We start from the raw sequence: 144,179 nt of genomic DNA on the forward strand, positions 1-144,179 counted from the left end.
AACTGTTGACTTGCCATTGATGTTGTTACATATCGGTGGTCATCCATTGTATTCGATGGACTGGCCTGTGGGCCAATCAGGATATGGGGGCGGGGCGTCGTGGGTGGAGCTATGCTCAGTGTCCCAGGAAATAGCAAAACAAAACTAGTAGTTTGAGCTTGACATTGATGGTGTGAAACCATCTGGTTCTCCCCCATCGATGTCAAAACTATTGAACATCGACCATAACCTATAGATGTTTTATAAACATCGATGGCCGATGGCCATCCCTAATGAGTATTGCATCAACCAATCAGATGGTCTAATTTCTAAACTAATTTGCATTAAGGCTTTCTTTGCTCTCCATAACTTACTTAGGTCTTTCCTCACCCTAGTCTTATTGAAAACCTACAAAACTAGCCAAAGATGGTGGGTGACAAGAACATTCACGACTGATTGTCTTGCTGGTTGAAGACTATCACATGATGGTCCCAGCTAAAGTAGTAAAATAGAAAACTGTTGACTGACAGTGCATAAACCAATCGGAATGGATTGTTTTGAATGAGTGTTAGTGATGGCCATTGTTGCCTTTGCCATCGATGTTGTTACCTATAGGTGGTCATCCATTGTATTTGACTGACTGGACCGTGGGCCAATCAGAACACGGGGGCGGGGCTATATTCCATGTCCCAGGAGATAGCACAACAAATCTTTTCGTTTTAGCTTGACATTGATGGTGGGAAACCATCTGGTTCTCCCCCATCGATGTAAAAACTATGAACATCGACCATAATCTATCGATGTTTTATAAACATCGATAGTCATCCCTAATGAGAATTGCATCAACCAATCACATGGTCTAATTTCCAAACTAATTTGCATAAGGAATTTATTTGCTCTCCATAACTTATTTAGGTCCTTCCTCACCATAGTCTAATTGAAAACCTACAAAACCAGCCAAAGATGGTTGATAACAAGAATGTTCTTGACCAATTGGTTTGTTGGTTGAAGACTGTTGTATGATGGTCCCATCAAAAGTAGTAAAATAGAAAACTGTTGACTTGCCATTGATGTTGTTACATATCGGTGGTCATCCATTGTATTTGATGGAATGGCCTGTGGGCCAATCAGAATATGGGGGCGGGGCTTCACTGGTGTCGTGGGTGGAGCTATGCTCAGTGTCCCAGGAAATAGCAAAACAAAACTAGTAGTTTGAGCTTGACATTGATGGTGTGAAACCATCTGGTTCTCCCCCATCGATGTCAAAACTATTGAACATCGACCAAAACCAATAGATGTTTTATAAACATCGATGGCCGATGGCCATCCCTAATGAGTATTGCATCAACCAATCAGATGGTCTAATTTCTAAACTAATTTGCATAAGGGCTTTCTTTGCTCTCCATAACTTACTTAGGTCTTTCCTCACCCTTGTCTTATTGAAAACCTACAAAACTAGCCAAAGATGGTGGGTGACAAGAACTTTCACGACTGATTGTCTTGCTGGTTGAAGACTATCACATGATGGTCCCAGCTAAAGTAGTAAAATAGAAAACTGTTGACTGACAGTGCATAAACCAATCGGAATGGATTGTTTTGAATGAGTGTTAGTGATGGCCATTGTTGCCTTTGCCATCGATGTTGTTACCTATATGTGGTCATCCATTGTATTTGACTGACTGGACCGTGGGCCAATCAGAACACGGGGGTGGGGCTTCACCTGTTTCAGGGGGTGGCGCTATATTCCATGTCCCAGGAGATAGCACAACAAATCTTTTCGTTTTAGCTTGACATTGATGGTGGGAAACCATCTGGTTCTCCCCCATCGATGTAAAAACTATGAACATCGACCATAATCTATCGATGTTTTATAAACATCGATGGTCATACCTAATGAGTATTGCATCAACCAATCACATGGTCTAATTTCCAAACTAATTTGCATAAGGAATTTATTTGCTCTCCATAACTTATTTAGGTCCTTCCTCACCATAGTCTAATTGAAAACCTACAAAACCAGCCAAAGATGGTTGATAACAAGAATGTTCTTGACCAATTGGTTTGTTGGTTGAAGACTGTTGTATGATGGTCCCATCAAAAGTAGTAAAATAGAAAACTGTTGACTTGCCATTGATGTTGTTACATATCGGTGGTCATCCATTGTATTTGATGGACTGGCCTGTGGGCCAATCAGAATATGGGGGCGGGGCTTCACTGGTGTCGTGGGTGGAGCTATGCTCAGTGTGCCAGGAAATAGCAAAACAAAACTAGTAGTTTGAGCTTGACATTGATGGTGTGAAACCATCTGGTTCTCCCCCATCGATGTCAAAACTATTGAACATCGACCAAAACCTATAGATGTTTTATAAACATCGATGTCCGATGGCCATCCCTAATGAGTATTGCATCAACCAATCAGATGGTCTAATTTCTAAACTAATTTACATAAGGGCTTTATTTGCTCTCCATAACTTACTTAGGTCTTTCCTCACCCTAGTCTTATTGAAAACCTACAAAACTAGCCAAAGATGGTGGGTGACAAGAACATTCACGACTGATTGTCTTGCTGGTTGAAGACTATCACATGATGGTCCCAGCTAAAGTAGTAAAATAGAAAACTGTTGACTGACAGTGCATAAACCAATCGGAATGGATTGTTTTGAATGAGTGTTAGTGATGGCCATTGTTGCCTTTGCCATCGATGTTGTTACCTATAGGTGGTCATCCATTGTATTTGACTGACTGGACCGTGGGCCAATCAGAACACGGGGACGGGGCTTCACATGTTTCAGGGGGTGGAGCTATATTCCATGTCCCAGGAGATAGCACAACAAATCTTTTCGTTTTAGCTTGACATTGATGGTGGGAAACCATCTAGTTCTCCCCCATCGATGTAAAAACTATGAACATCGACCATAATCTATCGATGTTTTATAAACATCGATGGTCATCCCTAATGAGAATTGCATCAACCAATCACATGGTCTAATTTCCAAACTAATTTGCATAAGGAATTTATTTGCTCTCCATAACTTATTTAGGTCCTTCCTCACCATAGTCTAATTGAAAACCTACAAAACCAGCCAAAGATGGTTGATAACAAGAATGTTCTTGACCAATTGGTTTGTTGGTTGAAGACTGTTGTATGATGGTCCCATCAAAAGTAGTAAAATAGAAAACTGTTGACTTGCCATTGATGTTGTTACATATCGGTGGTCATCCATTGTATTTGATGGACTGGCCTGTGGGCCAATCAGGATATGGGGGCGGGGCGTCGTGGGTGGAGCTATGCTCAGTGTCCCAGGAAATAGCAAAACAAAACTAGTAGTTTGAGCTTGACATTGATGGTGTGAAACCATCTGGTTCTCCCCCATCGATGTCAAAACTATTGAACATCGACCATAACCTATAGATGTTTTATAAACATCGATGGCCGATGGCCATCCCTAATGAGTATTGCATCAACCAATCAGATGGTCTAACTTCTAAACTAATTTGCATAATGGCTTTCTTTGCTCTCCATAACTTACGTAGGTCTTTCCTCACCCTAGTCTTATTGAAAACCTACAAAACTAGCCAAAGATGGTGGGTGACAAGAACATTCACGACTGATTGTCTTGCTGGTTGAAGACTATCACATGATGGTCCCAGCTAAAGTAGTAAAATAGAAAACTGTTGACTGACAGTGCATAAACCAATTGGAATGGATTGTTTTGAATGAGTGTTAGTGATGGCCATTGTTGCCTTTGCCATCGATGTTGTTACCTATAGGTGGTCATCCATTGTATTTGACTGACTGGACCGTGGGCCAATCAGAACACGGGGGCGGGGCTATATTCCATGTCCCAGGAGATAGCACAACAAATCTTTTCGTTTTAGCTTGACATTGATGGTGGGAAACCATCTGGTTCTCCCCCATCGATGTAAAAACTATGAACATCGACCATAATCTATCGATGTTTTATAAACATCGATAGTCATCCCTAATGAGAATTGCATCAACCAATCACATGGTCTAATTTCCAAACTAATTTGCATAAGGAATTTATTTGCTCTCCATAACTTATTTAGGTCCTTCCTCACCATAGTCTAATTGAAAACCTACAAAACCAGCCAAAGATGGTTGATAACAAGAATGTTCTTGACCAATTGGTTTGTTGGTTGAAGACTGTTGTATGATGGTCCCATCAAAAGTAGTAAAATAGAAAACTGTTGACTTGCCATTGATGTTGTTACATATCGGTGGTCATCCATTGTATTTGATGGAATGGCCTGTGGGCCAATCAGAATATGGGGGCGGGGCTTCACTGGTGTCGTGGGTGGAGCTATGCTCAGTGTCCCAGGAAATAGCAAAACAAAACTAGTAGTTTGAGCTTGACATTGATGGTGTAAAACCATCTGGTTCTCCCCCATCGATGTCAAAACTATTGAACATCGACCAAAACCTATAGATGTTTTATAAACATTGATGGCCGATGGCCATCCCTAATGAGTATTGCATCAACCAATCAGATGGTCTAATTTCTAAACTAATTTGCATAAGGGCTTTCTTTGCTCTCCATAACTTACTTAGGTCTTTCCTCACCCTTGTCTTATTGAAAACCTACAAAACTAGCCAAAGATGGTGGGTGACAAGAACTTTCACGACTGATTGTCTTGCTGGTTGAAGACTATCACATGATGGTCCCAGCTAAAGTAGTAAAATAGAAAACTGTTGACTGACAGTGCATAAACCAATCGGAATGGATTGTTTTGAATGAGTGTTAGTGATGGCCATTGTTGCCTTTGCCATCGATGTTGTTACCTATATGTGGTCATCCATTGTATTTGACTGACTGGACCGTGGGCCAATCAGAACACGGGGGTGGGGCTTCACCTGTTTCAGGGGGTGGCGCTATATTCCATGTCCCAGGAGATAGCACAACAAATCTTTTCGTTTTAGCTTGACATTGATGGTGGGAAACCATCTGGTTCTCCCCCATCGATGTAAAAACTATGAACATCGACCATAATCTATCGATGTTTTATAAACATCGATGGTCATACCTAATGAGTATTGCATCAACCAATCACATGGTCTAATTTCCAAACTAATTTGCATAAGGAATTTATTTGCTCTCCATAACTTATTTAGGTCCTTCCTCACCATAGTCTAATTGAAAACCTACAAAACCAGCCAAAGATGGTTGATAACAAGAATGTTCTTGACCAATTGGTTTGTTGGTTGAAGACTGTTGTATGATGGTCCCATCAAAAGTAGTAAAATAGAAAACTGTTGACTTGCCATTGATGTTGTTACATATCGGTGGTCATCCATTGTATTTGATGGACTGGCCTGTGGGCCAATCAGAATATGGGGGCGGGGCTTCACTGGTGTCGTGGGTGGAGCTATGCTCAGTGTGCCAGGAAATAGCAAAACAAAACTAGTAGTTTGAGCTTGACATTGATGGTGTGAAACCATCTGGTTCTCCCCCATCGATGTCAAAACTATTGAACATCGACCAAAACCTATAGATGTTTTATAAACATCGATGTCCGATGGCCATCCCTAATGAGTATTGCATCAACCAATCAGATGGTCTAATTTCTAAACTAATTTACATAAGGGCTTTATTTGCTCTCCATAACTTACTTAGGTCTTTCCTCACCCTAGTCTTATTGAAAACCTACAAAACTAGCCAAAGATGGTGGGTGACAAGAACATTCACGACTGATTGTCTTGCTGGTTGAAGACTATCACATGATGGTCCCAGCTAAAGTAGTAAAATAGAAAACTGTTGACTGACAGTGCATAAACCAATCGGAATGGATTGTTTTGAATGAGTGTTAGTGATGGCCATTGTTGCCTTTGCCATCGATGTTGTTACCTATAGGTGGTCATCCATTGTATTTGACTGACTGGACCGTGGGCCAATCAGAACACGGGGGCGGGGCTTCACATGTTTCAGGGGGTGGAGCTATATTCCATGTCCCAGGAGATAGCACAACAAATCTTTTCGTTTTAGCTTGACATTGATGGTGGGAAACCATCTAGTTCTCCCCCATCGATGTAAAAACTATGAACATCGACCATAATCTATCGATGTTTTATAAACATCGATGGTCATCCCTAATGAGAATTGCATCAACCAATCACATGGTCTAATTTCCAAACTAATTTGCATAAGGAATTTATTTGCTCTCCATAACTTATTTAGGTCCTTCCTCACCATAGTCTAATTGAAAACCTACAAAACCAGCCAAAGATGGTTGATAACAAGAATGTTCTTGACCAATTGGTTTGTTGGTTGAAGACTGTTGTATGATGGTCCCATCAAAAGTAGTAAAATAGAAAACTGTTGACTTGCCATTGATGTTGTTACATATCGGTGGTCATCCATTGTATTTGATGGACTGGCCTGTGGGCCAATCAGGATATGGGGGCGGGGCGTCGTGGGTGGAGCTATGCTCAGTGTCCCAGGAAATAGCAAAACAAAACTAGTAGTTTGAGCTTGACATTGATGGTGTGAAACCATCTGGTTCTCCCCCATCGATGTCAAAACTATTGAACATCGACCATAACCTATAGATGTTTTATAAACATCGATGGCCGATGGCCATCCCTAATGAGTATTGCATCAACCAATCAGATGGTCTAACTTCTAAACTAATTTGCATAATGGCTTTCTTTGCTCTCCATAACTTACGTAGGTCTTTCCTCACCCTAGTCTTATTGAAAACCTACAAAACTAGCCAAAGATGGTGGGTGACAAGAACATTCACGACTGATTGTCTTGCTGGTTGAAGACTATCACATGATGGTCCCAGCTAAAGTAGTAAAATAGAAAACTGTTGACTGACAGTGCATAAACCAATTGGAATGGATTGTTTTGAATGAGTGTTAGTGATGGCCATTGTTGCCTTTGCCATCGATGTTGTTACCTATAGGTGGTCATCCATTGTATTTGACTGACTGGACCGTGGGCCAATCAGAACACGGGGGCGGGGCTATATTCCATGTCCCAGGAGATAGCACAACAAATCTTTTCGTTTTAGCTTGACATTGATGGTGGGAAACCATCTGGTTCTCCCCCATCGATGTAAAAACTATGAACATCGACCATAATCTATCGATGTTTTATAAACATCGATAGTCATCCCTAATGAGAATTGCATCAACCAATCACATGGTCTAATTTCCAAACTAATTTGCATAAGGAATTTATTTGCTCTCCATAACTTATTTAGGTCCTTCCTCACCATAGTCTAATTGAAAACCTACAAAACCAGCCAAAGATGGTTGATAACAAGAATGTTCTTGACCAATTGGTTTGTTGGTTGAAGACTGTTGTATGATGGTCCCATCAAAAGTAGTAAAATAGAAAACTGTTGACTTGCCATTGATGTTGTTACATATCGGTGGTCATCCATTGTATTTGATGGAATGGCCTGTGGGCCAATCAGAATATGGGGGCGGGGCTTCACTGGTGTCGTGGGTGGAGCTATGCTCAGTGTCCCAGGAAATAGCAAAACAAAACTAGTAGTTTGAGCTTGACATTGATGGTGTAAAACCATCTGGTTCTCCCCCATCGATGTCAAAACTATTGAACATCGACCAAAACCTATAGATGTTTTATAAACATTGATGGCCGATGGCCATCCCTAATGAGTATTGCATCAACCAATCAGATGGTCTAATTTCTAAACTAATTTGCATAAGGGCTTTCTTTGCTCTCCATAACTTACTTAGGTCTTTCCTCACCCTTGTCTTATTGAAAACCTACAAAACTAGCCAAAGATGGTGGGTGACAAGAACTTTCACGACTGATTGTCTTGCTGGTTGAAGACTATCACATGATGGTCCCAGCTAAAGTAGTAAAATAGAAAACTATTGACTGACAGTGCATAAACCAATCGGAATGGATTGTTTTGAATGAGTGTTAGTGATGGCCATTGTTGCCTTTGCCATCGATGTTGTTACGTATAGGCGGTCATCCATTGTATTTGACTGACTGGACCGTGGGCCAATCAGAACACGGGGGCGGGGCTTCAAATGTTTCAGGGGGTGGAGCTATATTCCATGTCCCAGGAGATAGCACAACAAATCTTTTCATTTTAGCTTGACAATGATGGTCCGAAACCATCTGGTTCTCCCCCATCGATGTAAAAACTATGAACATCGACCATAATCTATCGATGTTTTATAAACATCGATTGTCATCCCTAATGAGTATTGCATCAACCAATCACATGGTCTAATTTCCAAACTAATTTGCATAAGGAATTTATTTGCTCTCCATAACTTATTTAGGTCCTTCCTCACCATAGTCTAATTGAAAACCTACAAAACCAGCCAAAGATGGTTGATAACAAGAATGTTCTTGACCAATTGGTTTGTTGGTTGAAGACTGTTGTATGATGGTCCCATCAAAAGTAGTAAAATAGAAAACTGTTGACTTGCCATTGATGTTGTTACATATCGGTGGTCATCCATTGTATTTGATGGACTGGCCTGTGGGCCAATCAGGATATGGGGGCGGGGCGTCGTGGGTGGAGCTATGCTCAGTGTCCCAGGAAATAGCAAAACAAAACTAGTAGTTTGAGCTTGACATTGATGGTGTGAAACCATCTGGTTCTCCCCCATCGATGTCAAAACTTTTGAACATCGACCATAACCTATAGATGTTTTATAAACATCGATGGCCGATGGCCATCCCTAATGAGTATTGCATCAACCAATCAGATGGTCTAATTTCTAAACTAATTTGCATAAGGGCTTTCTTTGCTCTCCATAACTTACTTAGGTCTTTCCTCACCCTAGTCTTATTGAAAACCTACAAAACTAGCCAAAGATGGTGGGTGACAAGAACATTAACGACTGATTGTCTTGCTGGTTGAAGACTATCACATGATGGTCTCAGCTAAGGTAGTAAAATAGAAAACTGTTGACTGACAGTGCATAAACCAATCGGAATGGATTGTTTTGAATGAGTGTTAGTGATGGCCAGTGTTGCCTTTGCCATCGATGTTGTTACCTATAGGTGGTCATCCATTGTATTTGACTGACTGGAACGTGGGCCAATCAGAACACGGGGGCGGGGCTTCACATGTTTCAGGGGGTGGAGCTATATTCCATGTCCCAGGAGATAGCACAACAAATCTTTTCATTTTAGCTTGACATTGATGGTGGGAAACCATCTGGTTCTCCCCCATCGATGTAAAAACTATGAACATCGACCATAATATATCGATGTTTTATAAACATCGATGGCCATCCCTAATGAGAATTGCATCAACCAATCACATGGTCTAATTTCCAAACTAATTTGCATAAGGAATTTATTTGCTCTCCATAACTTATTTATGTCCTTCCTCACCATAGTCTAATTGAAAACCTACAAAACCAGCCAAAGATGGTTGATAGCAAGAATGTTCTTGACCAATTGGTTTGTTGGTTGAAGACTGTTGTATGATGGTCCCATCAAAAGTAGTAAAATAGAAAACTGTTGACTTGCCATTGATGTTGTTACATATCGGTGGTCATCCATTGTATTTGATGGACTGGCCTGTGGGCCAATCAGAATATGGGGCGGGGCTTCACTGGTGTCGTGGGTGGAGCTATGCTCAGTGTCCCAGGAAAAAGAAAACAAAACTAGTAGTTTGAGCTTGACATTTATGGTGTGAAACCATCTGGTTCTCCCCCATCGATGTCAAAACTATTGAACATCGACCATAACCTACAGATGTTTTATAAACATCGATGGCCGATGGCCATCCCTAATGAGTATTGCATCAACCAATCAGATGGTCTAATTTCTAAACTAATTTGCATAAGGGCTTTATTTGCTCTCCATAACTTACTTAGGTCTTTCCTCACCCTAGTCTTATTGAAAACCTACAAAACTAGCCAAAGATGGTGGGTGACAAGAACATTCACGACTGATTGTCTTGCTGGTTGAAGACTATCACATGATGGTCCCAGCTAAAGTAGTAAAATAGAAAACTGTTGACTGACAGTGCATAAACCAATCGGAATGGATTGTTTTGAATGAGTGTTAGTGATGGCCATTGTTGCCTTTGCCATCGATGTTGTTACCTATAGGTGGTCATCCATTGTATTTGACTGACTGGACCGTGGGCCAATCAGAACATGGGGGCGGGGCTATAGTCCATGTCCCAGGAGATAGCACAACAAATCTTTTCGTTTTAGCTTGACATTGATGGTGGGAAACCATCTGGTTCTCCCCCATCGATGTAAAAACTATGAACATCGACCATAATCTATCGATGTTTTATAAACATCGATGGCCATCCCTAATGGAAATTGCATCAACCAATCACATGGTCTAATTTCCAAACTAATTTGCATAAGGAATTTATTTGCTCTCCATAACTTATTTATGTCCTTCCTCACCATAGTCTAATTGAAAACCTACAAAACCAGACAAAGATGGTTGATAACAAGAATGTTCTTGACCAATTGGTTTGTTGGTTGAAGACTGTTGTATGATGGTCCCATCAAAAGTAGTAAAATAGAAAACTGTTGACTTGTCATTGATGTTGTTACATATCGGTGGTCATCCATTGTATTTGATGGACTGGCCTGTGGGCCAAGCAGAATATGGGGGCGGGGCTTCACTGGTGTCGTGGGTGGAGCTATGCTCAGTGTTCCAGGAAATAGCAAAACAAAACTAGTAGTTTGAGCTTGACATTGATGGTGTGAAACCATCTGGTTCTCCCCCATCGATGTCAAAACTTTTGAACATCGACCATAACCTATAGATGTTTTATAAACATCGATGGCCGATGGCCATCCCTAATGAGTATTGCATCAACCAATCAGATGGTCTAATTTCTAAACTAATTTGCATTAAGGCTTTCTTTGCTCTCCATAACTTACTTAGGTCTTTCCTCACCCTAGTCTTATTGAAAACCTACAAAACTAGCCAAAGATGATGGGTGACAAGAACATTCACGACTGATTGTCTTGCTGGTTGAAGACTATCACATGATGGTCCCAGCTAAAGTAGTAAAATAGAAAACTGTTGACTGACAGTGCATAAACCAATCGGAATGGATTGTTTTGAATGAGTGTTAGTGATGGCCATTGTTGCCTTTGCCATCGATGTTGTTACCTATAGGTGGTCATCCATTGTATTTGACTGACTGGACCGTGGGCCAATCAGAACACGGGGGCGGGGCTATATTCCATGTCCCAGGAGATAGCACAACAAATCTTTTCGTTTGAGCTTGACATTGATGGTGTGAAACCATCTGGTTCTCCCCCATCGATGTCAAAACTATTGAACATCGACCAAAACCAATAGATGTTTTATAAACATCGATGGCCGATGGCCATCCCTAATGAGTATTGCATCAACCAATCAGATGGTCTAATTTCTAAACTAATTTGCATAAGGGCTTTCTTTGCTCTCCATAACTTACTTAGGTCTTTCCTCACCCTTGTCTTATTGAAAACCTACAAAACTAGCCAAAGATGGTGGGTGACAAGAACTTTCACGACTGATTGTCTTGCTGGTTGAAGACTATCACATGATGGTCCCAGCTAAAGTAGTAAAATAGAAAACTGTTGACTGACAGTGCATAAACCAATCGGAATGGATTGTTTTGAATGAGTGTTAGTGATGGCCATTGTTGCCTTTGCCATCGATGTTGTTACCTATATGTGGTCATCCATTGTATTTGACTGACTGGACCGTGGGCCAATCAGAACACGGGGGTGGGGCTTCACCTGTTTCAGGGGGTGGCGCTATATTCCATGTCCCAGGAGATAGCACAACAAATCTTTTCGTTTTAGCTTGACATTGATGGTGGGAAACCATCTGGTTCTCCCCCATCGATGTAAAAACTATGAACATCGACCATAATCTATCGATGTTTTATAAACATCGATGGTCATACCTAATGAGTATTGCATCAACCAATCACATGGTCTAATTTCCAAACTAATTTGCATAAGGAATTTATTTGCTCTCCATAACTTATTTAGGTCCTTCCTCACCATAGTCTAATTGAAAACCTACAAAACCAGCCAAAGATGGTTGATAACAAGAATGTTCTTGACCAATTGGTTTGTTGGTTGAAGACTGTTGTATGATGGTCCCATCAAAAGTAGTAAAATAGAAAACTGTTGACTTGCCATTGATGTTGTTACATATCGGTGGTCATCCATTGTATTTGATGGACTGGCCTGTGGGCCAATCAGAATATGGGGGCGGGGCTTCACTGGTGTCGTGGGTGGAGCTATGCTCAGTGTGCCAGGAAATAGCAAAACAAAACTAGTAGTTTGAGCTTGACATTGATGGTGTGAAACCATCTGGTTCTCCCCCATCGATGTCAAAACTATTGAACATCGACCATAACCTATAGATGTTTTATAAACATTGATGGCCGATGGCCATCCCTAATGAGTATTGCATCAACCAATCAGATGGTCTAATTTCTAAACTAATTTGCATAAGGGCTTTCTTTGCTCTCCATAACTTACTTAGGTCTTTCCTCACCCTTGTCTTATTGAAAACCTACAAAACTAGCCAAAGATGGTGGGTGACAAGAACTTTCACGACTGATTGTCTTGCTGGTTGAAGACTATCACATGATGGTCCCAGCTAAAGTAGTAAAATAGAAAACTATTGACTGACAGTGCATAAACCAATCGGAATGGATTGTTTTGAATGAGTGTTAGTGATGGCCATTGTTGCCTTTGCCATCGATGTTGTTACGTATAGGCGGTCATCCATTGTATTTGACTGACTGGACCGTGGGCCAATCAGAACACGGGGGCGGGGCTTCAAATGTTTCAGGGGGTGGAGCTATATTCCATGTCCCAGGAGATAGCACAACAAATCTTTTCATTTTAGCTTGACAATGATGGTCCGAAACCATCTGGTTCTCCCCCATCGATGTAAAAACTATGAACATCGACCATAATCTATCGATGTTTTATAAACATCGATTGTCATCCCTAATGAGTATTGCATCAACCAATCACATGGTCTAATTTCCAAACTAATTTGCATAAGGAATTTATTTGCTCTCCATAACTTATTTAGGTCCTTCCTCACCATAGTCTAATTGAAAACCTACAAAACCAGCCAAAGATGGTTGATAACAAGAATGTTCTTGACCAATTGGTTTGTTGGTTGAAGACTGTTGTATGATGGTCCCATCAAAAGTAGTAAAATAGAAAACTGTTGACTTGCCATTGATGTTGTTACATATCGGTGGTCATCCATTGTATTTGATGGACTGGCCTGTGGGCCAATCAGGATATGGGGGCGGGGCGTCGTGGGTGGAGCTATGCTCAGTGTCCCAGGAAATAGCAAAACAAAACTAGTAGTTTGAGCTTGACATTGATGGTGTGAAACCATCTGGTTCTCCCCCATCGATGTCAAAACTTTTGAACATCGACCATAACCTATAGATGTTTTATAAACATCGATGGCCGATGGCCATCCCTAATGAGTATTGCATCAACCAATCAGATGGTCTAATTTCTAAACTAATTTGCATAAGGGCTTTCTTTGCTCTCCATAACTTACTTAGGTCTTTCCTCACCCTAGTCTTATTGAAAACCTACAAAACTAGCCAAAGATGGTGGGTGACAAGAACATTAACGACTGATTGTCTTGCTGGTTGAAGACTATCACATGATGGTCTCAGCTAAGGTAGTAAAATAGAAAACTGTTGACTGACAGTGCATAAACCAATCGGAATGGATTGTTTTGAATGAGTGTTAGTGATGGCCAGTGTTGCCTTTGCCATCGATGTTGTTACCTATAGGTGGTCATCCATTGTATTTGACTGACTGGAACGTGGGCCAATCAGAACACGGGGGCGGGGCTTCACATGTTTCAGGGGGTGGAGCTATATTCCATGTCCCAGGAGATAGCACAACAAATCTTTTCATTTTAGCTTGACATTGATGGTGGGAAACCATCTGGTTCTCCCCCATCGATGTAAAAACTATGAACATCGACCATAATATATCGATGTTTTATAAACATCGATGGCCATCCCTAATGAGAATTGCATCAACCAATCACATGGTCTAATTTCCAAACTAATTTGCATAAGGAATTTATTTGCTCTCCATAACTTATTTATGTCCTTCCTCACCATAGTCTAATTGAAAACCTACAAAACCAGCCAAAGATGGTTGATAGCAAGAATGTTCTTGACCAATTGGTTTGTTGGTTGAAGACTGTTGTATGATGGTCCCATCAAAAGTAGTAAAATAGAAAACTGTTGACTTGCCATTGATGTTGTTACATATCGGTGGTCATCCATTGTATTTGATGGACTGGCCTGTGGGCCAATCAGAATATGGGGCGGGGCTTCACTGGTGTCGTGGGTGGAGCTATGCTCAGTGTCCCAGGAAAAAGAAAACAAAACTAGTAGTTTGAGCTTGACATTTATGGTGTGAAACCATCTGGTTCTCCCCCATCGATGTCAAAACTATTGAACATCGACCATAACCTACAGATGTTTTATAAACATCGATGGCCGATGGCCATCCCTAATGAGTATTGCATCAACCAATCAGATGGTCTAATTTCTAAACTAATTTGCATAAGGGCTTTATTTGCTCTCCATAACTTACTTAGGTCTTTCCTCACCCTAGTCTTATTGAAAACCTACAAAACTAGCCAAAGATGGTGGGTGACAAGAACATTCACGACTGATTGTCTTGCTGGTTGAAGACTATCACATGATGGTCCCAGCTAAAGTAGTAAAATAGAAAACTGTTGACTGACAGTGCATAAACCAATCGGAATGGATTGTTTTGAATGAGTGTTAGTGATGGCCATTGTTGCCTTTGCCATCGATGTTGTTACCTATAGGTGGTCATCCATTGTATTTGACTGACTGGACCGTGGGCCAATCAGAACATGGGGGCGGGGCTATAGTCCATGTCCCAGGAGATAGCACAACAAATCTTTTCGTTTTAGCTTGACATTGATGGTGGGAAACCATCTGGTTCTCCCCCATCGATGTAAAAACTATGAACATCGACCATAATCTATCGATGTTTTATAAACATCGATGGCCATCCCTAATGGAAATTGCATCAACCAATCACATGGTCTAATTTCCAAACTAATTTGCATAAGGAATTTATTTGCTCTCCATAACTTATTTATGTCCTTCCTCACCATAGTCTAATTGAAAACCTACAAAACCAGACAAAGATGGTTGATAACAAGAATGTTCTTGACCAATTGGTTTGTTGGTTGAAGACTGTTGTATGATGGTCCCATCAAAAGTAGTAAAATAGAAAACTGTTGACTTGTCATTGATGTTGTTACATATCGGTGGTCATCCATTGTATTTGATGGACTGGCCTGTGGGCCAAGCAGAATATGGGGGCGGGGCTTCACTGGTGTCGTGGGTGGAGCTATGCTCAGTGTTCCAGGAAATAGCAAAACAAAACTAGTAGTTTGAGCTTGACATTGATGGTGTGAAACCATCTGGTTCTCCCCCATCGATGTCAAAACTTTTGAACATCGACCATAACCTATAGATGTTTTATAAACATCGATGGTCGATGGCCATCCCTAATGAGTATTGCATCAACCAATCAGATGGTCTAATTTCTAAACTAATTTGCATAAGGGCTTTCTTTGCTCTCCATAACTTACTTAGGTCTTTCCTCACCCTAGTCTTATTGAAAACCTACAAAAATAGCCAAAGATGGTGGGTGACAAGAACATCCACGACTGACTGTCTTGCTGGTTGAAGACTATCACATGATGGTCCCAGCTAAAGTAGTAAAATAGAAAACTGTTGACTGACAGTGCATAAATCAATCGGAATGGATTGTTTTGAATGAGTGTTAGTGATGGCCATTGTTGCCTTTGCCATCGATGTTGTTACCTATAGGTGGTCATCCATTGTATTTGACTGACTGGACCGTGGGCCAATCAGAACATGGGGGCGGGGCTTCACATGTTTCAGGGGGTGGAGCTATAGTCCATGTCCCCGGAGATAGCACAACAAATCTTTTCGTTTTAGCTTGACATTGATGGTGGGAAACCATCTGGTTCTCCCCCATCGATGTAAAAACTATGAACATCGACCATAATCTATCGATGTTTTATAAACATCGATGGCCATCCCTAATGAGAATTGCATCAACCAATCACATGGTCTAATTTCCAAACTAATTTGCATAAGGAATTTATTTGCTCTCCATAACTTATTTATGTCCTTCCTCACCATAGTCTAATTGAAAACCAGCCAAAGATGGTTGATAACAAGAATGTTCTTGACCAATTGGTTTGTTGGTTGAAGACTGTTGTATGATGGTCCCATCAAAAGTAGTAAAATAGAAAACTGTTGACTTGCCATTGATGTTGTTACATATCGGTGGTCATCCATTGTATTTGATGGACTGGCCTGTGGGCCAATCAGAATATGGGGGCGGGGCTTCACTGGTGTTGTGGGTGGAGCTATGCTCAGTGTCCCAGGAAATAGCAAAACAAAACTAGTAGTTTGAGCTTGACATTGATGGTGTGAAACCATCTGGTTCTCCCCCATCGATGTCAAAACTATTGAACATCGACCATAACCTATAGATGTTTTATAAACATCGATGGCCGATGGCCATCCCTAATGAGTATTGCATCAACCAATCAGATGGTCTAATTTCTAAACTAATTTGCATAAGGGCTTTCTTTGCTCTCCATAACTTACTTAGGTCTTTCCTCACCCTAGTCTTATTGAAAACCTACAAAACTAGCCAAAGATGGTGGGTGACAAGAACATTCACGACTGATTGTCTTGCTGGTTGAAGACTATCACATGATGGTCCCAGCTAAAGTAGTAAAATAGAAAACTGTTGACTGACAGTGCATAAACCAATCGGAATGGATTGTTTTGAATGAGTGTTAGTGATGGCCATTGTTGCCTTTGCCATCAATGTTGTTACCTATAGGTGGTCATCCATTGTATTTGACTGACTGGACCGTGGGCCAATCAGAACACGGGGGCGGGGCTTCACATGTTTCAGGGGGTGGAGCTATATTCCATGTCCCAGGAGATAGCACAACAAATCTTTTCGTTTTAGCTTGACATTGATGGTGGGAAACCATCTGGTTCTCCCCCATCGATGTAAAAACTATGAACATCGACCATAATCTATCGATGTTTTATAAACATCGATGGTCATCCCTTATGAGAATTGCATCAACCAATCACATGGTCTAATTTCCAAACTAATTTGCATAAGGAATTTATTTGCTCTCCATAACTTATTTAGGTCCTTCCTCACCATAGTCTAATTGAAAACCTACAAAACCAGCCAAAGATGGTTGATAACAAGAATGTTCTTGACCATATGGTTTGTTGGTTGAAGACTGTTGTATGATGGTCCCATCAAAAGTAGTAAAATAGAAAACTGTTGACTTGCCATTGATGTTGTTACATATCGGTGGTCATCCATTGTATTTGATGGACTGGCCTGTGGGCCAATCAGAATATGGGGGCGGGGCTTCACTGGTGTCGTGGGTGGAGCTATGCTCAGTGTCCCAGGAAATAGCAAAACAAAACTAGTAGTTTGAGCTTGACATTGATGGTGTGAAACCATCTGGTTCTCCCCCATCGATGTCAAAACTATTGAACATCGACCATAACCTATAGATGTTTTATAAACATCGATGGCCGAAGGTCATCCCTAATGAGTATTGCATCAACCAATCAGATGGTCTAATTTCTAAACTAATTTGCTTAAGGGCTTTATTTGCTCTCCATAACTTACTTGGGTCTTTCCTCACCCTAGTCTAATTGAAAACCTACAAAACCAGCCAAAGATGGTTGATAACAAGAATGTTCTTGACCAATTGGTTTGTTGGTCGAAGACTGTTGTATGATGGTCCCATCAAAAGTAGTAAAATAGAAAACTGTTGACTTGCTATTGATGTTGTTACATATCGGTGGTCATCCATTGTATTTGATGGACTGGCCTGTGGGCCAATCAGAATATGAGGGCGGGGCTTCACTGGTGTCTTGGGTGGAGCTATGCTCAGTGTCCCAGGAAATAGCAAAACAAAACTAGTAGTTTGAGCTTGACATTGATGGTGTGAAACCATCTGGTTCTCCCCCATCGATGTCAAAACTATTGAACATCGACCATAACCTATAGATGTTTTATAAACATCGATGTCCGAAGGTCATCTCTAATGAGTATTGCATCAACCAATCAGATGGTCTAATTTCTAAACTAATTTGCTTAAGGGCTTTATTTGCTCTCCATAACTTACTTGGGTCTTTCCTCACCCTAGTCTAATTGAAAACCTACAAAACCAGCCAAAGATGGTTGATAACAAGAATGTTCATGACCAATTGGTTTGTTGGTTGAAGACTTGTATGACGGTCCCATCAAAAGTAGTAAAATAGAAAACTGTTGACTTGCCATTGATGTTGTTACATATTGGTGGTCATCCATTGTATTTGATGGACTGGCCTGTGGGCCAATCAGAATATGGGGGCGGGGCTTCACTGGTGTCGTGGGTGGAGCTATGCTCAGTGTCCCAGGAAATAGCAAAACAAAACTAGTAGTTTGAGCTTGACATTGATGGTGTGAAACCATCTGGTTCTCCCCCATCGATGTCAAAACTATTGAACATCGACCATAACCTATAGATGTTTTATAAACATCGATGGCCGATGGCCATCCCTAATGAGTATTGCATCAACCAATCAGATGGTCTAATTTCTAAACTAATTAGCATAAGGGCTTTCTTTGCTCTCCATAACTTACTTAGGTCTTTCCTCACCCTAGTCTTATTGAAAACCTACAAAACTAGCCAAAGATGGTGGGTGACAAGAACATTCACGACTGATTGTCTTGCTGGTTGAAGACTATCACATGATGGTCCCAGCTAAAGTAGTAAAATAGAAAACTGTTGACTGACAGTGCATAAACCAATCGGAATGAATTGTTTTAAATGAGTGTTAGTGATGGCCACTGTTGCCTTTGCCATCGATGTTGTTACCTATAGGTGGTCATCCATTGTATTTGACTGACTGGACCGTGGGCCAATCAGAACACGGGGGCGGGGCTTTACATGTTTCAGGGGGTGAAGCTATATTCCATGTCCCAGGAGATAGCACAACAAATCTTTTCGTTTTAGCTTGACATTGATGGTGGGAAACCATCTGGTTCTCCCCCATCGATGTAAAAACTATGAACATCGACCATAATCTATCGATGTTTTATAAACATCGATGGTCATCCCTAATGAGAAATGCATCAACCAATCACATGGTCTAATTTCCAAACTAATTTGCATAAGGAATTTATTTGCTCTCCATAACTTATTTAGGTCCTTCCTCACCATAGTCTAATTGAAAACCTACAAAACCAGCCAAAGATGGTTGATAACAAGAATGTTATTGACCAATTGGTTTGTTGGATGAAGACTGTTGTATGATGGTCCCATCAAAAGTAGTAAAATAGAAAACTGTTGACTTGCTATTGATGTTGTTACATATCGGTGGTCATCCATTGTATTTGATGGACTGGCCTGTGGGCCAATCAGAATATGAGGGCGGGGCTTCACTGGTGTCTTGGGTGGAGCTATGCTCAGTGTCCCAGGAAATAGCAAAACAAAACTAGTAGTTTGAGCTTGACATTGATGGTGTGAAACCATCTGGTTCTCCCCCATCGATGTCAAAACTATTGAACATCGACCATAACCTATAGATGTTTTATAAACATCGATGTCCGAAGGTCATCTCTAATGAGTATTGCATCAACCAATCAGATGGTCTAATTTCTAAACTAATTTGCTTAAGGGCTTTATTTGCTCTCCATAACTTACTTGGGTCTTTCCTCACCCTAGTCTAATTGAAAACCTACAAAACCAGCCAAAGATGGTTGATAACAAGAATGTTCATGACCAATTGGTTTGTTGGTTGAAGACTTGTATGACGGTCCCATCAAAAGTAGTAAAATAGAAAACTGTTGACTTGCCATTGATGTTGTTACATATTGGTGGTCATCCATTGTATTTGATGGACTGGCCTGTGGGCCAATCAGAATATGGGGGCGGGGCTTCACTGGTGTCGTGGGTGGAGCTATGCTCAGTGTCCCAGGAAATAGCAAAACAAAACTAGTAGTTTGAGCTTGACATTGATGGTGTGAAACCATCTGGTTCTCCCCCATCGATGTCAAAACTATTGAACATCGACCATAACCTATAGATGTTTTATAAACATCGATGGCCGATGGCCATCCCTAATGAGTATTGCATCAACCAATCAGATGGTCTAATTTCTAAACTAATTAGCATAAGGGCTTTCTTTGCTCTCCATAACTTACTTAGGTCTTTCCTCACCCTAGTCTTATTGAAAACCTACAAAACTAGCCAAAGATGGTGGGTGACAAGAACATTCACGACTGATTGTCTTGCTGGTTGAAGACTATCACATGATGGTCCCAGCTAAAGTAGTAAAATAGAAAACTGTTGACTGACAGTGCATAAACCAATCGGAATGAATTGTTTTAAATGAGTGTTAGTGATGGCCACTGTTGCCTTTGCCATCGATGTTGTTACCTATAGGTGGTCATCCATTGTATTTGACTGACTGGACCGTGGGCCAATCAGAACACGGGGGCGGGGCTTTACATGTTTCAGGGGGTGAAGCTATATTCCATGTCCCAGGAGATAGCACAACAAATCTTTTCGTTTTAGCTTGACATTGATGGTGGGAAACCATCTGGTTCTCCCCCATCGATGTAAAAACTATGAACATCGACCATAATCTATCGATGTTTTATAAACATCGATGGTCATCCCTAATGAGAAATGCATCAACCAATCACATGGTCTAATTTCCAAACTAATTTGCATAAGGAATTTATTTGCTCTCCATAACTTATTTAGGTCCTTCCTCACCATAGTCTAATTGAAAACCTACAAAACCAGCCAAAGATGGTTGATAACAAGAATGTTATTGACCAATTGGTTTGTTGGATGAAGACTGTTGTATGATGGTCCCATCAAAAGTAGTAAAATAGAAAACTGTTGACTTGCCATTGATGTTGTTTCTTATCGGTGGTCATCCATTGTATTTGATGGACTGTCCTGTGGGCCAATCAGAATATGGGGGCGGGGCTTCACTGGTGTCGTGGGTGGAGCTATGCTCAGTGTCCCAGGAAATAGCAAAACAAAACTAGTAGTTTGAGCTTGACATTGATGGTGTGAAACCATCTGGTTCTCCCCCATCGATGTCAAAACTATTGAACATCGACCATAACCTATAGATGTTTTATAAACATCGATGGCCGAAGAACATCCCTAATGAGTATTGCATCAACCAATCAGATGGTCTAATTTCTAAACTAATTTGCTTAAGGGCTTTATTTGCTCTCCATAACTTACTTGGGTCTTTCCTCACCCTAGTCTAATTGAAAACCTACAAAACCAGCCAAAGATGGTTGATAACAAGAATGTTCGTGACCAATTGGTTTGTTGGTTGAAGACTTGTATGATGGTCCCATCAAAAGTAGTAAAATAGAAAACTGTTGGCTTGCCATTGATGTTGTTACATATTGGTGGTCATCCATTGTATTTGATGGACTGGCCTGTGGGCCAATCAGAATATGGGGGCGGGGCTTCACTGGTGTCGTGGGTGGAGCTATGCTCAGTGTCCCAGGAAATAGCAAAACAAAACTAGTAGTTTGAGCTTGACATTGATGGTGTGAAACCATCTGGTTCTCCCCCATCGATGTCAAAACTATTGAACATCGACCATAACCTATAGATGTTTTATAAACATCGATGGCCGATGGCCATCCCTAATGAGTATTGCATCAACCAATCAGATGGTCTAATTTCTAAACTAATTAGCATAAGGGCTTTCTTTGCTCTCCATAACTTACTTAGGTCTTTCCTCACCCTAGTCTTATTGAAAACCTACAAAACTAGCCAAAGATGGTGGGTGACAAGAACATTCATGACTGATTGTCTTGCTGGTTGAAGACTATCACATGATGGTCCCAGCTAAAGTAGTAAAATAGAAAACTGTTGACTGACAGTGCATAAACCAATCGGAATGTATTGTTTTAAATGAGTGTTAGTGATGGCCACTGTTGCCTTTGCCATCGATGTTGTTACCTATAGGTGGTCATCCATTGTATTTGACTGACTGGACCGTGGGCCAATCAGAACACGGGGGCGGGGCTTCACATGTTTCAGGGGGTGGAGCTATATTCCATGTCCCAGGAGATAGCACAACAAATCTTTTCGTTTTAGCTTGACATTGATGGTGGGAAACCATCTGGTTCTCCCCCATCGATGTAAAAACTATGAACATCGACCATAATCTATCGATGTTTTATAAACATCGATGGTCATCCCTAATGAGAATTGCATCAACCAATCACACGGTCTTATTTCCACACTAATTTGCATAAGGAATTTATTTGCTCTCCATAACTTATTTAGGTCCTTCCTCACCATAGTCTAATTGAAAACCTACAAAACCAGCCAAAGATGGTTGATAACAAGAATGTTCTTGACCAATTGGTTTGTTGGTCGAAGACTGTTGTATGATGGTCCCATCAAAAGTAGTAAAATAGAAAACTGTTGACTTGCTATTGATGTTGTTACATATCGGTGGTCATCCATTGTATTTGATGGACTGGCCTGTGGGCCAATCAGAATATGAGGGCGGGGCTTCACTGGTGTCGTGGGTGGAGCTATGCTCAGTGTCCCAGGAAATAGCAAAACAAAACTAGTAGTTTGAGCTTGACATTGATGGTGTGAAACCATCTGGTTCTCCCCCATCGATGTCAAAACTATTGAACATCGACCATAACCTATAGATGTTTTATAAACATCGATGTCCGAAGGTCATCTCTAATGAGTATTGCATCAACCAATCAGATGGTCTAATTTCTAAACTAATTTGCTTAAGGGCTTTATTTGCTCTCCATAACTTACTTGGGTCTTTCCTCACCCTAGTCTAATTGAAAACCTACAAAACCAGCCAAAGATGGTTGATAACAAGAATGTTCATGACCAATTGGTTTGTTGGTTGAAGACTTGTATGACGGTCCCATCAAAAGTAGTAAAATAGAAAACTGTTGACTTGCCATTGATGTTGTTACATATTGGTGGTCATCCATTGTATTTGATGGACTGGCCTGTGGGCCAATCAGAATATGGGGGCGGGGCTTCACTGGTGTCGTGGGTGGAGCTATGCTCAGTGTCCCAGGAAATAGCAAAACAAAACTAGTAGTTTGAGCTTGACATTGATGGTGTGAAACCATCTGGTTCTCCCCCATCGATGTCAAAACTATTGAACATCGACCATAACCTATAGATGTTTTATAAACATCGATGGCCGATGGCCATCCCTAATGAGTATTGCATCAACCAATCAGATGGTCTAATTTCTAAACTAATTAGCATAAGGGCTTTCTTTGCTCTCCATAACTTACTTAGGTCTTTCCTCACCCTAATCTTATTGAAAACCTACAAAACTAGCCAAAGATGGTGGGTGACAAGAACATTCACGACTGATTGTCTTGCTGGTTGAAGACTATCACATGATGGTCCCAGCTAAAGTAGTAAAATAGAAAACTGTTGACTGACAGTGCATAAACCAATCGGAATGAATTGTTTTAAATGAGTGTTAGTGATGGCCACTGTTGCCTTTGCCATCGATGTTGTTACCTATAGGTGGTCATCCATTGTATTTGACTGACTGGACCGTGGGCCAATCAGAACACGGGGGCGGGGCTTTACATGTTTCAGGGGGTGGAGCTATATTCCATGTCCCAGGAGATAGCACAACAAATCTTTTCGTTTTAGCTTGACATTGATGGTGGGAAACCATCTGGTTCTCCCCCATCGATGTAAAAACTATGAACATCGACCATAATCTATCGATGTTTTATAAACATCGATGGTCATCCCTAATGAGAATTGCATCAACCAATCACACGGTCTAATTTCCAAACTAATTTGCATAAGGAATTTATTTGCTCTCCATAACTTATTTATGTCCTTCCTCACCATAGTCTAATTGAAAACCTACAAAACCAGCCAAAGATGGTTGATAACAAGAATGTTCTTGACCAATTGGTTTGTTGGTCGAAGACTGTTGTATGATGGTCCCATCAAAAGTAGTAAAATAGAAAACTGTTGACTTGCCATTGATGTTGTTACATATCGGTGGTCATCCATTGTATTTGATGGACTGGCCTGTGGGCCAATCAGAATATGAGGGCGGGGCTTCACTGGTGTCGTGGGTGGAGCTATGCTCAGTGTCCCAGGAAATAACAAAACTAGTAGTTTGAGCTTGACATTGATGGTGTGAAACCATCTGGTTCTCCCCCATCGATGTCAAAACTATTGAACATCGACCATAACCTATAGATGTTTTATAAACATCGATGGCCGATGGCCATCCCTAATGAGTATTGCATCAACCAATCAGATGGTCTAATTTCTAAACTAATTTGCATAAGGGCTTTCTTTGCTCTCCATAACTTACTTAGGTCTTTCCTCACCCTAGTCTTATTGAAAACCTACAAAACTAGCCAAAGATGGTGGGTGACAAGAACATTCACGACTGATTGTCTTGCTGGTTGAAGACTATCACATGATGGTCCCAGCTAAAGTAGTAAAATAGAAAACTGTTGACTGACAGTGCATAAACCAATCGGAATGTATTGTTTTGAATGAGTGTTAGGGATGGCCACTGTTGCCTTTGCCATCGATGTTGTTACCTATAGGTGGTCATCCATTGTATTTGACTGACTGGACCGTGGGCCAATCAGAACATGGGGGCGGGGCTTCACATGTTTCAGGGGGTGGAGCTATATTCCATGTCCAAGGAAATAGCACAACAAATCTTTTCGTTTTAGCTTGACATTGATGGTGGGAAACCATCTGGTTCTCCCCCATCGATGTAAAAACTATGAACATCGACCATAATCTATCGATGTTTTATAAACATCGATGACCATCCCTAATGAGAATTGCATCAACCAATCACATGGTCTAATTTCCAAACTAATTTGCATAAGGAATCTATTTGCTCTCCATAACTTATTTATGTCCTTCCTCACCATAGTCTAATTGAAAACATACAAAACCAGCCAAAGATGGTTTATAACAAGAATGTTCTTGACCAATTGGTTTGTTGGTTGAAGACTGTTGTTTGATGGTCCCATCAAAAGTAGTAAAATAGAAAACTGTTGACTTGCCATTGATGTTGTTACATATCGGTGGTCATCCATTGTATTTGACTGACTGGACCGTGGGCCAATCAGAACACGGGGGCGGGGCTATATTCCATGTCCCAGGAGATAGCACAACAAATCTTTTCGTTTTAGCTTGACATTGATGGTGGGAAACCATCTGGTTCTCCCCCATCGATGTAAAAACTATGAACATCGACCATAATCTATCGATGTTTTATAAACATCGATGGTCATCCCTAATGAGAATTGCATCAACCAATCACACGGTCTAATTTCCAAACTAATTTGCATAAGGAATTTATTTGCTCTACATAACTTATTTAGGTCCTTCCTCACCATAGTCTAATTGAAAACCTACAAAACCAGCCAAAGATGGTTGATAACAAGAATGTTCTTGACCAATTGGTTTGTTGGTCGAAGACTGTTGTATGATGGTCCCATCAAAAGTAGTAAAATAGAAAACTGTTGACTTGCTATTGATGTTGTTACATATCGGTGGTCATCCATTGTATTTGATGGACTGGCCTGTGGGCCAATCAGAATATGAGGGCGGGGCTTCACTGGTGTCGTGGGTGGAGCTATGCTCAGTGTCCCAGGAAATAGCAAAACAAAACTAGTAGTTTGAGCTTGACATTGATGGTGTGAAACTATCTGGTTCTCCCCCATCGATGTCAAAACTATTGAACATCGACCATAACCTATAGATGTTTTATAAACATCGATGTCCGAAGGTCATCCCTAATGAGTATTGCATCAACCAATCAGATGGTCTAATTTCTAAACTAATTTGCTTAAGGGCTTTATTTGCTCTCCATAACTTACTTGGGTCTTTCCTCACCCTAGTCTAATTGAAAACCTACAAAACCAGCCAAAGATGGTTGATAACAAGAATGTTCATGACCAATTGGTTTGTTGGTTGAAGACTTGTATGACGTCCCATCAAAAGTAGTAAAATAGAAAACTGTTGACTTGCCATTGATGTTGTTACATATTGGTGGTCATCCATTGTATTTGATGGAATGGCCTGTGGGCCAATCAGAATATGGGGGCGGGGCTTCACTGGTGTCGTGGGTGGAGCTATGCTCAGTGTCCCAGGAAATAGCAAAACAAAACTAGTAGTTTGAGCTTGACATTGATGGTGTGAAACCATCTGGTTCTCCCCCATCGATGTCAAAACTATTGAACATCGACCATAACCTATAGATGTTTTATAAACATCGATGGCCGATGGCCGATGGCCATCCCTAATGAGTATTGCATCAACCAATCAGATGGTCTAATTTCTAAACTAATTAGCATAAGGGCTTTCTTTGCTCTCCATAACTTACTTAGGTCTTTCCTCACCCTAGTCTTATTGAAAACCTACAAAACTAGCCAAAGATGGTGGGTGACAAGAACATTCACGACTGATTGTCTTGCTGGTTGAAGACTATCACATGATGGTCCCAGCTAAAGTAGTAAAATAGAAAACTGTTGACTGACAGTGCATAAACCAATCGGAATGAATTGTTTTAAATGAGTGTTAGTGATGGCCACTGTTGCCTTTGCCATCGATGTTGTTACCTATAGGTGGTCATCCATTGTATTTGACTGACTGGACCGTGGGCCAATCAGAACACGGGGGCGGGGCTTCACATGTTTCAGGAGATAGCACAACAAATCTTTTCGTTTTAGCTTGACATTGATGGTGGGAAACCATCTGGTTCTCCCCAATCGATGTAAAAACTATGAACATCGAACATAATCTATCGATGTTTTATAAACATCAATGGTCATCCCTAATGAGTATTGCATCAACCAATCACATGGTCTAATTTCTAAACTAATTTGCATAAGGAATTTATTTGCTCTCCATAACTTATTTATGTCCTTCCTCACCATAGTCTAATTGAAAACCTACAAAACCAGCCAAAGATGGTTGATAACAAGAATGTTCTTGACCAATTGGTTTGTTGGTCGAAGACTGTTGTATGATGGTCCCATCAAAAGTAGTAAAATAGAAAACTGTTGACTTGCCATTGATGTTGTTACATATCGGTGGTCATCCATTGTATTTGATGGACTGGCCTGTGGGCCAATCAGAATATGAGGGCGGGGCTTCACTGGTGTCGTGGGTGGAGCTATGCTCAGTGTCCCAGGAAATAGCAAAACAAAACTAGTAGTTTGAGCTTGACATTGATGGTGTGAAACCATCTGGTTCTCCCCCATCGATGTCAAAACTATTGAACATCGACCATAACCTATAGATGTTTTATAAACATCGATGGCCGATGGCCATCCCTAATGAGTATTGCATCAACCAATCAGATGGTCTAATTTCTAAACTAATTTGCATAAGGGCTTTCTTTGCTCTCCATAACTTACTTAGGTCTTTCCTCACCCTAGTCTTATTGAAAACCTACAAAACTAGCCAAAGATGGTGGGTGACAAGAACATTCACGACTGATTGTCTTGCTGGTTGAAGACTATCACATGATGGTCCCAGCTAAAGTAGTAAAATAGAAAACTGTTGACTGACAGTGCATAAACCAATCGGAATGTATTGTTTTGAATGAGTGTTAGTGATGGCCACTGTTGCCTTTGCCATCGATGTTGTTACCTATAGGTGGTCATCCATTGTATTTGACTGACTGGACCGTGGGCCAATCAGAACACGGGGGCGGGGCTTCACATGTTTCAGGGGGTGGAGCTATATTCCATGTCCCAGGAGATAGCACAACAAATCTTTTCGTTTTAGCTTGACATTGATGGTGGGAAACCATCTGGTTCTCCCCCATCGATGTAAAAACTATGAACATCGACCATAATCTATCGATGTTTTATAAACATCGATGACCATCCCTAATGAGAATTGCATCAACCAATCACATGGTCTAATTTCCAAACTAATTTGCATAAGGAATCTATTTGCTCTCCATAACTTATTTATGTCCTTCCTCACCATAGTTTAATTGAAAACCTACAAAACCAGCCAAAGATGGTTTATAACAAGAATGTTCTTGACCAATTGGTTTGTTGGTTGAAGACTGTTGTTTGATGGTCCCATCAAAAGTAGTAAAATAGAAAACTGTTGACTTGCCATTGATGTTGTTACATATCGGTGGTCATCCATTGTATTTGACTGACTGGACCGTGGGCCAATCAGAACATGGGGGCGGGGCTTCACATGTTTCAGGGGGTGGAGCTATATTCCATGTCCCAGGAGATAGCACAAAAAATCTTTTCGTTTTAGCTTGACATTGATGGTGGGAAACCATCTGGTTCTCCCCCATCGATGTAAAAACTATGAACATCGACCATAATCTATCGATGTTTTATAAACATCGATGGTCATCCCTAATGAGAATTGCATCAACCAATCACACGGTCTAATTTCCAAACTAATTTGCATAAGGAATTTATTTGCTCTCCATAACTTATTTAGGTCCTTCCTCACCATAGTCTAATTGAAAACCTACAAAACCAGCCAAAGATGGTTGATAACAAGAATGTTCTTGACCAATTGGTTTGATGGTCGAAGACTGTTGTATGATGGTCCCATCAAAAGTAGTAAAATAGAAAACTGTTGACTTGCCATTGATGTTGTTACATATCGGTGGTCATCCATTGTATTTGATGGACGGGCCTGTGGGCCAATCATAATATGAGGGCGGGGCTTCACTGGTGTCGTGGGTGGAGCTATGCTCAGTGTCCCAGGAAATAGCAAAACAAAACTAGTAGTTTGAGCTTGACATTGATGGTGTGAAACCATCTGGTTCTCCCCCATTGATGTCAAAACTATTGAACATCGACCATAACCTATAGATGTTTTATAAACATCGATGGCCGATGGCCATCCCTAATGAGTATTGCATCAACCAATCAGATGGTCTAATTTCTAAACTAATTTGCATAAGGGCTTTCTTTGCTCTCCATAACTTACTTAGGTCTTTCCTCACCCTAGTCTTATTGAAAACCTACAAAACTAGCCAAAGATGGTGGGTGACAAGAACATTCACGACTGATTGTCTTGCTGGTTGAAGACTATCACATGATGGTCCCAGCTAAAGTAGTAAAATAGAAAACTGTTGACTGACAGTGCATAAACCAATCGGAATGGATTGTTTTGAATGAGTGTTAGTGATGGCTATTGTTGCCTTTGCCATCGATGTTGTTACCTATAGGTGGTCATCCATTGTATTTGACTGACTGGACCGTGGGCCAATCAGAACACGGGGGCGGGGCTTCACATGTTTCAGGGGGTGGAGCTATATTCCATGTCCCAGGAGATAGCACAACAAATCTTTTCGTTTTAGCTTGACATTGATGGTGGGAAACCATCTGGTTCTCCCCCATCGATGTAAAAACTATGAACATCAACCATAATCTATCGATGTTTTATAAACATCGATGGTCATCCCTAATGAGAATTGCATCAACCAATCACATGGTCTAATTTCCAAACTAATTTGCATAAGGAATTTATTTGCTCTCCATAACTTATTTAGGTCCTTCCTCACCATAGTTTAATTGAAAACCTACAAAACCAGCCAAAGATGGTTTATAACAAGAATGTTCTTGACCAATTGGTTTGTTGGTTGAAGACTGTTGTTTGATGGTCCCATCAAAAGTAGTAAAATAGAAAACTGTTGACTTGCCATTGATGTTGTTACATATCGGTGGTCATCCATTGTATTTGACTGACTGGACCGTGGGCCAATCAGAACACGGGGGCGGGGCTTCACATGTTTCAGGGGGTGGAGCTATATTCCATGTCCCAGGAGATAGCACAAAAAATCTTTTCGTTTTAGCTTGACATTGATGGTGGGAAACCATCTGGTTCTCCCCCATCGATGTAAAAACTATGAACATCGACCATAATCTATCGATGTTTTATAAACATCGATGGTCATCCCTAATGAGAATTGCATCAACCAATCACACGGTCTAATTTCCAAACTAATTTGCATAAGGAATTTATTTGCTCTCCATAACTTATTTAGGTCCTTCCTCACCATAGTCTAATTGAAAACCTACAAAACCAGCCAAAGATGGTTGATAACAAGAATGTTCTTGACCAATTGGTTTGATGGTCGAAGACTGTTGTATGATGGTCCCATCAAAAGTAGTAAAATAGAAAACTGTTGACTTGCCATTGATGTTGTTACATATCGGTGGTCATCCATTGTATTTGATGGACGGGCCTGTGGGCCAATCATAATATGAGGGCGGGGCTTCACTGGTGTCGTGGGTGGAGCTATGCTCAGTGTCCCAGGAAATAGCAAAACAAAACTAGTAGTTTGAGCTTGACATTGATGGTGTGAAACCATCTGGTTCTCCCCCATTGATGTCAAAACTATTGAACATCGACCATAACCTATAGATGTTTTATAAACATCGATGGCCGATGGCCATCCCTAATGAGTATTGCATCAACCAATCAGATGGTCTAATTTCTAAACTAATTTGCATAAGGGCTTTCTTTGCTCTCCATAACTTACTTAGGTCTTTCCTCACCCTAGTCTTATTGAAAACCTACAAAACTAGCCAAAGATGGTGGGTGACAAGAACATTCACGACTGATTGTCTTGCTGGTTGAAGACTATCACATGATGGTCCCAGCTAAAGTAGTAAAATAGAAAACTGTTGACTGACAGTGCATAAACCAATCGGAATGGATTGTTTTGAATGAGTGTTAGTGATGGCTATTGTTGCCTTTGCCATCGATGTTGTTACCTATAGGTGGTCATCCATTGTATTTGACTGACTGGACCGTGGGCCAATCAGAACACGGGGGCGGGGCTTCACATGTTTCAGGGGGTGGAGCTATATTCCATGTCCCAGGAGATAGCACAACAAATCTTTTCGTTTTAGCTTGACATTGATGGTGGGAAACCATCTGGTTCTCCCCCATCGATGTAAAAACTATGAACATCAACCATAATCTATCGATGTTTTATAAACATCGATGGTCATCCCTAATGAGAATTGCATCAACCAATCACATGGTCTAATTTCCAAACTAATTTGCATAAGGAATTTATTTGCTCTCCATAACTTATTTAGGTCCTTCCTCACCATAGTCTAATTGAAAACCTACAAAACCAGCCAAAGATGGTTGATAACAAGAATGTTCTTGACCAATTGGTTTAATGGTCGAAGACTGTTGTATGATGGTCCCATCAAAAGTAGTAAAATAGAAAACTGTTGACTTGCCATTGATGTTGTTACATATCGGTGGTCATCCATTGTATTTGATGGACTGGCCTTTGGGCCAATCAGAATATGAGGGCGTGGCTTCACTGGTGTCGTGGGTGGAGCTATGCTCAGTGTCCCAGGAAATAGCAAAACAAAACTAGTAGTTTGAGCTTGACATTGATGGTGTGAAACCATCTGGTTCTCCCCCATTGATGTCAAAACTATTGAACATCGACCATAACCTATAGATGTTTTATAAACATCGATGGCCGATGGCCATCCCTAATGAGTATTGCATCAACCAATCAGATGGTCTAATTTCTAAACTAATTTGCATAAGGGCTTTCTTTGCTCTCCATAACTTACTTAGGTCTTTCCTCACCCTAGTCTTATTGAAAACCTACAAAACTAGCCAAAGATGGTGGGTGACAAGAACATTCACGACTGATTGTCTTGCTGGTTGAAGACTATCACATGATGGTCCCAGCTAAAGTAGTAAAATAGAAAACTGTTGACTGACAGTGCATAAACCAATCGGAATGGATTGTTTTGAATGAGTGTTAGTGATGGCTATTGTTGCCTTTGCCATCGATGTTGTTACCTATAGGTGGTCATCCATTGTATTTGACTGACTGGACCGTGGGCCAATCAGAACACGGGGGCGGGGCTTCACATGTTTCAGGGGGTGGAGCTATATTCCATGTCCCAGGAGATAGCACAACAAATCTTTTCGTTTTAGCTTGACATTGATGGTGGGAAACCATCTGGTTCTCCCCCATCGATGTAAAAACTATGAACATCAACCATAATCTATCGATGTTTTATAAACATCGATGGTCATCCCTAATGAGAATTGCATCAACCAATCACATGGTCTAATTTCCAAACTAATTTGCATAAGGAATTTATTTGCTCTCCATAACTTATTTAGGTCCTTCCTCACCATAGTCTAATTGAAAACCTACAAAACCAGCCAAAGATGGTTGATAACAAGAATGTTCTTGACAAAATGGTTTGTTGGTTGAAGACTGTTGTATGATGGTCCCATCAAAAGTAGTAAAATAGAAAACTGTTGACTTGCCATTGATGTTGTTACATATCGGTGGTCATCCATTGTATTTGATGGACTGGCCTGTGGGCCAATCAGAATATGGGGGCGGGGCTTCACTGGTGTCGTGGGTGGAGCTATGCTCAGTGTCCCAGGAAATAGCAAAACAAAACTAGTAGTTTGAGCTTGACATTGATGGTGTGAAACCATCTGGTTCTCCCCCATCGATGTCAAAACTATTGAACATCGACCATAACCTATAGATGTTTTATAAACATCGATGGCCGATGGCCTTCCCTAATGAGTATTGCATCAACCAATCAGATGGTCCAATTTCTAAACTAATTTGCATAAGGGCTTTCTTTGCTCTCCATAACTTATTCAGGTCTTTCCTCACCCTAGTCTTATTGAAAACCTACAAAACTAACCAAAGATGGTGGGTGACAAGAACATTCACGACTGATTGTCTTGCTGGTTGAAGACTATCACATGATGGTCCCAGCTAAAGTAGTAAAATAGAAAACTGTTGACTGACAGTGCATAAACCAATCGGAATGGATTGTTTTGAATGAGTGTTAGTGATGGCCATTGTTGCCTTTGCCATTGATGTTGTTACCTATAGGTGGTCATCCATTGTATTTGACTGACTGGACTGTGAGCCAATCAGAACACGGGGGCGGGGCTTCACATGTTTCAGGGGGTGGAGCTATATTCCATGTCCCAGGAGATAGCACAACAAATCTTTTCGTTTTAGCTTGACATTGATGGTGGGAAACCATCTGGTTCTCCCCCATCGATGTAAAAACTATGAACATCGACCATAATCTATCGATGTTTTATAAACATCGATGGTCATCCCTAATGAGAAATGCATCAACCAATCACGTGGTCTAATTTCCAAACTAATTTGCATAAGGAATTTATTTGCTCTCCATAACTTATTTCGGTTCTTCCTCACCATAGTCTAATTGAAAACCTACAAAACCAGCCAAAGATGGTTGATAACAAGAATGTTTTTGACCAATTGGTTTGTTGGTTGAAGATTTGTATGACGGTCACATCAAAAGTAGTAAAATAGAAAACTGTTGACTTGCCATTGATGTTGTTACATATCGGTGGTCATCCATTGTATTTGATGGACTGGCCTGTGGGCCAATCAGAATATGGGGGCGGGGCTTCACTGGTGTCGTGGGTGGAGCTATGCTCAGTGTCCCAGGAAATAGCAAAACAAAACTAGTAGTTTGAGCTTGACATTGATGGTGTGAAACCATCTGGTTCTCCCCCATCGATGTCAAAACTATTGAACATCGACCATAACCTATAGATGTTTTATAAACATCGATGGCCGATGGCCATCCCTAATGAGTATTGCATCAACCAATCAGATGGTCTAATTTCTAAACTAATTTGCATAAGGGCTTTATTTGCTCTCCATAACTTACTTAGGTCTTTCCTCACCCTAGTCTTATTGAAAACCTACACAACTAGCCAAAGATGGTGGGTGACAAGAACATTCATGACTGATTGTCTTGCTGGTTGAAGACTATCACATAATGGTCCCAGCTAAAGTAGTAAAATAGAAAACTGTTGACTGACAGTGCATAAACCAATCGGAATGGATTGTTTTGAATGAGTGTTAGTGATGGCCATTGTTGCCTTTGCCATCGATGTTGTTACCTATAGGTGGTCATCCATTGTATTTGACTGACTGGACCGTGGGCCAATCAGAACACGGGGGCGGGGCTTCACATGTTTCAGGAGATAGCACAAAAAATCTTTTCGTTTTAGCTTGACATTGATGGTGGGAAACCATCTGGTTCTCCCCCATCGATGTAAAAACTATGAACATCGACCATAATCTATCGATGTTTTATAAACATCGATGGTCATCCCTAATGAGAATTGCATCAACCAATCACACGGTCTAATTTCCAAACTAATTTGCATAAGGAATTTATTTGCTCTCCATAACTTATTTAGGTCCTTCCTCACCATAGTCTAATTGAAAACCTACAAAACCAGCCAAAGATGGTTGATAACAAGAATGTTCTTGACCAATTGGTTTGATGGTCGAAGACTGTTGTATGATGGTCCCATCAAAAGTAGTAAAATAGAAAACTGTTGACTTGCCATTGATGTTGTTACATATCGGTGGTCATCCATTGTATTTGATGGACGGGCCTGTGGGCCAATCATAATATGAGGGCGGGGCTTCACTGGTGTCGTGGGTGGAGCTATGCTCAGTGTCCCAGGAAATAGCAAAACAAAACTAGTAGTTTGAGCTTGACATTGATGGTGTGAAACCATCTGGTTCTCCCCCATTGATGTCAAAACTATTGAACATCGACCATAACCTATAGATGTTTTATAAACATCGATGGCCGATGGCCATCCCTAATGAGTATTGCATCAACCAATCAGATGGTCTAATTTCTAAACTAATTTGCATAAGGGCTTTCTTTGCTCTCCATAACTTACTTAGGTCTTTTCTCACCCTAGTCTTATTGAAAACCTACAAAACTAGCCAAAGATGGTGGGTGACAAGAACATTCACGACTGATTGTCTTGCTGGTTGAAGACTATCACATGATGGTCCCAGCTAAAGTAGTAAAATAGAAAACTGTTGACTGACAGTGCATAAACCAATCGGAATGGATTGTTTTGAATGAGTGTTAGTGATGGCTATTGTTGCCTTTGCCATCGATGTTGTTACCTATAGGTGGTCATCCATTGTATTTGACTGACTGGACCGTGGGCCAATCAGAACACGGGGGCGGGGCTTCACATGTTTCAGGGGGTGGAGCTATATTCCATGTCCCAGGAGATAGCACAACAAATCTTTTCGTTTTAGCTTGACATTGATGGTGGGAAACCATCTGGTTCTCCCCCATCGATGTAAAAACTATGAACATCAACCATAATCTATCGATGTTTTATAAACATCGATGGTCATCCCTAATGAGAATTGCATCAACCAATCACATGGTCTAATTTCCAAACTAATTTGCATAAGGAATTTATTTGCTCTCCATAACTTATTTAGGTCCTTCCTCACCATAGTCTAATTGAAAACCTACAAAACCAGCCAAAGATGGTTGATAACAAGAATGTTCTTGACCAATTGGTTTGATGGTCGAAGACTGTTGTATGATGGTCCCATCAAAAGTAGTAAAATAGAAAACTGTTGACTTGCCATTGATGTTGTTACATATCGGTGGTCATCCATTGTATTTGATGGACTGGCCTGTGGGCCAATCAGAATATGAGGGCGTGGCTTCACTGGTGTCGTGGGTGGAGCTATGCTCAGTGTCCCAGGAAATAGCAAAACAAAACTAGTAGTTTGAGCTTGACATTGATGGTGTGAAACCATCTGGTTCTCCCCCATTGATGTCAAAACTATTGAACATCGACCATAACCTATAGATGTTTTATAAACATCGATGGCCGATGGCCATCCCTAATGAGTATTGCATCAACCAATCAGATGGTCTAATTTCTAAACTAATTTGCATAAGGGCTTTCTTTGCTCTCCATAACTTACTTAGGTCTTTCCTCACCCTAGTCTTATTGAAAACCTACAAAACTAGCCAAAGATGGTGGGTGACAAGAACATTCACGACTGATTGTCTTGCTGGTTGAAGACTATCACATGATGGTCCCAGCTAAAGTAGTAAAATAGAAAACTGTTGACTGACAGTGCATAAACCAATCGGAATGGATTGTTTTGAATGAGTGTTAGTGATGGCTATTGTTGCCTTTGCCATCGATGTTGTTACCTATAGGTGGTCATCCATTGTATTTGACTGACTGGACCGTGGGCCAATCAGAACACGGGGGCGGGGCTTCACATGTTTCAGGGGGTGGAGCTATATTCCATGTCCCAGGAGATAGCACAACAAATCTTTTCGTTTTAGCTTGACATTGATGGTGGGAAACCATCTGGTTCTCCCCCATCGATGTAAAAACTATGAACATCAACCATAATCTATCGATGTTTTATAAACATCGATGGTCATCTCTAATGAGAATTGCATCAACCAATCACATGGTCTAATTTCCAAACTAATTTGCATAAGGAATTTATTTGCTCTCCATAACTTATTTAGGTCCTTCCTCACCATAGTCTAATTGAAAACCTACAAAACCAGCCAAAGATGGTTGATAACAAGAATGTTCTTGACAAAATGGTTTGTTGGTTGAAGACTGTTGTATGATGGTCCCATCAAAAGTAGTAAAATAGAAAACTGTTGACTTGCCATTGATGTTGTTACATATCGGTGGTCATCCATTGTATTTGATGGACTGGCCTGTGGGCCAATCAGAATATGGGGGCGGGGCTTCACTGGTGTCGTGGGTGGAGCTATGCTCAGTGTCCCAGGAAATAGCAAAACAAAACTAGTAGTTTGAGCTTGACATTGATGGTGTGAAACCATCTGGTTCTCCCCCATCGATGTCAAAACTATTGAACATCGACCATAACCTATAGATGTTTTATAAACATCGATGGCCGATGGCCTTCCCTAATGAGTATTGCATCAACCAATCAGATGGTCCAATTTCTAAACTAATTTGCATAAGGGCTTTCTTTGCTCTCCATAACTTATTCAGGTCTTTCCTCACCCTAGTCTTATTGAAAACCTACAAAACTAGCCAAAGATGGTGGGTGACAAGAACATTCACGACTGATTGTCTTGCTGGTTGAAGACTATCACATGATGGTCCCAGCTAAAGTAGTAAAATAGAAAACTGTTGACTGACAGTGCATAAACCAATCGGAATGGATTGTTTTGAATGAGTGTTAGTGATGGCCATTGTTGCCTTTGCCATTGATGTTGTTACCTATAGGTGGTCATCCATTGTATTTGACTGACTGGACTGTGGGCCAATCAGAACACGGGGGCGGGGCTTCACATGTTTCAGGGGGTGGAGCTATATTCCATGTCCCAGGAGATAGCACAACAAATCTTTTCGTTTTAGCTTGACATTGATGGTGGGAAACCATCTGGTTCTCCCCCATCGATGTAAAAACTATGAACATCGACCATAATCTATCGATGTTTTATAAACATCGATGGTCATCCCTAATGAGAAATGCATCAACCAATCACGTGGTCTAATTTCCAAACTAATTTGCATAAGGAATTTATTTGCTCTCCATAACTTATTTCGGTCCTTCCTCACCATAGTCTAATTGAAAACCTACAAAACCAGCCAAAGATGGTTGATAACAAGAATGTTTTTGACCAATTGGTTTGTTGGTTGAAGATTTGTATGATGGTCACATCAAAAGTAGTAAAATAGAAAACTGTTGACTTGCCATTGATGTTGTTACATATCGGTGGTCATCCATTGTATTTGATGGACTGGCCTGTGGGCCAATCAGAATATGGGGGCGGGGCTTCACTGGTGTCGTGGGTGGAGCTATGCTCAGTGTCCCAGGAAATAGCAAAACAAAACTAGTAGTTTGAGCTTGACATTGATGGTGTGAAACCATCTGGTTCTCCCCCATCGATGTCAAAACTATTGAACATCGACCATAACCTATAGATGTTTTATAAACATCGATGGCCGATGGCCATCCCTAATGAGTATTGCATCAACCAATCAGATGGTCTAATTTCTAAACTAATTTGCATAAGGGCTTTATTTGCTCTCCATAACTTACTTAGGTCTTTCCTCACCCTAGTCTTATTGAAAACCTACACAACTAGCCAAAGATGGTGGGTGACAAGAACATTCATGACTGATTGTCTTGCTGGTTGAAGACTATCACATAATGGTCCCAGCTAAAGTAGTAAAATAGAAAACTGTTGACTGACAGTGCATAAACCAATCGGAATGGATTGTTTTGAATGAGTGTTAGTGATGGCCATTGTTGCCTTTGCCATCGATGTTGTTACCTATAGGTGGTCATCCATTGTATTTGACTGACTGGACCGTGGGCCAATCAGAACACGGGGGCGGGGCTTCACATGTTTCAGGGGGTGGAGCTATATTCCATGTCCCAGGAGATAGCACAACAAATCTTTTCGTTTTAGCTTGACATTGATGGTGGGAAACCATCTGGTTCTCCCCCATCGATGTAAAAACTATGAACATCGACCATAACCTATAGATGTTTTATAAACATCGATGGTCATCCCTAATGAGTTTTGCATCAACCAATCACATGGTCTAATTTCCAAACTAATTTGCATAAGGAATTTATTTGCTCTCCATAACTTATTTAGGTCCTTCCTCATCATAGTCTAATTGAAAACCTACAAAACCAGCCAAAGATGGTTGATAACAAGAATGTTCTTAACCAATTGGTTTGTTGGTTGAAGACTGTTGTATGATGGTCCCATCAAAAGTAGTAAAATAGAAAACTGTTGACTTGCCATTGATGTTGTTACATATCAGTGGTCATCTATTGTATTTGATGGACTGGCCTGTGGGCCAATCACAATATGGGGCAGGGCTTCACTGGTGTCGTGGGTGGAGCTATGCTCAGTGTCCCAGGAAATAGCAAAACAAAACTAGTAGTTTGAGCTTGACATTGATGGTGTGAAACCATCTGGTTCTCCCCCATCGATGTCAAAACTATTGAACATCGACCATAACCTATAGATGTTTTATAAACATCGATGGCCGATGGCCATCCCTAATGAGTATTGCATCAACCAATCAGATGGTCTAATTTCTAAACTAATTTGCATAAGGGCTTTCTTTGCTCTCCATAACTTACTTAGGTCTTTCCTCACCCTAGTCTTATTGAAAACCTACAAAACTAGCCAAAGATGGTGGGTGACAAGAACATTCACGACTGATTGTCTTGCTGGTTGAAGACTATCACATGATGGTCCCAGCTAAAGTAGTAAAATAGAAAACTGTTGACTGACAGTGCATAAACCAATCGGAATGGATTGTTTTGAATGAGTGTTAGTGATGGCCATTGTTGCCTTTGCCATTGATGTTGTTACCTATAGGTGGTCATCCATTGTATTTGACTGACTGGACAATGGGCCAATCAGAACACGGGGGCGGGGCTTCACATGTTTCAGGGGGTGGAGCTATATTCCATGTCCCAGGAGATAGCACAACAAATCTTTTCGTTTTAGCTTGACATTGATGGTGGGAAACCATCTGGTTCTCCCCCATCGATGTAAAAACTATGAACATCGACCATAATCTATCGATGTTTTATAAACATCGATGATCATCCCTAATGAGAAATGCATCAACCAATCACATGGTCTAATTTCCAAACTAATTTGCATAAGGAATTTATTTGCTCTCCATAACTTATTTCGGTCCTTCCTCACCATAGTCTAATTGAAAACCTACAAAACCAGCCAAAGATGGTTGATAACAAGAGTGTTCTTGACCAATTGGTTTGTTGGTTGAAGACTTGTATGATGGTCCCATCAAAAGTAGTAAAATAGAAAACTGTTGACTTGCCATTGATGTTGTAACATATCGGTGGTCATCCATTGTATTTGATGGACTGGCCTGTGGGCCAATCAGAATATGGGGGCGGGGCTTCACTGGTGTTGTGGGTGGAGCTATGCTCAGTGTCCCAGGAAATAGCAAAACAAAACTAGTAGTTTGAGCTTGACATTGATGGTGTGAAACCATCTGGTTCTCCCCCATCGATGTCAAAACTATTGAACATCGACCATAACCTATAGATGTTTTATAAACATCGATGGCCGATGGCCATCCCTAATGAGTATTGCATCAACCAATCAGATGGTCTAATTTCTAAACTAATTAGCATAAGGGCTTTCTTTGCTCTCCATAACTTACTTAGGTCTTTCCTCACCCTAGTCTTATTGAAAACCTACAAAACTAGCCAAAGATGGTGGGTGACAATAACATTAACGACTGATTGTCTTGCTGGTTGAAGACTATCACATGATGGTCCCAGCTAAAGTAGTAAAATAGAAAACTGTTGACTGACAGTGCATAAACCAATCGGAATGGATTGTTTTGAATGAGTGTTAGTGATGGCCATTGTTACCTTTGCCATCGATGTTGTTACCTATAGGTGGTCATCCATTGTATTTGACTGACTGGACCGTGGGCCAATCAGAACACGGGGGCGGGGCTTCACATGTTTCAGGGGGTGGAGCTATATTCCATGTCCCAGGAGATAGCACAACAAATCTTTTCGTTTTAGCTTGACATTGATGGTGGGAAACCATCTGGTTCTCCCCCATTGATGTAAGAACTATGAACATCGACCATAATCTATCGATGTTTTATAAACATCGATGGTCATCCCTAATGAGAATTGCATCAACCATTCACATGGTCTAATTTCCAAACTAATTTGCATAAGGAATTTATTTGCTCTACATAACTTATTTAGGTCCTTCCTCACCATAGTCTAATTGAAAACCTACAAAACCAGCTAAAGATGGTTGATAACAAGAATGTTCTTGACCAATTGGTTTGTTGGATGAAGACTGTTGTATGATGGTCACATCAAAAGTAGTAAAATAGAAAACTGTTGACTTGCCATTGATGTTGTTTCATATCGGTGGTCATCCATTGTATTTGATGGACTGTCCTGTGGGCCAATCAGAATATGGGGGCGGGGCTTCACTGGTGTCGTGGGTGGAGCTATGCTCAGTGTCCCAGGAAATAGCAAAACAAAACTAGTAGTTTGAGCTTGACATTGATGGTGTGAAACCATCTGGTTCTCCCCCATCGATGTCAAAACTATTGAACATCGACCATAACCTATAGATGTTTTATAAACATCGATGGCCGATGGCCATCCCTAATGAGTATTGCATCAACCAATCAGATGGTCTAATTTCTAAACTAATTTGCATAAGGGCTTTATTTGCTCTCCATAACTTACTTAGGTCTTTCCTCACCCTAGTCTTATTGAAAACCTACAAAACTAGCCAAAGATGGTGGGTGACAATAACATTCATGACTGATTGTCTTGCTGGTTGAAGACTATCACATGATGGTCCCAGCTAAAGTAGAAAAATAGAAAACTGTTGATTGACAGTGCATAAACCAATCGGAATGGATTGTTTTGAATGAGTGTTAGTGATGGCCATTGTTGCCTTTGCCATCGATGTTGTTACCTATAGGTGGTCATCCATTGTATTTGACTGACTGGACCGTGGGCCAATCAGAACACGGGGTCGGGGCTTCACATGTTTCAGGGGGTGGAGCTATATTCCATGTCCAGGAGATAGCACAACAAATCTTTTCGTTTTAGCTTGAAATTGATGGTGGGAAACCATCTGGTTCTCCCCCATCGATGTAAAAACTATGAACATCGACCATAATCTATCGATGTTTTATAAACATCGATGGTCATTCCAAATGAGAATTGCATCAACCAATCACATGGTCTAATTTCCAAACTAATTTGCATAAGGAATTTATTTGCTCTCCATAACTTATTTAGGTCCTTCCTCCCCATAGTCTAATTGAAAACCTACAAAGCCAGCCAAAGATGGTTGATAACAAGAATGTTCTTGACCAATTGGTTTGTTGGTTGAAGACTGTTGTATGATGGTCCCATCAAAAGTAGTAAAATAGAAAACTGTTGACTTGCCATTGATGTTGTTACATATCGGTAGTCATCCATTGTATTTGATGGACTGGCCTGTGGGCCAATCAGAATATGGGGGCGGGGCTTCACTGGTGTCGTGGGTGGAGCTATGCTCAGTGTTCCAGGAAATAGCAAAACAAAACTAGTAGTTTGAGCTTGACATTGATGGTGTGAAACCATCTGGTTCTCCCCCATCGATGTCAAAACTATTGAACATCGACCATAACCTATAGATGTTTTATAAACATCGATGGCCGATGGCCATCCCTAATGAGTATTGCATCAACCAATCAGATGGTCTAATTTCTAAACTAATTTGCATAAGGGCTTTCTTTGCTCTCCATAACTTACGTAGGTCTTTCCTCACCCTAGTCTTATTGAAAACCTACAAAACTAGCCAAAGATGGTGGGTGACAAGAACATTCACGACTGATTGTCTTGCTGGTTGAAGACTATCACATGATGGTCCCAGCTAAAGTAGTAAAATAGAAAACTGTTGACTGACAGTGCATAAACCAATTGGAATGGATTGTTTTGAATGAGTGTTAGTGATGGCCATTGTTGCCTTTGCCATCGATGTTGTTACCTATAGGTGGTCATCCATTGTATTTGACTGACTGGACCGTGGGCCAATCAGAACACGGGGGCGGGGCTATATTCCATGTCCCAGGAGATAGCACAACAAATCTTTTCGTTTTAGCTTGACATTGATGGTGGGAAACCATCTGGTTCTCCCCCATCGATGTAAAAACTATGAACATCGACCATAATCTATCGATGTTTTATAAACATCGATGGTCATACCTAATGAGTATTGCATCAACCAATCACATGGTCTAATTTCCAAACTAATTTGCATAAGGAATTTATTTGCTCTCCATAACTTATTTAGGTCCTTCCTCACCATAGTCTAATTGAAAACCTACAAAACCAGCCAAAGATGGTTGATAACAAGAATGTTCTTGACCAATTGGTTTGTTGGTTGAAGACTGTTGTATGATGGTCCCATCAAAAGTAGTAAAATAGAAAACTGTTGACTTGCCATTGATGTTGTTACATATCGGTGGTCATCCATTGTATTTGATGGACTGGCCTGTGGGCCAATCAGAATATGGGGGCGGGGCTTCACTGGTGTCGTGGGTGGAGCTATGCTCAGTGTGCCAGGAAATAGCAAAACAAAACTAGTAGTTTGAGCTTGACATTGATGGTGTGAAACCATCTGGTTCTCCCCCATCGATGTCAAAACTATTGAACATCGACCATAACCTATAGATGTTTTATAAACATTGATGGCCGATGGCCATCCCTAATGAGTATTGCATCAACCAATCAGATGGTCTAATTTCTAAACTAATTTGCATAAGGGCTTTCTTTGCTCTCCATAACTTACTTAGGTCTTTCCTCACCCTTGTCTTATTGAAAACCTACAAAACTAGCCAAAGATGGTGGGTGACAAGAACTTTCACGACTGATTGTCTTGCTGGTTGAAGACTATCACATGATGGTCCCAGCTAAAGTAGTAAAATAGAAAACTATTGACTGACAGTGCATAAACCAATCGGAATGGATTGTTTTGAATGAGTGTTAGTGATGGCCATTGTTGCCTTTGCCATCGATGTTGTTACGTATAGGCGGTCATCCATTGTATTTGACTGACTGGACCGTGGGCCAATCAGAACACGGGGGCGGGGCTTCAAATGTTTCAGGGGGTGGAGCTATATTCCATGTCCCAGGAGATAGCACAACAAATCTTTTCATTTTAGCTTGACAATGATGGTCCGAAACCATCTGGTTCTCCCCCATCGATGTAAAAACTATGAACATCGACCATAATCTATCGATGTTTTATAAACATCGATTGTCATCCCTAATGAGTATTGCATCAACCAATCACATGGTCTAATTTCCAAACTAATTTGCATAAGGAATTTATTTGCTCTCCATAACTTATTTAGGTCCTTCCTCACCATAGTCTAATTGAAAACCTACAAAACCAGCCAAAGATGGTTGATAACAAGAATGTTCTTGACCAATTGGTTTGTTGGTTGAAGACTGTTGTATGATGGTCCCATCAAAAGTAGTAAAATAGAAAACTGTTGACTTGCCATTGATGTTGTTACATATCGGTGGTCATCCATTGTATTTGATGGACTGGCCTGTGGGCCAATCAGGATATGGGGGCGGGGCGTCGTGGGTGGAGCTATGCTCAGTGTCCCAGGAAATAGCAAAACAAAACTAGTAGTTTGAGCTTGACATTGATGGTGTGAAACCATCTGGTTCTCCCCCATCGATGTCAAAACTTTTGAACATCGACCATAACCTATAGATGTTTTATAAACATCGATGGCCGATGGCCATCCCTAATGAGTATTGCATCAACCAATCAGATGGTCTAATTTCTAAACTAATTTGCATAAGGGCTTTCTTTGCTCTCCATAACTTACTTAGGTCTTTCCTCACCCTAGTCTTATTGAAAACCTACAAAACTAGCCAAAGATGGTGGGTGACAAGAACATTAACGACTGATTGTCTTGCTGGTTGAAGACTATCACATGATGGTCTCAGCTAAGGTAGTAAAATAGAAAACTGTTGACTGACAGTGCATAAACCAATCGGAATGGATTGTTTTGAATGAGTGTTAGTGATGGCCAGTGTTGCCTTTGCCATCGATGTTGTTACCTATAGGTGGTCATCCATTGTATTTGACTGACTGGAACGTGGGCCAATCAGAACACGGGGGCGGGGCTTCACATGTTTCAGGGGGTGGAGCTATATTCCATGTCCCAGGAGATAGCACAACAAATCTTTTCATTTTAGCTTGACATTGATGGTGGGAAACCATCTGGTTCTCCCCCATCGATGTAAAAACTATGAACATCGACCATAATATATCGATGTTTTATAAACATCGATGGCCATCCCTAATGAGAATTGCATCAACCAATCACATGGTCTAATTTCCAAACTAATTTGCATAAGGAATTTATTTGCTCTCCATAACTTATTTATGTCCTTCCTCACCATAGTCTAATTGAAAACCTACAAAACCAGCCAAAGATGGTTGATAGCAAGAATGTTCTTGACCAATTGGTTTGTTGGTTGAAGACTGTTGTATGATGGTCCCATCAAAAGTAGTAAAATAGAAAACTGTTGACTTGCCATTGATGTTGTTACATATCGGTGGTCATCCATTGTATTTGATGGACTGGCCTGTGGGCCAATCAGAATATGGGGCGGGGCTTCACTGGTGTCGTGGGTGGAGCTATGCTCAGTGTCCCAGGAAAAAGAAAACAAAACTAGTAGTTTGAGCTTGACATTTATGGTGTGAAACCATCTGGTTCTCCCCCATCGATGTCAAAACTATTGAACATCGACCATAACCTACAGATGTTTTATAAACATCGATGGCCGATGGCCATCCCTAATGAGTATTGCATCAACCAATCAGATGGTCTAATTTCTAAACTAATTTGCATAAGGGCTTTATTTGCTCTCCATAACTTACTTAGGTCTTTCCTCACCCTAGTCTTATTGAAAACCTACAAAACTAGCCAAAGATGGTGGGTGACAAGAACATTCACGACTGATTGTCTTGCTGGTTGAAGACTATCACATGATGGTCCCAGCTAAAGTAGTAAAATAGAAAACTGTTGACTGACAGTGCATAAACCAATCGGAATGGATTGTTTTGAATGAGTGTTAGTGATGGCCATTGTTGCCTTTGCCATCGATGTTGTTACCTATAGGTGGTCATCCATTGTATTTGACTGACTGGACCGTGGGCCAATCAGAACATGGGGGCGGGGCTATAGTCCATGTCCCAGGAGATAGCACAACAAATCTTTTCGTTTTAGCTTGACATTGATGGTGGGAAACCATCTGGTTCTCCCCCATCGATGTAAAAACTATGAACATCGACCATAATCTATCGATGTTTTATAAACATCGATGGCCATCCCTAATGGAAATTGCATCAACCAATCACATGGTCTAATTTCCAAACTAATTTGCATAAGGAATTTATTTGCTCTCCATAACTTATTTATGTCCTTCCTCACCATAGTCTAATTGAAAACCTACAAAACCAGACAAAGATGGTTGATAACAAGAATGTTCTTGACCAATTGGTTTGTTGGTTGAAGACTGTTGTATGATGGTCCCATCAAAAGTAGTAAAATAGAAAACTGTTGACTTGTCATTGATGTTGTTACATATCGGTGGTCATCCATTGTATTTGATGGACTGGCCTGTGGGCCAAGCAGAATATGGGGGCGGGGCTTCACTGGTGTCGTGGGTGGAGCTATGCTCAGTGTTCCAGGAAATAGCAAAACAAAACTAGTAGTTTGAGCTTGACATTGATGGTGTGAAACCATCTGGTTCTCCCCCATCGATGTCAAAACTTTTGAACATCGACCATAACCTATAGATGTTTTATAAACATCGATGGTCGATGGCCATCCCTAATGAGTATTGCATCAACCAATCAGATGGTCTAATTTCTAAACTAATTTGCATAAGGGCTTTCTTTGCTCTCCATAACTTACTTAGGTCTTTCCTCACCCTAGTCTTATTGAAAACCTACAAAAATAGCCAAAGATGGTGGGTGACAAGAACATCCACGACTGACTGTCTTGCTGGTTGAAGACTATCACATGATGGTCCCAGCTAAAGTAGTAAAATAGAAAACTGTTGACTGACAGTGCATAAATCAATCGGAATGGATTGTTTTGAATGAGTGTTAGTGATGGCCATTGTTGCCTTTGCCATCGATGTTGTTACCTATAGGTGGTCATCCATTGTATTTGACTGACTGGACCGTGGGCCAATCAGAACATGGGGGCGGGGCTTCACATGTTTCAGGGGGTGGAGCTATAGTCCATGTCCCCGGAGATAGCACAACAAATCTTTTCGTTTTAGCTTGACATTGATGGTGGGAAACCATCTGGTTCTCCCCCATCGATGTAAAAACTATGAACATCGACCATAATCTATCGATGTTTTATAAACATCGATGGCCATCCCTAATGAGAATTGCATCAACCAATCACATGGTCTAATTTCCAAACTAATTTGCATAAGGAATTTATTTGCTCTCCATAACTTATTTATGTCCTTCCTCACCATAGTCTAATTGAAAACCAGCCAAAGATGGTTGATAACAAGAATGTTCTTGACCAATTGGTTTGTTGGTTGAAGACTGTTGTATGATGGTCCCATCAAAAGTAGTAAAATAGAAAACTGTTGACTTGCCATTGATGTTGTTACATATCGGTGGTCATCCATTGTATTTGATGGACTGGCCTGTGGGCCAATCAGAATATGGGGGCGGGGCTTCACTGGTGTTGTGGGTGGAGCTATGCTCAGTGTCCCAGGAAATAGCAAAACAAAACTAGTAGTTTGAGCTTGACATTGATGGTGTGAAACCATCTGGTTCTCCCCCATCGATGTCAAAACTATTGAACATCGACCATAACCTATAGATGTTTTATAAACATCGATGGCCGATGGCCATCCCTAATGAGTATTGCATCAACCAATCAGATGGTCTAATTTCTAAACTAATTTGCATAAGGGCTTTCTTTGCTCTCCATAACTTACTTAGGTCTTTCCTCACCCTAGTCTTATTGAAAACCTACAAAACTAGCCAAAGATGGTGGGTGACAAGAACATTCACGACTGATTGTCTTGCTGGTTGAAGACTATCACATGATGGTCCCAGCTAAAGTAGTAAAATAGAAAACTGTTGACTGACAGTGCATAAACCAATCGGAATGGATTGTTTTGAATGAGTGTTAGTGATGGCCATTGTTGCCTTTGCCATCAATGTTGTTACCTATAGGTGGTCATCCATTGTATTTGACTGACTGGACCGTGGGCCAATCAGAACACGGGGGCGGGGCTTCACATGTTTCAGGGGGTGGAGCTATATTCCATGTCCCAGGAGATAGCACAACAAATCTTTTCGTTTTAGCTTGACATTGATGGTGGGAAACCATCTGGTTCTCCCCCATCGATGTAAAAACTATGAACATCGACCATAATCTATCGATGTTTTATAAACATCGATGGTCATCCCTTATGAGAATTGCATCAACCAATCACATGGTCTAATTTCCAAACTAATTTGCATAAGGAATTTATTTGCTCTCCATAACTTATTTAGGTCCTTCCTCACCATAGTCTAATTGAAAACCTACAAAACCAGCCAAAGATGGTTGATAACAAGAATGTTCTTGACCATATGGTTTGTTGGTTGAAGACTGTTGTATGATGGTCCCATCAAAAGTAGTAAAATAGAAAACTGTTGACTTGCCATTGATGTTGTTACATATCGGTGGTCATCCATTGTATTTGATGGACTGGCCTGTGGGCCAATCAGAATATGGGGGCGGGGCTTCACTGGTGTCGTGGGTGGAGCTATGCTCAGTGTCCCAGGAAATAGCAAAACAAAACTAGTAGTTTGAGCTTGACATTGATGGTGTGAAACCATCTGGTTCTCCCCCATCGATGTCAAAACTATTGAACATCGACCATAACCTATAGATGTTTTATAAACATCGATGGCCGAAGGTCATCCCTAATGAGTATTGCATCAACCAATCAGATGGTCTAATTTCTAAACTAATTTGCTTAAGGGCTTTATTTGCTCTCCATAACTTACTTGGGTCTTTCCTCACCCTAGTCTAATTGAAAACCTACAAAACCAGCCAAAGATGGTTGATAACAAGAATGTTCTTGACCAATTGGTTTGTTGGTCGAAGACTGTTGTATGATGGTCCCATCAAAAGTAGTAAAATAGAAAACTGTTGACTTGCTATTGATGTTGTTACATATCGGTGGTCATCCATTGTATTTGATGGACTGGCCTGTGGGCCAATCAGAATATGAGGGCGGGGCTTCACTGGTGTCTTGGGTGGAGCTATGCTCAGTGTCCCAGGAAATAGCAAAACAAAACTAGTAGTTTGAGCTTGACATTGATGGTGTGAAACCATCTGGTTCTCCCCCATCGATGTCAAAACTATTGAACATCGACCATAACCTATAGATGTTTTATAAACATCGATGTCCGAAGGTCATCTCTAATGAGTATTGCATCAACCAATCAGATGGTCTAATTTCTAAACTAATTTGCTTAAGGGCTTTATTTGCTCTCCATAACTTACTTGGGTCTTTCCTCACCCTAGTCTAATTGAAAACCTACAAAACCAGCCAAAGATGGTTGATAACAAGAATGTTCTTGACCAATTGGTTTGTTGGTCGAAGACTGTTGTATGATGGTCCCATCAAAAGTAGTAAAATAGAAAACTGTTGACTTGCTATTGATGTTGTTACATATCGGTGGTCATCCATTGTATTTGATGGACTGGCCTGTGGGCCAATCAGAATATGAGGGCGGGGCTTCACTGGTGTCTTGGGTGGAGCTATGCTCAGTGTCCCAGGAAATAGCAAAACAAAACTAGTAGTTTGAGCTTGACATTGATGGTGTGAAACCATCTGGTTCTCCCCCATCGATGTCAAAACTATTGAACATCGACCATAACCTATAGATGTTTTATAAACATCGATGTCCGAAGGTCATCTCTAATGAGTATTGCATCAACCAATCAGATGGTCTAATTTCTAAACTAATTTGCTTAAGGGCTTTATTTGCTCTCCATAACTTACTTGGGTCTTTCCTCACCCTAGTCTAATTGAAAACCTACAAAACCAGCCAAAGATGGTTGATAACAAGAATGTTCATGACCAATTGGTTTGTTGGTTGAAGACTTGTATGACGGTCCCATCAAAAGTAGTAAAATAGAAAACTGTTGACTTGCCATTGATGTTGTTACATATTGGTGGTCATCCATTGTATTTGATGGACTGGCCTGTGGGCCAATCAGAATATGGGGGCGGGGCTTCACTGGTGTCGTGGGTGGAGCTATGCTCAGTGTCCCAGGAAATAGCAAAACAAAACTAGTAGTTTGAGCTTGACATTGATGGTGTGAAACCATCTGGTTCTCCCCCATCGATGTCAAAACTATTGAACATCGACCATAACCTATAGATGTTTTATAAACATCGATGGCCGATGGCCATCCCTAATGAGTATTGCATCAACCAATCAGATGGTCTAATTTCTAAACTAATTAGCATAAGGGCTTTCTTTGCTCTCCATAACTTACTTAGGTCTTTCCTCACCCTAGTCTTATTGAAAACCTACAAAACTAGCCAAAGATGGTGGGTGACAAGAACATTCACGACTGATTGTCTTGCTGGTTGAAGACTATCACATGATGGTCCCAGCTAAAGTAGTAAAATAGAAAACTGTTGACTGACAGTGCATAAACCAATCGGAATGAATTGTTTTAAATGAGTGTTAGTGATGGCCACTGTTGCCTTTGCCATCGATGTTGTTACCTATAGGTGGTCATCCATTGTATTTGACTGACTGGACCGTGGGCCAATCAGAACACGGGGGCGGGGCTTTACATGTTTCAGGGGGTGAAGCTATATTCCATGTCCCAGGAGATAGCACAACAAATCTTTTCGTTTTAGCTTGACATTGATGGTGGGAAACCATCTGGTTCTCCCCCATCGATGTAAAAACTATGAACATCGACCATAATCTATCGATGTTTTATAAACATCGATGGTCATCCCTAATGAGAAATGCATCAACCAATCACATGGTCTAATTTCCAAACTAATTTGCATAAGGAATTTATTTGCTCTCCATAACTTATTTAGGTCCTTCCTCACCATAGTCTAATTGAAAACCTACAAAACCAGCCAAAGATGGTTGATAACAAGAATGTTATTGACCAATTGGTTTGTTGGATGAAGACTGTTGTATGATGGTCCCATCAAAAGTAGTAAAATAGAAAACTGTTGACTTGCTATTGATGTTGTTACATATCGGTGGTCATCCATTGTATTTGATGGACTGGCCTGTGGGCCAATCAGAATATGAGGGCGGGGCTTCACTGGTGTCTTGGGTGGAGCTATGCTCAGTGTCCCAGGAAATAGCAAAACAAAACTAGTAGTTTGAGCTTGACATTGATGGTGTGAAACCATCTGGTTCTCCCCCATCGATGTCAAAACTATTGAACATCGACCATAACCTATAGATGTTTTATAAACATCGATGTCCGAAGGTCATCTCTAATGAGTATTGCATCAACCAATCAGATGGTCTAATTTCTAAACTAATTTGCTTAAGGGCTTTATTTGCTCTCCATAACTTACTTGGGTCTTTCCTCACCCTAGTCTAATTGAAAACCTACAAAACCAGCCAAAGATGGTTGATAACAAGAATGTTCATGACCAATTGGTTTGTTGGTTGAAGACTTGTATGACGGTCCCATCAAAAGTAGTAAAATAGAAAACTGTTGACTTGCCATTGATGTTGTTACATATTGGTGGTCATCCATTGTATTTGATGGACTGGCCTGTGGGCCAATCAGAATATGGGGGCGGGGCTTCACTGGTGTCGTGGGTGGAGCTATGCTCAGTGTCCCAGGAAATAGCAAAACAAAACTAGTAGTTTGAGCTTGACATTGATGGTGTGAAACCATCTGGTTCTCCCCCATCGATGTCAAAACTATTGAACATCGACCATAACCTATAGATGTTTTATAAACATCGATGGCCGATGGCCATCCCTAATGAGTATTGCATCAACCAATCAGATGGTCTAATTTCTAAACTAATTAGCATAAGGGCTTTCTTTGCTCTCCATAACTTACTTAGGTCTTTCCTCACCCTAGTCTTATTGAAAACCTACAAAACTAGCCAAAGATGGTGGGTGACAAGAACATTCACGACTGATTGTCTTGCTGGTTGAAGACTATCACATGATGGTCCCAGCTAAAGTAGTAAAATAGAAAACTGTTGACTGACAGTGCATAAACCAATCGGAATGAATTGTTTTAAATGAGTGTTAGTGATGGCCACTGTTGCCTTTGCCATCGATGTTGTTACCTATAGGTGGTCATCCATTGTATTTGACTGACTGGACCGTGGGCCAATCAGAACACGGGGGCGGGGCTTTACATGTTTCAGGGGGTGAAGCTATATTCCATGTCCCAGGAGATAGCACAACAAATCTTTTCGTTTTAGCTTGACATTGATGGTGGGAAACCATCTGGTTCTCCCCCATCGATGTAAAAACTATGAACATCGACCATAATCTATCGATGTTTTATAAACATCGATGGTCATCCCTAATGAGAAATGCATCAACCAATCACATGGTCTAATTTCCAAACTAATTTGCATAAGGAATTTATTTGCTCTCCATAACTTATTTAGGTCCTTCCTCACCATAGTCTAATTGAAAACCTACAAAACCAGCCAAAGATGGTTGATAACAAGAATGTTATTGACCAATTGGTTTGTTGGATGAAGACTGTTGTATGATGGTCCCATCAAAAGTAGTAAAATAGAAAACTGTTGACTTGCCATTGATGTTGTTTCTTATCGGTGGTCATCCATTGTATTTGATGGACTGTCCTGTGGGCCAATCAGAATATGGGGGCGGGGCTTCACTGGTGTCGTGGGTGGAGCTATGCTCAGTGTCCCAGGAAATAGCAAAACAAAACTAGTAGTTTGAGCTTGACATTGATGGTGTGAAACCATCTGGTTCTCCCCCATCGATGTCAAAACTATTGAACATCGACCATAACCTATAGATGTTTTATAAACATCGATGGCCGAAGAACATCCCTAATGAGTATTGCATCAACCAATCAGATGGTCTAATTTCTAAACTAATTTGCTTAAGGGCTTTATTTGCTCTCCATAACTTACTTGGGTCTTTCCTCACCCTAGTCTAATTGAAAACCTACAAAACCAGCCAAAGATGGTTGATAACAAGAATGTTCGTGACCAATTGGTTTGTTGGTTGAAGACTTGTATGATGGTCCCATCAAAAGTAGTAAAATAGAAAACTGTTGGCTTGCCATTGATGTTGTTACATATTGGTGGTCATCCATTGTATTTGATGGACTGGCCTGTGGGCCAATCAGAATATGGGGGCGGGGCTTCACTGGTGTCGTGGGTGGAGCTATGCTCAGTGTCCCAGGAAATAGCAAAACAAAACTAGTAGTTTGAGCTTGACATTGATGGTGTGAAACCATCTGGTTCTCCCCCATCGATGTCAAAACTATTGAACATCGACCATAACCTATAGATGTTTTATAAACATCGATGGCCGATGGCCATCCCTAATGAGTATTGCATCAACCAATCAGATGGTCTAATTTCTAAACTAATTAGCATAAGGGCTTTCTTTGCTCTCCATAACTTACTTAGGTCTTTCCTCACCCTAGTCTTATTGAAAACCTACAAAACTAGCCAAAGATGGTGGGTGACAAGAACATTCATGACTGATTGTCTTGCTGGTTGAAGACTATCACATGATGGTCCCAGCTAAAGTAGTAAAATAGAAAACTGTTGACTGACAGTGCATAAACCAATCGGAATGTATTGTTTTAAATGAGTGTTAGTGATGGCCACTGTTGCCTTTGCCATCGATGTTGTTACCTATAGGTGGTCATCCATTGTATTTGACTGACTGGACCGTGGGCCAATCAGAACACGGGGGCGGGGCTTCACATGTTTCAGGGGGTGGAGCTATATTCCATGTCCCAGGAGATAGCACAACAAATCTTTTCGTTTTAGCTTGACATTGATGGTGGGAAACCATCTGGTTCTCCCCCATCGATGTAAAAACTATGAACATCGACCATAATCTATCGATGTTTTATAAACATCGATGGTCATCCCTAATGAGAATTGCATCAACCAATCACACGGTCTTATTTCCACACTAATTTGCATAAGGAATTTATTTGCTCTCCATAACTTATTTAGGTCCTTCCTCACCATAGTCTAATTGAAAACCTACAAAACCAGCCAAAGATGGTTGATAACAAGAATGTTCTTGACCAATTGGTTTGTTGGTCGAAGACTGTTGTATGATGGTCCCATCAAAAGTAGTAAAATAGAAAACTGTTGACTTGCTATTGATGTTGTTACATATCGGTGGTCATCCATTGTATTTGATGGACTGGCCTGTGGGCCAATCAGAATATGAGGGCGGGGCTTCACTGGTGTCGTGGGTGGAGCTATGCTCAGTGTCCCAGGAAATAGCAAAACAAAACTAGTAGTTTGAGCTTGACATTGATGGTGTGAAACCATCTGGTTCTCCCCCATCGATGTCAAAACTATTGAACATCGACCATAACCTATAGATGTTTTATAAACATCGATGTCCGAAGGTCATCTCTAATGAGTATTGCATCAACCAATCAGATGGTCTAATTTCTAAACTAATTTGCTTAAGGGCTTTATTTGCTCTCCATAACTTACTTGGGTCTTTCCTCACCCTAGTCTAATTGAAAACCTACAAAACCAGCCAAAGATGGTTGATAACAAGAATGTTCATGACCAATTGGTTTGTTGGTTGAAGACTTGTATGACGGTCCCATCAAAAGTAGTAAAATAGAAAACTGTTGACTTGCCATTGATGTTGTTACATATTGGTGGTCATCCATTGTATTTGATGGACTGGCCTGTGGGCCAATCAGAATATGGGGGCGGGGCTTCACTGGTGTCGTGGGTGGAGCTATGCTCAGTGTCCCAGGAAATAGCAAAACAAAACTAGTAGTTTGAGCTTGACATTGATGGTGTGAAACCATCTGGTTCTCCCCCATCGATGTCAAAACTATTGAACATCGACCATAACCTATAGATGTTTTATAAACATCGATGGCCGATGGCCATCCCTAATGAGTATTGCATCAACCAATCAGATGGTCTAATTTCTAAACTAATTAGCATAAGGGCTTTCTTTGCTCTCCATAACTTACTTAGGTCTTTCCTCACCCTAATCTTATTGAAAACCTACAAAACTAGCCAAAGATGGTGGGTGACAAGAACATTCACGACTGATTGTCTTGCTGGTTGAAGACTATCACATGATGGTCCCAGCTAAAGTAGTAAAATAGAAAACTGTTGACTGACAGTGCATAAACCAATCGGAATGAATTGTTTTAAATGAGTGTTAGTGATGGCCACTGTTGCCTTTGCCATCGATGTTGTTACCTATAGGTGGTCATCCATTGTATTTGACTGACTGGACCGTGGGCCAATCAGAACACGGGGGCGGGGCTTTACATGTTTCAGGGGGTGGAGCTATATTCCATGTCCCAGGAGATAGCACAACAAATCTTTTCGTTTTAGCTTGACATTGATGGTGGGAAACCATCTGGTTCTCCCCCATCGATGTAAAAACTATGAACATCGACCATAATCTATCGATGTTTTATAAACATCAATGGTCATCCCTAATGAGAATTGCATCAACCAATCACACGGTCTAATTTCCAAACTAATTTGCATAAGGAATTTATTTGCTCTCCATAACTTATTTATGTCCTTCCTCACCATAGTCTAATTGAAAACCTACAAAACCAGCCAAAGATGGTTGATAACAAGAATGTTCTTGACCAATTGGTTTGTTGGTCGAAGACTGTTGTATGATGGTCCCATCAAAAGTAGTAAAATAGAAAACTGTTGACTTGCCATTGATGTTGTTACATATCGGTGGTCATCCATTGTATTTGATGGACTGGCCTGTGGGCCAATCAGAATATGAGGGCGGGGCTTCACTGGTGTCGTGGGTGGAGCTATGCTCAGTGTCCCAGGAAATAACAAAACTAGTAGTTTGAGCTTGACATTGATGGTGTGAAACCATCTGGTTCTCCCCCATCGATGTCAAAACTATTGAACATCGACCATAACCTATAGATGTTTTATAAACATCGATGGCCGATGGCCATCCCTAATGAGTATTGCATCAACCAATCAGATGGTCTAATTTCTAAACTAATTTGCATAAGGGCTTTCTTTGCTCTCCATAACTTACTTAGGTCTTTCCTCACCCTAGTCTTATTGAAAACCTACAAAACTAGCCAAAGATGGTGGGTGACAAGAACATTCATGACTGATTGTCTTGCTGGTTGAAGACTATCACATGATGGTCCCAGCTAAAGTAGTAAAATAGAAAACTGTTGACTGACAGTGCATAAACCAATCGGAATGTATTGTTTTGAATGAGTGTTAGGGATGGCCACTGTTGCCTTTGCCATCGATGTTGTTACCTATAGGTGGTCATCCATTGTATTTGACTGACTGGACCGTGGGCCAATCAGAACATGGGGGCGGGGCTTCACATGTTTCAGGGGGTGGAGCTATATTCCATGTCCCAGGAAATAGCACAACAAATCTTTTCGTTTTAGCTTGACATTGATGGTGGGAAACCATCTGGTTCTCCCCCATCGATGTAAAAACTATGAACATCGACCATAATCTATCGATGTTTTATAAACATCGATGACCATCCCTAATGAGAATTGCATCAACCAATCACATGGTCTAATTTCCAAACTAATTTGCATAAGGAATCTATTTGCTCTCCATAACTTATTTATGTCCTTCCTCACCATAGTCTAATTGAAAACATACAAAACCAGCCAAAGATGGTTTATAACAAGAATGTTCTTGACCAATTGGTTTGTTGGTTGAAGACTGTTGTTTGATGGTCCCATCAAAAGTAGTAAAATAGAAAACTGTTGACTTGCCATTGATGTTGTTACATATCGGTGGTCATCCATTGTATTTGACTGACTGGACCGTGGGCCAATCAGAACACGGGGGCGGGGCTTCACATGTTTCAGGGGGTGGAGCTATATTCCATGTCCCAGGAGATAGCACAACAAATCTTTTCGTTTTAGCTTGACATTGATGGTGGGAAACCATCTGGTTCTCCCCCATCGATGTAAAAACTATGAACATCGACCATAATCTATCGATGTTTTATAAACATCGATGGTCATCCCTAATGAGAATTGCATCAACCAATCACACGGTCTAATTTCCAAACTAATTTGCATAAGGAATTTATTTGCTCTCCATAACTTATTTAGGTCCTTCCTCACCATAGTCTAATTGAAAACCTACAAAACCAGCCAAAGATGGTTGATAACAAGAATGTTCTTGACCAATTGGTTTGTTGGTCGAAGACTGTTGTATGATGGTCCCATCAAAAGTAGTAAAATAGAAAACTGTTGACTTGCTATTGATGTTGTTACATATCGGTGGTCATCCATTGTATTTGATGGACTGGCCTGTGGGCCAATCAGAATATGAGGGCGGGGCTTCACTGGTGTCGTGGGTGGAGCTATGCTCAGTGTCCCAGGAAATAGCAAAACAAAACTAGTAGTTTGAGCTTGACATTGATGGTGTGAAACTATCTGGTTCTCCCCCATCGATGTCAAAACTATTGAACATCGACCATAACCTATAGATGTTTTATAAACATCGATGTCCGAAGGTCATCCCTAATGAGTATTGCATCAACCAATCAGATGGTCTAATTTCTAAACTAATTTGCTTAAGGGCTTTATTTGCTCTCCATAACTTACTTGGGTCTTTCCTCACCCTAGTCTAATTGAAAACCTACAAAACCAGCCAAAGATGGTTGATAACAAGAATGTTCATGACCAATTGGTTTGTTGGTTGAAGACTTGTATGACGTCCCATCAAAAGTAGTAAAATAGAAAACTGTTGACTTGCCATTGATGTTGTTACATATTGGTGGTCATCCATTGTATTTGATGGAATGGCCTGTGGGCCAATCAGAATATGGGGGCGGGGCTTCACTGGTGTCGTGGGTGGAGCTATGCTCAGTGTCCCAGGAAATAGCAAAACAAAACTAGTAGTTTGAGCTTGACATTGATGGTGTGAAACCATCTGGTTCTCCCCCATCGATGTCAAAACTATTGAACATCGACCATAACCTATAGATGTTTTATAAACATCGATGGCCGATGGCCGATGGCCATCCCTAATGAGTATTGCATCAACCAATCAGATGGTCTAATTTCTAAACTAATTAGCATAAGGGCTTTCTTTGCTCTCCATAACTTACTTAGGTCTTTCCTCACCCTAGTCTTATTGAAAACCTACAAAACTAGCCAAAGATGGTGGGTGACAAGAACATTCACGACTGATTGTCTTGCTGGTTGAAGACTATCACATGATGGTCCCAGCTAAAGTAGTAAAATAGAAAACTGTTGACTGACAGTGCATAAACCAATCGGAATGAATTGTTTTAAATGAGTGTTAGTGATGGCCACTGTTGCCTTTGCCATCGATGTTGTTACCTATAGGTGGTCATCCATTGTATTTGACTGACTGGACCGTGGGCCAATCAGAACACGGGGGCGGGGCTTCACATGTTTCAGGAGATAGCACAACAAATCTTTTCGTTTTAGCTTGACATTGATGGTGGGAAACCATCTGGTTCTCCCCAATCGATGTAAAAACTATGAACATCGAACATAATCTATCGATGTTTTATAAACATCAATGGTCATCCCTAATGAGTATTGCATCAACCAATCACATGGTCTAATTTCCAAACTAATTTGCATAAGGAATTTATTTGCTCTCCATAACTTATTTATGTCCTTCCTCACCATAGTCTAATTGAAAACCTACAAAACCAGCCAAAGATGGTTGATAACAAGAATGTTCTTGACCAATTGGTTTGTTGGTCGAAGACTGTTGTATGATGGTCCCATCAAAAGTAGTAAAATAGAAAACTGTTGACTTGCCATTGATGTTGTTACATATCGGTGGTCATCCATTGTATTTGATGGACTGGCCTGTGGGCCAATCAGAATATGAGGGCGGGGCTTCACTGGTGTCGTGGGTGGAGCTATGCTCAGTGTCCCAGGAAATAGCAAAACAAAACTAGTAGTTTGAGCTTGACATTGATGGTGTGAAACCATCTGGTTCTCCCCCATCGATGTCAAAACTATTGAACATCGACCATAACCTATAGATGTTTTATAAACATCGATGGCCGATGGCCATCCCTAATGAGTATTGCATCAACCAATCAGATGGTCTAATTTCTAAACTAATTTGCATAAGGGCTTTCTTTGCTCTCCATAACTTACTTAGGTCTTTCCTCACCCTAGTCTTATTGAAAACCTACAAAACTAGCCAAAGATGGTGGGTGACAAGAACATTCACGACTGATTGTCTTGCTGGTTGAAGACTATCACATGATGGTCCCAGCTAAAGTAGTAAAATAGAAAACTGTTGACTGACAGTGCATAAACCAATCGGAATGTATTGTTTTGAATGAGTGTTAGTGATGGCCACTGTTGCCTTTGCCATCGATGTTGTTACCTATAGGTGGTCATCCATTGTATTTGACTGACTGGACCGTGGGCCAATCAGAACACGGGGGCGGGGCTTCACATGTTTCAGGGGGTGGAGCTATATTCCATGTCCCAGGAGATAGCACAACAAATCTTTTCGTTTTAGCTTGACATTGATGGTGGGAAACCATCTGGTTCTCCCCCATCGATGTAAAAACTATGAACATCGACCATAATCTATCGATGTTTTATAAACATCGATGACCATCCCTAATGAGAATTGCATCAACCAATCACATGGTCTAATTTCCAAACTAATTTGCATAAGGAATCTATTTGCTCTCCATAACTTATTTATGTCCTTCCTCACCATAGTTTAATTGAAAACCTACAAAACCAGCCAAAGATGGTTTATAACAAGAATGTTCTTGACCAATTGGTTTGTTGGTTGAAGACTGTTGTTTGATGGTCCCATCAAAAGTAGTAAAATAGAAAACTGTTGACTTGCCATTGATGTTGTTACATATCGGTGGTCATCCATTGTATTTGACTGACTGGACCGTGGGCCAATCAGAACATGGGGGCGGGGCTTCACATGTTTCAGGGGGTGGAGCTATATTCCATGTCCCAGGAGATAGCACAAAAAATCTTTTCGTTTTAGCTTGACATTGATGGTGGGAAACCATCTGGTTCTCCCCCATCGATGTAAAAACTATGAACATCGACCATAATCTATCGATGTTTTATAAACATCGATGGTCATCCCTAATGAGAATTGCATCAACCAATCACACGGTCTAATTTCCAAACTAATTTGCATAAGGAATTTATTTGCTCTCCATAACTTATTTAGGTCCTTCCTCACCATAGTCTAATTGAAAACCTACAAAACCAGCCAAAGATGGTTGATAACAAGAATGTTCTTGACCAATTGGTTTGATGGTCGAAGACTGTTGTATGATGGTCCCATCAAAAGTAGTAAAATAGAAAACTGTTGACTTGCCATTGATGTTGTTACATATCGGTGGTCATCCATTGTATTTGATGGACGGGCCTGTGGGCCAATCATAATATGAGGGCGGGGCTTCACTGGTGTCGTGGGTGGAGCTATGCTCAGTGTCCCAGGAAATAGCAAAACAAAACTAGTAGTTTGAGCTTGACATTGATGGTGTGAAACCATGTGGTTCTCCCCCATTGATGTCAAAACTATTGAACATCGACCATAACCTATAGATGTTTTATAAACATCGATGGCCGATGGCCATCCCTAATGAGTATTGCATCAACCAATCAGATGGTCTAATTTCTAAACTAATTTGCATAAGGGCTTTCTTTGCTCTCCATAACTTACTTAGGTCTTTCCTCACCCTAGTCTTATTGAAAACCTACAAAACTAGCCAAAGATGGTGGGTGACAAGAACATTCACGACTGATTGTCTTGCTGGTTGAAGACTATCACATGATGGTCCCAGCTAAAGTAGTAAAATAGAAAACTGTTGACTGACAGTGCATAAACCAATCGGAATGGATTGTTTTGAATGAGTGTTAGTGATGGCTATTGTTGCCTTTGCCATCGATGTTGTTACCTATAGGTGGTCATCCATTGTATTTGACTGACTGGACCGTGGGCCAATCAGAACACGGGGGCGGGGCTTCACATGTTTCAGGGGGTGGAGCTATATTCCATGTCCCAGGAGATAGCACAACAAATCTTTTCGTTTTAGCTTGACATTGATGGTGGGAAACCATCTGGTTCTCCCCCATCGATGTAAAAACTATGAACATCAACCATAATCTATCGATGTTTTATAAACATCGATGGTCATCCCTAATGAGAATTGCATCAACCAATCACATGGTCTAATTTCCAAACTAATTTGCATAAGGAATTTATTTGCTCTCCATAACTTATTTAGGTCCTTCCTCACCATAGTTTAATTGAAAACCTACAAAACCAGCCAAAGATGGTTTATAACAAGAATGTTCTTGACCAATTGGTTTGTTGGTTGAAGACTGTTGTTTGATGGTCCCATCAAAAGTAGTAAAATAGAAAACTGTTGACTTGCCATTGATGTTGTTACATATCGGTGGTCATCCATTGTATTTGACTGACTGGACCGTGGGCCAATCAGAACACGGGGGCGGGGCTTCACATGTTTCAGGGGGTGGAGCTATATTCCATGTCCCAGGAGATAGCACAAAAAATCTTTTCGTTTTAGCTTGACATTGATGGTGGGAAACCATCTGGTTCTCCCCCATCGATGTAAAAACTATGAACATCGACCATAATCTATCGATGTTTTATAAACATCGATGGTCATCCCTAATGAGAATTGCATCAACCAATCACACGGTCTAATTTCCAAACTAATTTGCATAAGGAATTTATTTGCTCTCCATAACTTATTTAGGTCCTTCCTCACCATAGTCTAATTGAAAACCTACAAAACCAGCCAAAGATGGTTGATAACAAGAATGTTCTTGACCAATTGGTTTGATGGTCGAAGACTGTTGTATGATGGTCCCATCAAAAGTAGTAAAATAGAAAACTGTTGACTTGCCATTGATGTTGTTACATATCGGTGGTCATCCATTGTATTTGATGGACGGGCCTGTGGGCCAATCATAATATGAGGGCGGGGCTTCACTGGTGTCGTGGGTGGAGCTATGCTCAGTGTCCCAGGAAATAGCAAAACAAAACTAGTAGTTTGAGCTTGACATTGATGGTGTGAAACCATCTGGTTCTCCCCCATTGATGTCAAAACTATTGAACATCGACCATAACCTATAGATGTTTTATAAACATCGATGGCCGATGGCCATCCCTAATGAGTATTGCATCAACCAATCAGATGGTCTAATTTCTAAACTAATTTGCATAAGGGCTTTCTTTGCTCTCCATAACTTACTTAGGTCTTTCCTCACCCTAGTCTTATTGAAAACCTACAAAACTAGCCAAAGATGGTGGGTGACAAGAACATTCACGACTGATTGTCTTGCTGGTTGAAGACTATCACATGATGGTCCCAGCTAAAGTAGTAAAATAGAAAACTGTTGACTGACAGTGCATAAACCAATCGGAATGGATTGTTTTGAATGAGTGTTAGTGATGGCTATTGTTGCCTTTGCCATCGATGTTGTTACCTATAGGTGGTCATCCATTGTATTTGACTGACTGGACCGTGGGCCAATCAGAACACGGGGGCGGGGCTTCACATGTTTCAGGGGGTGGAGCTATATTCCATGTCCCAGGAGATAGCACAACAAATCTTTTCGTTTTAGCTTGACATTGATGGTGGGAAACCATCTGGTTCTCCCCCATCGATGTAAAAACTATGAACATCAACCATAATCTATCGATGTTTTATAAACATCGATGGTCATCCCTAATGAGAATTGCATCAACCAATCACATGGTCTAATTTCCAAACTAATTTGCATAAGGAATTTATTTGCTCTCCATAACTTATTTAGGTCCTTCCTCACCATAGTCTAATTGAAAACCTACAAAACCAGCCAAAGATGGTTGATAACAAGAATGTTCTTGACCAATTGGTTTAATGGTCGAAGACTGTTGTATGATGGTCCCATCAAAAGTAGTAAAATAGAAAACTGTTGACTTGCCATTGATGTTGTTACATATCGGTGGTCATCCATTGTATTTGATGGACTGGCCTTTGGGCCAATCAGAATATGAGGGCGTGGCTTCACTGGTGTCGTGGGTGGAGCTATGCTCAGTGTCCCAGGAAATAGCAAAACAAAACTAGTAGTTTGAGCTTGACATTGATGGTGTGAAACCATCTGGTTCTCCCCCATTGATGTCAAAACTATTGAACATCGACCATAACCTATAGATGTTTTATAAACATCGATGGCCGATGGCCATCCCTAATGAGTATTGCATCAACCAATCAGATGGTCTAATTTCTAAACTAATTTGCATAAGGGCTTTCTTTGCTCTCCATAACTTACTTAGGTCTTTCCTCACCCTAGTCTTATTGAAAACCTACAAAACTAGCCAAAGATGGTGGGTGACAAGAACATTCACGACTGATTGTCTTGCTGGTTGAAGACTATCACATGATGGTCCCAGCTAAAGTAGTAAAATAGAAAACTGTTGACTGACAGTGCATAAACCAATCGGAATGGATTGTTTTGAATGAGTGTTAGTGATGGCTATTGTTGCCTTTGCCATCGATGTTGTTACCTATAGGTGGTCATCCATTGTATTTGACTGACTGGACCGTGGGCCAATCAGAACACGGGGGCGGGGCTTCACATGTTTCAGGGGGTGGAGCTATATTCCATGTCCCAGGAGATAGCACAACAAATCTTTTCGTTTTAGCTTGACATTGATGGTGGGAAACCATCTGGTTCTCCCCCATCGATGTAAAAACTATGAACATCAACCATAATCTATCGATGTTTTATAAACATCGATGGTCATCCCTAATGAGAATTGCATCAACCAATCACATGGTCTAATTTCCAAACTAATTTGCATAAGGAATTTATTTGCTCTCCATAACTTATTTAGGTCCTTCCTCACCATAGTCTAATTGAAAACCTACAAAACCAGCCAAAGATGGTTGATAACAAGAATGTTCTTGACAAAATGGTTTGTTGGTTGAAGACTGTTGTATGATGGTCCCATCAAAAGTAGTAAAATAGAAAACTGTTGACTTGCCATTGATGTTGTTACATATCGGTGGTCATCCATTGTATTTGATGGACTGGCCTGTGGGCCAATCAGAATATGGGGGCGGGGCTTCACTGGTGTCGTGGGTGGAGCTATGCTCAGTGTCCCAGGAAATAGCAAAACAAAACTAGTAGTTTGAGCTTGACATTGATGGTGTGAAACCATCTGGTTCTCCCCCATCGATGTCAAAACTATTGAACATCGACCATAACCTATAGATGTTTTATAAACATCGATGGCCGATGGCCTTCCCTAATGAGTATTGCATCAACCAATCAGATGGTCCAATTTCTAAACTAATTTGCATAAGGGCTTTCTTTGCTCTCCATAACTTATTCAGGTCTTTCCTCACCCTAGTCTTATTGAAAACCTACAAAACTAACCAAAGATGGTGGGTGACAAGAACATTCACGACTGATTGTCTTGCTGGTTGAAGACTATCACATGATGGTCCCAGCTAAAGTAGTAAAATAGAAAACTGTTGACTGACAGTGCATAAACCAATCGGAATGGATTGTTTTGAATGAGTGTTAGTGATGGCCATTGTTGCCTTTGCCATTGATGTTGTTACCTATAGGTGGTCATCCATTGTATTTGACTGACTGGACTGTGAGCCAATCAGAACACGGGGGCGGGGCTTCACATGTTTCAGGGGGTGGAGCTATATTCCATGTCCCAGGAGATAGCACAACAAATCTTTTCGTTTTAGCTTGACATTGATGGTGGGAAACCATCTGGTTCTCCCCCATCGATGTAAAAACTATGAACATCGACCATAATCTATCGATGTTTTATAAACATCGATGGTCATCCCTAATGAGAAATGCATCAACCAATCACGTGGTCTAATTTCCAAACTAATTTGCATAAGGAATTTATTTGCTCTCCATAACTTATTTCGGTTCTTCCTCACCATAGTCTAATTGAAAACCTACAAAACCAGCCAAAGATGGTTGATAACAAGAATGTTTTTGACCAATTGGTTTGTTGGTTGAAGATTTGTATGACGGTCACATCAAAAGTAGTAAAATAGAAAACTGTTGACTTGCCATTGATGTTGTTACATATCGGTGGTCATCCATTGTATTTGATGGACTGGCCTGTGGGCCAATCAGAATATGGGGGCGGGGCTTCACTGGTGTCGTGGGTGGAGCTATGCTCAGTGTCCCAGGAAATAGCAAAACAAAACTAGTAGTTTGAGCTTGACATTGATGGTGTGAAACCATCTGGTTCTCCCCCATCGATGTCAAAACTATTGAACATCGACCATAACCTATAGATGTTTTATAAACATCGATGGCCGATGGCCATCCCTAATGAGTATTGCATCAACCAATCAGATGGTCTAATTTCTAAACTAATTTGCATAAGGGCTTTATTTGCTCTCCATAACTTACTTAGGTCTTTCCTCACCCTAGTCTTATTGAAAACCTACACAACTAGCCAAAAATGGTGGGTGACAAGAACATTCATGACTGATTGTCTTGCTGGTTGAAGACTATCACATAATGGTCCCAGCTAAAGTAGTAAAATAGAAAACTGTTGACTGACAGTGCATAAACCAATCGGAATGGATTGTTTTGAATGAGTGTTAGTGATGGCCATTGTTGCCTTTGCCATCGATGTTGTTACCTATAGGTGGTCATCCATTGTATTTGACTGACTGGACCGTGGGCCAATCAGAACACGGGGGCGGGGCTTCACATGTTTCAGGAGATAGCACAAAAAATCTTTTCGTTTTAGCTTGACATTGATGGTGGGAAACCATCTGGTTCTCCCCCATCGATGTAAAAACTATGAACATCGACCATAATCTATCGATGTTTTATAAACATCGATGGTCATCCCTAATGAGAATTGCATCAACCAATCACACGGTCTAATTTCCAAACTAATTTGCATAAGGAATTTATTTGCTCTCCATAACTTATTTAGGTCCTTCCTCACCATAGTCTAATTGAAAACCTACAAAACCAGCCAAAGATGGTTGATAACAAGAATGTTCTTGACCAATTGGTTTGATGGTCGAAGACTGTTGTATGATGGTCCCATCAAAAGTAGTAAAATAGAAAACTGTTGACTTGCCATTGATGTTGTTACATATCGGTGGTCATCCATTGTATTTGATGGACGGGCCTGTGGGCCAATCATAATATGAGGGCGGGGCTTCACTGGTGTCGTGGGTGGAGCTATGCTCAGTGTCCCAGGAAATAGCAAAACAAAACTAGTAGTTTGAGCTTGACATTGATGGTGTGAAACCATCTGGTTCTCCCCCATTGATGTCAAAACTATTGAACATCGACCATAACCTATAGATGTTTTATAAACATCGATGGCCGATGGCCATCCCTAATGAGTATTGCATCAACCAATCAGATGGTCTAATTTCTAAACTAATTTGCATAAGGGCTTTCTTTGCTCTCCATAACTTACTTAGGTCTTTTCTCACCCTAGTCTTATTGAAAACCTACAAAACTAGCCAAAGATGGTGGGTGACAAGAACATTCACGACTGATTGTCTTGCTGGTTGAAGACTATCACATGATGGTCCCAGCTAAAGTAGTAAAATAGAAAACTGTTGACTGACAGTGCATAAACCAATCGGAATGGATTGTTTTGAATGAGTGTTAGTGATGGCTATTGTTGCCTTTGCCATCGATGTTGTTACCTATAGGTGGTCATCCATTGTATTTGACTGACTGGACCGTGGGCCAATCAGAACACGGGGGCGGGGCTTCACATGTTTCAGGGGGTGGAGCTATATTCCATGTCCCAGGAGATAGCACAACAAATCTTTTCGTTTTAGCTTGACATTGATGGTGGGAAACCATCTGGTTCTCCCCCATCGATGTAAAAACTATGAACATCAACCATAATCTATCGATGTTTTATAAACATCGATGGTCATCCCTAATGAGAATTGCATCAACCAATCACATGGTCTAATTTCCAAACTAATTTGCATAAGGAATTTATTTGCTCTCCATAACTTATTTAGGTCCTTCCTCACCATAGTCTAATTGAAAACCTACAAAACCAGCCAAAGATGGTTGATAACAAGAATGTTCTTGACCAATTGGTTTGATGGTCGAAGACTGTTGTATGATGGTCCCATCAAAAGTAGTAAAATAGAAAACTGTTGACTTGCCATTGATGTTGTTACATATCGGTGGTCATCCATTGTATTTGATGGACTGGCCTGTGGGCCAATCAGAATATGAGGGCGTGGCTTCACTGGTGTCGTGGGTGGAGCTATGCTCAGTGTCCCAGGAAATAGCAAAACAAAACTAGTAGTTTGAGCTTGACATTGATGGTGTGAAACCATCTGGTTCTCCCCCATTGATGTCAAAACTATTGAACATCGACCATAACCTATAGATGTTTTATAAACATCGATGGCCGATGGCCATCCCTAATGAGTATTGCATCAACCAATCAGATGGTCTAATTTCTAAACTAATTTGCATAAGGGCTTTCTTTGCTCTCCATAACTTACTTAGGTCTTTCCTCACCCTAGTCTTATTGAAAACCTACAAAACTAGCCAAAGATGGTGGGTGACAAGAACATTCACGACTGATTGTCTTGCTGGTTGAAGACTATCACATGATGGTCCCAGCTAAAGTAGTAAAATAGAAAACTGTTGACTGACAGTGCATAAACCAATCGGAATGGATTGTTTTGAATGAGTGTTAGTGATGGCTATTGTTGCCTTTGCCATCGATGTTGTTACCTATAGGTGGTCATCCATTGTATTTGACTGACTGGACCGTGGGCCAATCAGAACACGGGGGCGGGGCTTCACATGTTTCAGGGGGTGGAGCTATATTCCATGTCCCAGGAGATAGCACAACAAATCTTTTCGTTTTAGCTTGACATTGATGGTGGGAAACCATCTGGTTCTCCCCCATCGATGTAAAAACTATGAACATCAACCATAATCTATCGATGTTTTATAAACATCGATGGTCATCTCTAATGAGAATTGCATCAACCAATCACATGGTCTAATTTCCAAACTAATTTGCATAAGGAATTTATTTGCTCTCCATAACTTATTTAGGTCCTTCCTCACCATAGTCTAATTGAAAACCTACAAAACCAGCCAAAGATGGTTGATAACAAGAATGTTCTTGACAAAATGGTTTGTTGGTTGAAGACTGTTGTATGATGGTCCCATCAAAAGTAGTAAAATAGAAAACTGTTGACTTGCCATTGATGTTGTTACATATCGGTGGTCATCCATTGTATTTGATGGACTGGCCTGTGGGCCAATCAGAATATGGGGGCGGGGCTTCACTGGTGTCGTGGGTGGAGCTATGCTCAGTGTCCCAGGAAATAGCAAAACAAAACTAGTAGTTTGAGCTTGACATTGATGGTGTGAAACCATCTGGTTCTCCCCCATCGATGTCAAAACTATTGAACATCGACCATAACCTATAGATGTTTTATAAACATCGATGGCCGATGGCCTTCCCTAATGAGTATTGCATCAACCAATCAGATGGTCCAATTTCTAAACTAATTTGCATAAGGGCTTTCTTTGCTCTCCATAACTTATTCAGGTCTTTCCTCACCCTAGTCTTATTGAAAACCTACAAAACTAGCCAAAGATGGTGGGTGACAAGAACATTCACGACTGATTGTCTTGCTGGTTGAAGACTATCACATGATGGTCCCAGCTAAAGTAGTAAAATAGAAAACTGTTGACTGACAGTGCATAAACCAATCGGAATGGATTGTTTTGAATGAGTGTTAGTGATGGCCATTGTTGCCTTTGCCATTGATGTTGTTACCTATAGGTGGTCATCCATTGTATTTGACTGACTGGACTGTGGGCCAATCAGAACACGGGGGCGGGGCTTCACATGTTTCAGGGGGTGGAGCTATATTCCATGTCCCAGGAGATAGCACAACAAATCTTTTCGTTTTAGCTTGACATTGATGGTGGGAAACCATCTGGTTCTCCCCCATCGATGTAAAAACTATGAACATCGACCATAATCTATCGATGTTTTATAAACATCGATGGTCATCCCTAATGAGAAATGCATCAACCAATCACGTGGTCTAATTTCCAAACTAATTTGCATAAGGAATTTATTTGCTCTCCATAACTTATTTCGGTCCTTCCTCACCATAGTCTAATTGAAAACCTACAAAACCAGCCAAAGATGGTTGATAACAAGAATGTTTTTGACCAATTGGTTTGTTGGTTGAAGATTTGTATGATGGTCACATCAAAAGTAGTAAAATAGAAAACTGTTGACTTGCCATTGATGTTGTTACATATCGGTGGTCATCCATTGTATTTGATGGACTGGCCTGTGGGCCAATCAGAATATGGGGGCGGGGCTTCACTGGTGTCGTGGGTGGAGCTATGCTCAGTGTCCCAGGAAATAGCAAAACAAAACTAGTAGTTTGAGCTTGACATTGATGGTGTGAAACCATCTGGTTCTCCCCCATCGATGTCAAAACTATTGAACATCGACCATAACCTATAGATGTTTTATAAACATCGATGGCCGATGGCCATCCCTAATGAGTATTGCATCAACCAATCAGATGGTCTAATTTCTAAACTAATTTGCATAAGGGCTTTATTTGCTCTCCATAACTTACTTAGGTCTTTCCTCACCCTAGTCTTATTGAAAACCTACACAACTAGCCAAAGATGGTGGGTGACAAGAACATTCATGACTGATTGTCTTGCTGGTTGAAGACTATCACATAATGGTCCCAGCTAAAGTAGTAAAATAGAAAACTGTTGACTGACAGTGCATAAACCAATCGGAATGGATTGTTTTGAATGAGTGTTAGTGATGGCCATTGTTGCCTTTGCCATCGATGTTGTTACCTATAGGTGGTCATCCATTGTATTTGACTGACTGGACCGTGGGCCAATCAGAACACGGGGGCGGGGCTTCACATGTTTCAGGGGGTGGAGCTATATTCCATGTCCCAGGAGATAGCACAACAAATCTTTTCGTTTTAGCTTGACATTGATGGTGGGAAACCATCTGGTTCTCCCCCATCGATGTAAAAACTATGAACATCGACCATAACCTATAGATGTTTTATAAACATCGATGGTCATCCCTAATGAGTTTTGCATCAACCAATCACATGGTCTAATTTCCAAACTAATTTGCATAAGGAATTTATTTGCTCTCCATAACTTATTTAGGTCCTTCCTCATCATAGTCTAATTGAAAACCTACAAAACCAGCCAAAGATGGTTGATAACAAGAATGTTCTTGACCAATTGGTTTGTTGGTTGAAGACTGTTGTATGATGGTCCCATCAAAAGTAGTAAAATAGAAAACTGTTGACTTGCCATTGATGTTGTTACATATCAGTGGTCATCTATTGTATTTGATGGACTGGCCTGTGGGCCAATCACAATATGGGGCAGGGCTTCACTGGTGTCGTGGGTGGAGCTATGCTCAGTGTCCCAGGAAATAGCAAAACAAAACTAGTAGTTTGAGCTTGACATTGATGGTGTGAAACCATCTGGTTCTCCCCCATCGATGTCAAAACTATTGAACATCGACCATAACCTATAGATGTTTTATAAACATCGATGGCCGATGGCCATCCCTAATGAGTATTGCATCAACCAATCAGATGGTCTAATTTCTAAACTAATTTGCATAAGGGCTTTCTTTGCTCTCCATAACTTACTTAGGTCTTTCCTCACCCTAGTCTTATTGAAAACCTACAAAACTAGCCAAAGATGGTGGGTGACAAGAACATTCACGACTGATTGTCTTGCTGGTTGAAGACTATCACATGATGGTCCCAGCTAAAGTAGTAAAATAGAAAACTGTTGACTGACAGTGCATAAACCAATCGGAATGGATTGTTTTGAATGAGTGTTAGTGATGGCCATTGTTGCCTTTGCCATTGATGTTGTTACCTATAGGTGGTCATCCATTGTATTTGACTGACTGGACAATGGGCCAATCAGAACACGGGGGCGGGGCTTCACATGTTTCAGGGGGTGGAGCTATATTCCATGTCCCAGGAGATAGCACAACAAATCTTTTCGTTTTAGCTTGACATTGATGGTGGGAAACCATCTGGTTCTCCCCCATCGATGTAAAAACTATGAACATCGACCATAATCTATCGATGTTTTATAAACATCGATGATCATCCCTAATGAGAAATGCATCAACCAATCACATGGTCTAATTTCCAAACTAATTTGCATAAGGAATTTATTTGCTCTCCATAACTTATTTCGGTCCTTCCTCACCATAGTCTAATTGAAAACCTACAAAACCAGCCAAAGATGGTTGATAACAAGAGTGTTCTTGACCAATTGGTTTGTTGGTTGAAGACTTGTATGATGGTCCCATCAAAAGTAGTAAAATAGAAAACTGTTGACTTGCCATTGATGTTGTAACATATCGGTGGTCATCCATTGTATTTGATGGACTGGCCTGTGGGCCAATCAGAATATGGGGGCGGGGCTTCACTGGTGTTGTGGGTGGAGCTATGCTCAGTGTCCCAGGAAATAGCAAAACAAAACTAGTAGTTTGAGCTTGACATTGATGGTGTGAAACCATCTGGTTCTCCCCCATCGATGTCAAAACTATTGAACATCGACCATAACCTATAGATGTTTTATAAACATCGATGGCCGATGGCCATCCCTAATGAGTATTGCATCAACCAATCAGATGGTCTAATTTCTAAACTAATTAGCATAAGGGCTTTCTTTGCTCTCCATAACTTACTTAGGTCTTTCCTCACCCTAGTCTTATTGAAAACCTACAAAACTAGCCAAAGATGGTGGGTGACAATAACATTAACGACTGATTGTCTTGCTGGTTGAAGACTATCACATGATGGTCCCAGCTAAAGTAGTAAAATAGAAAACTGTTGACTGACAGTGCATAAACCAATCGGAATGGATTGTTTTGAATGAGTGTTAGTGATGGCCATTGTTACCTTTGCCATCGATGTTGTTACCTATAGGTGGTCATCCATTGTATTTGACTGACTGGACCGTGGGCCAATCAGAACACGGGGGCGGGGCTTCACATGTTTCAGGGGGTGGAGCTATATTCCATGTCCCAGGAGATAGCACAACAAATCTTTTCGTTTTAGCTTGACATTGATGGTGGGAAACCATCTGGTTCTCCCCCATTGATGTAAGAACTATGAACATCGACCATAATCTATCGATGTTTTATAAACATCGATGGTCATCCCTAATGAGAATTGCATCAACCATTCACATGGTCTAATTTCCAAACTAATTTGCATAAGGAATTTATTTGCTCTACATAACTTATTTAGGTCCTTCCTCACCATAGTCTAATTGAAAACCTACAAAACCAGCTAAAGATGGTTGATAACAAGAATGTTCTTGACCAATTGGTTTGTTGGATGAAGACTGTTGTATGATGGTCACATCAAAAGTAGTAAAATAGAAAACTGTTGACTTGCCATTGATGTTGTTTCATATCGGTGGTCATCCATTGTATTTGATGGACTGTCCTGTGGGCCAATCAGAATATGGGGGCGGGGCTTCACTGGTGTCGTGGGTGGAGCTATGCTCAGTGTCCCAGGAAATAGCAAAACAAAACTAGTAGTTTGAGCTTGACATTGATGGTGTGAAACCATCTGGTTCTCCCCCATCGATGTCAAAACTATTGAACATCGACCATAACCTATAGATGTTTTATAAACATCGATGGCCGATGGCCATCCCTAATGAGTATTGCATCAACCAATCAGATGGTCTAATTTCTAAACTAATTTGCATAAGGGCTTTATTTGCTCTCCATAACTTACTTAGGTCTTTCCTCACCCTAGTCTTATTGAAAACCTACAAAACTAGCCAAAGATGGTGGGTGACAATAACATTCATGACTGATTGTCTTGCTGGTTGAAGACTATCACATGATGGTCCCAGCTAAAGTAGAAAAATAGAAAACTGTTGATTGACAGTGCATAAACCAATCGGAATGGATTGTTTTGAATGAGTGTTAGTGATGGCCATTGTTGCCTTTGCCATCGATGTTGTTACCTATAGGTGGTCATCCATTGTATTTGACTGACTGGACCGTGGGCCAATCAGAACACGGGGTCGGGGCTTCACATGTTTCAGGGGGTGGAGCTATATTCCATGTCCAGGAGATAGCACAACAAATCTTTTCGTTTTAGCTTGAAATTGATGGTGGGAAACCATCTGGTTCTCCCCCATCGATGTAAAAACTATGAACATCGACCATAATCTATCGATGTTTTATAAACATCGATGGTCATTCCAAATGAGAATTGCATCAACCAATCACATGGTCTAATTTCCAAACTAATTTGCATAAGGAATTTATTTGCTCTCCATAACTTATTTAGGTCCTTCCTCACCATAGTCTAATTGAAAACCTACAAAGCCAGCCAAAGATGGTTGATAACAAGAATGTTCTTGACCAATTGGTTTGTTGGTTGAAGACTGTTGTATGATGGTCCCATCAAAAGTAGTAAAATAGAAAACTGTTGACTTGCCATTGATGTTGTTACATATCGGTAGTCATCCATTGTATTTGATGGACTGGCCTGTGGGCCAATCAGAATATGGGGGCTGGGCTTCACTGGTGTCGTGGGTGGAGCTATGCTCAGTGTTCCAGGAAATAGCAAAACAAAACTAGTAGTTTGAGCTTGACATTGATGGTGTGAAACCATCTGGTTCTCCCCCATCGATGTCAAAACTATTGAACATCGACCATAACCTATAGATGTTTTATAAACATCGATGGCCGATGGCCATCCCTAATGAGTATTGCATCAACCAATCAGATGGTCTAATTTCTAAACTAATTTGCATAAGGGCTTTCTTTGCTCTCCATAACTTACGTAGGTCTTTCCTCACCCTAGTCTTATTGAAAACCTACAAAACTAGCCAAAGATGGTGGGTGACAAGAACATTCACGACTGATTGTCTTGCTGGTTGAAGACTATCACATGATGGTCCCAGCTAAAGTAGTAAAATAGAAAACTGTTGACTGACAGTGCATAAACCAATTGGAATGGATTGTTTTGAATGAGTGTTAGTGATGGCCATTGTTGCCTTTGCCATCGATGTTGTTACCTATAGGTGGTCATCCATTGTATTTGACTGACTGGACCGTGGGCCAATCAGAACACGGGGGCGGGGCTATATTCCATGTCCCAGGAGATAGCACAACAAATCTTTTCGTTTTAGCTTGACATTGATGGTGGGAAACCATCTGGTTCTCCCCCATCGATGTAAAAACTATGAACATCGACCATAATCTATCGATGTTTTATAAACATCGATAGTCATCCCTAATGAGAATTGCATCAACCAATCACATGGTCTAATTTCCAAACTAATTTGCATAAGGAATTTATTTGCTCTCCATAACTTATTTAGGTCCTTCCTCACCATAGTCTAATTGAAAACCTACAAAACCAGCCAAAGATGGTTGATAACAAGAATGTTCTTGACCAATTGGTTTGTTGGTTGAAGACTGTTGTATGATGGTCCCATCAAAAGTAGTAAAATAGAAAACTGTTGACTTGCCATTGATGTTGTTACATATCGGTGGTCATCCATTGTATTTGATGGAATGGCCTGTGGGCCAATCAGAATATGGGGGCGGGGCTTCACTGGTGTCGTGGGTGGAGCTATGCTCAGTGTCCCAGGAAATAGCAAAACAAAACTAGTAGTTTGAGCTTGACATTGATGGTGTGAAACCATCTGGTTCTCCCCCATCGATGTCAAAACTATTGAACATCGACCAAAACCTATAGATGTTTTATAAACATTGATGGCCGATGGCCATCCCTAATGAGTATTGCATCAACCAATCAGATGGTCTAATTTCTAAACTAATTTGCATAAGGGCTTTCTTTGCTCTCCATAACTTACTTAGGTCTTTCCTCACCCTTGTCTTATTGAAAACCTACAAAACTAGCCAAAGATGGTGGGTGACAAGAACTTTCACGACTGATTGTCTTGCTGGTTGAAGACTATCACATGATGGTCCCAGCTAAAGTAGTAAAATAGAAAACTGTTGACTGACAGTGCATAAACCAATCGGAATGGATTGTTTTGAATGAGTGTTAGTGATGGCCATTGTTGCCTTTGCCATCGATGTTGTTACGTATAGGCGGTCATCCATTGTATTTGACTGACTGGACCGTGGGCCAATCAGAACACGGGGGCGGGGCTTCAAATGTTTCAGGGGGTGGAGCTATATTCCATGTCCCAGGAGATAGCACAACAAATCTTTTCATTTTAGCTTGACAATGATGGTCCGAAACCATCTGGTTCTCCCCCATCGATGTAAAAACTATGAACATCGACCATAATCTATCGATGTTTTATAAACATCGATTGTCATCCCTAATGAGTAGTGCATCAACCAATCACATGGTCTAATTTCCAAACTAATTTGCATAAGGAATTTATTTGCTCTCCATAACTTATTTAGGTCCTTCCTCACCATAGTCTAATTGAAAACCTACAAAACCAGCCAAAGATGGTTGATAACAAGAATGTTCTTGACCAATTGGTTTGTTGGTTGAAGACTGTTGTATGATGGTCCCATCAAAAGTAGTAAAATAGAAAACTGTTGACTTGCCATTGATGTTGTTACATATCGGTGGTCATCCATTGTATTTGATGGACTGGCCTGTGGGCCAATCAGGATATGGGGGCGGGGCGTCGTGGGTGGAGCTATGCTCAGTGTCCCAGGAAATAGCAAAACAAAACTAGTAGTTTGAGCTTGACATTGATGGTGTGAAACCATCTGGTTCTCCCCCATCGATGTCAAAACTTTTGAACATCGACCATAACCTATAGATGTTTTATAAACATCGATGGCCGATGGCCATCCCTAATGAGTATTGCATCAACCAATCAGATGGTCTAATTTCTAAACTAATTTGCATAAGGGCTTTCTTTGCTCTCCATAACTTACTTAGGTCTTTCCTCACCCTAGTCTTATTGAAAACCTACAAAACTAGCCAAAGATGGTGGGTGACAAGAACATTAACGACTGATTGTCTTGCTGGTTGAAGACTATCACATGATGGTCTCAGCTAAGGTAGTAAAATAGAAAACTGTTGACTGACAGTGCATAAACCAATCGGAATGGATTGTTTTGAATGAGTGTTAGTGATGGCCAGTGTTGCCTTTGCCATCGATGTTGTTACCTATAGGTGGTCATCCATTGTATTTGACTGACTGGAACGTGGGCCAATCAGAACACGGGGGCGGGGCTTCACATGTTTCAGGGGGTGGAGCTATATTCCATGTCCCAGGAGATAGCACAACAAATCTTTTCATTTTAGCTTGACATTGATGGTGGGAAACCATCTGGTTCTCCCCCATCGATGTAAAAACTATGAACATCGACCATAATATATCGATGTTTTATAAACATCGATGGCCATCCCTAATGAGAATTGCATCAACCAATCACATGGTCTAATTTCCAAACTAATTTGCATAAGGAATTTATTTGCTCTCCATAACTTATTTATGTCCTTCCTCACCATAGTCTAATTGAAAACCTACAAAACCAGCCAAAGATGGTTGATAACAAGAATGTTCTTGACCAATTGGTTTGTTGGTTGAAGACTGTTGTATGATGGTCCCATCAAAAGTAGTAAAATAGAAAACTGTTGACTTGCCATTGATGTTGTTACATATCGGTGGTCATCCATTGTATTTGATGGACTGGCCTGTGGGCCAATCAGAATATGGGGCGGGGCTTCACTGGTGTCGTGGGTGGAGCTATGCTCAGTGTCCCAGGAAAAAGAAAACAAAACTAGTAGTTTGAGCTTGACATTTATGGTGTGAAACCATCTGGTTCTCCCCCATCGATGTCAAAACTATTGAACATCGACCATAACCTATAGATGTTTTATAAACATCGATGGCCGATGGCCATCCCTAATGAGTATTGCATCAACCAATCAGATGGTCTAATTTCTAAACTAATTTGCATAAGGGCTTTATTTGCTCTCCATAACTTACTTAGGTCTTTCCTCACCCTAGTCTTATTGAAAACCTACAAAACTAGCCAAAGATGGTGGGTGACAAGAACATTCACGACTGATTGTCTTGCTGGTTGAAGACTATCACATGATGGTCCCAGCTAAAGTAGTAAAATAGAAAACTGTTGACTGACAGTGCATAAACCAATCGGAATGGATTGTTTTGAATGAGTGTTAGTGATGGCCATTGTTGCCTTTGCCATCGATGTTGTTACCTATAGGTGGTCATCCATTGTATTTGACTGACTGGACCGTGGGCCAATCATAACATGGGGGCGGGGCTTCACATGTTTCAGGGGGTGGAGCTATAGTCCATGTCCAGGAGATAGCACAACAAATCTTTTCGTTTTAGCTTGAAATTGATGGTGGGAAACCATCTGGTTCTCCCCCATCGATGTAAAAACTATGAACATCGACCATAATCTATCGATGTTTTATAAACATCGATGGTCATTCCAAATGAGAATTGCATCAACCAATCACATGGTCTAATTTCCAAACTAATTTGCATAAGGAATTTATTTGCTCTCCATAACTTATTTAGGTCCTTCCTCACCATAGTCTAATTGAAAACCTACAAAGCCAGCCAAAGATGGTTGATAACAAGAATGTTCTTGACCAATTGGTTTGTTGGTTGAAGACTGTTGTATGATGGTCCCATCAAAAGTAGTAAAATAGAAAACTGTTGACTTGCCATTGATGTTGTTACATATCGGTAGTCATCCATTGTATTTGATGGACTGGCCTGTGGGCCAATCAGAATATGGGGGCGGGGCTTCACTGGTGTCGTGGGTGGAGCTATGCTCAGTGTTCCAGGAAATAGCAAAACAAAACTAGTAGTTTGAGCTTGACATTGATGGTGTGAAACCATCTGGTTCTCCCCCATCGATGTCAAAACTATTGAACATCGACCATAACCTATAGATGTTTTATAAACATCGATGGCCGATGGCCATCCCTAATGAGTATTGCATCAACCAATCAGATGGTCTAATTTCTAAACTAATTTGCATAAGGGCTTTCTTTGCTCTCCATAACTTACGTAGGTCTTTCCTCACCCTAGTCTTATTGAAAACCTACAAAACTAGCCAAAGATGGTGGGTGACAAGAACATTCACGACTGATTGTCTTGCTGGTTGAAGACTATCACATGATGGTCCCAGCTAAAGTAGTAAAATAGAAAACTGTTGACTGACAGTGCATAAACCAATTGGAATGGATTGTTTTGAATGAGTGTTAGTGATGGCCATTGTTGCCTTTGCCATCGATGTTGTTACCTATAGGTGGTCATCCATTGTATTTGACTGACTGGACCGTGGGCCAATCAGAACACGGGGGCGGGGCTATATTCCATGTCCCAGGAGATAGCACAACAAATCTTTTCGTTTTAGCTTGACATTGATGGTGGGAAACCATCTGGTTCTCCCCCATCGATGTAAAAACTATGAACATCGACCATAATCTATCGATGTTTTATAAACATCGATAGTCATCCCTAATGAGAATTGCATCAACCAATCACATGGTCTAATTTCCAAACTAATTTGCATAAGGAATTTATTTGCTCTCCATAACTTATTTAGGTCCTTCCTCACCATAGTCTAATTGAAAACCTACAAAACCAGCCAAAGATGGTTGATAACAAGAATGTTCTTGACCAATTGGTTTGTTGGTTGAAGACTGTTGTATGATGGTCCCATCAAAAGTAGTAAAATAGAAAACTGTTGACTTGCCATTGATGTTGTTACATATCGGTGGTCATCCATTGTATTTGATGGAATGGCCTGTGGGCCAATCAGAATATGGGGGCGGGGCTTCACTGGTGTCGTGGGTGGAGCTATGCTCAGTGTCCCAGGAAATAGCAAAACAAAACTAGTAGTTTGAGCTTGACATTGATGGTGTGAAACCATCTGGTTCTCCCCCATCGATGTCAAAACTATTGAACATCGACCAAAACCTATAGATGTTTTATAAACATTGATGGCCGATGGCCATCCCTAATGAGTATTGCATCAACCAATCAGATGGTCTAATTTCTAAACTAATTTGCATAAGGGCTTTCTTTGCTCTCCATAACTTACTTAGGTCTTTCCTCACCCTTGTCTTATTGAAAACCTACAAAACTAGCCAAAGATGGTGGGTGACAAGAACTTTCACGACTGATTGTCTTGCTGGTTGAAGACTATCACATGATGGTCCCAGCTAAAGTAGTAAAATAGAAAACTGTTGACTGACAGTGCATAAACCAATCGGAATGGATTGTTTTGAATGAGTGTTAGTGATGGCCATTGTTGCCTTTGCCATCGATGTTGTTACGTATAGGCGGTCATCCATTGTATTTGACTGACTGGACCGTGGGCCAATCAGAACACGGGGGCGGGGCTTCAAATGTTTCAGGGGGTGGAGCTATATTCCATGTCCCAGGAGATAGCACAACAAATCTTTTCATTTTAGCTTGACAATGATGGTCCGAAACCATCTGGTTCTCCCCCATCGATGTAAAAACTATGAACATCGACCATAATCTATCGATGTTTTATAAACATCGATTGTCATCCCTAATGAGTAGTGCATCAACCAATCACATGGTCTAATTTCCAAACTAATTTGCATAAGGAATTTATTTGCTCTCCATAACTTATTTAGGTCCTTCCTCACCATAGTCTAATTGAAAACCTACAAAACCAGCCAAAGATGGTTGATAACAAGAATGTTCTTGACCAATTGGTTTGTTGGTTGAAGACTGTTGTATGATGGTCCCATCAAAAGTAGTAAAATAGAAAACTGTTGACTTGCCATTGATGTTGTTACATATCGGTGGTCATCCATTGTATTTGATGGACTGGCCTGTGGGCCAATCAGGATATGGGGGCGGGGCGTCGTGGGTGGAGCTATGCTCAGTGTCCCAGGAAATAGCAAAACAAAACTAGTAGTTTGAGCTTGACATTGATGGTGTGAAACCATCTGGTTCTCCCCCATCGATGTCAAAACTTTTGAACATCGACCATAACCTATAGATGTTTTATAAACATCGATGGCCGATGGCCATCCCTAATGAGTATTGCATCAACCAATCAGATGGTCTAATTTCTAAACTAATTTGCATAAGGGCTTTCTTTGCTCTCCATAACTTACTTAGGTCTTTCCTCACCCTAGTCTTATTGAAAACCTACAAAACTAGCCAAAGATGGTGGGTGACAAGAACATTAACGACTGATTGTCTTGCTGGTTGAAGACTATCACATGATGGTCTCAGCTAAGGTAGTAAAATAGAAAACTGTTGACTGACAGTGCATAAACCAATCGGAATGGATTGTTTTGAATGAGTGTTAGTGATGGCCAGTGTTGCCTTTGCCATCGATGTTGTTACCTATAGGTGGTCATCCATTGTATTTGACTGACTGGAACGTGGGCCAATCAGAACACGGGGGCGGGGCTTCACATGTTTCAGGGGGTGGAGCTATATTCCATGTCCCAGGAGATAGCACAACAAATCTTTTCATTTTAGCTTGACATTGATGGTGGGAAACCATCTGGTTCTCCCCCATCGATGTAAAAACTATGAACATCGACCATAATATATCGATGTTTTATAAACATCGATGGCCATCCCTAATGAGAATTGCATCAACCAATCACATGGTCTAATTTCCAAACTAATTTGCATAAGGAATTTATTTGCTCTCCATAACTTATTTATGTCCTTCCTCACCATAGTCTAATTGAAAACCTACAAAACCAGCCAAAGATGGTTGATAACAAGAATGTTCTTGACCAATTGGTTTGTTGGTTGAAGACTGTTGTATGATGGTCCCATCAAAAGTAGTAAAATAGAAAACTGTTGACTTGCCATTGATGTTGTTACATATCGGTGGTCATCCATTGTATTTGATGGACTGGCCTGTGGGCCAATCAGAATATGGGGCGGGGCTTCACTGGTGTCGTGGGTGGAGCTATGCTCAGTGTCCCAGGAAAAAGAAAACAAAACTAGTAGTTTGAGCTTGACATTTATGGTGTGAAACCATCTGGTTCTCCCCCATCGATGTCAAAACTATTGAACATCGACCATAACCTATAGATGTTTTATAAACATCGATGGCCGATGGCCATCCCTAATGAGTATTGCATCAACCAATCAGATGGTCTAATTTCTAAACTAATTTGCATAAGGGCTTTATTTGCTCTCCATAACTTACTTAGGTCTTTCCTCACCCTAGTCTTATTGAAAACCTACAAAACTAGCCAAAGATGGTGGGTGACAAGAACATTCACGACTGATTGTCTTGCTGGTTGAAGACTATCACATGATGGTCCCAGCTAAAGTAGTAAAATAGAAAACTGTTGACTGACAGTGCATAAACCAATCGGAATGGATTGTTTTGAATGAGTGTTAGTGATGGCCATTGTTGCCTTTGCCATCGATGTTGTTACCTATAGGTGGTCATCCATTGTATTTGACTGACTGGACCGTGGGCCAATCATAACATGGGGGCGGGGCTTCACATGTTTCAGGGGGTGGAGCTATAGTCCATGTCCCAGGAGATAGCACAACAAATCTTTTCGTTTTAGCTTGACATTGATGGTGGGAAACCATCTGGTTCTCCCCCATCGATGTAAAAACTATGAACATCGACCATAATCTATCGATGTTTTATAAACATCGATGGCCATCCCTAATGGGAATTGCATCAACCAATCACATGGTCTAATTTCCAAACTAATTTGCATAAGGAATTTATTTGCTCTCCATAACTTATTTATGTCCTTCCTCACCATAGTCTAATTGAAAACCTACAAAACCAGACAAAGATGGTTGATAACAAGAATGTTCTTGACCAATTGGTTTGTTGGTTGAAGACTGTTGTATGATGGTCCCATCAAAAGTAGTAAAATAGAAAACTGTTGACTTGTCATTGATGTTGTTACATATCGGTGGTCATCCATTGTATTTGATGGACTGGCCTGTGGGCCAATCAGAATATGGGGGCGGGGCTTCACTGGTGTCGTGGGTGGAGCTATGCTCAGTGTTCCAGGAAATAGCAAAACAAAACTAGTAGTTTGAGCTTGACATTGATGGTGTGAAACCATCTGGTTCTCCCCCATCGATGTCAAAACTTTTGAACATCGACCATAACCTATAGATGTTTTATAAACATCGATGGTCGATGGCCATCCCTAATGAGTATTGCATCAACCAATCAGATGGTCTAATTTCTAAACTAATTTGCATAAGGGCTTTCTTTGCTCTCCATAACTTACTTAGGTCTTTCCTCACCCTAGTCTTATTGAAAACCTACAAAAATAGCCAAAGATGGTGGGTGACAAGAACATCCACGACTGACTGTCTTGCTGGTTGAAGACTATCACATGATGGTCCCAGCTAAAGTAGTAAAATAGAAAACTGTTGACTGACAGTGCATAAATCAATCGGAATGGATTGTTTTGAATGAGTGTTAGTGATGGCCATTGTTGCCTTTGCCATCGATGTTGTTACCTATAGGTGGTCATCCATTGTATTTGACTGACTGGACCGTGGGCCAATCAGAACATGGGGGCGGGGCTTCACATGTTTCAGGGGGTGGAGCTATAGTCCATGTCCCCGGAGATAGCACAACAAATCTTTTCATTTTAGCTTGACATTGATGGTGGTAAACCATCTGGTTCTCCCCCATCGATGTAAAAACTATGAACATCGACCATAACCTATAGATGTTTTATAAACATCGATGGTCATCCCTAATGAGTATTGCATCAACCAATCACATGGTCTAATTTCCAAACTAATTTGCATAAGGAATTTATTTGCTCTCCATAACTTATTTAGGTCCTTCCTCATCATAGTCTAATTGAAAACCTACAAAACCAGCCAAAGATGGTTGATAACCAAGATGGTTGATAACAAGAATGTTCTTGACTAATTGGTTTGTTGGTTGAAGACTGTTGTATGATGGTCCCATCAAAAGTAGTAAAATAGAAAACTGTTGACTTGCCATTGATGTTGTTACATATCGGTGGTCATCTATTGTATTTGATGGACTGGCCTGTGGGCCAATCAGAATATGGGGCAGGGCTTCACTGGTGTCGTGGGTGGAGCTATGCTCAGTGTCCCAGGAAATAGCAAAACAAAACTAGTAGTTTGAGCTTGACATTGATGGTGTGAAACCATCTGGTTCTCCCCCATCGATGTCAAAACTATTGAACATCGACCATAACCTATAGATGTTTTATAAACATCGATGGCCGATGGCCATCCCTAAGAGTATTGCATCAACCAATCAGATGGTCTAATTTCGAAACTAATTTGCATAAGGGCTTTCTTTGCTCTCCATAACTTACTTAGGTCTTTCCTCACCCTAGTCTTATTGAAAACCTACAAAACTAGCCAAAGATGGTGGGTGACAAGAACATTCACGACTGATTATCATGCTGGTTGAAGACTATCACATGATGGTCCCAGCTAAAGTAGTAAAATAGAAAACTGTTGACTGACAGTGCATAAACCAATCAGAATGGATTGTTTTGAATGAGTGTTAGTGATGGCCATTGTTGCCTTTGCCATTGATGTTGTTACCTATAGGTGGTCATCCATTGTATTTAACTGACTGGACCGTGGGCCAATCAGAACACGGGGGCGGGGCTTCACATGTTTCAGGGGGTGGAGCTATATTCCATGTCCCAGGAGATAGCACAACAAATCTTTTCGTTTTAGCTTGACATTGATGGTGGGAAACCATCTGGTTCTCCCCCATCGATGTAAAAACTATGAACATCGACCATAATCTATTGATGTTTTATAAACATCGATGGTCATCCCTAATGAGTATTGCATCAACCAATCACATGGTCTAATTTCCAAACTAATTTGCATAAGGAATTTATTTGCTCTCCATAACTTATTTAGGTCCTTCCTCATCATAGTCTATTTGAAAACCTACAAAACCAGCCAAAGATGGTTGATAACAAGAATGTTCTTGACCAATTGGTTTGTTGGTTGAAGACTGTTGTATGATGGTCCCATCAAAAGTAGTAAAATAGAAAACTGTTGACTTGCCATTGATGTTGTTACATATCGGTGGTCATCCATTGTATTTGATGGACTGGCCTGTGGGCCAATCAGAATATGGGGGCGGGGCTTCACTGGTGTCGTGGGTGGAGCAATGCTCAGTGTCCCAGGAAATAGCAAAACAAAACTAGTAGTTTGAGCTTGACATTTATGGTGTGAAACCATCTGGTTCTCCCCCATCGATGTCAAAACTATTGAACATCGACCATAACCTATAGATGTTTTATAAACATCGATGGCCGATGGCCATCTCTAATGAGTATTGCATCAACCAATCAGATGGTCTAATTTCTAAACTAATTTGCATAAGGGCTTTATTTGCTCTCCATAACTTACTTAGGTCTTTCCTCACCCTAGTCTTATTGAAAACCTACACAACTAGCCTAAGATGGTGGGTGACAAGAACATTCACGACTGATTGTCTTGCTGGTTGAAGACTATCACATAATGGTCCCAGCTAAAGTAGTAAAATAGAAAACTGTTGATTGACAGTGCATAAACCAATCGAAATGGATTGTTTTGAAAGAGTGTTAGTGATGGCCATTGTTGCCTTTGCCATCGATGTTGTTACCTATAGGTGGTCATCCATTGTATTTGACTGACTGGACCGTGGGCCAATCAGAACACGGGGGCGGGGCTTCACATGTTTCAGGGGGTGGAGCTATATTCCATGTCCCAGGAGATAGCACAACAAATCTTTTCATTTTAGCTTGACATTGATGGTGGGAAACCATCTGGTTCTCCCCCATCGATGTAAAAACTATGAACATCGACCATAATCTATCGATGTTTTATAAACATCGATGGTCATCCCTAATGAGAAATGCATCAACCAATCACATGGTCTAATTTCCAAACTAATTTGCATAAGGAATTTATTTGCTCTCCATAACTTATTTAGGTCCTTCCTCACCATAGTCTAATTGAAAACCTACAAAACCAGCCAAAGATGGTTGATAACAAGAATGTTATTGACCAATTGGTTTGTTGGATGAAGACTGTTGTATGATGGTCCCATCAAAAGTAGTAAAATAGAAAACTTTTGACTTGCCATTGATGTTGTTTCTTATCGGTGGTCATCCATTGTATTTGATGGACTGTCCTGTGGGCCAATCAGAATATGGGGGCGGGGCTTCACTGGTGTCGTGGGTGGAGCTATGCTCAGTGTCCCAGGAAATAGCAAAACAAAACTAGTAGTTTGAGCTTGACATTGATGGTGTGAAACCATCTGGTTCTCCCCCATCGATGTCAAAACTATTGAACATCGACCATAACCTATAGATGTTTTATAAACATCGATGTCCGAAGGTCATCTCTAATGAGTATTGCATCAACCAATCAGATGGTCTAATTTCTAAACTAATTTGCTTAAGGGCTTTATTTGCTCTCCATAACTTACTTGGGTCTTTCCTCACCCTAGTCTAATTGAAAACCTACAAAACCAGCCAAAGATGGTTGATAACAAGAATGTTCATGACCAATTGGTTTGTTGGTTGAAGACTTGTATGACGGTCCCATCAAAAGTAGTAAAATAGAAAACTGTTGACTTGCCATTGATGTTGTTACATATTGGTGGTCATCCATTGTATTTGATGGACTGGCCTGTGGGCCAATCAGAATATGGGGGCGGGGCTTCACTGGTGTCGTGGGTGGAGCTATGCTCAGTGTCCCAGGAAATAGCAAAACAAAACTAGTAGTTTGAGCTTGACATTGATGGTGTGAAACCATCTGGTTCTCCCCCATCGATGTCAAAACTATTGAACATCGACCATAACCTATAGATGTTTTATAAACATCGATGGCCGATGGCCATCCCTAATGAGTATTGCATCAACCAATCAGATGGTCTAATTTCTAAACTAATTAGCATAAGGGCTTTCTTTGCTCTCCATAACTTACTTAGGTCTTTCCTCACCCTAGTCTTATTGAAAACCTACAAAACTAGCCAAAGATGGTGGGTGACAAGAACATTCACGACTGATTGTCTTGCTGGTTGAAGACTATCACATGATGGTCCCAGCTAAAGTAGTAAAATAGAAAACTGTTGACTGACAGTGCATAAACCAATCGGAATGAATTGTTTTAAATGAGTGTTAGTGATGGCCACTGTTGCCTTTGCCATCGATGTTGTTACCTATAGGTGGTCATCCATTGTATTTGACTGACTGGACCGTGGGCCAATCAGAACACGGGGGCGGGGCTTTACATGTTTCAGGGGGTGAAGCTATATTCCATGTCCCAGGAGATAGCACAACAAATCTTTTCGTTTTAGCTTGACATTGATGGTGGGAAACCATCTGGTTCTCCCCCATCGATGTAAAAACTATGAACATCGACCATAATCTATCGATGTTTTATAAACATCGATGGTCATCCCTAATAAGAAATGCATCAACCAATCACATGGTCTAATTTCCAAACTAATTTGCATAAGGAATTTATTTGCTCTCCATAACTTATTTAGGTCCTTCCTCACCATAGTCTAATTGAAAACCTACAAAACCAGCCAAAGATGGTTGATAACAAGAATGTTATTGACCAATTGGTTTGTTGGATGAAGACTGTTGTATGATGGTCCCATCAAAAGTAGTAAAATAGAAAACTGTTGACTTGCCATTGATGTTGTTTCTTATCGGTGGTCATCCATTGTATTTGATGGACTGTCCTGTGGGCCAATCAGAATATGGGGGCGGGGCTTCACTGGTGTCGTGGGTGGAGCTATGCTCAGTGTCCCAGAAAATAGCAAAACAAAACTAGTAGTTTGAGCTTGACATTGATGGTGTGAAACCATCTGGTTCTCCCCCATCGATGTCAAAACTATTGAACATCGACCATAACCTATAGATGTTTTATAAACATCGATGGCCGAAGGTCATCCCTAATGAGTATTGCATCAACCAATCAGATGGTCTAATTTCTAAACTAATTTGCTTAAGGGCTTTATTTGCTCTCCATAACTTACTTGGGTCTTTCCTCACCCTAGTCTAATTGAAAACCTACAAAACCAGCCAAAGATGGTTGATAACAAGAATGTTCGTGACCAATTGGTTTGTTGGTTGAAGACTTGTATGATGGTCCCATCAAAAGTAGTAAAATAGAAAACTGTTGACTTGCCATTGATGTTGTTACATATTGGTGGTCATCCATTGTATTTGATGGACTGGCCTGTGGGCCAATCAGAATATGGGGGCGGGGCTTCACTGGTGTCGTGGGTGGAGCTATGCTCAGTGTCCCAGGAAATAGCAAAACAAAACTAGTAGTTTGAGCTTGACATTGATGGTGTGAAACCATCTGGTTCTCCCCCATCGATGTCAAAACTATTGAACATCGACCATAACCTATAGATGTTTTATAAACATCGATGGCCGATGGCCATCCCTAATGAGTATTGCATCAACCAATCAGATGGTCTAATTTCTAAACTAATTAGCATAAGGGCTTTCTTTGCTCTCCATAACTTACTTAGGTCTTTCCTCACCCTAGTCTTATTGAAAACCTACAAAACTAGCCAAAGATGGTGGGTGACAAGAACATTCACGACTGATTGTCTTGCTGGTTGAAGACTATCACATGATGGTCCCAGCTAAAGTAGTAAAATAGAAAACTGTTGACTGACAGTGCATAAACCAATCGGAATGAATTGTTTTAAATGAGTGTTAGTGATGGCCACTGTTGCCTTTGCCATCGATGTTGTTACCTATAGGTGGTCATCCATTGTATTTGACTGACTGGACCGTGGGCCAATCAGAACACGGGGGCGGGGCTTCACATGTTTCAGGGGGTGGAGCTATATTCCATGTCCCAGGAGATAGCACAACAAATCTTTTCGTTTTAGCTTGACATTGATGGTGGGAAACCATCTGGTTCTCCCCCATCGATGTAAAAACTATGAACATCGACCATAATCTATCGATGTTTTATAAACATCGATGGTCATCCCTAATGAGAATTGCATCAACCAATCACACGGTCTAATTTCCAAACTAATTTGCATAAGGAATTTATTTGCTCTCCATAACTTATTTAGGTCCTTCCTCACCATAGTCTAATTGCAAACCTACAAAACCAGCCAAAGATGGTTGATAACAAGAATGTTCTTGACCAATTGGTTTGTTGGTCGAAGACTGTTGTATGATGGTCCCATCAAAAGTAGTAAAATAGAAAACTGTTGACTTGCTATTGATGTTGTTACATATCGGTGGTCATCCATTGTATTTGATGGACTGGCCTGTGGGCCAATCAGAATATGAGGGCGGGGCTTCACTGGTGTCGTGGGTGGAGCTATGCTCAGTGTCCCAGGAAATAGCAAAACAAAACTAGTAGTTTGAGCTTGACATTGATGGTGTGAAACCATCTGGTTCTCCCCCATCGATGTCAAAACTATTGAACATCGACCATAACCTATAGATGTTTTATAAACATCGATGTCCGAAGGTCATCTCTAATGAGTATTGCATCAACCAATCAGATGGTCTAATTTCTAAACTAATTTGCTTAAGGGCTTTATTTGCTCTCCATAACTTACTTGGGTCTTTCCTCACCCTAGTCTAATTGAAAACCTACAAAACCAGCCAAAGATGGTTGATAACAAGAATGTTCATGACCAATTGGTTTGTTGGTTGAAGACTTGTATGACGGTCCCATCAAAAGTAGTAAAATAGAAAACTGTTGACTTGCCATTGATGTTGTTACATATTGGTGGTCATCCATTGTATTTGATGGACTGGCCTGTGGGCCAATCAGAATATGGGGGCGGGGCTTCACTGGTGTCGTGGGTGGAGCTATGCTCAGTGTCCCAGGAAATAGCAAAACAAAACTAGTAGTTTGAGCTTGACATTGATGGTGTGAAACCATCTGGTTCTCCCCCATCGATGTCAAAACTATTGAACATCGACCATAACCTATAGATGTTTTATAAACATCGATGGCCGATGGCCATCCCTAATGAGTATTGCATCAACCAATCAGATGGTCTAATTTCTAAACTAATTAGCATAAGGGCTTTCTTTGCTCTCCATAACTTACTTAGGTCTTTCCTCACCCTAGTCTTATTGAAAACCTACAAAACTAACCAAAGATGGTGGGTGACAAGAACATTCACGACTGATTGTCTTGCTGGTTGAAGACTATCACATGATGGTCCCAGCTAAAGTAGTAAAATAGAAAACTGTTGACTGACAGTGCATAAACCAATCGGAATGAATTGTTTTAAATGAGTGTTAGTGATGGCCACTGTTGCCTTTGCCATCGATGTTGTTACCTATAGGTGGTCATCCATTGTATTTGACTGACTGGACCGTGGGCCAATCAGAACACGGGGGCGGGGCTTTACATGTTTCAGGGGGTGGAGCTATATTCCATGTCCCAGGAGATAGCACAACAAATCTTTTCGTTTTAGCTTGACATTGATGGTGGGAAACCATCTGGTTCTCCCCCATCGATGTAAAAACTATGAACATCGACCATAATCTATCGATGTTTTATAAACATCGATGGTCATCCCTAATGAGAATTGCATCAACCAATCACACGGTCTAATTTCCAAACTAATTTGCATAAGGAATTTATTTGCTCTCCATAACTTATTTATGTCCTTCCTCACCATAGTCTAATTGAAAACCTACAAAACCAGCCAAAGATGGTTGATAACAAGAATGTTCTTGACCAATTGGTTTGTTGGTCGAAGACTGTTGTATGATGGTCCCATCAAAAGTAGTAAAATAGAAAACTGTTGACTTGCCATTGATGTTGTTACATATCGGTGGTCATCCATTGTATTTGATGGACTGGCCTGTGGGCCAATCAGAATATGAGGGCGGGGCTTCACTGGTGTCGTGGGTGGAGCTATGCTCAGTGTCCCAGGAAATAGCAAAACAAAACTAGTAGTTTGAGCTTGACATTGATGGTGTGAAACCATCTGGTTCTCCCCCATCGATGTCAAAACTATTGAACATCGACCATAACCTATAGATGTTTTATAAACATCGATGTCCGAAGGTCATCTCTAATGAGTATTGCATCAACCAATCAGATGGTCTAATTTCTAAACTAATTTGCTTAAGGGCTTTATTTGCTCTCCATAACTTACTTGGGTCTTTCCTCACCCTAGTCTAATTGAAAACCTACAAAACCAGCCAAAGATGGTTGATAACAAGAATGTTCATGACCAATTGGTTTGTTGGTTGAAGACTTGTATGACGGTCCCATCAAAAGTAGTAAAATAGAAAACTGTTGACTTGCCATTGATGTTGTTACATATTGGTGGTCATCCATTGTATTTGATGGACTGGCCTGTGGGCCAATCAGAATATGGGGGCGGGGCTTCACTGGTGTCGTGGGTGGAGCTATGCTCAGTGTCCCAGGAAATAGCAAAACAAAACTAGTAGTTTGAGCTTGACATTGATGGTGTGAAACCATCTGGTTCTCCCCCATCGATGTCAAAACTATTGAACATCGACCATAACCTATAGATGTTTTATAAACATCGATGGCCGATGGCCATCCCTAATGAGTATTGCATCAACCAATCAGATGGTCTAATTTCTAAACTAATTAGCATAAGGGCTTTCTTTGCTCTCCATAACTTACTTAGGTCTTTCCTCACCCTAGTCTTATTGAAAACCTACAAAACTAGCCAAAGATGGTGGGTGACAAGAACATTCACGACTGATTGTCTTGCTGGTTGAAGACTATCACATGATGGTCCCAGCTAAAGTAGTAAAATAGAAAACTGTTGACTGACAGTGCATAAACCAATCGGAATGAATTGTTTTAAATGAGTGTTAGTGATGGCCACTGTTGCCTTTGCCATCGATGTTGTTACCTATAGGTGGTCATCCATTGTATTTGACTGACTGGACCGTGGGCCAATCAGAACACGGGGGCGGGGCTTTACATGTTTCAGGGGGTGGAGCTATATTCCATGTCCCAGGAGATAGCACAACAAATCTTTTCGTTTTAGCTTGACATTGATGGTGGGAAACCATCTGGTTCTCCCCCATCGATGTAAAAACTATGAACATCGACCATAATCTATCGATGTTTTATAAACATCGATGGTCATCCCTAATGAGAATTGCATCAACCAATCACACGGTCTAATTTCCAAACTAATTTGCATAAGGAATTTATTTGCTCTCCATAACTTATTTATGTCCTTCCTCACCATAGTCTAATTGAAAACCTACAAAACCAGCCAAAGATGGTTGATAACAAGAATGTTCTTGACCAATTGGTTTGTTGGTCGAAGACTGTTGTATGATGGTCCCATCAAAAGTAGTAAAATAGAAAACTGTTGACTTGCCATTGATGTTGTTACATATCGGTGGTCATCCATTGTATTTGATGGACTGGCCTGTGGGCCAATCAGAATATGAGGGCGGGGCTTCACTGGTGTCGTGGGTGGAGCTATGCTCAGTGTCCCAGGAAATAGCAAAACAAAACTAGTAGTTTGAGCTTGACATTGATGGTGTGAAACCATCTGGTTCTCCCCCATCGATGTCAAAACTATTGAACATCGACCATAACCTATAGATGTTTTATAAACATCGATGGCCGATGGCCATCCCTAATGAGTATTGCATCAACCAATCAGATGGTCTAATTTCTAAACTAATTTGCATAAGGGCTTTCTTTGCTCTCCATAACTTACTTAGGTCTTTCCTCACCCTAGTCTTATTGAAAACCTACAAAACTAGCCAAAGATGGTGGGTGACAAGAACATTCACGACTGACTGACAGTGCATAAACCAATCGGAATGTATTGTTTTGAATGAGTGTTAGGGATGGCCACTGTTGCCTTTGCCATCGATGTTGTTACCTATAGGTGGTCATCCATTGTATTTGACTGACTGGACCGTGGGCCAATCAGAACACGGGGGCGGGGCTTCACATGTTTCAGGGGGTGGAGCTATATTCCATGTCCCAGGAGATAGCACAACAAATCTTTTCGTTTTAGCTTGACATTGATGGTGGGAAACCATCTGGTTCTCCCCCATCGATGTAAAAACTATGAACATCGACCATAATCTATCGATGTTTTATAAACATCGATGACCATCCCTAATGAGAATTGCATCAACCAATCACATGGTCTAATTTCCAAACTAATTTGCATAAGGAATCTATTTGCTCTCCATAACTTATTTATGTCCTTCCTCACCATAGTCTAATTGAAAACCTACAAAACCAGCCAAAGATGGTTTATAACAAGAATGTTCTTGACCAATTGGTTTGTTGGTTGAAGACTGTTGTTTGATGGTCCCATCAAAAGTAGTAAAATAGAAAACTGTTGACTTGCCATTGATGTTGTTACATATCGGTGGTCATCCATTGTATTTGACTGACTGGACCGTGGGCCAATCAGAACACGGGGGCGGGGCTTCACATGTTTCAGGGGGTGGAGCTATATTCCATGTCCCAGGAGATAGCACAACAAATCTTTTCGTTTTAGCTTGACATTGATGGTGGGAAACCATCTGGTTCTCCCCCATCGATGTAAAAACTATGAACATCGACCATAATCTATCGATGTTTTATAAACATCGATGGTCATCCCTAATGAGAATTGCATCAACCAATCACACGGTCTAATTTCCAAACTAATTTGCATAAGGAATTTATTTGCTCTCCATAACTTATTTAGGTCCTTCCTCACCATAGTCTAATTGAAAACCTACAAAACCAGCCAAAGATGGTTGATAACAAGAATGTTCTTGACCAATTGGTTTGTTGGTCGAAGACTGTTGTATGATGGTCCCATCAAAAGTAGTAAAATAGAAAACTGTTGACTTGCTATTGATGTTGTTACATATCGGTGGTCATCCATTGTATTTGATGGACTGGCCTGTGGGCCAATCAGAATATGAGGGCGGGGCTTCACTGGTGTCGTGGGTGGAGCTATGCTCAGTGTCCCAGGAAATAGCAAAACAAAACTAGTAGTTTGAGCTTGACATTGATGGTGTGAAACCATCTGGTTCTCCCCCATCGATGTCAAAACTATTGAACATCGACCATAACCTATAGATGTTTTATAAACATCGATGTCCGAAGGTCATCCCTAATGAGTATTGCATCAACCAATCAGATGGTCTAATTTCTAAACTAATTTGCTTAAGGGCTTTATTTGCTCTCCATAACTTACTTGGGTCTTTCCTCACCCTAGTCTAATTGAAAACCTACAAAACCAGCCAAAGATGGTTGATAACAAGAATGTTCATGACCAATTGGTTTGTTGGTTGAAGACTTGTATGACGGTCCCATCAAAAGTAGTAAAATAGAAAACTGTTGACTTGCCATTGATGTTGTTACATATTGGTGGTCATCCATTGTATTTGATGGAATGGCCTGTGGGCCAATCAGAATATGGGGGCGGGGCTTCACTGGTGTCGTGGGTGGAGCTATGCTCAGTGTCCCAGGAAATAGCAAAACAAAACTAGTAGTTTGAGCTTGACATTGATGGTGTGAAACCATCTGGTTCTCCCCCATCGATGTCAAAACTATTGAACATCGACCATAACCTATAGATGTTTTATAAACATCGATGGCCGATGGCCGATGGCCATCCCTAATGAGTATTGCATCAACCAATCAGATGGTCTAATTTCTAAACTAATTAGCATAAGGGCTTTCTTTGCTCTCCATAACTTACTTAGGTCTTTCCTCACCCTAGTCTTATTGAAAACCTACAAAACTAGCCAAAGATGGTGGGTGACAAGAACATTCACGACTGATTGTCTTGCTGGTTGAAGACTATCACATGATGGTCCCAGCTAAAGTAGTAAAATAGAAAACTGTTGACTGACAGTGCATAAACCAATCGGAATGAATTGTTTTAAATGAGTGTTAGTGATGGCCACTGTTGCCTTTGCCATCGATGTTGTTACCTATAGGTGGTCATCCATTGTATTTGACTGACTGGACCGTGGGCCAATCAGAACACGGGGGCGGGGCTTCACATGTTTCAGGAGATAGCACAACAAATCTTTTCGTTTTAGCTTGACATTGATGGTGGGAAACCATCTGGTTCTCCCCAATCGATGTAAAAACTATGAACATCGAACATAATCTATCGATGTTTTATAAACATCAATGGTCATCCCTAATGAGTATTGCATCAACCAATCACATGGTCTAATTTCCAAACTAATTTGCATAAGGAATTTATTTGCTCTCCATAACTTATTTATGTCCTTCCTCACCATAGTCTAATTGAAAACCTACAAAACCAGCCAAAGATGGTTGATAACAAGAATGTTCTTGACCAATTGGTTTGTTGGTCGAAGACTGTTGTATGATGGTCCCATCAAAAGTAGTAAAATAGAAAACTGTTGACTTGCCATTGATGTTGTTACATATCGGTGGTCATCCATTGTATTTGATGGACTGGCCTGTGGGCCAATCAGAATATGAGGGCGGGGCTTCACTGGTGTCGTGGGTGGAGCTATGCTCAGTGTCCCAGGAAATAGCAAAACAAAACTAGTAGTTTGAGCTTGACATTGATGGTGTGAAACCATCTGGTTCTCCCCCATCGATGTCAAAACTATTGAACATCGACCATAACCTATAGATGTTTTATAAACATCGATGGCCGATGGCCATCCCTAATGAGTATTGCATCAACCAATCAGATGGTCTAATTTCTAAACTAATTTGCATAAGGGCTTTCTTTGCTCTCCATAACTTACTTAGGTCTTTCCTCACCCTAGTCTTATTGAAAACCTACAAAACTAGCCAAAGATGGTGGGTGACAAGAACATTCACGACTGATTGTCTTGCTGGTTGAAGACTATCACATGATGGTCCCAGCTAAAGTAGTAAAATAGAAAACTGTTGACTGACAGTGCATAAACCAATCGGAATGTATTGTTTTGAATGAGTGTTAGGGATGGCCACTGTTGCCTTTGCCATCAATGTTGTTACCTATAGGTGGTCATCCATTGTATTTGACTGACTGGACCGTGGGCCAATCAGAACACGGGGGCGGGGCTTCACATGTTTCAGGGGGTGGAGCTATATTCCATGTCCCAGGAGATAGCACAACAAATCTTTTCGTTTTAGCTTGACATTGATGGTGGGAAACCATCTGGTTCTCCCCCATCGATGTAAAAACTATGAACATCGACCATAATCTATCGATGTTTTATAAACATCGATGACCATCCCTAATGAGAATTGCATCAACCAATCACATGGTCTAATTTCCAAACTAATTTGCATAAGGAATCTATTTGCTCTCCATAACTTATTTATGTCCTTCCTCACCATAGTCTAATTGAAAACCTACAAAACCAGCCAAAGATGGTTTATAACAAGAATGTTCTTGACCAATTGGTTTGTTGGTTGAAGACTGTTGTTTGATGGTCCCATCAAAAGTAGTAAAATAGAAAACTGTTGACTTGCCATTGATGTTGTTACATATCGGTGGTCATCCATTGTATTTGACTGACTGGACCGTGGGCCAATCAGAACACGGGGGCGGGGCTTCACATGTTTCAGGGGGTGGAGCTATATTCCATGTCCCAGGAGATAGCACAACAAATTTTTTCGTTTTAGCTTGACATTGATGGTGGGAAACCATCTGGTTCTCCCCCATCGATGTAAAAACTATGAACATCGACCATAATCTATCGATGTTTTATAAACATCGATGGTCATCCCTAATGAGAATTGCATCAACCAATCACACGGTCTAATTTCCAAACTAATTTGCATAAGGAATTTATTTGCTCTCCATAACTTATTTAGGTCCTTCCTCACCATAGTCTAATTGAAAACCTACAAAACCAGCCAAAGATGGTTGATAACAAGAATGTTCTTGACCAATTGGTTTGTTGGTCGAAGACTGTTGTATGATGGTCCCATCAAAAGTAGTAAAATAGAAAACTGTTGACTTGCTATTGATGTTGTTACATATCGGTGGTCATCCATTGTATTTGATGGACTGGCCTGTGGGCCAATCAGAATATGAGGGCGGGGCTTCACTGGTGTCGTGGGTGGAGCTATGCTCAGTGTCCCAGGAAATAGCAAAACAAAACTAGTAGTTTGAGCTTGACATTGATGGTGTGAAACCATCTGGTTCTCCCCCATCGATGTCAAAACTATTGAACATCGACCATAACCTATAGATGTTTTATAAACATCGATGTCCGAAGGTCATCCCTAATGAGTATTGCATCAACCAATCAGATGGTCTAATTTCTAAACTAATTTGCTTAAGGGCTTTATTTGCTCTCCATAACTTACTTGGGTCTTTCCTCACCCTAGTCTAATTGAAAACCTACAAAACCAGCCAAAGATGGTTGATAACAAGAATGTTCATGACCAATTGGTTTGTTGGTTGAAGACTTGTATGACGGTCCCATCAAAAGTAGTAAAATAGAAAACTGTTGACTTGCCATTGATGTTGTTACATATTGGTGGTCATCCATTGTATTTGATGGAATGGCCTGTGGGCCAATCAGAATATGGGGGCGGGGCTTCACTGGTGTCGTGGGTGGAGCTATGCTCAGTGTCCCAGGAAATAGCAAAACAAAACTAGTAGTTTGAGCTTGACATTGATGGTGTGAAACCATCTGGTTCTCCCCCATCGATGTCAAAACTATTGAACATCGACCATAACCTATAGATGTTTTATAAACATCGATGGCCGATGGCCGATGGCCATCCCTAATGAGTATTGCATCAACCAATCAGATGGTCTAATTTCTAAACTAATTAGCATAAGGGCTTTCTTTGCTCTCCATAACTTACTTAGGTCTTTCCTCACCCTAGTCTTATTGAAAACCTACAAAACTAGCCAAAGATGGTGGGTGACAAGAACATTCACGACTGATTGTCTTGCTGGTTGAAGACTATCACATGATGGTCCCAGCTAAAGTAGTAAAATAGAAAACTGTTGACTGACAGTGCATAAACCAATCGGAATGAATTGTTTTAAATGAGTGTTAGTGATGGCCACTGTTGCCTTTGCCATCGATGTTGTTACCTATAGGTGGTCATCCATTGTATTTGACTGACTGGACCGTGGGCCAATCAGAACACGGGGGCGGGGCTTCACATGTTTCAGGAGATAGCACAACAAATCTTTTCGTTTTAGCTTGACATTGATGGTGGGAAACCATCTGGTTCTCCCCAATCGATGTAAAAACTATGAACATCGAACATAATCTATCGATGTTTTATAAACATCAATGGTCATCCCTAATGAGTATTGCATCAACCAATCACATGGTCTAATTTCCAAACTAATTTGCATAAGGAATTTATTTGCTCTCCATAACTTATTTATGTCCTTCCTCACCATAGTCTAATTGAAAACCTACAAAACCAGCCAAAGATGGTTGATAACAAGAATGTTCTTGACCAATTTGTTTGTTGGTCGAAGACTGTTGTATGATGGTCCCATCAAAAGTAGTAAAATAGAAAACTGTTGACTTGCCATTGATGTTGTTACATATCGGTGGTCATCAATTGTATTTGATGGACTGGCCTGTGGGCCAATCAGAATATGAGGGCGGGGCTTCACTGGTGTCGTGGGTGGAGCTATGCTCAGTGTCCCAGGAAATAGCAAAACAAAACTAGTAGTTTGAGCTTGACATTGATGGTGTGAAACCATCTGGTTCTCCCCCATCGATGTCAAAACTATTGAACATCGACCATAACCTATAGATGTTTTATAAACATCGATGGCCGATGGCCATCCCTAATGAGTATTGCATCAACCAATCAGATGGTCTAATTTCTAAACTAATTTGCATAAGGGCTTTCTTTGCTCTCCATAACTTACTTAGGTCTTTCCTCACCCTAGTCTTATTGAAAACCTACAAAACTAGCCAAAGATGGTGGGTGACAAGAACATTCACGACTGATTGTCTTGCTGGTTGAAGACTATCACATGATGGTCCCAGCTAAAGTAGTAAAATAGAAAACTGTTGACTGACAGTGCATAAACCAATCGGAATGTATTGTTTTGAATGAGTGTTAGTGATGGCCACTGTTGCCTTTGCCATCAATGTTGTTACCTATAGGTGGTCATCCATTGTATTTGACTGACTGGACCGTGGGCCAATCAGAACACGGGGGCGGGGCTTCACATGTTTCAGGGGGTGGAGCTATATTCCATGTCCCAGGAGATAGCACAACAAATCTTTTCGTTTTAGCTTGACATTGATGGTGGGAAACCATCTGGTTCTCCCCCATCGATGTAAAAACTATGAACATCGACCATAATCTATCGATGTTTTATAAACATCGATGACCATCCCTAATGAGAATTGCATCAACCAATCACATGGTCTAATTTCCAAACTAATTTGCATAAGGAATCTATTTGCTCTCCATAACTTATTTATGTCCTTCCTCACCATAGTCTAATTGAAAACCTACAAAACCAGCCAAAGATGGTTTATAACAAGAATGTTCTTGACCAATTGGTTTGTTGGTTGAAGACTGTTGTTTGATGGTCCCATCAAAAGTAGTAAAATAGAAAACTGTTGACTTGCCATTGATGTTGTTACATATCGGTGGTCATCCATTGTATTTGACTGACTGGACCGTGGGCCAATCAGAACACGGGGGCGGGGCTTCACATGTTTCAGGGGGTGGAGCTATATTCCATGTCCCAGGAGATAGCACAAAAAATCTTTTCGTTTTAGCTTGACATTGATGGTGGGAAACCATCTGGTTCTCCCCCATCGATGTAAAAACTATAAACATCGACCATAATCTATCGATGTTTTATAAACATCGATGGTCATCCCTAATGAGAATTGCATCAACCAATCACACGGTCTAATTTCCAAACTAATTTGCATAAGGAATTTATTTGCTCTCCATAACTTATTTAGGTCCTTCCTCACCATAGTCTAATTGAAAACCTACAAAACCAGCCAAAGATGGTTGATAACAAGAATGTTCTTGACCAATTGGTTTGATGGTCGAAGACTGTTGTATGATGGTCCCATCAAAAGTAGTAAAATAGAAAACTGTTGACTTGCCATTGATGTTGTTACATATCGGTGGTCATCCATTGTATTTGATGGACTGGCCTGTGGGCCAATCATAATATGAGGGCGGGGCTTCACTGGTGTTGTGGGTGGAGCTATGCTCAGTGTCCCAGGAAATAGCAAAACAAAACTAGTAGTTTGAGCTTGACATTGATGGTGTGAAACCATCTGGTTCTCCCCCATTGATGTCAAAACTATTGAACATCGACCATAACCTATAGATGTTTTATAAACATCGATGGCCGATGGCCATCCCTAATGAGTATTGCATCAACCAATCAGATGGTCTAATTTCTAAACTAATTTGCATAAGGGCTTTCTTTGCTCTCCATAACTTACTTAGGTCTTTCCTCACCCTAGTCTTATTGAAAACCTACAAAACTAGCCAAAGATGGTGGGTGACAAGAACATTCACGACTGATTGTCTTGCTGGTTGAAGACTATCACATGATGGTCCCAGCTAAAGTAGTAAAATAGAAAACTGTTGACTGACAGTGCATAAACCAATCGGAATGGATTGTTTTGAATGAGTGTTAGTGATGGCCATTGTTGCCTTTGCCATCGATGTTGTTACCTATAGGTGGTCATCCATTGTATTTGACTGACTGGACCGTGGGCCAATCAGAACACGGGGGCGGGGCTTCACATGTTTCAGGGGGTGGAGCTATATTCCATGTCCCAGGAGATAGCACAAAAAATCTTTTCGTTTTAGCTTGACATTGATGGTGGGAAACCATCTGGTTCTCCCCCATCGATGTAAAAACTATGAACATCGACCATAATCTATCGATGTTTTATAAACATCGATGGTCATCCCTAATGAGAATTGCATCAACCAATCACACGGTCTAATTTCCAAACTAATTTGCATAAGGAATTTATTTGCTCTCCATAACTTATTTAGGTCCTTCCTCACCATAGTCTAATTGAAAACCTACAAAACCAGCCAAAGATGGTTGATAACAAGAATGTTCTTGACCAATTGGTTTGATGGTCGAAGACTGTTGTATGATGGTCCCATCAAAAGTAGTAAAATAGAAAACTGTTGACTTGCCATTGATGTTGTTACATATCGGTGGTCATCCATTGTATTTGATGGACTGGCCTGTGGGCCAATCAGAATATGAGGGCGTGGCTTCACTGGTGTCGTGGGTGGAGCTATGCTCAGTGTCCCAGGAAATAGCAAAACAAAACTAGTAGTTTGAGCTTGACATTGATGGTGTGAAACCATCTGGTTCTCCCCCATTGATGTCAAAACTATTGAACATCGACCATAACCTATAGATGTTTTATAAACATCGATGGCCGATGGCCATCCCTAATGAGTATTGCATCAACCAATCAGATGGTCTAATTTCTAAACTAATTTGCATAAGGGCTTTCTTTGCTCTCCATAACTTACTTAGGTCTTTCCTCACCCTAGTCTTATTGAAAACCTACAAAACTAGCCAAAGATGGTGGGTGACAAGAACATTCACGACTGATTGTCTTGCTGGTTGAAGACTATCACATGATGGTCCCAGCTAAAGTAGTAAAATAGAAAACTGTTGACTGACAGTGCATAAACCAATCGGAATGGATTGTTTTGAATGAGTGTTAGTGATGGCTATTGTTGCCTTTGCCATCGATGTTGTTACCTATAGGTGGTCATCCATTGTATTTGACTGACTGGACCATGGGCCAATCAGAACACGGGGGCGGGGCTTCACATGTTTCAGGGGGTGGAGCTATATTCCATGTCCCAGGAGATAGCACAACAAATCTTTTCGTTTTAGCTTGACATTGATGGTGGGAAACCATCTGGTTCTCCCCCATCGATGTAAAAACTATGAACATCAACCATAATCTATCGATGTTTTATAAACATCGATGGTCATCCCTAATGAGAATTGCATCAACCAATCACATGGTCTAATTTCCAAACTAATTTGCATAAGGAATTTATTTGCTCTCCATAACTTATTTAGGTCCTTCCTCACCATAGTCTAATTGAAAACCTACAAAACCAGCCAAAGATGGTTGATAACAAGAATGTTCTTGACAAAATGGTTTGTTGGTTGAAGACTGTTGTATGATGGTCCCATCAAAAGTAGTAAAATAGAAAACTGTTGACTTGCTATTGATGTTGTTACATATCGGTGGTCATCCATTGTATTTGATGGACTGGCCTGTGGGCCAATCAGAATATGGGGGCGGGGCTTCACTGGTGTCGTGGGTGGAGCTATGCTCAGTGTCCCAGGAAATAGCAAAACAAAACTAGTAGTTTGAGCTTGACATTGATGGTGTGAAACCATCTGGTTCTCCCCCATCGATGTCAAAACTATTGAACATCGACCATAACCTATAGATGTTTTATAAACATCGATGGCCGATGGCCTTCCCTAATGAGTATTGCATCAACCAATCAGATGGTCCAATTTCTAAACTAATTTGCATAAGGGCTTTCTTTGCTCTCCATAACTTATTCAGGTCTTTCCTCACCCTAGTCTTATTGAAAACCTACAAAACTAGCCAAAGATGGTGGGTGACAAGAACATTCACGACTGATTGTCTTGCTGGTTGAAGACTATCACATGATGGTCCCAGCTAAAGTAGTAAAATAGAAAACTGTTGACTGACAGTGCATAAACCAATCGGAATGGATTGTTTTGAATGAGTGTTAGTGATGGCCATTGTTGCCTTTGCCATTGATGTTGTTACCTATAGGTGGTCATCCATTGTATTTGACTGACTGGACTGTGGGCCAATCAGAACACGGGGGCGGGGCTTCACATGTTTCAGGGGGTGGAGCTATATTCCATGTCCCAGGAGATAGCACAACAAATCTTTTCGTTTTAGCTTGACATTGATGGTGGGAAACCATCTGGTTCTCCCCCATCGATGTAAAAACTATGAACATCGACCATAACCTATAGATGTTTTATAAACATCGATGGTCATCCCTAATGAGTTTTGCATCAACCAATCACATGGTCTAATTTCCAAACTAATTTGCATAAGGAATTTATTTGCTCTCCATAACTTATTTAGGTCCTTCCTCATCATAGTCTAATTGAAAACCTACAAAACCAGCCAAAGATGGTTGATAACAAGAATGTTCTTGACCAATTGGTTTGTTGGTTGAAGACTGTTGTATGATGGTCCCATCAAAAGTAGTAAAATAGAAAACTGTTGACTTGCCATTGATGTTGTTACATATCAGTGGTCATCTATTGTATTTGATGGACTGGCCTGTGGGCCAATCACAATATGGGGCAGGGCTTCACTGGTGTCGTGGGTGGAGCTATGCTCAGTGTCCCAGGAAATAGCAAAACAAAACTAGTAGTTTGAGCTTGACATTGATGGTGTGAAACCATCTGGTTCTCCCCCATCGATGTCAAAACTATTGAACATCGACCATAACCTATAGATGTTTTATAAACATCGATGGCCGATGGCCATCCCTAATGAGTATTGCATCAACCAATCAGATGGTCTAATTTCTAAACTAATTTGCATAAGGGCTTTCTTTGCTCTCCATAACTTACTTAGGTCTTTCCTCACCCTAGTCTTATTGAAAACCTACAAAACTAGCCAAAGATGGTGGGTGACAAGAACATTCACGACTGATTGTCTTGCTGGTTGAAGACTATCACATGATGGTCCCAGCTAAAGTAGTAAAATAGAAAACTGTTGACTGACAGTGCATAAACCAATCGGAATGGATTGTTTTGAATGAGTGTTAGTGATGGCCATTGATGTTGTTACCTATAGGTGGTCATCTATTGTATTTGACTGACTGGACCGTGGGCCAATCAGAACACGGGGGCGGGACTTCACATGTTTCAGGGGGTGGAGCTATATTCCTTGTCCCAGGAGATAGCACAACAAATCTTTTCGTTTTAGCTTGACATTGATGGTGGGAAACCATCTGGTTCTCCCCCATCGATGTAAAAACTATGAACATCGACCATAATCTATCGATGTTTTATAAACATCGATGGTCATCCCTAATGAGTATTGCATCAACCAATCACATGGTCTAATTTCCAAACTAATTTGCATAAGGAATTTATTTGCTCTCCATAACATATTTAGGTCCTTCCTCACCATAGTCTAATTGAAAACCTACGAAACCAGCCAAAGATGGTTGATAACAAGAATGTTCTTGACCAATTGGTTTGTTGGTTGAAGACTGTTGTATGATGGTCCCATCAAAAGTAGTAAAATAGAAAACTGTTGACTTGCCATTGATGTTGTTACATATCGGTGGTCATCCATTGTATTTGATGGACTGGCCTGTGGGCCAATTAGAATATGGGGGCGGGGCGTCGTGGGTGGAGCTATGCTCAGTGTCCCAGGAAATAGCAAAACAAAACTAGTAGTTTGAGCTTGACATTGATGGTGTGAAACCATCTGGTTCTCCCCCATCGAGGTAAAAACTATGAACATCGACCATAATATATCGATGTTTTATAAACATCGATGGTCATCCCTAATGAGAATTGCATCAACCAATCACATGGTCTAATTTCCAAACTAATTTGCATAAGGAATTTATTTGCTCTCCATAACTTATTTAGGTCCTTCCTCACCATAGTCTAATTGAAAACCAGCCAAAGATGGTTGATAACAAGAATGTTCTTGACCAATTGGTTTGTTGGTCCCATCAAAAGTAGTAAAATAGAAAACTGTTGACTTGCCATTGATGTTGTTACATATCGGTGGTCATCCATTGTATTTGATGGACTGGCCTGTGGGCCAATCAGAATATGGGGGCGGGGCTTCACTGGTGTCGTGGGTGGAGCTATGCTCAGTGTCCCAGGAAATAGCAAAACAAAACTAGCAGTTTGAGCTTGACATTGATGGTGTGAAACCATCTGGTTATCCCCCATCGATGTCAAAACTATTGAACATCGACCATAACCTATAGATGTTTTATAAACATCGATGGCCGATGGCCATCCCTAATGAGTATTGCATCAACCAATCAGATGATCTAATTTCTAAACTAATTTGCATAAGGGCTTTCTTTGCTCTCCATAACTTACTTAGGTCTTTCCTCACCCTAGTCTTATTGAAAACCTACAAAACTAGCTAAAGATGGTGGGTGACAAGAACATTCATGACTGATTGTCTTGCTGGTTGAAGACTATCACATGATGGTCCCAGCTAAAGTAGTAAAATAGAAAACTGTTGATTGACAGTGCATAAACTAATCGGAATGGATTGTTTTGAATGAGTGTTAGTGATGGCCATTGTTGCCTTTGCCATCGATGTTGTTACCTATAGGTGGTCATCCATTGTATTTGACTGACTGGACCGTGGGCCAATCAGAACACGGGGGCGGGGCTTCACATGTTTCAGGGGGTGGAGCTATATTCCATGTCCCAGGAGATAGCACAACAAATCTTTTCGTTTTAGCTTGACATTGATGGTGGGAAACCATCTGGTTCTCCCCCATCGATGTAAAAACTATGAACATCGACCATAATCTATCGATGTTTTATAAACATCGATGGTCATCCCTAATGAGTATTGCATCAACCAATCACATGGTCCAATTTCCAAACTAATTTGCATAAGGAATTTATTTGCTCTCCATAACTTATTTAGGTCCTTCCTCACCATAGTCTAATTGAAAACCTACAAAACCAGCTAAAGATGGTTGATAACAAGAATGTTCTTGACCAATTGGTTTGTTGGTTGAAGACTGTTGTATGATGGTCCCATCAAAAGTAGTAAAATAGAAAACTGTTGACTTGCCATTGATGTTGTTACATATCGGTGGTCATCCATTGTATTTGATGGACTGGCCTGTGGGCCAATCAGAATATGGGGGCGGGGCTTCACTGGTGTCGTGGGTGGAGCTATGCTCAGTGTCCCAGGAAATAGCAAAACAAAACTAGCAGTTTGAGCTTGACATTGATGGTGTGAAACCATCTGGTTATCCCCCATCGATGTCAAAACTATTGAACATCGACCATAACCTATAGATGTTTTATAAACATCGATGGCCGATGGCCATCCCTAATGAGTATTGCATCAACCAATCAGATGATCTAATTTCTAAACTAATTTGCATAAGGGCTTTCTTTGCTCTCCATAACTTACTTAGGTCTTTCCTCACCCTAGTCTTATTGAAAACCTACAAAACTAGCTAAAGATGGTGGGTGACAAGAACATTCATGACTGATTGTCTTGCTGGTTGAAGACTATCACATGATGGTCCCAGCTAAAGTAGTAAAATAGAAAACTGTTGACTGACAGTGCATAAACCAATCGGAATGGATTGTTTTGAATGAGTGTTAGTGATGGCCATTGTTGCCTTTGCCATCGATGTTGTTACCTATAGGTGGTCATCCATTGTATTTGACTGACTGGACCGTGGGCCAATCAGAACACGGGGGCGGGGCTTCACATGTTTCAGGGGGTGGAGCTATATTCCATGTCCCAGGAGATAGCACAACAAATCTTTTCGTTTTAGCTTGACATTGATGGTGGGAAACCATCTGGTTCTCCCCCATCGATGTAAAAACTATAAACATCGACCATAATCTATCGATGTTTTATAAACATCGATGGTCATCCCTAATGAGAATTGCATCAACCAATCACATGGTCCAATTTCCAAACTAATTTGCATAAGGAATTTATTTGCTCTCCATAACTTATTTAGGTCCTTCCTCACCATAGTCTAATTGAAAACCTACAAAACCAGCTAAAGATGGTTGATAACAAGAATGTTCTTGACCAATTGGTTTGTTGGTTGAAGACTGTTGTATGATGGTCCCATCAAAAGTAGTAAAATAGAAAACTGTTGACTTGCCATTGATGTTGTTACATATCGGTGGTCATCCATTGTATTTGATGGACTGGCCTGTGGGCCAATCAGAATATGGGGGCGGGGCTTCACTGGTGTCGTGGGTGGAGCTATGCTCAGTGTCCCAGGAAATAGCAAAACAAAACTAGCAGTTTGAGCTTGACATTGATGGTGTGAAACCATCTGGTTATCCCCCATCAATGTCAAAACTATTGAACATCGACCATAACCTATAGATGTTTTATAAACATCGATGGCCGATGGCCATCCCTAATGAGTATTGCATCAACCAATCAGATGATCTAATTTCTAAACTAATTTGCATAAGGGCTTTCTTTGCTCTCCATAACTTACTTAGGTCTTTCCTCACCCTAGTCTTATTGAAAACCTACAAAACTAGCTAAAGATGGTGGGTGACAAGAACATTCATGACTGATTGTCTTGCTGGTTGAAGACTATCACATGATGGTCCCAGCTAAAGTAGTAAAATAGAAAACTGTTGATTGACAGTGCATAAACTAATCGGAATGGATTGTTTTGAATGAGTGTTAGTGATGGCCATTGTTGCCTTTGCCATCGATGTTGTTACCTATAGGTGGTCATCCATTGTATTTGACTGACTGGACCGTGGGCCAATCAGAACACGGGGGCGGGGCTTCACATGTTTCAGGGGGTGGAGCTATATTCCATGTCCCAGGAGATAGCACAACAAATCTTTTCGTTTTAGCTTGACATTGATGGTGGGAAACCATCTGGTTCTCCCCCATCGATGTAAAAACTATGAACATCGACCATAATCTATCGATGTTTTATAAACATCGATGGTCATCCCTAATGAGTATTGCATCAACCAATCACATGGTCCAATTTCCAAACTAATTTGCATAAGGAATTTATTTGCTCTCCATAACTTATTTAGGTCCTTCCTCACCATAGTCTAATTGAAAACCTACAAAACCAGCTAAAGATGGTTGATAACAAGAATGTTCTTGACCAATTGGTTTGTTGGTTGAAGACTGTTGTATGATGGTCCCATCAAAAGTAGTAAAATAGAAAACTGTTGACTTGCCATTGATGTTGTTACATATCGGTGGTCATCCATTGTATTTGATGGACTGGCCTGTGGGCCAATCAGAATATGGGGGCGGGGCTTCACTGGTGTCGTGGGTGGAGCTATGCTCAGTGTCCCAGGAAATAGCAAAACAAAACTAGCAGTTTGAGCTTGACATTGATGGTGTGAAACCATCTGGTTATCCCCCATCGATGTCAAAACTATTGAACATCGACCATAACCTATAGATGTTTTATAAACATCGATGGCCGATGGCCATCCCTAATGAGTATTGCATCAACCAATCAGATGATCTAATTTCTAAACTAATTTGCATAAGGGCTTTCTTTGCTCTCCATAACTTACTTAGGTCTTTCCTCACCCTAGTCTTATTGAAAACCTACAAAACTAGCTAAAGATGGTGGGTGACAAGAACATTCATGACTGATTGTCTTGCTGGTTGAAGACTATCACATGATGGTCCCAGCTAAAGTAGTAAAATAGAAAACTGTTGATTGACAGTGCATAAACTAATCGGAATGGATTGTTTTGAATGAGTGTTAGTGATGGCCATTGTTGCCTTTGCCATCGATGTTGTTACCTATAGGTGGTCATCCATTGTATTTGACTGACTGGACCGTGGGCCAATCAGAACACGGGGGCGGGGCTTCACATGTTTCAGGGGGTGGAGCTATATTCCATGTCCCAGGAGATAGCACAACAAATCTTTTCGTTTTAGCTTGACATTGATGGTGGGAAACCATCTGGTTCTCCCCCATCGATGTAAAAACTATGAACATCGACCATAATCTATCGATGTTTTATAAACATTGATGGTCATCCCTAATGAGTATTGCATCAACCAATCACATGGTCCAATTTCCAAACTAATTTGCATAAGGAATTTATTTGCTCTCCATAACTTATTTAGGTCCTTCCTCACCATAGTCTAATTGAAAACCTACAAAACCAGCTAAAGATGGTTGATAACAAGAATGTTCTTGACCAATTGGTTTGTTGGTTGAAGACTGTTGTATGATGGTCCCATCAAAAGTAGTAAAATAGAAAACTGTTGACTTGCCATTGATGTTGTTACATATCGGTGGTCATCCATTGTATTTGATGGACTGGCCTGTGGGCCAATCAGAATATGGGGGCGGGGCTTCACTGGTGTCGTGGGTGGAGCTATGCTCAGTGTCCCAGGAAATAGCAAAACAAAACTAGCAGTTTGAGCTTGACATTGATGGTGTGAAACCATCTGGTTATCCCCCATCGATGTCAAAACTATTGAACATCGACCATAACCTATAGATGTTTTATAAACATCGATGGCCGATGGCCATCCCTAATGAGTATTGCATCAACCAATCAGATGATCTAATTTCTAAACTAATTTGCATAAGGGCTTTCTTTGCTCTCCATAACTTACTTAGGTCTTTCCTCACCCTAGTCTTATTGAAAACCTACAAAACTAGCTAAAGATGGTGGGTGACAAGAACATTCATGACTGATTGTCTTGCTGGTTGAAGACTATCACATGATGGTCCCAGCTAAAGTAGTAAAATAGAAAACTGTTGACTGACAGTGCATAAACCAATCGGAATGGATTGTTTTGAATGAGTGTTAGTGATGGCCATTGTTGCCTTTGCCATCGATGTTGTTACCTATAGGTGGTCATCCATTGTATTTGACTGACTGGACCGTGGGCCAATCAGAACACGGGGGCGGGGCTTCACATGTTTCAGGGGGTGGAGCTATATTCCATGTCCCAGGAGATTGCACAACAAATCTTTTCGTTTTAGTTTGACATTGATGGTGGGAAACCATCTGGTTCTCCCCCATCGATGTAAAAACTGTAAACATCGACCATAATCTATCGATGTTTTATAAACATCGATGGTCATCCCTAATGAGAATTGCATCAACCAATCACATGGTCTAATTTCCAAACTAATTTGCATAAGGAATTTATTTGCTCTCCATAACTTATTTAGGTCCTTCCTCACCGTAGTCTAATTGAAAACCTACAAAACCAGCCAAAGATGGTTGATAACAAGAATGTTCTTGACCAATTGGTTTGTTGGTTGAAGACTGTTGTATGATGGTCCCATCAAAAGTAGTAAAATAGAAAACTGTTGACTTGCCATTGATGTTACATATCGGTGGTCATCCATTGTATTTGATGGACTGGCCTGTGGGCCAATCAGAATATGGGGGCGGGGCTTCACTGGTGTCGTGGGTGGAGCTATGCTCAGTGTCCCAGGAAAAAGCAAAACAAAACTAGTAGTTTGAGCTTGACATTGATGGTGTGAAACCATCTGGTTCTCCCCCATCGATGTCAGAACTATTGAACATCCACCATAACCTATAGATGTTTTATAAACATTGATGGCCGATGGCCATCCCTAATGAGTATTGCATCAACCAATCAGATGGTCTAATTTCTAAACTAATTTGCATAAGGACTTTCTTTGCTCTCCATAACTTACTTAGGTCTTTCCTCACCCTAGTCTTATTGAAAACCTACAAAACTACCCAAAGATGGTGGGTGACAAGAACATTAACGACTGATTGTCTTGCTGGTTGAAGACTATCACATGATGGTCCCAGCTAAAGTAGTAAAATAGAAAACTGTTGACTGACAGTGCATAAACCAATCGGAATGGATTGTTTTGAATGAGTGTTAGTGATGGCCATTGTTGCCTTTGCCATTGATGTTGTTACCTATAGGTGGTCATCCATTGTATTTGACTGACTGGACCGTGGGCCAATCAGAACACGGGGGCGGGGCATCACATGTTTCAGGGGGTGGAGCTATATTCCATGTCCCAGGAGATAGCACAACAAATCTTTTCGTTTTAGCTTGACATTGATGGTGGGAAACCATCTGGTTCTCCCCCATCGATGTAAAAACTATAAACATCGACCATAATCTATCGATGTTTTATAAACATCGATGGTCATCCCTAATGAGAATTGCATCAACCAATCACATGGTCTAATTTCCAAACTAATTTGCATAAGGAATTTATTTGCTCTCCATAACTTATTTAGGTCCTTCCTCACCATAGTCTAATTGAAAACCTACAAAACCAGCTAAAGATGGTTGATAACAAGAATGTTCTTGACCAATTGGTTTGTTGGTTGAAGACTGTTGTATGATGGTCCCATCAAAAGTAGTAAAATAGAAAACTGTTGACTTGCCATTGATGTTGTTACATATCGGTGGTCATCCATTGTATTTGATGGACTGGCCTGTGGGCCAATCAGAATATGGGGGCGGGGCTTCACTGGTGTCGTGGGTGGAGCTATGCTCAGTGTCCCAGGAAATAGCAAAACAAAACTAGCAGTTTGAGCTTGACATTGATGGTGTGAAACCATCTGGTTATCCCCCATCGATGTCAAAACTATTGAACATCGACCATAACCTATAGATGTTTTATAAACATCGATGGCCGATGGCCATCCCTAATGAGTATTGCATCAACCAATCAGATGATCTAATTTCTAAACTAATTTGCATAAGGGCTTTCTTTGCTCTCCATAACTTACTTAGGTCTTTCCTCACCCTAGTCTTATTGAAAACCTACAAAACTAGCTAAAGATGGTGGGTGACAAGAACATTCATGACTGATTGTCTTGCTGGTTGAAGACTATCACATGATGGTCCCAGCTAAAGTAGTAAAATAGAAAACTGTTGACTGACAGTGCATAAACCAATCGGAATGGATTGTTTTGAATGAGTGTTAGTGATGGCCATTGTTGCCTTTGCCATCGATGTTGTTACCTATAGGTGGTCATCCATTGTATTTGACTGACTGGACCGTGGGCCAATCAGAACACGGGGGCGGGGCTTCACATGTTTCAGGGGGTGGAGCTATATTCCATGTCCCAGGAGATAGCACAACAAATCTTTTCGTTTTAGCTTGACATTGATGGTGGGAAACCATCTGGTTCTCCCCCATCGATGTAAAAACTATAAACATCGACCATAATCTATCGATGTTTTATAAACATCGATGGTCATCCCTAATGAGAATTGCATCAACCAATCACATGGTCTAATTTCCAAACTAATTTGCATAAGGAATTTATTTGCTCTCCATAACTTATTTAGGTCCTTCCTCACCGTAGTCTAATTGAAAACCTACAAAACCAGCCAAAGATGGTTGATAACAAGAATGTTCTTGACCAATTGGTTTGTTGGTTGAAGACTGTTGTATGATGGTCCCATCAAAAGTAGTAAAATAGAAAACTGTTGACTTGCCATTGATGTTACATATCGGTGGTCATCCATTGTATTTGATGGACTGGCCTGTGGGCCAATCAGAATATGGGGGCGGGGCTTCACTGGTGTCGTGGGTGGAGCTATGCTCAGTGTCCCAGGAAATAGCAAAACAAAACTAGTAGTTTGAGCTTGACATTGATGGTGTGAAACCATCTGGTTCTCCCCCATCGATGTCAGAACTATTGAACATCGACCATAACCTATAGATGTTTTATAAACATTGATGGCCGATGGCCATCCCTAATGAGTATTGCATCAACCAATCAGATGGTCTAATTTCTAAACTAATTTGCATAAGGGCTTTCTTTGCTCTCCATAACTTACTTAGGTCTTTCCTCACCCTAGTCTTATTGAAAACCTACAAAACTACCCAAAGATGGTGGGTGACAAGAACATTAACGACTGATTGTCTTGCTGGTTGAAGACTATCACATGATGGTCCCAGCTAAAGTAGTAAAATAGAAAACTGTTGACTGACAGTGCATAAACCAATCGGAATGGATTGTTTTGAATGAGTGTTAGTGATGGCCATTGTTGCCTTTGCCATTGATGTTGTTACCTATAGGTGGTCATCCATTGTATTTGACTGACTGGACCGTGGGCCAATCAGAACACGGGGGCGGGGCTTCACATGTTTCAGGGGGTGGAGCTATATTCCATGTCCCAGGAGATAGCACAACAAATCTTTTCGTTTTAGCTTGACATTGATGGTGGGAAACCATCTGGTTCTCCCCCATCGATGTAAAAACTATAAACATCGACCATAATCTATCGATGTTTTATAAACATCGATGGTCATCCCTAATGAGAATTGCATCAACCAATCACATGGTCTAATTTCCAAACTAATTTGCATAAGGAATTTATTTGCTCTCCATAACTTATTTAGGTCCTTCCTCACCATAGTCTAATTGAAAACCTACAAAACCAGCTAAAGATGGTTGATAACAAGAATGTTCTTGACCAATTGGTTTGTTGGTTGAAGACTGTTGTATGATGGTCCCATCAAAAGTAGTAAAATAGAAAACTGTTGACTTGCCATTGATGTTGTTACATATCGGTGGTCATCCATTGTATTTGATGGACTGGCCTGTGGGCCAATCAGAATATGGGGGCGGGGCTTCACTGGTGTCGTGGGTGGAGCTATGCTCAGTGTCCCAGGAAATAGCAAAACAAAACTAGCAGTTTGAGCTTGACATTGATGGTGTGAAACCATCTGGTTATCCCCCATCGATGTCAAAACTATTGAACATCGACCATAACCTATAGATGTTTTATAAACATCGATGGCCGATGGCCATCCCTAATGAGTATTGCATCAACCAATCAGATGATCTAATTTCTAAACTAATTTGCATAAGGGCTTTCTTTGCTCTCCATAACTTACTTAGGTCTTTCCTCACCCTAGTCTTATTGAAAACCTACAAAACTAGCTAAAGATGGTGGGTGACAAGAACATTCATGACTGATTGTCTTGCTGGTTGAAGACTATCACATGATGGTCCCAGCTAAAGTAGTAAAATAGAAAACTGTTGACTGACAATGCATAAACCAATCGGAATGGATTGTTTTGAATGAGTGTTAGTGATGGCCATTGTTGCCTTTGCCATCGATGTTGTTACCTATAGGTGGTCATCCATTGTATTTGACTGACTGGACCGTGGGCCAATCAGAACACGGGGGCGGGGCTTCACATGTTTCAGGGGGTGGAGCTATATTCCATGTCCCAGGAGATAGCACAACAAATCTTTTCGTTTTAGCTTGACATTGATGGTGGGAAACCATCTGGTTCTCCCCCATCGATGTAAAAACTATAAACATCGACCATAATCTATCGATGTTTTATAAACATCGATGGTCATCCCTAATGAGAATTGCATCAACCAATCACATGGTCTAATTTCCAAACTAATTTGCATAAGGAATTCATTTGCTCTCCATAACTTATTTAGGTCCTTCCTCACCATAGTCTAATTGAAAACCTACAAAACCAGCCAAAGATGGTTGATAACAAGAATGTTCTTGACCAATTGGTTTATTGGTTGTAGACTGTTGTATGATGGTCCCATCAAAAGTAGTAAAATAGAAAACTGTTGACTTGCCATTGATGTTGTTACATATCGGTGGTCATCCATTGTATTTGATGGACTGGCCTGTGGGCCAATCAGAATATGTGGGCGGGGCTTCACTGGTGTCGTGAGTGGAGCTATGCTCAGTGTCCCAGGTAATAGCAAAACAAAACTAGTAGTTTGAGCTTGACATTGATGGTGTGAAACCATCTGGTTCTCCCCCATCGATGTCAGAACTATTGAACATCGACCATAACCTATAGATGTTTTATAAACATCGATGGCCGATGGCCATCCCGAATGAGTATTGCATCAACCAATCAGATGGTCTAATTTCTAAACTAATTTGCATAAGGGCTATCTTTGCTCTCCATAACTTACTTAGGTCTTTCCTCACCCTAGTCTTATTGAAAACCTACAAAACTAGCCAAAGATGGTGGGTGACAAGAACATTAACGACTGATTGTCTTGCTGGGTGAAGACTATCACATGATGGTCCCAGCTAAAGTAGTAAAATAGAAAACTGTTGACTGACAGTGCATAAACCAATCGGAATGGATTGTTTTGAATGAGTGTTAGTGATGGCCATTGTTGCCTTTGCCATCGATGTTGTTACCTATAGGTGGTCATCCATTGTATTTGACTGACTGGACCGTGGGCCAATCAGAACACGGGGGCGGGGCTTCACATGTTTCAGGGGGTGGAGCTATATTCCATGTCCCAGGAGATAGCACAACAAATCTTTTCGTTTTAGCTTGACATTGATGGTGGGAAACCGTCTGGTTCTCCCCCATCGATGTAAAAACTATGAACATCGACCATAATATATCGATGTTTTATAAACATCGATGGTCATCCCTAATGAGAATTGCATCAACCAATCACATGGTCTAATTTCCAAACTAATTTGCATAAGGAATTTATTTGCTCTCCATAACTTATTTAGGTCCTTCCTCACCGTAGTCTAATTGAAAACCTACAAAACCAGCCAAAGATGGTTGATAACAAGAATGTTCTTGACCAATTGGTTTGTTGGTTGAAGACTGTTGTATGATGGTCCCATCAAAAGTAGTAAAATAGAAAACTGTTGACTTGCCATTGATGTTACGTATCGGTGGTCATCCATTGTATTTGATGGACTGGCCTGTGGGCCAATCAGAATATGGGGGTGGGGCTTCACTGGTGTCGTGGGTGGAGCTATGCTCAGTGTCCCAGGAAATAGCAAAACAAAACTAGTAGTTTGAGCTTGACATTGATGGTGTGAAACCATCTGGTTCTCCCCCATCGATGTCAAAACTAATGAACATCGACCAAAACCTATAGATTTTTTATAAACATCGATGGCCGATGGCCATCCCTAATGAGTATTGCATCAACCAATCAGATGGTCTAATTTCTAAACTAATTTGCATAAGGGCTTTATTTGCTCTCCATAACTTACTTAGGTCTTTCCTCACCCTAGTCTTATTGAAAATCTACAAAACTAGCCAAAGATGGTGGGTGACAAGAACATTTACGACTGATTGTCTTGCTGGTTAAAGACTATCACATGATGGTCCCAGCTAAAGTAGTAAAATAGAAAACTGTTGACTGACAGTGCATAAACGAATCGGAATGGATTGTTTTGAATGAGTGTTAGTGATGGCCATTGTTGCCTTTGCCATCGATGTTGTTACGTATAGGCGGTCATCCATTGTATTTGACTGACTGGACCGTGGGCCAATCTGAACACGGGGGCGGGGCTTCAAATGTTTCAGGGGGTGGAGCTATATTCCATGTCCCAGGAGATAGCACAACAAATCTTTTCGTTTTAGCTTGACATTGATGGTGGGAAACCATCTGGTTCTCCCCAATCGATGTAAAAACTATGAACATCGACCATAATCTATCGATGTTTTATAAACATCGATTGTCATCCCTAATGAGTATTGCATCAACCAATCACATGGTCTAATTTCCAAACTAATTTGCATAAGGAATTTATTTGCTCTCCATAACTTATTTAGGTCCTTCCTCACCATAGTCTAATTGAAAACCTACAAAACCAGCCAAAGATGGTTGATAACAAGAATGTTCTTGACCAATTGGTTTGTTGGTTGAAGACTGTTGTATGATGGTCCCATCAAAAGTAGTAAAATAGAAAACTGTTGACTTGCCATTGATGTTACATATCGGTGGTCATCCATTGTATTTGATGGACTGGCCTGTGGGCCAATCAGAATATGGGGGCGGGGCTTCACTGGTGTCGTGGGTGGAGCTATGCTCAGTGTCCCAGGAAATAGCAAAACAAAACTAGTAGTTTGAGCTTGACATTGATGGTGTGAAACCATCTGGTTCTCCCCCATCGATGTCAGAACTATTGAACATCGACCATAACCTATAGATGTTTTATAAACATTGATGGCCGATGGCCATCCCTAATGAGTATTGCATCAACCAATCAGATGGTCTAATTTCTAAACTAATTTGCATAAGGGCTTTCTTTGCTCTCCATAACTTACTTAGGTCTTTCCTCACCCTAGTCTTATTGAAAACCTACAAAACTACCCAAAGATGGTGGGTGACAAGAACATTAATGACTGATTGTCTTGCTGGTTGAAGACTATCACATGATGGTCCCAGCTAAAGTAGTAAAATAGAAAACTGTTGACTGACAGTGCATAAACCAATCGGAATGGATTGTTTTGAATGAGTGTTAGTGATGGCCATTGTTGCCTTTGCCATTGATGTTGTTACCTATAGGTGGTCATCCATTGTATTTGACTGACTGGACCGTGGGCCAATCAGAACACGGGGGCGGGGCTTCACATGTTTCAGGGGGTGGAGCTATATTCCATGTCCCAGGAGATAGCACAACAAATCTTTTCGTTTTAGCTTGACATTGATGGTGGGAAACCATCTGGTTCTCCCCCATCGATGTAAAAACTATAAACATCGACCATAATCTATCGATGTTTTATAAACATCGATGGTCATCCCTAATGAGAATTGCATCAACCAATCACATGGTCTAATTTCCAAACTAATTTGCATAAGGAATTTATTTGCTCTCCATAACTTATTTAGGTCCTTCCTCACCATAGTCTAATTGAAAACCTACAAAACCAGCCAAAGATGGTTGATAACAAGAATGTTCTTGACCAATTGGTTTGTTGGTTGAAGACTGTTGTATGATGGTCCCATCAAAAGTAGTAAAATAGAAAACTGTTGACTTGCCATTGATGTTGTTACATATCGGTGGTCATCCATTGTATTTGATGGACTGGCCTGTGGGCCAATCAGAATATGGGGGCGGGGCTTCACTGGTGTCGTGGGTGGAGCTATGCTCAGTGTCCCAGGAAATAGCAAAACAAAACTAGTAGTTTGAGCTTGACATTGATGGTGTGAAACCATCTGGTTCTCCCCCATCGATGTCAAAACTAATGAACATCGACCAAAACCTATAGATTTTTTATAAACATCAATGGCCGATGGCCATCCCTAATGAGTATTGCATCAACCAATCAGATGGTCTAATTTCTAAACTAATTTGCATAAGGGCTTTATTTGCTCTCCATAACTTACTTAGGTCTTTCCTCACCCTAGTCTTATTGAAAATCTACAAAACTAGCCAAAGATGGTGGGTGACAAGAACATTTACGACTGATTGTCTTGCTGGCTAAAGACTATCACATGATGGTCCCAGCTAAAGTAGTAAAATAGAAAACTGTTGACTGACAGTGCATAAACCAATCGGAATGGATTGTTTTGAATGAGTGTTAGTGATGGCCATTGTTGCCTTTGCCATCGATGTTGTTACGTATAGGCGGTCATCCATTGTATTTGACTGACTGGACCGTGGGCCAATCTGAACACGGGGGCGGGGCTTCAAATGTTTCAGGGGGTGGAGCTATATTCCATGTCCCAGGAGATAGCACAACAAATCTTTTCATTTTAGCTTGACATTGATGGTGGGAAACCATCTGGTTCTCCCCAATCGATGTAAAAACTATGAACATCGACCATAATCTATCGATGTTTTATAAACATCGATTGTCATCCCTAATGAGTATTGCATCAACCAATCACATGGTCTAATTTCCAAACTAATTTGCATAAGGAATTTATTTGCTCTCCATAACTTATTTAGGTCCTTCCTCACCATAGTCTAATTGAAAACCTACAAAACCAGCCAAAGATGGTTGATAACAAGAATGTTCTTGACCAATTGGTTTGTTGGTTGAAGACTGTTGTATGATGGTCCCATCAAAAGTAGTAAAATAGAAAACTGTTGACTTGCCATTGATGTTGTTACATATCGGTGGTCATCCATTGTATTTGATTGACTGGCCTGTGGGCCAATCAGAATATGGGGGCGGGGATTCACTGGTGTCGTGGGTGGAGCTATGCTCAGTGTCCCAGGAAATAGCAAAACAAAACTAGTAGTTTGAGCTTGACATTGATGGTGTGAAACCATCTGGTTCTCCCCCATCGATGTCAAAACTATTGAACATCGACCATAACCTATATATGTTTTATAAACATCGATGGCCGATGGCCATCCCTAATGAGTATTGCATCAACCAATCAGATGGTCTAATTTGCATAAGGGCTTTATTTGCTCTCCATAACTTACTTAGGTCTTTCCTCACCCTAGTCTTATTGAAAACCTACAAAACTAGCCAAAGATGGTGGGTGACAAGAACATTCACGACTGATTGTCTTGCTGGTTGAAGACTATCACATGATGGTCCCAGCTAAAGTAGTAAAATAGAAAACTGTTGACTGACAGTGCATAAACCAATCGGAATGGATTGTTTTGAATGAGTGTTAGTGATGGCCATTGTTGCCTTTGCCATCGATGTTGTTACCTATAGGTGGTCATCCATTGTATTTGACTGACTGGATCGTGGGCCAATAAGAACACGGGGGCGGGGCTTCACATGTTTCAGGGGGTGGAGCTATATTCCATGTCCCAGGAGATAGCACAACAAATCTTTTCGTTTTAGCTTGACATTGATGGTGGGAAACCATCTGGTTCTCCCCCATCGATGTAAAAACTATGAACATCGACCATAATCTATCGATGTTTTATAAACATTGATGGTCATCCCTAATGAGTATTGCATCAACCAATCACATGGTCTAATTTCCAAACTAATTTGCATTAGGAATTTATTTGCTCTCCATAACTTTTTTAGGTCCTTCCTCACCATAGTCTAATTGAAAACCTACAAAACCAGCCAAAGATGGTTGATAACAAGAATGTTCTTGACCAATTGGTTTGTTGGTTGAAGACTGTTGTATGATGGTCCCATCAAAAGAAGTAAAATAGAAAACTGTTGACTTGCCATTGATGTTGTTACATATCGGTGGTCATCCATTGTATTTGATGGACTGGCCTGTGGGCCAATCAGAATATGGGGGCGGGGCTTCACTGGTGTCGTGGGTGGAGCTATGCTCAGTGTCCCAGGAAATAGCAAAACAAAACTAGTAGATTGAGCTTGACATTGATGGTGTGAAACCATCTGGTTCTCCCCCATCGATGTCAAAACTATTGAACATCGACCATAACCTATAGATGTTTTATAAACATCGATGGCCGATGGCCATCCCTAATGAGTATTGCATCAACCAATCAGATGGTCTTATTTCTAAACTAATTAGCATAAGGGCTTTCTTTGCTCTCCATAACTTACTTAGGTCTTTCCTCACCCTAGTCTTATTGAAAACCTACATAACTAGCCAAAGATGGTGGGTGACAAGAACATTCACGACTGATTGTCTTGCTGGTTGAAGACTATCACATGATGGTCCCAGCTAAAGTAGTACAATAGAAAACTGTTGACTGACAGTGCATAAACCAATCGGAATGGATTGTTTTGAATGAGTGTTAGTGATGGCCATTGTTGCCTTTGCCATCGATGTTGTTACCTATAGGTGGTCATCCATTGTATTTGACTGACTGGACCGTGGGCCAATCAGAACACGGGGGCGGGGCTTCACATGTTTCAGGGGGTGGAGCTATATTCCATGTCCCAGGAGATAGCACAACAAATCTTTTCGTTTTAGCTTGACATTGATGGTGGGAAACCATCTGGTTCTACCCCATTGATGTAAGAACTATGAACATCGACCATAATCTATCGATGTTTTATAAACATCGATGGTCATCCCTAATGAGAATTGCATCAACCATTCACATGGTCTAATTTCCAAACTAATTTGCATAAGGAATTTATTTGCTCTACATAACTTATTTAGGTCCTTCCTCACCATAGTCTAATTGAAAACCTACAAAACCAGCCAAAGATGGTTGATAACAAGAATGTTCTTGACCAATTGGTTTGTTGGATGAAGACTGTTGTATGATGGTCCCATCAAAAGTAGTAAAATAGAAAACTGTTGACTTGCCATTGATGTTGTTTCATATCGGTGGTCATCCATTGTATTTGATGGACTGTCCTGTGGGCCAATCAGAATATGGGGGCGGGGCTTCACTGGTGTCGTGGGTGGAGCTATGCTCAGTGTCCCAGGAAATAGCAAAACAAAACTAGTAGTTTGAGCTTGACATTGATGGTGTGAAACCATCTGGTTCTCCCCCATCGATGTCAAAACTATTGAACATCGACCATAACCTATAGATGTTTTATAAACATCGATGGCCGATGGCCGATGGCCATCCCTAATGAGTATTGCATCAACCAATCAGATGGTCTAATTTCTAAACTAATTTGCATAAGGGCTTTATTTGCTCTCCATAACTTACTTAGGTCTTTCCTCACCCTAGTCTTATTGAAAACCTACAAAACTAGCCAAAGATGGTGGGTGACAAGAACATTCATGACTGATTGTCTTGCTGGTTGAAGACTATCACATGATGGTCCCAGCTAAAGTAGAAAAATAGAAAACTGTTGATTGACAGTGCATAAACCAATCGGAATGGATTGTTTTGAATGAGTGTTAGTGATGGCCATTGTTGCCTTTGCCATCGATGTTGTTACCTATAGGTGGTCATCCATTGTATTTGACTGACTGGACCGTGGGCCAATCAGAACACGGGGGCGGGTCTTCACATGTTTCAGGGGGTGGAGCTATATTCCATGTCCCAGGAGATAGCACAACAAATCTTTTCGTTTTAGCTTGAAATTGATGGTGGGAAACCATCTGGTTCTCCCCCATCGATGTAAAAACTATGAACATCGACCATAATCTATCGATGTTTTATAAACATCGATGGTCATCCCAAATGAGAATTGCATCAACCAATCACATGGTCTAATTTCCAAACTAATTTGCATAAGGAATTTATTTGCTCTCTATAACTTATTTAGGTCCTTCCTCACCATAGTCTAATTGAAAACCTACAAAGCCAGCCAAAGATGGTTGATAACAAGAATGTTCTTGACCAATTGGTTTGTTGGTTGAAGACTGTTGTATGATGGTCCCATCAAAAGTAGTAAAATAGAAAACTGTTGACTTGCCATTGATGTTGTTACATATCGGTAGTCATCCATTGTATTTGATAAACTGGCCTGTGGGCCAATCAGAATATGGGGGCGGGGCTTCACTGGTGTCGTGGGTGGAGCTATGCTCAGTGTCCCAGGAAATAGCAAAACAAAACTAGTAGTTTGAGCTTGACATTGATGGTGTGAAACCATCTGGTTCTCCCCCATCGATGTCAAAACTATTGAACATCGACCATAACCTATAGATGTTTTATAAACATCGATGGCCGATGGCCATCCCTAATGAGTATTGCATCAACCAATCAGATGGTCTAATTTCTAAACTAATTTGCATAAGGGCTTTCTTTGCTCTCCATAACTTACTTAGGTCTTTCCTCACCCTAGTCTTATTGAAAACCTACAAAACTAGCCAAAGATGGTGGGTGACAAGAACATTCATGACTGATTGTCTTGCTGGTTGAAGACTATCACATGATGGTCCCAGCTAAAGTAGTAAAATAGAAAACTGTTGACTGACAGTGCATAAACCAATCGGAATGGATTGTTTTGAATGAGTGTTAGTGATGGCCATTGTTGCCTTTGCCATCGATGTTGTTACCTATAGGTGGTCATCCATTGTATTTGACTGACTGGACCGTGGGCCAATCAGAACACGGGGGCGGGGCTTCACATGTTTCAGGGGGTGGAGCTATATTCCATGTCCCAGGAGATAGCACAACAAATCTTTTCGTTTTAGCTTGACATTGATGGTGGGAAACCATCTGGTTCTCCCCCATCGATGTAAAAACTATGAACATCGACCATAATCTATCGATGTTTTATAAACATCGATGGTCATCCCTAATGAGAATTGCATCAACCATTCACATGGTCTAATTTCCAAACTAATTTGCATAAGGAATTTATTTGCTCTACATAACTTATTTAGGTCCTTCCTCACCATAGTCTAATTGAAAACCTACAAAGCCAGCCAAAGATGGTTGATAACAAGAATGTTCTTGACCAATTGGTTTGTTGGTTGAAGACTGTTGTATGATGGTCCCATCAAAAGTAGTAAAATAGAAAACTGTTGACTTGCCATTGATGTTGTTACATATCAGTAGTCATCCATTGTATTTGATGGACTGGCCTGTGGGCCAATCAGAATATGGGGGCGGGGCTTGACTGGTGTCGTGGGTGGAGCTATGCTCAGTGTCCCAGGAAATAGCAAAACAAAACTAGTAGTTTGAGCTTGACATTGATGGTGTGAAACCATCTGGTTCTCCCCCATCGATGTCAAAACTATTGAACATCGACCATAACCTATAGATGTTTTATAAACATCGATGGCCGATGGCCATCCCTAATGAGTATTGCATCAACCAATCAGATGGTCTAATTTCTAAACTAATTTGCATAAGGGCTTTCTTTGCTCTCCATAACTTACTTAGGTCTTTCCTCACCCTAGTCTTATTGAAAACCTACAAAACTAGCCAAAGATGTTGGGTGACAAGAACATTCACGACTGATTGTCTTGATGGTTGAAGACTATCACATGATGGTCCCAGCTAAAGTAGTAAAATAGAAAACTGTTGACTGACAGTGCATAAACCAATCGGAATGGATTGTTTTGAATGAGTGTTAGTGATGGCCATTGTTGCCTTTGCTATCGATGTTGTTACCTATAGGTATTTGACTGACTGGACCGTGGGCCAATCATAACACGGGGGCGGGGCTTCACATGTTTCAGGGGGTGGAGCTATATTCCATGTCCCAGGAGATAGCACAACAAATCTTTTCGTTTTAGCTTGACATTGATGGTGGGAAACCATCTGGTTCTCCCCCATCGATGTAAAAACTATGAACATCGACCATAATATATCGATGTTTTATAAACATCGATGGCCATCCCTAATGAGAATTGCATCAACCAATCACATGGTCTAATTTCCAAACTAATTTGCATAAGGAATTTATTTGCTCTCCATAACTTATTTCGGTCCTTCCTCACCATAGTCTAATTGAAAACCTACAAAACCAGCCAAAGATGGTTGATAACAAGAATGTTCTTGACCAATTGGTTGGTTTGTTGGTTGAAGACTGTTGTATGATGGTCCCATCAAAAGTAGTAAAATAGAAAACTGTTGACTTGCCATTGATGTTGTTACATATCGGTGGTCATCCATTGTATTTGATGGACTGGCCTGTGGGCCAATCAGAATATGGGGGCGGGGCTTCACTGGTGTCGTGGGTGGAGCTATGCTCAGTGTCCCAGGAAATAGCAAAACAAAACTAGTAGTTTGAGCTTGACATTGATGGTGTGAAACCATCTGGTTCTCCCCCATTGATGTCAAAACTATTGAACATTGACCATAACCTATAGATGTTTTATAAACATCGATGGCCGATGGCCATCCCTAATGAGTATTGCATCAACCAATCAGATGGTCTAATTTCTAAACTAATTTGCATAAGGGCTTTCTTTGCTCTCCATAACTTACTTAGGTCTTTCCTCACCCTAGTCTTATTGAAAACCTACAAAACTAGCCAAAGATGGTGGGTGACAAGAACATTCACGACTGATTGTCTTGCTGGTTGAAGACTATCACATGATGGTCCCAGCTGAAGTAGTAAAATAGAAAACTGTTGACTGACAGTGCATAAACCAATCGGAATGGATTGTTTTGAATGAGTGTTAGTGCCCAGCTAAAGTAGTAAAATAGAAAACTGTTGACTGACAGTGCATAAACCAATCGGAATGGATTGTTTTAAATGAGTGTTAGTGATGGCCATTTTTGCCTTTGCCATCGATGTTGTTACCTATAGGTGGTCATCCATTGTATTTGACTGACTGGACCGTGGGCCAATCAGAACACGGGGGCGGGGCTTCACATGTTTCAGGGGGTGGAGCTATATTCCATGTCCCAGGAGATAGCACAACAAATCTTTTCGTTTTAGCTTGACATTGATGGTGGGAAACCATCTGGTTCTCCCCCATCGATGTAAAAACTATCAACATCGACCATAATCTATCGATGTTTTATAAACATCGATGGCCATCCCTAATGAGAATTGCATCAACCAATCACATGGTCTAATTTCCAAACTAATTTGCATAAGGAATTTATTTGCTCTCCATAACTTATTTCGGTCCTTCCTCACCATAGTCTAATTGAAAACCTACAAAACCAGCCAAAGATGGTTGATAACAAGAATGTTCTTGACCAATTGGTTTGTTGGTTGAAGACTGTTGTATGATGGTCCCATCAAAAGTAGTAAAATCGAAAACTGTTGACTTGCCATTGATGTTGTTACATATCGGTGGTCATCCATTGTATTTGATGGACTGGCCTGTGGGCCAATCAGAATATGGGGGCGGGGCTTCACTGGTGTCGTGGGTGGAGCTATGCTCAGTGTCCCAGGAAATAGCAAAACAAAACTAGTAGTTTGAACTTGACATTGATGGTGTGAAACCATCTGGTTCTCCCCCATCGATGTCAAAACTATTGAACATAGACCATAACCTATAGATCTTTTATAAACATCGATGGCCGATGGCCATCCCTAATGAGTATTGCATCAACCAATCAGATGGTCTAATTTCTAAACTAATTTGCATAAGGGCTTTCTTTGCTCTCCATAACTTACTTAGGTCTTTCCTCACACTAGTCTTATTGAAAACCTACAAAACTAGCCAAAGATGGTGGGTGACAAGAACATTCACGACTGATTGTCTTGCTGGTTGAAGACTATCACATGATGGTCCCAGCTAAAGTAGTAAAATAGAAAACTGTTGACTGACAGTGCATAAACCAATCGGAATGGATTGTTTTGAATGAGTGTTAGTGATGGCCATTGTTGCCTTTGCCATCGATGTTGTTACCTATAGGTGGTCATCCATTGTATTTGACTGACCGGACCGTGGGCCAATCAGAACACGGGGGCGGGGCTTCACATGTTTCAGGGGGTGGAGCTATATTCCATGTCCCAGGAGATAGCACAACAAATCTTTTCGTTTTAGCTTGACATTGATGGTGGGAAACCATCTGGTTCTCCCCCATCGATGTAAAAACTATGAACATCGACCATAATCTATCGATGTTTTATAAACATCGATGGCCATCCCTAATGAGAATTGCATCAACCAATCACATGGTCTAATTTCCAAACTAATTTGCATAAGGAATTTATTTGCTCTCCATAACTTATTTCGGTCCTTCCTCACCATAGTCTAATTGAAAACCTACAAAACCAGCCAAAGATGGTTGATAACAAGAATGTTCTTGACCAATTGGTTTGTTGGTTGAAGACTTGTATGATGGTCCCATCAAAAGTAGTAAAATAGAAAACTGTTGACTTGCCATTGATGTTGTAACATATCGGTGGTCATCCATTGTATTTGATGGACTGGCCTGTGGGCCAATCAGAATATGGGGGCGGGGCTTCACTGGTGTCGTGGGTGGAGCTATGCTCAGTGTCCCAGGAAATAGCAAAACAAAACTAGTAGTTTGAGCTTGACATTGATGGTGTGAAACCATCTGGTTCTCCCCCATCGATGTCAAAACTATTGAACATCGACCATAACCTATAGATGTTTTATAAACATCGATGGCCGATGGCCATCCCTAATGAGTATTGCATCAACCAATCAGATGGTCTAATTTCTAAACTAATTTGCATAAGGGCTTTCTTTGCTCTCCATAACTTACTTAGGTCTTTCCTCACCCTAGTCTTATTGAAAACCTACAAAACTAGCCAAAGATGGTGGGTGACAAGATCATTCACGACTGATTGTCTTGCTGGTTGAAGACTATCACATGATGGTCCCAGCTAAAGTAGTAAAATAAAAAACTGTTGACTGACAGTGCATAAACCAATCGGAATGGATTGTTTTGAATGAGTGTTAGTGATGGCCATTGTTGCCTTTGCCATCGATGTTGTTACCTATAGGTGGTCATCCATTGTATTTGACTGACTGGACCGTGGGCCAATCAGAACACGGGGGCGGGGCTTCACATGTTTCAGGGGGTGGAGCTATATTCCATGTCCCAGGAGATAGCACAACAAATCTTTTCGTTTTAGCTTGACATTGATGGTGGGAAACCATCTGGTTCTCCCCCATCGATGTAAAAACTATGAACATCGACCATAATATATCGATGTTTTATAAACATCGATGGCCATCCCTAATGAGAATTGCATCAACCAATCACATGGTCTAATTTCCAAACTAATTTGCATAAGGAATTTATTTGCTCTCCATAACTTATTTCGGTCCTTCCTCACCATAGTCTAATTGAAAACCTACAAAACCAGCCAAAGATGGTTGATAACAAGAATGTTCTTGACCAATTGGTTTGTTGGTTGAAGACTGTTGTATGATGGTCCCATCAAAAGTAGTAAAATAGAAAACTGTTGACTTGCCATTGATGTTGTTACATATCGGTGGTCATCCATTGTATTTGATGGACTGGCCTGTGGGCCAATCAGAATATGGGGGCGGGGCTTCACTGGTGTCGTGGGTGGAGCTATGCTCAGTGTCCCAGGAAATAGCAAAACAAAACTAGTAGTTTGAGCTTGACATTGATTGTGTGAAACCATCTGGTTCTCCCCCATCGATGTCAAAACTATTGAACATAGACCATAACCTATAGATGTTTTATAAACATCGATGGCCGATGGCCATCCCTAATGAGTATTGCATCAACCAATCAGATGGTCTAATTTCTAAACTAATTTGCATAAGGGCTTTCTTTGCTCTCCATAACTTACTTAGGTCTTTCCTCACCCTAGTCTTATTGAAAACCTACAAAACTAGCCAAAGATGGTGGGTGACAAGAACATTCACGACTGATTGTCTTGCTGGTTGAAGACTATCACATGATGGTCCCAGCTAAAGTAGTAAAATAGAAAACTGTTGACTGACAGTGCATAAACCAATCGGAATGGATTGTTTTGAATGAGTGTTAGTGATGGCCATTGTTGCCTTTGCCATCGATGTTGTTACCTATAGGTGGTCATCCATTGTATTTGACTGACCGGACCGTGGGCCAATCAGAACACGGGGGCGGGGCTTCACATGTTTCAGGGGGTGGAGCTATATTCCATGTCCCAGGAGATAGCACAACAAATCTTTTCGTTTTAGCTTGACATTGATGGTGGGAAACCATCTGGTTCTCCCCCATCGATGTAAAAACTATGAACATCGACCATAATCTATCGATGTTTTATAAACATCGATGGCCATCCCTAATGAGAATTGCATCAACCAATCACATGGTCTAATTTCCAAACTAATTTGCATAAGGAATTTATTTGCTCTCCATAACTTATTTCGGTCCTTCCTCACCATAGTCTAATTGAAAACCTACAAAACCAGCCAAAGATGGTTGATAACAAGAATGTTCTTGACCAATTGGTTTGTTGGTTGAAGACTGTTGTATGATGGTCCCATCAAAAGTAGTAAAATAGAAAACTGTTGACTTGCCATTGATGTTGTTACATATCGGTGGTCATCCATTGTATTTTATGGACTGGCCTGTGGGCCAATCAGAATATGGGGGCGGGGCTTCGTGGGTGGAGCTATGCTCAGTGTCCCAGGAAATAGCAAAACAAAACTAGTAGTTTGAGCTTGACATTGATGGTGTGAAACCATCTGGTTCTCCCCCATCGATGTCAAAACTATTGAACATAGACCATAACCTATAGATGTTTTATAAACATCGATGGCCGATGGCCATCCCTAATGAGTATTGCATCAACCAATCAGATGGTCTAATTTCTAAACTAATTTGCATAAGGGCTTTCTTTGCTCTCCATAACTTACTTAGGTCTTTCCTCACCCTAGTCTTATTGAAAACCTACAAAACTAGCCAAAGATGGTGGGTGACAAGAACATTCACGACTGATTGTCTTGCTGGTTGAAGACTATCACATGATGGTCCCAGCTAAAGTAGTAAAATAGAAAACTGTTGACTGACAGTGCATAAACCAATCGGAATGGATTGTTTTGAATGAGTGTTAGTGATGGCCATTGTTGCCTTTGCCATCGATGTTGTTACCTATAGGTGGTCATCCATTGTATTTGACTGACCGGACCGTGGGCCAATCAGAACACGGGGGCGGGGCTTCACATGTTTCAGGGGGTGGAGCTATATTCCATGTCCCAGGAGATAGCACAACAAATCTTTTCGTTTTAGCTTGACATTGATGGTGGGAAACCATCTGGTTCTCCCCCATCGATGTAAAAACTATGAACATCGACCATAATCTATCGATGTTTTATAAACATCGATGGCCATCCCTAATGAGAATTGCATCAACCAATCACATGGTCTAATTTCCAAACTAATTTGCATAAGGAATTTATTTGCTCTCCATAACTTATTTCGGTCCTTCCTCACCATAGTCTAATTGAAAACCTACAAAACCAGCCAAAGATGGTTGATAACAAGAATGTTCTTGACCAATTGGTTTGTTGGTTGAAGACTTGTATGATGGTCCCATCAAAAGTAGTAAAATAGAAAACTGTTGACTTGCCATTGATGTTGTAACATATCGGTGGTCATCCATTGTATTTGATGGACTGGCCTGTGGGCCAATCAGAATATGGGGGCGGGGCTTCACTGGTGTCGTGGGTGGAGCTATGCTCAGTGTCCCAGGAAATAGCAAAACAAAACTAGTAGTTTGAGCTTGACATTGATGGTGTGAAACCATCTGGTTCTCCCCCATCGATGTCAAAACTATTGAACATCGACCATAACCTATAGATGTTTTATAAACATCGATGGCCGATGGCCATCCCTAATGAGTATTGCATCAACCAATCAGATGGTCTAATTTCTAAACTAATTTGCATAAGGGCTTTCTTTGCTCTCCATAACTTACTTAGGTCTTTCCTCACCCTAGTCTTATTGAAAACCTACAAAACTAGCCAAAGATGGTGGGTGACAAGATCATTCATGACTGATTGTCTTGCTGGTTGAAGACTATCACATGATGGTCCCAGCTAAAGTAGTAAAATAGAAAACTGTTGACTGACAGTGCATAAACCAATCGGAATGGATTGTTTTGAATGAGTGTTAGTGATGGCCATTGTTGCCTTTGCCATCGATGTTGTTACCTATAGGTGGTCATCCATTGTATTTGACTGACTGGACCGTGGGCCAATCAGAACACGGGGGCGGGGCTTCACATGTTTCAGGGGGTGGAGCTATATTCCATGTCCCAGGAGATAGCACAACAAATCTTTTCGTTTTAGCTTGACATTGATGGTGGGAAACCATCTGGTTCTCCCCAATCGATGTCAAAACTATTGAACATCGACCATAACCTATAGATGTTTTATAAACGCTGATGGCCATCCCTAATGAGTATTGCATCAACCAATCAGATGATCTAATTTCTAAACTAATTTGCATAAGGGCTTTCTTTGCTCTCCATAACTTATTTCGGTCCTTCCTCACCATAGTCTAATTGAAAACCTACAAAACCAGCCAAAGATGGTTGATAACAAGAATGTTCTTGACCAATTGGTTTGTTGGTTGAAGACTGTTGTATGATGGTCCCATCAAAAGTAGTAAAATAGAAAACTGTTGACTTGCCATTGATGTTGTTACATATCGGTGGTCATCTATTGTATTTGATGGACTGGCCTGTGGGCCAATCAGAATATGGGGGCGGGGCTTCACTGGTGTCGTGGGTGGAGCTATGCTCAGTGTCCCAGGAAATAGCAAAACAAAACTAGTAGTTTGAGCTTGACATTGATGGTGTGAAACCATCTGGTTCTCCCCCATCGATGTCAAAACTATTGAACATCGACCATAACCTATAGATGTTTTATAAACATCAATGGCCGATGGCCATCCCTAATGAGTATTGCATCAACCAATCAGATGGTCTAATTTCTAAACTAATTTGCATAAGGGCTTTCTTTGCTCTCCATAACTTACTTAGGTCTTTCCTCACCCTAGTCTTATTGAAAACCTACAAAACTAGCCAAAGATGGTGGGTGACAAGAACATTCACGACTGATTGTCTTGCTGGTTGAAGACTATCACATGATGGTCCCAGCTAAAGTAGTAAAATAGAAAACTGTTGACTGACAGTGCATAAACCAATCGGAATGGATTGTTTTGAATGAGTGTTAGTGATGGCCATTGTCGCCTTTGCCATCGATGTTGTTACCTATAGGTGGTCATCCATTGAATTTGACTGACTGGACCGTGGGCCAATCAGAACACGGGGGCGGGGCTTCACATGTTTCAGGGGGTGGAGCTATATTCCATGTCCCAGGAGATAGCACAACAAATCTTTTCGTTTTAGCTTGACATTGATGGTGGGAAACCATCTGGTTCTCCCCCATCGATGTAAAAACTATGAACATCAACCATAATCTATCGATGTTTTATAAACATCGATGGTCATCCCTAATAAGAATTGCATCAACCAATCACATGGTCTAATTTCCAAACTAATTTGCATAAGGAATTTATTTGCTCTCCATAACTTATTTAGGTCCTTCCTCACCATAGTCTAATTGAAAACCTACAAAACCAGCCAAAGATGGTTGATAACAAGAATGTTCTTGACCAATTGGTTTGTTGGTTGAAGACTGTTGTATGATGGTCCCATCAAAAGTATTAAAATAGAAAACTGTTGATTTGCCAATGATGTTGTTACATATCGGTGGTCATCCATTGTATTTGATGGACTGGCCTGTGGGCCAATCAGAATATGGGGGCGGGGCTTCACTGGTGTCGTGGGTGGAGCTATGCTCAGTGTCCCAGGAAATAGCAAAACAAAACTAGTAGTTTGAGCTTGACATTGATGGTGTGAAACCATCTGGTTCTCCCCCATCGATGTCAAAACTATTGAACATCGACCATAACCTATAGATGTTTTATAAACATCGATGGCCATCCCTAATGAGTATTGCATCAACCAATCAGATGATCTAATTTCTAAACTAATTTGCATAAGGGCTTTCTTTGCTCTCCATAACTTACTTAGGTCTTTCCTCACCCTAGTCTTATTGAAAACCTACAAAACTAGCCAAAGATGGTGGGTGACAAGAACATTCATGACTGATTGTCTTGCTGGTTGAAGACTATCACATGATGGTCCCAGCTAAAGTAGTAAAATAGAAAACTGTTGACTGACAGTGCATAAACCAATCGGAATGGATTGTTTTGAATGAGTGTTAGTGATGGCCATTGTTGCCTTTGCCATCGATGTTGTTACCTATAGGTGGTCATCCATTGTATTTGACTGACTGGACCGTGGGCCAATCAGAACACGGGGGCGGGGCTTCACATGTTTCAGGGGGTGGAGCTATATTCTATGTCCCAGGAGATAGCACAACAAATCTTTTCGTTTTAGCTTGACATTGATGGTGGGAAACCATCTGGTTCTCCCCCATCGATGTAAAAACTATGAACATCGACCGTAATATATCGATGTTTTATAAACATCGATGGTCATCCCTAATGAGAATTGCATCAACCAATCACATGGTCTAATTTCCAAACTAATTTGCATAAGGAATTTATTTGCTCTCCATAACTTATTTAGGTCCTTCCTCACCATAGTCTAATTGAAAACCTACAAAACCAGCCAAAGATGGTTGATAACAAGAATGTTCTTGACCAATTGGTTTGTTGGTTGAAGACTGTTGTATGATGGTCCCATCAAAAGTAGTAAAATAGAAAACTGTTGACTTGCCGTTGATGTTGTTACATATCGGTGGTCATCCATTGTATTTGATGGACTGGCCTGTGGGTCAATCAGAATATGGGGGCGGGGCTTCACTGGTGTCGTGGGTGGAGCTATGCTCAGTGTCCCAGGAAATAGCAAAACAAAACTAGTAGTTTGAGCTTGACATTGATGGTGTGAAACCATCTGGTTCTCCCCCATCGATGTCAAAACTATTGAACATCGACCATAACCTATAGATGTTTTATAAACATTGATGGCCATCCCTAATGAGTATTGCATCAACCAATCAGATGATCTAATTTCTAAACTAATTTGCATAAGGGCTTTATTTGCTCTCCATAACTTACTTAGGTCTTTACTCACCCTAGTCCTATTGAAAACCTACAAAACTAGCCAAAGATGGTGGGTGACAAGAACATTCACGACTGATTGTCTTGCTGGTTGAAGACTATCACATGATGGTCCCAGCTAAAGTAGTAAAATAGAAAACTGTTGACTGACAGTGCATAAACCAATCGGAATGGATTGTTTTGAATGAGTGTTAGTGATGGCCATTGTTGCCTTTGCCATTGATGTTGTTACCTATAGGTGGTCATCCATTGTATTTGACTGACTGGACCGTGGGCCAATCAGAACACGGGGGCGGGGCTTCACATGTTTCAGGGGGTGGAGCTATATTCCATGTCCCAGGAGATAGCACAACAAATCTTTTCGTTTTAGCTTGACATTGATGGTGGGAAACCATCTGGTTCTCCCCCATCGATGTAAAAACTATGAACATCGACCATAATCTATCGATGTTTTATAAACATCGATGGTCATCCCTAATGAGTATTGCATCAACCAATCACATGGTCTAATTTCCAAACTAATTTGCATAAGGAATTTATTTGCTCTCCATAACATATTTAGGTCCTTCCTCACCATAGTCTAATTGAAAACCTACGAAACCAGCCAAAGATGGTTGATAACAAGAATGTTCTTGACCAATTGGTTTGTTGGTTGAAGACTGTTGTATGATGGTCCCATCAAAAGTAGTAAAATAGAAAACTGTTGACTTGCCATTGATGTTGTTACATATCGGTGGTCATCCATTGTATTTGATGGACTGGCCTGTGGGCCAATTAGAATATGGGGGCGGGGCGTCGTGGGTGGAGCTATGCTCAGTGTCCCAGGAAATAGCAAAACAAAACTAGTAGTTTGAGCTTGACATTGATGGTGTGAAACCATCTGGTTCTCCCCCATCGATGTCAAAACTATTGAACATCGACCATAACCTATAGATGTTTTATAAACATCGATGGCCGATGGCCGATGGCCATCTCTAATGAGTATTGCATCAACCAATCAGATGGTCTAATTTCTAAACTAATTTGCATAAGGGCTTTATTTGCTCTCCATAACTTACTTAGGTCTTTCCTCACCCTAGTCTTATTGAAAACCTACAAAACTAGCCAAAGATGGTGGGTGACAAGAACATTCACGACTGATTGTCTTGCTGGTTGAAGACTATCACATGATGGTCCCAGCTAAAGTAGTAAAATAGAAAACTGTTGACTGACAGTGCATAAACCAATTGGAATGGATTGTTTTGAATGAGTGTTAGTGATGGCCATTGTTGGCTTTTTCCATCGATGTTGTTACCTATAGGTGGTCATCCATTGTATTTGACTGACTGGACCGTGGGCCAATCAGAACACGGGGGCGGGGCTTCACATGTTTCAGGGGGCGGGGCTATATTCCATGTCCCAGGAGATAGCACAACAAATCTTTTCGTTTTAGCTTGACATTGATGGTGGGAAACCATCTGGTTCTCCCCCATCGATGTAAAAACTATGAACATCGACCATAATCTATCGATGTTTTATAAACATCGATGGTCTACCCTAATGATAATTGCATCAACCAATCACATGGTCTAATTTCCAAACTAATTTGCATAAGGAATTTATTTGCTCTCCATAACTTATTTAGATCCTTCCTCACCATAGTCTAATTGAAAACCTACGAAACCAGCCAAAGATGGTTGATAACAAGAATGTTCTTGACCAATTGGTTTGTTGGTTGAAGACTGTTGTATGATGGTCCCATCAAAAGTAGTAAAATAGAAAACTGTTGACTTGCCATTGATGTTGTTACATATCGGTGGTCATCCATTGTATTTGATGGACTGGCCTGTGGGCCAATTAGAATATGGGGGCGGGGCGTCGTGGGTGGAGCTATGCTCAGTGTCCCAGGAAATAGCAAAACAAAACTAGTAGTTTGAGCTTGACATTGATGGTGTGAAACCATCTGGTTCTCCCCCATCGATGTCAAAACTATTGAACATCGACCATAACCTATAGATGTTTTATAAACATCGATGGCCGATGGCCGATGGCCATCTCTAATGAGTATTGCATCAACCAATCAGATGGTCTAATTTCTAAACTAATTTGCATAAGGGCTTTATTTGCTCTCCATAACTTACTTAGGTCTTTCCTCACCCTAGTCTTATTGAAAACCTACAAAACTAGCCAAAGATGGTGGGTGACAAGAACATTCACGACTGATTGTCTTGCTGGTTGAAGACTATCACATGATGGTCCCAGCTAAAGTAGTAAAATAGAAAACTGTTGACTGACAGTGCATAAACCAATTGGAATGGATTGTTTTGAATGAGTGTTAGTGATGGCCATTGTTGGCTTTTTCCATCGATGTTGTTACCTATAGGTGGTCATCCATTGTATTTGACTGACTGGACCGTGGGCCAATCAGAACACGGGGGCGGGGCTTCACATGTTTCAGGGGGCGGGGCTATATTCCATGTCCCAGGAGATAGCACAACAAATCTTTTCGTTTTAGCTTGACATTGATGGTGGGAAACCATCTGGTTCTCCCCCATCGATGTAAAAACTATGAACATCGACCATAATCTATCGATGTTTTATAAACATCGATGGTCTACCCTAATGATAATTGCATCAACCAATCACATGGTCTAATTTCCAAACTAATTTGCATAAGGAATTTATTTGCTCTCCATAACTTATTTAGATCCTTCCTCACCATAGTCTAATTGAAAACCTACAAAACCAGCCAAAGATGGTTGATAACAAGAATATTCTTGACCAATTGGTTTGTTGGTTGAAGACTGTTGTATGATGGTCCCATCAAAAGTAGTAAAATAGAAAACTGTTGACTTGCCATTGATGTTGTTACATACCGGTGGTCATCCATTGTATTTGATGGACTGGCCTGTGGGCCAATCAGAATATGGGGGCGGGGCTTCACTGGTGTCGTGGGTGGAGCTATGCTCAGTGTCCCAGGAAATAGCAAAACAAAACTAGTAGTTTGAGCTTGACATTGATGGTGTGAAACCATCTGGTTCTCCCCCATCGATGTCAAAACTATTGAACATCGACCATAACCTATAGATGTTTTATAAACGCCGATGGCCATCCCTAATGAGTATTGCATCAACCAATCAGATGATCTAATTTCTAAACTAATTTGCATAAGGGCTTTCTTTGCTCTCAATAACTTACTTAGGTCTTTCCTCACCCTAGTCTTATTGAAAACCTACAAAACTAGCCAAAGATGGTGGGTGACAAGAACATTCACGACTGATTGTCTTGCTGGTTGAAGACTATCACATGATGGTCCCAGCTAAAGTAGTAAAATAGAAAACTGTTGACTGACAGTGCTTAAACTAATCGGAATGGATTGTTTTGAATGAGTGTTAGTGATGGCCATTGTTGCCTTTGCCATCGATGTTGTTACCTATAGGTGGTCATCCATTGTATTTGACTGACTGGACCGTGGGCCAATCAGAACACGGGGGCGGGGCTTCACATGTTTCAGGGGGTGGAGCTATATTCCATGTCCCAGGAGATAGCACAACAAATCTTTTCGTTTTAGCTTGACATTGATGGTGGAAAACCATCTGGTTCTCCCCCATCGATGTAAAAACTATGAACATCGACCATAATCTATCGATGTTTTATAAACATAGATGGTCATCCCTAATGAGTATTGCATCAACCAATCACATGGTCCAATTTCCAAACTAATTTGCATAAGGAATTTATTTGCTCTCCATAACTTATTTAGGTCCTTCCTCACCATAGTCTAATTGAAAACCTACAAAACCAGCCAAAGATGGTTGATAACAAGAATGTTCTTGACCAATTGGTTTGTTGGTTGAAGACTGTTGTATGATGGTCCCATCAAAAGTAGTAAAATAGAAAACTGTTGACTTGCCATTGATGTTGTTACATATCGGTGGTCATCCATTGTATTTGATGGACTGGCCTGTGGGCCAATCAGAATATGGGGGTGGGGCTTCACTGGTGTCGTGGGTGGAGCTATGCTCAGTGTCCCAGGAAATAGCAAAACAAAACTAGCAGTTTGAGCTTGACATTGATGGTGTGAAACCATCTGGTTATCCCCCATCGATGTCAAAACTATTGAACATCGACCATAACCTATAGATGTTTTATAAACATCGATGGCCGATGGCCATCCCTAATGAGTATTGCATCAACCAATCAGATGATCTAATTTCTAAACTAATTTGCATAAGGGCTTTCTTTGCTATCCATAACTTACTTAGGTCTTTCCTCACCCTAGTCTTATTGAAAACCTACAAAACTAGCTAAAGATGGTGGGTGACAAGAACATTCACGACTGATTGTCTTGCTGGTTGAAGACTATCACATGATGGTCCCAGCTAAAGTAGTAAAATAGAAAACTGTTGACTGACAGTGCATAAACCAATCGGAATGGATTGTTTTGAATGAGTGTTAGTGATGGCCATTGTTGCCTTTGCCATCGATGTTGTTACCTATAGGTGGTCATCCATTGTATTTGACTGACTGGACCGTGGGCCAATCAGAACACGGGGGCGGGGCTTCACATGTTTCAGGGGGTGGAGCTATATTCCATGTCCCAGGAGATAGCACAACAAATCTTTTCGTTTTAGCTTGACATTGATGGTGGGAAACCATCTGGTTCTCCCCCATCGATGTAAAAACTATAAACATCGACCATAATCTATCGATGTTTTATAAACATCGATGGTCATCCCTAATGAGAATTGCATCAACCAATCACATGGTCTAATTTCCAAACTAATTTGCATAAGGAATTTATTTGCTCTCCATAACTTATTTAGGTCCTTCCTCACCATAGTCTAATTGAAAACCTACAAAGCCAGCCAAAGATGGTTGATAACAAGAATGTTCTTGACCAATTGGTTTATTGGTTGTAGACTGTTGTATGATGGTCCCATCAAAAGTAGTAAAATAGAAAACTGTTGACTTGCCATTGATGTTGTTACATATCGGTGGTCATCCATTGTATTTGATGGACTGGCCTGTGGGCCAATCAGAATATGTGGGCGGGGCTTCACTGGTGTCGTGAGTGGAGCTATGCTCAGTGTCCCAGGTAATAGCAAAACAAAACTAGTAGTTTGAGCTTGACATTGATGGTGTGAAACCATCTGGTTCTCCCCCATCGATGTCAGAACTATTGAACATCGACCATAACCTATAGATGTTTTATAAACATCGATGGCCGATGGCCATCCCTAATGAGTATTGCATCAACCAATCAGATGGTCTAATTTCTAAACTAATTTGCATAAGGGCTATCTTTGCTCTCCATAACTTACTTAGGTCTTTCCTCACCCTAGTCTTATTGAAAACCTACAAAACTAGCCAAAGATGGTGGGTGACAAGAACATTAACGACTGATTGTCTTGCTGGGTGAAGACTATCACATGATGGTCCCAGCTAAAGTAGTAAAATAGAAAACTGTTGACTGACAGTGCATAAACCAATCGGAATGGATTGTTTTGAATGAGTGTTAGTGATGGCCATTGTTGCCTTTGCCATCAATGTTGTTACCTATAGGTGGTCATCCATTGTATTTGACTGACTGGACCGTGGGCCAATCAGAACACGGGGGCGGGGCTTCACATGTTTCAGGGGGTGGAGCTATATTCCATGTCCCAGGAGATAGCACAACAAATCTTTTCGTTTTAGCTTGACATTGATGGTGGGAAACCGTCTGGTTCTCCCCCATCGATGTAAAAACTATGAACATCGACTATAATATATCGATGTTTTATAAACATTGATGTTCATCCCTAATGAGAATTGCATCAACCAATCACATGGTCTAATTTCCAAACTAATTTGCATAAGGAATTTATTTGCTCTCCATAACTTATTTAGGTCCTTCCTCACCGTAGTCTAATTGAAAACCTACAAAACCAGCCAAAGATGGTTGATAACAAGAATGTTCTTGACCAATTGGTTTGTTGGTTGAAGACTGTTGTATGATGGTCCCATCAAAAGTAGTAAAATAGAAAACTGTTGACTTGCCATTGATGTTGTTACATATCGGTGGTCATCCATTGTATTTGATGGACTGGCCTGTGGGCCAATCAGAATATGGGGGCGGGGCTTCACTGGTGTCGTGGGTGGAGCTATGCTCAGTGTCCCAGGAAATAGCAAAACAAAACTAGTAGTTTGAGCTTGACATTGATGGTGTGAAACCATCTGGTTCTCCCCCATCGATGTCAAAACTATTGAACATCGACCATAACCTATAGATGTTTTATAAACATTGATGGCCATCCCTAATGAGTATTGCATCAACCAATCAGATGATCTAATTTCTAAACTAATTTGCATAAGGGCTTTATTTGCTCTCCATAACTTACTTAGGTCTTTACTCACCCTAGTCCTATTGAAAACCTACAAAACTAGCCAAAGATGGTGGGTGACAAGAACATTCACGACTGATTGTCTTGCTGGTTGAAGACTATCACATGATGGTCCCAGCTAAAGTAGTAAAATAGAAAACTGTTGACTGACAGTGCATAAACCAATCGGAATGGATTGTTTTGAATGAGTGTTAGTGATGGCCATTGTTGCCTTTGCCATTGATGTTGTTACCTATAGGTGGTCATCCATTGTATTTGACTGACTGGACCGTGGGCCAATCAGAACACGGGGGCGGGGCTTCACATGTTTCAGGGGGTGGAGCTATATTCCATGTCCCAGGAGATAGCACAACAAATCTTTTCGTTTTAGCTTGACATTGATGGTGGGAAACCATCTGGTTCTCCCCCATCGATGTAAAAACTATGAACATCGACCATAATCTATCGATGTTTTATAAACATCGATGGTCATCCCTAATGAGTATTGCATCAACCAATCACATGGTCTAATTTCCAAACTAATTTGCATAAGGAATTTATTTGCTCTCCATAACATATTTAGGTCCTTCCTCACCATAGTCTAATTGAAAACATACGAAACCAGCCAAAGATGGTTGATAACAAGAATGTTCTTGACCAATTGGTTTGTTGGTTGAAGACTGTTGTATGATGGTCCCATCAAAAGTAGTAAAATAGAAAACTGTTGACTTGCCATTGATGTTGTTACATATCGGTGGTCATCCATTGTATTTGATGGACTGGCCTGTGGGCCAATTAGAATATGGGGGCGGGGCGTCGTGGGTGGAGCTATGCTCAGTGTCCCAGGAAATAGCAAAACAAAACTAGTAGTTTGAGCTTGACATTGATGGTGTGAAACCATCTGGTTCTCCCCCATCGATGTCAAAACTATTGAACATCGACCATAACCTATAGATGTTTTATAAACATCGATGGCCGATGGCCGATGGCCATCTCTAATGAGTATTGCATCAACCAATCAGATGGTCTAATTTCTAAACTAATTTGCATAAGGGCTTTATTTGCTCTCCATAACTTACTTAGGTCTTTCCTCACCCTAGTCTTATTGAAAACCTACAAAACTAGCCAAAGATGGTGGGTGACAAGAACATTCACGACTGATTGTCTTGCTGGTTGAAGACTATCACATGATGGTCCCAGCTAAAGTAGTAAAATAGAAAACTGTTGACTGACAGTGCATAAACCAATCGGAATGGATTGTTTTGAATGAGTGTTAGTGATGGCCATTGTTGGCTTTTTCCATCGATGTTGTTACCTATAGGTGGTCATCCATTGTATTTGACTGACTGGACCGTGGGCCAATCAGAACACGGGGGCGGGGCTTCACATGTTTCAGGGGGCGGGGCTATATTCCATGTCCCAGGAGATAGCACAACAAATCTTTTCGTTTTAGCTTGACATTGATGGTGGGAAACCATCTGGTTCTCCCCCATCGAGGTAAAAACTATGAACATCGACCATAATATATCGATGTTTTATAAACATCGATGGTCATCCCTAATGAGAATTGCATCAACCAATCACATGGTCTAATTTCCAAACTAATTTGCATAAGGAATTTATTTGCTCTCCATAACTTATTTAGGTCCTTCCTCACCATAGTCTAATTGAAAACCAGCCAAAGATGGTTGATAACAAGAATGTTCTTGACCAATTGGTTTGTTGGTTGAAGACTGTTGTATGATGGTCCCATCAAAAGTAGTAAAATAGAAAACTGTTGACTTGCCATTGATGTTGTTACATATCGGTGGTCATCCATTGTATTTGATGGACTGGCCTGTGGGCCAATCATTATATGGGGGTGGGGCGTCGTGGGTGGAGCTATGCTCAGTGTCCAAGGAAATAGCAAAACAAAACTAGTAGTTTGAGCTTGACATTGATGGTGTGAAACCATCTGGTTCTCCCCCATCGATGTCAAAACTATTGAACATCGACCATAACCTATAGATATTTTATAAACATCAATGGCCGATGGCCATCCCTAATGAGTATTGCATCAACCAATCAGATGGTCTAATTTCTAAACTAATTTGCATAAGGGCTTTCTTTGTTCTCCATAACTTACTTAGGTCTTTCCTCACCCTAGTCTTATTGAAAACCTACAAAACTAGCCAAAGATGGTGGGTGACAAGAACATTCACGACTGATTGTCTTGCTGGTTGAAGACTATCACATGATGGTCCCAGCTAAAGTAGTAAAATAGAAAACTGTTGACTGACAGTGCATAAACCAATCGGAATGGATTGTTTTGAATGAGTGTTAGTGATGGCCATTGTTGCCTTTGCCATCGATGTTGTTACCTATAGGTGGTCATCCATTGTATTTGATTGACTGGACCGTGGGCCAATCAGAACACGGGGGCGGGGCTTCACATGTTTCAGGGGGTGGAGCTATATTCCATGTCCCAGGAGATAGCACAACAAATCTTTTCGTTTTAGCTTGACATTGATGGTGGGAAACCGTCTGGTTCTCCCCCATCGATGTAAAAACTATGAACATCGACCATAATATATCGATGTTTTATAAACATCGATGGTCATCCCTAATGAGAATTGCATCAACCAATCACATGGTCTAATTTCCAAACTAATTTGCATAAGGAATTTATTTGCTCTCCATAACTTATTTAGGTCCTTCCTCACCGTAGTCTAATTGAAAACCTACAAAACCAGCCAAAGATGGTTGATAACAAGAATGTTCTTGACCAATTGGTTTGTTGGTTGAAGACTGTTGTATGATGGTCCCATCAAAAGTAGTAAAATAGAAAACTGTTGACTTGCCATTGATGTTGTTACATATCGGTGGTCATCCATTGTATTTGATGGACTGGCCTGTGGGCCAATCAGAATATGGGGGCGGGGCTTCACTGGTGTCGTGGGTGGAGCTATGCTCAGTGTCCCAGGAAATAGCAAAACAAAACTAGTAGTTTGAGCTTGACATTGATGGTGTGAAACCATCTGGTTCTCCCCCATCGATGTCAGAACTATTGAACATCGACCATAACCTATAGATGTTTTATAAACATCGATGGCCGATGGCCATCCCTAATGAGTATTGCATCAACCAATCAGATGGTCTAATTTCTAAACTAATTTGCATAAGGGCTTTCTTTGCTCTCCATAACTTACTTAGGTCTTTCCTCACCCTAGTCTTATTGAAAACCTACAAAACTAGCCAAAGATGGTGGGTGACAAGAACATTAACGACTGATTGTCTTGCTGGTTGAAGACTATCACATGATGGTCCCAGCTAAAGTAGTAAAATAGAAAACTGTTGACTGACAGTGCATAAACCAATCGGAATGGATTGTTTTGAATGAGTGTTAGTGATGGCCATTGTTGCCTTTGCCATTGATGTTGTTACCTATAGGTGGTCATACATTGTATTTGACTGACTGGACCGTGGGCCAATCAGAACACGGGGGCGAGGCTTCACATGTTTCAAGGGGTGGAGCTATATTCCATGTCACAGGAAATAGCAAAACAAAACTAGTAGTTTGAGCTTGACATTGATGGTGTGAAACCATCTGGTTCTCCCCCATCGATGTCAAAACTAATGAACATCGACCAAAACCTATAGATTTTTTATAAACATCAATGGCCGATGGCCATCCCTAATGAGTATTGCATCAACCAATCAGATGGTCTAATTTCTAAACTAATTTGCATAAGGGCTTTATTTGCTCTCCATAACTTACTTAGGTCTTTCCTCACCCTAGTCTTATTGAAAATCTACAAAACTAGCCAAAGATGGTGGGTGACAAGAACATTTACGACTGATTGTCTTGCTGGTTAAAGGCTATCACATGATGGTCCCAGCTAAAGTAGTAAAATAGAAAACTGTTGACTGACAGTGCATAAACCAATCGGAATGGATTGTTTTGAATGAGTGTTAGTGATGGCCATTGTTGCCTTTGCCATCGATGTTGTTACGTATAGGCGGTCATCCATTGTATTTGACTGACTGGACCGTGGGCCAATCTGAACACGGGGGCGGGGCTTCAAATGTTTCAGGGGGTGGAGCTATATTCCATGTCCCAGGAGATAGCACAACAAATCTTTTCGTTTTAGCTTGACATTGATGGTGGGAAACCATCTGGTTCTCCCCAATCGATGTAAAAACTATGAACATCGACCATAATCTATCGATGTTTTATAAACATCGATTGTCATCCCTAATGAGTATTGCATCAACCAATCACATCGTCTAATTTCCAAACTAATTTGCATAAGGAATTTATTTGCTCTCCATAACTTATTTAGGTCCTTCCTCACCATAGTCTAATTGAAAACCTACAAAACCAGCCAAAGATGGTTGATAACAAGAATGTTCTTGACCAATTGGTTTGTTGGTTGAAGACTGTTGTATGATGGTCCCATCAAAAGTAGTAAAATAGAAAACTGTTGACTTGCCATTGATGTTGTTACATATCGGTGGTCATCCATTGTATTTGATTGACTGGCCTGTGGGCCAATCAGAATATGGGGGCGGGGATTCACTGTTGTCGTGGGTGGAGCTATGCTCAGTGTCCCAGGAAATAGCAAAACAAAACTAGTAGTTTGAGCTTGACATTGATGGTGTGAAACCATCTGGTTCTCCCCCATCGATGTCAGAACTATTGAACATCGACCATAACCTATAGATGTTTTATAAACATCGATGGCCGATGGCCATTCCTAATGAGTATTGCATCAACCAATCAGATGGTCTAATTTCTAAACTAATTTGCATAAGGGCTTTCTTTGCTCTCCATAACTTATTTAGGTCTTTCCTCACCCTAGTCTTATTGAAAACCTACAAAACTAGCCAAAGATGGTGGGTGACAAGAACATTCGTGACTGATTGTCTTGCTGGTTGAAGACTATCACGTGATGGTCCCAGCTAAAATAGTAAAATAGAAAACTGTTGACTGAGTGCATAAACCAATGGGAATGGATTGTTTTGAATGAGTGTTAGTGATGGCCATTGTTGCCTTTGCCATCGATGTTGTTACCTATAGGTGGTCATCCATTGTATTTGACTGACTGGACCGTGGGCCAATCAGAACACGGTGGCGGGGCTTCACATGTTTCAGAGGGTGGAGCTATATTCCATGTCCCAGGAGATAGCACAACAAATCTTTTCATTTTAGCTTGACATTGATGGTCCGAAACCATCTGGTTCTCCCCCATCGATGTAAAAACTATGAACATCGACCATAATCTATCGATGTTTTATAAACATCGATGGTCATCCCTAATGAGTATTGCATCAACCAATCACATGGTCTAATTTCTAAACTAATTTGCATAAGGAATTTATTTGCTCTCCATAACTTATTTAGGTCCTTCCTCACCATAGTCTAATTGAAAACCTACAAAACCAGCCAAAGATGGTTGATAACAAGAATGTTCTTGACCAATTGGTTAGTTGGTTGAAGACTGTTGTATGATGGTCCCATCAAAAGTAGTAAAATAGAAAACTGTTGACTTGCCATTGATGTTGTTACATATCGGTGGTCATCCATTGTATTTGATGGACTGGCCTGTGGGCCAATCAGAATATGGGGGCGGGGCTATGCTCAGTGTCCCAGGAAATAGCAAAACAAAACTAGTAGTTTGAGCTTGACATTGATGGTGTGAAACCATCTGGTTCTCCCCCATCGATGTCAAAACTATTGAACATCGACCATAACCTATATATGTTTTATAAACATCGATGGCCGATGGCCATCCCTAATGAGTATTGCATCAACCAATCAGATGGTCTAATTTCTAAACTAATTTGCATAAGGGCTTTATTTGCTCTCCATAACTTACTTAGGTCTTTCCTCACCCTAGTCTTATTGAAAACCTACAAAACTAGCCAAAGATGGTGGGTGACAAGAACATTCACGACTGATTGTCTTGCTGGTTGAAGACTATCACATGATGGTCCCAGCTAAAGTAGTAAAATAGAAAACTGTTGACTGACAGTGCATAAACCAATCGGAATGGATTGTTTTGAATGAGTGTTAGTGATGGCCATTGTTGCCTTTGCCATCGATGTTGTTACCTATAGGTGGTCATCCATTGTATTTGACT

This window comes from Crinia signifera, chromosome 4 (assembly GCF_055691185.1).
Source record: "Crinia signifera chromosome 4, ASM5569118v1, whole genome shotgun sequence".
NCBI lineage: Eukaryota > Metazoa > Chordata > Amphibia > Anura > Myobatrachidae > Crinia > Crinia signifera.